This window comes from Neopsephotus bourkii, unplaced genomic scaffold, assembly GCF_033783945.1.
Source record: "Neopsephotus bourkii isolate Nb327-2 ecotype Australia unplaced genomic scaffold, CSIRO-AGI_Nbou_v1 NB_106, whole genome shotgun sequence".
Classification (NCBI taxonomy): Eukaryota; Metazoa; Chordata; class Aves; order Psittaciformes; family Psittacidae; genus Neopsephotus; species Neopsephotus bourkii.
The window spans coordinates 1-144,179 of NW_026900623.1; the positions used below are offsets into that span (position 1 = coordinate 1).

Here is a 144,179-nt window from a genome sequence, read left to right on the forward strand (position 1 = left end):
GCCGGGATAAAGTTCCTGTGGTGCAGATAAAGAATTTGCTGGGGAAAACAGTCTGGGTTATTCCTGCTTCAGGTAAAGGCAAACCTACTTGTGGGATTGCTTTTGCTCAGGGACCCATATATACTTGGTGGGTAATGCGGGAAAAGGGGGAAGTCAGATGTGTACCTCAAGAGAATTTGATTTTATAGGGGAAAACAGCCAACGAACGCTGTTGCCTGCTATGTAGCACTTTTATAGGCCTGCCAGCTCTAGATGTCTTAGGGTCACCAGTGACAGGCCCTGACTCCCCTCTGACCATTATCCCATCAAAGAATGTATATAAACTGTCGTGGTTTAACCCAACCAAACAGCTTGTTCACTTACTCCCAGTGAGTGGTGCCAGGCTGGAAGCAATCGAGGCCCACGTTAGTCCGCCCCCCCCCCCTTCCCCAGGGGTTGCCGCCCCCTTTTCCCGCTCCCAGAGGGGTGGGGAGGAGAATCGAAGGAATGCAACTCCCACGGGCTGAGATAAGAACAGTCTAGCAACTAATGTACAATACGAATCACCACCGCTACCACCAACGACAACAATGATAAGAGAAAATAGCAAAGGAAAGGAGTACAATACCACGCGCCGAACCACCAGTCCGACCCGGCCGACCCCCTCTCCTTCCGGGTACCTCCCAGTTCCCCCCTGGGCATGACGTGCTGTGGTATGGAATACCTCTTTGGTCAGCTTGGGTCAGGTGTCCTGTCTCTGCTTCCTCCCGGCCTCCCCTCCTCCCTGGCAGAGCATGAGACTCACAAAGTCCTTGGCCAAACCAAAACATCATTTTTATCAGCTTTGTTCCCAGCCCGAAAGTCAAAACACAGCACTGCACCAGCTACCAAGAAGGAGAAAAAATGACTGCTGCTGCTAAACCCAGGACAATAAACACATATATATATATAAAAGACAAGATTGATGGTATACTGAAAAATGTAGGATCTGAGCATGACATGAATGGTATGGAATAAGGGGTGGATACTATCCTTGGTTCAGCAGTAGCAGTCATTTTTCTCCTTAGTAGCAGGTGCATTGCTGTGTTTTTGACTTTAAGCCTGGGAACAGTACTGATAACACCAATGTTTTTAGTTGTTGCTCAGTAATGTTTACTCTAACCAAGGACTTTCTGAGTCTCATGCTCTGCCAGGGAGGAGGGGTAGTCAGAAGGAAACAGATACAGGACACCTGGCCGAAACTAACCGAAAGGGGTATTCCATACCACAGCACATCATGCCCAGTATATAAAGTGCAGGCAGTTACCTGGAAGAGCTAGATCACTGCTCGGGTTGGGCTGGGTATTGGTCTTCAGGTAGTGAGCGGTTTTATTCTCTTCCCTTGTTATTTCCCTTATCATTATTTTTACTGTTGGTAGCAGTAGTGACTTTGTTACTGGACTGTTCTTATCTCAACCCATGGGAGTTATATTCTTTCAGTTCTCCTCCCCATCCCTCTGAGAGCAGGGGGAGGAAGGGGGTGGGGTTGGGGGGTGGGAGTGAGTGAGCAGCTGTATGGTCCTGAGTTACCAGCTGGGCTTAAACCACTGTCGTGGTTTAACCCCGCCAGACAGCTTGTTAACTCACTCCCCCCCCTTCTTGCCCTCCCCCTACTCTTGGAGGGACGGAGAGGAGAATCAAAAAGAATGCAACTCCCACGGGTTGAGATAAGAACAGTTTAGTAACTAAGGTATAACACAAATCCCTACTGCTACCACCAATAATAGTAATGATAAAGGAAATATGAAGGGAAAAGAATACAACACCCCATCACCAGGCAACCGATAACTTGCTCCCCCCAGCCCGACCAAGCACTGACCGATACCTCCTCCAACCCTGCAGTCCACTCTAGCCCTGCCGGGTAACTCCCAGTTACCTCCTGGGCATGACGTGCTTTGGTATGGAATACCTCTTTGGTCAGTTTGGGTCAGGTGTCCTGTCTCTGCTTCCTCCCAGCTTCCCTCCTCCCTGGCAGAGCATGAGGCCCACAAAGTCCTTGGCCAAACCAAAACATCATTATTTTTTCAGCTCTGTTCCCAGCCCGACAGTCAAAATACAGCACTGCACCAGCTACCAAGAAGGAGAAAAATGACTGCTACTGCTGAACCCAGGACAACCACGACAGTGCATGCGTAAGTAGCATGCAAATATTATAATTAGTTCCTGGAAAAGCTATGAATATGCAGAAGTATTCTAATTATATAGCTGCTGTTGGCAAGTATCGAGGATGCTCACCTTTGCGAAGCAATTCGTGTGTGCACCGAGCGCTTCAATAAAGAACGCCTGCTTTCTAAAACTCCAAATTGAGTCTTATAGAGTTTCTCCAACCGACTTCTATGGTAACAGGCCCATGATACATCTGGCCATCAAGGCAGGGATGCAACATATAGATGGGCTCATGATCGAGGGGCGGACTTAACAATAGACACTATCGCCCAGCTTCATGAATGTGAAACTTGTTGCTATTAAGCAATCCGAGTGTTTAAAGCCTCTCTAGTATAGAGGATGACAGCTGAAGTACAAATATGGGGAGGCTTGGCAGATATCACACTCCCGCAGTCCCACCAAGGGAAGTGCCATGGTGGAAGCAACCACCAGATAGCTGGAAACATACACTGTGCCCCATGACACCACCTGGAACACTATCCTGGTCCTTTAAGAAATAAATCTTATGGCGCCATGACACCACAGAAAGAAGTGAGACAGACAATGGGAATAATTTCCAGAATAACCTCACAGACACTTGGGCCGAAGAGCATAGCATTGAGTGAGTGTATCACATCCTCTATCATGACACAGCCTCTGGGAAAATCAAACTGTACAATGGGTTGTTAAAAACTACACTGAGAGCAATGGGTGGTGGGACTTTCAAACATTGGGACACACATTTAGCAAAAGCTACCTGGCTGGTCAACACCAGAGGATCTGCCAACATGGCTGGCCCAACCCAGTCAGAACTTTTACATATTGTAGAGGGGGACAAAGTTCCTGTGGTGCATATGAAGAATTTGCTGGGGAAGACAGTCTGGGTTATTTCTGTTTCAGGTAAAGGCAAACCCACTCATGGGATTCCTTTTGCTCAAGGACATGGATATACTTGGTGGTCAATGCAGGAAGATAGGAAACTCCACCGTGTACCTCAAGTGGGTTTAATTTTGTGTGAATATAGCCAATTAAATCAATGATATGCTGTTGACTGCTATCTAACACTTCTAAGGCAGCTATATTCCCATCTCTGCCACTCCAGACTTTGAAAAAACATATGCTGTCATGATCATCAGCAGAGAATAAATTTATGGAAAGCCAGCAGCAGCGGAAGTTTCCCAGTACTGTCCTCAGATCAGAGGCAATGGAACACAACTCCCTTTTGATCATCACCCTAACAAAGAATGAACTTTGATGAAACCAATCAGCTCAGCACTGATGATGTCAGAACTGACATCAGCAGGCAACAGTACAACACCCTACACCATCTCTCCTTCTCTGACGGACAGATGAAGTCTGACGTCATGGACTGAATGAAGTCAACAAATTTTATAGGGCTGGTCCATGGACTAAGGAATGATATCTGTGTTTGTATGTGCATGTGTGTTTTTATATATATATATATATACACAAGGAGACAGGAAAAGTGATGGTATATTTAGGAAGTGTGGGACCTGAGCATGACGCAAATGGTATGGAATAAGGGCTGGATACTGTCCTGGTTTCAGCTGTAACAGTTATTTTTCTTCCTAGTAGCTGGTACAGTGCTGTGTTTAGTCTGAGAACAATGCTGATGACAGTGCTGCGCTTAATCTGAGAACAGTGCTGATGACACCCCAATGTTTTAGTTGTTGCTCAGTAGCACTTGCTGGGGGGAGTTATCCAGAAGGGATCGATTACTGCTCCAGGACAGGCTGAGTAATGGTCAGCGAGTGGTGACCAGCTGTATTGTATATCACTTGTGTTTCCTGTGCTTTCATTTATTTTCTTGTTGTTTCCTATTATTATTATTGGTATTGTTATTGTTGGTATTCTTTTTATCACTATATTTTACTTTATTTTAGTTATTAAACTGTTCTTATCTCAACCTGCAGGTTTCACATTCTTACAATTTTCCTCCCCATCCTGCCCACAAAGGGGGGAAGTGTGTGTGTGGGGGGGTGAGCAAGTGGCTGTGTGGTATTTAGTTACCAGCTCTGTTTAAACCACAACACCCTGTTCCATCCTGTTGGCTCTTCCCTCTTTTATGAATTTCTGAACATAGTTTAGTATCTCCCCTGTGGCCCTTAAGTGCCAGTAGACTTGCTCTTCTTTTTCTTTAAGTGAGGAATGCAAAAGTCATCATAACTAAATCAATGACTAAGGATGCCTTACTTATTCATGGTATGCTGTAACAGCTCATAGTAATATCAGCATACATTTTTAATTAGTGATTCATATCCCACTTGTTTACTATAAACATGCCTACAGCTCTACTTACTGTTAATTTTCAGAGAAGCCAGTGACAGCACACAAAGTCATCTTAGAATCATAGAATCATAGAAGAGTTAAGGTTGGAAAGGACCTTAAGATCATCAAGTTCCAACCCCCCTGCCATGGGCAGGGACACCTCACTCTAAACCATATCACCCAAGGCCTCGTCCAACCTGGCCTTGAACAATGACAGGGATGGAGCATTCATCTTGGTTTGGCACAAAAGAAAACCTATGGCAAACAATTTTTAAACAATTAAACTAGGCTAAATTTATATAAAACTCAGTTGGGGCTTAAGTTAAATGCCTCAAAATCATGTGACTTAGGACCATGACTTAACATGCCCCATAAAAGCCTTTACGGTAAAATATACAACCTATTTAGGTATTTAAATAAGTGTATATCAACACAAGAATTAAGATAAATCTAGCCACCCTCAAGTACAAAAGGCAACCCACCTCTGATAGTCTTGCCATCATATACTCCTTTCTCTGAGCGGTTGAAAAAGAACAAGAGAAATTACATTTTAACTCTACCTGTCTCTAGACAAATAAATGCTTATCTTTGCCTTGTAAAGAGATAGACAAGACTGAATAGTGAAGAGTTCGTGGAAGGAATTAGAGTAGTTTTACATCAGGTGTTGTATCAGGGAAACAGTTAATACTAATTCAAATGTTAATCACAGAACATATTTTTGCCAGACAAATTGCTTTGTATCTATGCATATTGTATATCACCACTATAGGACTTCATACTCAAAATATAACTAGTAGCATTTTAATAAATTTCACTTTCCCACAGCTTATTTTAGAGTTCACCTACCAGAGATGTAGCCAAATGCAACATCTAGCTAAGGTCAATCATGTCTAGGCTATTACCTCTATGTTCTCACATTTACTCATAGCAGCATTTAGCTGATACTATTTCAAAATGTAGTAGAGAGAATACATGCTATGAATGTATAGGATAAGCAAGTATCCTTCAAATAGCAGCTGCCTTATACAAGTACTTCAGTATGTTTATTATGAAAAAAAAAGTGAAAATCCTCTTCAAAACCTAAAGCTCTAATGAATCCTAGAGTACATGTGCCCCCAAATTTCCAGCTTGCAACCTCTTGTCTCTGAATTATAAATTACATAATTGTATCGACAGGATAATTTCTCTCAGAGTAACATTCAAAATTATGCTTAGAACTCTACCAATGGTGCATTCTTTCCCACTGTCCTCCTAAAAGAATTAATGTATGACTCTACACACATACACTGAATACTATTCCACATGATTTTCAAGAGCAAAATGAGTGGAACAATACATATATATTTCCAGAACAGTACCTCCAGTTATTGAGAACTATACTTCAGGAAAGATATTGTCAACTTACTTGTGGGAGGTTCTTTTCTTCATCATGTTCGCAGAGACTCCTGCATGACCTGCAATATAAAGGATGGAATTATTGAACAATGAAGTGTGTTTATACACAATGTCAAAAAAAGTTATCTTAAAGTAAAGTTCTATTTTTCAAGTAAAAAAAAAAATAAACACTTCATGTTTTGATTGATCAATTAGCTCCTACAATGGAAGGAGGCTCAGAAGAGACAAGCAAGGACTATATACTCACAAAGCTAAGTGAAGAATTAGGGAATGACTGATGACAAACTGTTTCAAAAAGCTAAAATTATCTCAACACAAAGGAGACAGAGGAGACAAAGGAGGTAGTCTTTGTTCTAGATAAATGGCTACAATAGTTGAGGGAAACAAATGGCTGTGCAAATGCCCTCAAGTTGGTAATACTAATAAGCAGCAGCAGCAAATACATATATTCCTGAGCTAGCAAGGCCAAAATGGGTGGGTGTATATGTGGTTCAGCCAAACTGAGAATAAAAACTCATTACAGAGCCAAAACTGAGTATAAAGACTCAGTATAGTGTATATAGTATAAAAACTGTACAAGAAATAGAAAGAACTTTGAAAACAGCAACAAACTTGAGCTGGTTTCAACCCACATATTCCTTTCCAATGACTTCAGGTGCCCAGCATTACAATGGAGACCAATAATGAAATCACATTTGTATTGTGATTCAAACGTATATTGGAACTGCTATACTCTGCTAAATATAACTTGTATTGTGATTTAAGTAAATTCCTGTATCATTCTGCTAAATCAAAGTCCCATGTAATGTCAACTTCCAAAAAATTCAAGTTGGTATTAAACATTAAACCTTCTACATATGGAAAATCTAAGTGAACTCAGACAGAGTGTTGGACACATGTATGTTATCACTAAAAAAGCCAGTCATGTATCTGTACAAACATGTTCAAATTTTATCTGTGAATGTTTAAATTCACACCTACAGAGAAATACTTGAGGTTTCTCTACAGATCCAAACAAATTATTTAACGTTACATGCATGTTTCAAGCATAGCTTTGGCATATGTATTTTGAAAATTAATTTTCATAATAACAGTGTCACACAAGAATTACAGACTGAAAGTGCAATTAGCCTTAAAAGTTTTCATAAATATTTTAATTTTAGGATTTTTAGATGAATAAACAGAATACATATCAAGTAACAGAAATGGCAGAATTAAAATAAGACTACATATATATTGCTTCCAACACTCATGCTTGTACTGAATCAATGAAAAGATGCATTTACAGATTTAACAACAGCTGTAATTTTAAGTTTTCAAAAATGAGTCCCTCTGATAATAGCTACAGTAAAGATTCTATTTGCAGTTTTTGACTATTAAAAGACCAAGTAAATAGAACTTCCCTTTGAACATGTTTATAAAAACTATCAGCTAGAAATTAAAATAAAAGATATCATAAAAGTTTGAATAGAAATCCAAAAGACCTTGGGACTTGACTCCAACCACTAAACAAGCATTCTCACTATATCAGTAACCACCCCTTAGTTATATAAGGAAAAAAAGTTTAGAAACATTAAAAAAAACAACAAAAAACAAACAACCAAAAAAAAACAAAACCAAAAAAAACACCAAATCTGTTATCACAAAGTAAAAAAACTTGAACACACAGATTTCATTATTTCCATTCCTGGTTGATAAGACAAAGTAAGATTTAACTAAATCAACTCAAGTACTTAAAAGACTATAGAAAAAATACCCACATGTTCGGCAGGGTGGTTCAGCACAAAACTTGTTCTCTGTCCTCTGCTCAGAGACTTTGTATCTTATACATTGCAACACATTTAGCCTTACAAAACCAAAGGAACTCTACAGGTACACAGAAGGAAGATTAGTGAAGCTGCAAATATCACAAAGGGGAAGCTACGAATGCTATTCAGAATGTTTGCCATGTTCAGTAACTGCTCACTTTAGACACCTCTTATTATTTATAAGACTCAAGCTCTACAGCCAGCTAAAAAGTTCCATTATATACCTCCTAAAGTATAGAGGCGATGACCACACTGGGAACTCAAGCCAGACCAGTTTCATGATCAATGAGTCTACTGCATTACAAGTCATTATCATGAAGTACAGTTAAACAATAACCTTAGTCCAGGCCCTCCAGCCAATAAACACTAAACCAGCAAATACTGGCTGCTAGAGAGGTATGAGATGCTGAGACTCTGAGATCAAGCATAACAACTCTGAGAGCAAATAAATCAATATTGTGACAAGTGACCATTAATCCAAAACAATGAGTGCTTATCACAAATAGCATTAGACATACTCTGCTCAGATCTGTCATTATCTCAACCCTTTGTGCCCCACTTTGGATGCCACAAAGAACTGTCGCAGTTTAAGCCCATCTGGTAACTCAGAACCACACATCCACTTGCTCACTCTCCCGCTCCCAGAGGGATGGGGAGGAGAATAAAAAAAATATAACTCCCACAAGTTGAGGTAAGAACAGTCCAGTAACTAAGGTACAAAACAAAACCACTACTGCTACCAGCAATAATAAGGGAAATGACAGGGGGAGAAAATACAATTGCTCACCACCTGCTGAATGATACCTATCCCAACCTGAGCAGCGAACTGGGCCGTCTATGTCACTCCCCCCAGTTTATATACTGGGCATGACGTGCTGTGGTATGGAATACCCCTTTGGCTAGTTTGGGTCAGGTGTCCTGTCTCTGCTTCCTCCTGGCTTCCCCTCCTCCCTGGCAGAGCATGAGACTGAGTTTATCAGAGTAAACTTTATTTAGCAAGAACTAAAATCATTGGTGTTATCAGTGCTGCTCTCAGACTAAAGTCAAAACCGCAGCACTGCACTAGCTACTAAGAAGGAGAAAAATGACTGCTACTGCTGAACCCAGGACACTCACTTATGTCCAAAACTTCTCAGCTATCCAAATACAATCTCCATGCATGAAATGACATGCACCAAACTAAGAAATTTTTACAATACTGAACTAAGAGTTTGAGAGGAGACTACCCTTTTTTGCTGTCAAGTGAAAAAGAGCTTTACAGTTCCTGAATGATTTCAAGTACTTGCTTGTTTATGTACCTAGTTCTAAACAAAAGCCAAATGAATACCGCTCAGTTTATTGTTTTGGTAGCTTAAGGTAGTGCCCAGTTTAATACAAAGTTATGGCATTTATATGAACAATACAGCCTACTTACAAGAGATAACAAGGTACACAAAGATATCAGGACAAGAAAGACATGGACCTGTTGGAGTGGGTCCAGAGGAGGAGAGCCACAAAAAAGATCAAAAGATTGGAACGCCTCTTCCTATAAAGAAAGGCTGAGGGAGTTGGGATTGTGCAGCCTGGAGAAGGCTCCAGGGAGACCTTACTGTGGTCTTTCAATATATAAAGTGGGCTTATATGAAAGATGGAAAAAGACCTTTTACCAGGGCCTGTAGTAACAGAACCAAAGAGGGGTAATGGTTTTAAAAAGAAAAAGGGTAGATTTAGACTGGATAGAAGAAGGGAATTCTTTATGATGAGAGTGGTGAGACACTGGAACAGGTTGCCTAGAGAAGTTGTGGATTCCCTGTCACTGGAACTGTTCAAGGTGAGGTTGGATGGGGCTCTGAGTAACCTAATGTAGGCAAACATGTCCCTGGCAACAGTACGGGGGGTGTGGGGGGGTGTGGAAACAGATGATCTTTAAACGTCCCGTCCAACCCCAACCATTCTAGGATTTTAATAAAATCATACTAATACTGACTACAAGCCTATTTGGCCATAATACACATGTATTCCGTACTGTCTGAATACATTAATGTCTTGAGGAAGTGCAAACTCCTTCAAAATACAACTCTGCTTAAATTGTGCTGCACTTCACATCCTCTGAAACTGTAAAATAAGTTCACTGAACTGTGAATATTTCTCTCCCATAGCAGCTATAAATAGGGAGATGGAACAACATGAAATCCTTATGTTTAACATCCTGTAGTTTTATCCTTACAGAGTAAGGCCCAAAACAAAATTACTCAATGAATCTGCCTGTCTGAATCTATCTGTTTTTCAGGCAAACTACCTCAGCAATGTAGTTTTTACAATGTAAATGCAAAAAAACCCACCAAACAACACACAAAAACCAAACACTCCCCCCCCCCCCCAAAAAAAAACACAATAAACCAACCCCAGAAAACAAACAACGCAAGAACAGTGCAAACTACTTGCATGGTCCAAGTTCTATAGCATCCAGATGACTGGAATTGTATTGAAACTTTAAAGGTGTGGAGAGGTTGGTGATTAATATGTCACCTGTACTACTTTATTTCTCGCTCTGGAAAGTATTTTCATTACTACTAAAACAATATACCAATGAGCCTTGAAATCATTAGTGAAGATTTTGACAACAAGACAAGTCCAGTGAGAAAGCATCATAAACAAAGTGCTCACACAGTTCAAGCACATGTAACAAAGCATGTTAAACATTCAAAACAAAAACTCCCTGGCTCATGCCCTATTAAGTCACAAGAAAATGAACTATACAATCAACTAGGTTGGAAAAGACCTTTAAGATCAAGTCCAACCATAGCCCCAGGACTGCCAAGTCCACCACTAAACCAGGTAACTAAAGGCCTCGCCAACGCTTCCAGGGACAGTGATTCAACCACTTCCCTGGGAAGCCTGTTCCAAAGTATAATCACCCTTTTGGTGAAGAAATTGTCCCTAATATCCAATCTTAACCTCCCCTGGTGCAGCTTGAGGCCATTACCTCTTTTCCTATCACTTGTTACTTGGGAGAGATCAGCCACCCCCTTGCTCCATCCTCCTATCAGATAGTTGTAGGGAGCAATAATGTCCCCAGAGCCTTCTCTTCTTCAGACTAAGCAAACTCAGTTCCCTCAGCTGTTCTGTCAGGGTCCAACTGCAGAAAATCCCAGTGTCAGACCCTGTTTCGTTCATGATCCCAAGAGGGAAATTAAGAATCAAACAAGGTCAAGTACCATAATCGATTAGTAAGTCAATTACAAAATGACAATTATTATAAAAAAAGGAAATTAATGTAATAAAGGGGTTAGTGATAGGACAGACTGGAAAAAAGGTGGAAATGAAGCAAGGATTTGGAGTGCAGAGAGAGAGAAGGAGACACCACCATGGACGCAGCGGTGTCCTGATGGTCCCCCATCATCATCATCAGTGGTGGGAGTTATTCAGGGTTCATAGTCGGCATTGGAGAAGAGTGCCCCCCAAGAGTCCATAGTAGTAACTGGAGGTAGGTATCCTCGTGGAGGTTTCCTTCTGGAGTTGTCCCCTTGAAGGCACCCCTTGGCTGCATCCGCACAAGCTGGCTCATGTTCAGCAGTCATCAATCAGCACCCCTAGGTCCTTTTCTGCCAAGCAGCTTTCTAGTCACTCTTCCCCAAACCTAGAGTATTTCATGGGGTTGTTGTGGCCCAAATGTAGGAGCCAGCCCTTTGCCTTACTGAACCTTATGCCACTGGCCACAGCCCAACGTAATGATAATAAACAACACTGGCCCTAATACCAAGACCTGAAGGACACTAGTGACCAGTTGCCAAGGAGAATGTGAAACCATTTACCACAACTCTTTGGGCTCAGTCATCCAGCCAGTTTTTAATTAGCAAAGAATACACCTACCCAGGCCACGAGAAGCCAGTTTCTCCAGAAGAATGCTGTGGGGGACAGTGTCAAACACCTTACTAAAGTCCAAATAGACAACATCCACAACCTCTCCCTCATCAACCAGATGGGTCACCTTGTAATACAAGGACATCAGGTTTGGCCAGTCAGGACCAGCCCTTCATGAACCTACGCTGTCTGGGCCTGATCGAACGGTTTTCCCACACATCCTTTATGATCTCATTTAGGCTCAATTGCTCCATGACCTTCCCTGGCACTGAGGTCAGGCTGACAGGCCTGTAGTTACCAGGATCCTCCTTCCTGCTGTTTCTGTAGAGAAGCATCACATTGCCAAACCGCCAATCCTCTGGGACCTGTCCACTAGACCAGAACTGCTAATAGATGACAGAGAGTGGCTTGGCAAGCTTCTCCACCAGCTCTTTCAACATGCATAAAATGGTTGTTTGGAATGCACCTCATGATCATTAGTTCCAACCCCCCATGCCATGGGTATGGATAGCTCACAATAGACCATGTTGCTCAAGGCTCAGTCCAAACTGGATGGAGCAAGGGATGGAGCATTTATCACTTATTTGGGCAACCTGTTCCAGTGCCTCACCAATCTTCACAGTAAATAGCTTCTTCCTTATATCTAACCTAAACTTCCCCTGTGAACTATTCACTACAGTTCCTGATGAAGAGTCCCTCTCCAGCATCCTTGTAGGCACCCGTCAGATATGTGAAGGCTTCTCTGAGGTCTCCACGTAGTCTTCTCTTCTAAAGGCTGAACAGCCCAAACTTTCTCAGCCTGTCTTCATACGGGAGATGCTCCAGACCCCTGATCATCCTTGTGGTCCTCCTCTGGACTTGCTCCAACAACTTGTTGTGGTTTAAACACAGCAGACAGATCATTCACTCACTTCCCCCCTTTTCCTCCCTCTTTCTTTCCTTCCCCCACCCTGTTTCCTTGCTCCCAAAGGGATGGGGAGGAGAATCTAAAGAATGCAACTCCCCATGGGTTGAGACAAGAACAGTCCAGCAACAAATGCACGACACAAATCACCACCACTACCACCAACGACAATGATAAGAGAAAATAACAACGGAAGAGAATACGATACCACCCGCCAAAAAACGAGTCTGACACAGAAGACCCCGTGTACATCTGGGTAACGCCCAGTTACCCCTCAGGCATGGCGTGCTGTAGTATGGAATACCTCTTTGGCTAGCTTGGGTCAGGTGTCCTGTCTCTGCTTCCTCCCGGCTTCCCCTCCTTCTCCTGGCAGAGCATGAGACTCACAAAGTCCTTGGTCAGGGTAAACATGGCTAAGCAACAACTGAAAACACTGGTGTTACCAGCACCGTTCCCAGGCTTAAAGTCAAAACACAACGCTGCACCAGCTACTAAGAAGGAGAAACACTGACTGCTACTGCTAAACCCAGGACAGTATCCACTCCTTATTCCATGCCATTCACGTCATGCTCAGATCCCACATATTCAACACACCATTGCTCTCACATATATATATATATATCCATATACACACACAGATCGAGAGAAAGATATCATTTCTTAGTGCATGGACCAATCCCTATAATGCTGCTGAGTCCATTCAGTCCATGAAGTCAGGGTCCATCTCTTCAAACAATCTTTCAAGGCAGGAAAGGATGTGTGCAGTGTTGGATCGTTGCCTGCTGATGCTGATCGTTCCTTTACTGCAGAACTCATCTGGTTCTATCAAAGTTCATTCTCTGTTGGGATGATGGTTGGAGGGAAGTCCGGGCTAGTCGCTGGTGACCTGAAGACATCTAGATGATAGGCTATAAAAGTATTAAACAGCAGGCAACAGCATACAATTAAGCTCATTGGCTGTTTTCCCCAAAAATTAAATCTCCTTGAGGTATAAATTGGACTTCACTGTGGAGACAGTGTTCTCATGGGAGAATGGGTAATTGGTACATAAACTGTGAATAATCCTGAAAGATACAGCAAGGCCTTGAGAGGCCTGAGGAAGCTTAAGCAAGCAAGATAAGAAGAAGCTGGAATTCACTGAGTTATGAGAACTGTGGTCTGTTAGCAACCTTTCGAGGTCAAGTTCTCACACCTGCGCTTAACCAATTATGTGCTAGTCACTAAGGGTCTTCAAGACATGTATGCAATCATAATATGCCAAATCACTGTAAGTGCCTGTAAGAAATGGTATATAAGGAGTTAAAGCTTTGCAATAAATTGACAGTCGCTGATCACACTGATCGTCTCTGCGTTGTCCGTGACTCCCGCGTCAACACTTCCCCATCTTCCTGCATTATCCAACAAGTATATCCAGGTTCCTGAGCAAAAGCAATCCCACGAGTGGGTTTGCCTTTACTTGAAGCAGGAATAACCCAGACTGTCTTCCCCAGAAAATTCTTCATATACACCACAGGAACTCTGTCCCCCTCTACAATATGTAAAAGTTCTGACTGGGTTGGGCCAGCCCTGTTGGCAGATCCTCTGGTGTTGACCAACCAGGTGGCCTTCGGTAAGTGTGTGTCCCTGTCGGAGACTCCATGTCGTCGCGATGCGGAGGGAACACAGCACAAACAGTATGATTGATAGAAGTGATCCATTTATTCTGCTTAAGCCTGGGGTATATATAGAGCTAGATTGCTACACACACACATTCTTGGGAAACTCCTGTGGTTACATCCCTTTTTCTAACATCCTTGTTCCTCCCTTCAGGATACTCGTTAACTACAAGGTCAGCCTATCCTTTTGCACGGCTGGTGTTTTTTACCGAGCTGGGTTTCTTACTGCCTTTTACAAAACTGGTCCCTGGCCAAGTTCAGCCACGGGAACGTAACCCTTGCCTGCTAACCACACTTCCACAATTCCCCCTTTTTCTTTTTCAAGCGTATTTGTTACAATTTTCATAAGGCTTTGCTGAATACATTGAATAATACAAGGCAAACAAATCAAGATAAGCAAAAGCAAGATACATACAGGCAAAAAATGGCTTAAAATACTGCTTAACCAGGATCCTAGTCCCAGTGACTTTAACCAAGAGGAGAGCTTGCAAGAGTCACCTTCTTTTAATTTGTGCAAGTTGTCCTTGAGTTGTTGCAGCTCCTTGTGTATAGAGCTACTATGGTCTGAGAGATTCATGCAACATGTATGGCTCTCTGGTAACAGGGGAGGCCATCCTTCACATCAAGGTCTGGCATGGCATGTGTCCCTACCACTCCACGCCTGCTGGGTTGCAGCCAACAGCGGAGCTAAAGGTTCTCCTTGGTGGCAAACACAGAGGCCAACCCAGTCTTGCCCTTGATTGTGGCAGCAGGTATTTGGTCAGCCTCAGTCCTTGAACCTTGTTGTCAATGCAGTTTCACCTGCTTCATCCAATAACAAGTTGTTATTATGGCAAGGCACACACACAGATTTACATTAGCAGAGTAACTATTACAGGGTGCAGCAGCATGTTGAAGATGCTGATGCCAGCAAGGGACTAGCCAAAGAAATTTCTTACCAGTGGAATTCTCTCACCCTCTTAATTTGTTCCATTACCTGCTTTATAACACTACCATTGTATTAGAATATTTCTATCTTTTGCTTTAGCATTTTCTAGCAGCTACTACAAATTTGCATACTCTGACATCTCTTTTACAAGTGACAAATCCATATAATACAAGGTGTAGTTTCTTATCAGCAACTGGCTAGTAAATACAGGTGGTTTCATACACAAAATCAAAGCCTCTAACAATAGCTACTTTACAAACACACATATTCAAGCTGTTACTTTTCAGTTGCTCCCAAATGATGTTTAGCAATCATTGGTTTTTCTCTTCCTCTATCTCATTCTACTTGGGGTATTCACATTCAGCTCCTGTAGCTGAGGCATCAGGTTCCTCCGTTCGTCTGTCCAGCTCATGGCAAGGCTTGACAGACTTTGCAGGCAGTCCCCATGGACCTGTAGGCAGGAGGACACAAATACACCCCCTCCTGCAGGTTATCAGTTCTTGAGAAGTAGATAGGTTCTGTATCTGCCACCCTGATGCTGCTTAGGTGACGGCTCGTAAGGCTTGTGGTTGCACTACCCCTCTCGCTTTTTCAGTTAGCAGTTCTTGTTTCAACCGATCTATCTGTTCCTCCAAGTCCTGGATTCATCCCCAGGTTACTCTAAACATATTAAGCTTGGTTTTGTTTTATTTTGTTTTTTTCTCTCCTCGGCTCTGGTGTCCATCCTGGTCCTTCCACCAGTGGAGCACCGGGAGCCGAATCGGAGAGCAGCTTCCTTTGAGCATGGGAACTGAACTTTTATCAAATAACTTTTTTTTTTTTTTTTTTTTTTTTGAAGTTGCTCACCCTGCTTTGCACAGGTACAAATGCCTGCCTGCTCGGCAGCAGCTACAGCTGCCTGCCTGCTTCAGCAGCAACGATAAATATCTGCCGGCAACTTCACTTTTGCATTAACCCTTTCTTGTCTGAAATGTTAAACTACTATTTATTAGAAACTTTTACATGAACCCAACAACAAAAAATACACAGAACACTGTCTGCCCTTAACACACACACACACACATGGGATCCCACAAGCACAGTCCACACAACTACAATATTTGAAGCACAAAATCCCAACAATCATTACTTTCACTACACAATCCCACATACAGAAAGTGGCACAAGGACCCTGTGGAGACTAACAGGAAAACGAACTCCAAAAAGCATCATCGCAGTGCGAGGTGGCAGGCTCAACCTTAGCAGGCGTCCCCGCAGAGGCTCTGCCTCCCCCACATCGCATGAGGCTTGGGCTTTTATACTGACCAAAATGCACACTCATTCCGACACAGGTGGCCAGCCTATGTTGGAAGAAGTAGCCAGCAGTATTTATAAAGGTCTCCAAAGGTCGATAGAAACCTGGACATACTTATTTTTACCAGCTTCTAGTACATGAGTATCACAGAGAGAATGTATTAAATGAGTTGTATATAAGTCCACAGTCCATCACAGACCTTTCCACTGCAGGTCTTGATGCAGAACTTTTACTTTAACGTAAAAAAGGTTGCTCCCTTCACTTTAAGAAGGACTGAAAACATCCATAAAACGGATGTCCTAAGATCAAATTTCAATTCATTCAATCATTGACAAGGGGGGTGTCCTGGGGCAGTAATTTGTCACATCTAATACATTTATCTGCAAAACCAGTAACACTATTGGGGGGGCAGGGGGGCGGCGGGCTGCTGAACTAATTTTCTTTACAGTACACTGTTTCTTTTTAAAATGTCCCGTCCGTCCACAATTATAACATCTCATACCTTTAGTCCCCCCGCAATCACTCTAACCTTATTGTAAAAGGGGTTTAACAGCAGCAGCAAAGGCAGTAGCCATGTATCCAGCCTTTTCCTCTGCTGTGCTCACTTTAAATCATATCTGAAGGTGGGGAGTAAGCAACAATTGAGCTATCATACAGATATCATATGGTGCTAAGATATATGCAGAAAAAATATGTGCGATAATTGCCCGAGTATACGATGATTTTAACCCGTAGGATGTTACCGGTTGACGCGCCTCCTTTACTGCCTTTAAATCCAATGCCTCCCACTCCTTTCCCCCCTGTGGAGTGCTAAACAAAGGGAATGCCAAGGGACCCATAGCCAAAAGTTCCCCCATAACAACTGCATCTTTGATCATCCCACCACAACATTCAGCAGGGTTATTACCGTAATCCCATGCCCCGTGCCCAACACCCGCCTCCCACTCCCCTTTCTTTACTACTGGATTTTAGGAGGGTGGGGCAGAGGGTTCGGAGGTTTCCTTTGTCTCCAATACTTTAATTTCTTCAGCAGCTGTCAGAATTGACCATCACTGAGGCTGGTTCGCATCTGCTGGTGAGCCGAACTGTCTGAACCGTCTGAGTCTGAGTCGGGATCAGGAAGGGGAGGGTACAAGTCCGGTTTTGCCGGAGACTCTGGGTCTGGTTCCAATTCCGATTAGGGGTCTTCTTCCTCTGGGTCGAAGGTGACCACGTTTGCACTTTCTACTTGTACTTTCAGACGCAAGCACTGTTTCACTTTATCTTTCCCCTTATGCCGAGGAGGCTTCTGCGGTGCATAATCGAGAAGGGCGGTAAACTCTTTCCCTAAGTCTATTTCTTTCCCTATACCTCGCTTCTCTAAGAAGCATTTAAATAAATCATAGGCTGCCTGTCTTTCCATATCCATTTTTATATTCCTCACAAATTACAGAGCTTCTTATATTCTTTCACAGCTTGCTATTCTTCGCAAGTTACACAGCTTTACACAGTTTTACAGGGCTCTTCATATTCTTGCAGCACTTTTTATATTCTTCATGAATTACACAGCTAGCTTCTTATAGTCTTCATGAGTTACACAGCTTTGGCGCCAATGCAGCTTACCCCACAGGCAGCCAAATTAGCGGGCGGCGAAGGAAGAGGCTCTTCGACCAGTGAACCGGCTCCTCTCCTCCAGGTCCTCGAGGTGACTCGGTACTCTTGTCCAGCAAGATCGGTGCCTTTGACCCTCTGGATGCTGCTTTTCCGGTGCTTCCCCGCTCTGCTCGCGTCGACCCCAGCCTCTACGGGTACCTGGGTGTCTTTGTCTCGCCTTGGTATAAGTCCCTTGTTCGGGCGCCAATTTGTCAGAGACTCTATGTCGTCGCGATGCGGAGGGAACACAGCACAACCAATATGATTGATAAAGTGACCCGTTTATTCTGCTTAAGCCTAGGGTATATAGAGAGCTAGATTGCTACACACACACATTCTTGGGAAACTCCTGTGGTTACATCCCTTCTTCTAACATCCTTGTTCCTCCCTTCAGGATACTCTTTAACTACAAGGTCAGCTTATCCTTTTGCACAGCTGATGTTTTACCAAGCTGGGTTTCTTACTGACTTTTACAAAACTGGTCCCTGGCCAAGTTCAGCCATGGGAACGTAACCCTTGCCTGCTAACCACGCTTCCACAGATGTGTCCAGGGGAGAGCAACAAAACTGGTGAAAGGGCTGGAAAGGATATCCTATGAGGAGCAGCTAAGGACTTTGAGCTTGTCATGTTTGGAGAGAAGGAGGCTGAGGGGTTGACTTTATTGCTCTCTACAGCTTTCTGAGGAGGGGAACTGGAGAGGGAAGTGCTGATCTCTTCTCCCAGGTACCCATTGATATAACATGTGAGAATAGTTTAAAGCTGCACCAGGGGAGGTTTAGGCTGGACATTAGGGCATGTTTATTTACCAAGAGGTTGGTCAAACACAGAAACAGGCTTCCTACTGAAGTGGCCGATGCCCCAAGCCTGATGGTGTTTAAGAGGCCTTTGGACAATACCCTTAATAACATGCTTTGACTTGATCAGCCCTGAAGTGGGTCAGGCAGTTGGACTAGATGATTGTTGTAGGTCCCTTCCTACTGAAAAAATACTGTATTCTAGTCTATACTGCATCTGTGCTATATCCGGACTCTAGTGTAAGCACCTATCTGAGAAGGAGACTTTCACATGCTTCTGTTACACAGATAGGAATATATGTGATTTATTGATGCAATTTCAAGGGTACAAACACTGTTTAGAGTATAGTCTCCAAGTGTAAAATTAATTTCCTGAGGTGTAAAAAAACAGCATTTGCTTGATAATTTACTATCTTTAATTATCTTGGCTAGTATTTAAAAACACTGCTTTAGTTTAGATGCTTTTTGGGAGGAATAGGAGGAAAAGCAATTTGGGACAGCTCTAGTATGCTACTACCATTTTACCCGGGCATCATCTTCATGTGGTGGAAAGTTATTAATATTTAAGATTTGAGAGGTCTGGCTAAGAAGTTTATCCTAACAGAAGGAAACTTGCTTTCATCTAAAAGTTACCAGTCTGATTGTTTCCAACCCCTGCTACTGAGCTAAGACAAGACTGGATGTGCTGCCCCTTAGAGGCTTCACTATGAGCAAATCTCTCCATAGTGTTAATTTGGCAGTTAAAAAGCTACTTTAAGGAGTCCATTCCTCCCAAGCATGCGTACTTGACCTTATTAGCATAGAAATGATTGTCTGGAGACTTTTACTTCACAAGAATGTACCCCTGGATTTGTTAATATTAGAATAATCACCTCTTTCTTTTCTTTGAAACAGTATATAAGTGAGGTTTTTGCAACCTCTTGTCAGAGAACATGGGAGCAGAAGGGGGAATGCTGTCTGAATGTTCTCTTACTATGATCATAGTTTCATGATCCCTAGCACTTGTTCTTGGGGACTTCAACCTACCAGATATCTGCTGGAAGTACACTACAGCAGAGAGGAAACAATCCACAGGTTCTTAGACCATGTGGAAGATATCTTCCTGACCCAGCTGGTGAGTGAGCCAACTAGGGGAGGGAGATGCCCGGCTAGATTAGATGTTCACTAGCAGAAGGACTGGTGGGTGATGTGATGGCTGGAAGCCAACTTCGGCAAAGCAATCACGAAATGATTGAATTTTCAATCTTTGGAGAAGTCAGGAAGAAGGTCAGCTGAGCTGCAACTTCATACTTCCATGTTGACATGGTCTCCTTGACACATCATGCAACTGATGCTACATGGAGTAAATGGGCTGCACTAATTACACAATGAGCTCGAATAGGAAATCGCAGTCGTCCAGGCGTTCTAGAAGTCATCATGGACTGGCCAGAGAGCAAAGATTTTGGAATGTCACTAGAGGAGGAGGTGATGCGTGCTGAAGAGGCCTCACCACAAAAAAAAACTCTCAGAAAGTGAAAAGCAGTCTGCATTTTTTACTGATGGGACCTGCCGTATTGCGGGAAAGCATCGGAGATGGAAGGTAGCTGTATGGAGTCTGCGACGACAAGTTGCAGAAACTGCTGAAGGAGAGGGTGAATCGAGTCAGTTTACAGAGATGAAAGCCATTCAGCTGGCCCTGGACATTGCTGATCGAGAAAAGTGGCCAGTACTTTATCTCTATACTGACTCATGGATGGTGGCAAATGCCCTATGGGGGTGGTTGCAGCAATGGAAGCAGAGCAACTGGCAACGCAGAGGTAAACCTATCTGGGCTGCTGCGCTGTGGCAATATATTACAGCCTGGGTGCAGAACCTGGTGGTGAAGGTACACCATGTAGATGCTCGTGTACCCAAGAGTCGGGACACTGAGGAAAACCAGAACAACCAAGAAGTGGATAAAGCTTCTAAGATTGAAGTGGCTCAGATGGACTTAGATTGGCAACAGGTGAATTATTTTTGGCCCAGTGGGCCCATGACACTTCAGGCCATCAGGGCAGAGATGCATTATATAGATGGGCCAGTGATCGAGGGGTAGACTTAACAATGGATGCTATTGCCCAGGTTATTCATAAGTGTGAAACGTGCTGCAATTAAACAAGCCAAACGGTTAAAGCTTCTTTGGTATGGAGGTGTCGTGGTTTAACTCAGCCAGACAGCTTGTCCACTCACTGGCCCCCCCTTCTTGCCCTCCCCTATTCCTGGAGGGACGGAGAGGAATATCAGAAAGAATGCAACTCCCATGGGTTGAGATAAGAACAGTTTAGTAACTAAGGTATAACACAAATCACTGCTGCTACCACCAATAATAATAATGATAAAGGAAATAACAAGGGAAGAGAATACAACACCCCATCACCAGGCAACCGATAACGCTCTCCCCAGCCCGACCAAGCACCAACCGATACCTCCTCCAACCCTGCCGTCCACCTGCCCTTCTTCCGGGCCACTCCCCGTTACCCCCTGGGCATGACGTGCTGTGGTATGGAATACCTCTTTGGTCAGTTTGGGTCAGGTGTCCTGTCTCTGCTTCCTCCCGGCTTCCCCTCCTCCCTGGCAGAGCATGAGGCTCACAAAGTCCTTGGCCAAACCAAAACATCATTTTTATCAACTTTGTTCCCAGCCTGAAACTCAAAACACAGCACTGCACCAGGTACCAAGAAGGAGAAAAAATGACTGCTGCTGCTAAACCCAGGACAGGAGGACAATGCTGAAGTATAAATATGGGGAGGCCTGGCAGATTGACTATATCACACTGCCACCAACCCACCAAGGCAAGCACCATGCGCTTATCATGGTGGAAGCAACCACTGGATGACTGGAAACATATGCTGTGCCGCATGGCAGTGCCCAGAACACTATCCTGGGCCTTGAGATTTTGTGGCGACACAGCACCCCAGAGAGAATTGAGTCAGACAGTGGGATTCATTTCCAGAATAAACTTATAGACACTTGGGCCAAGGAGCATGGTATTGAGTGGGTATATCACATCCCCTACCATGCACCAGCCTCTGGGAAAATCAAAAGGTACAATGGGCTGTTAAAAACTACACTGAGAGCAATGGGTGGGGGAGCTTTCAAGCATTGGGACATGTGGAAGCGTGGTTCGCAGGCAAGGGTTACGTTCCCGTGGCTGAACTTGGCCAGGGACCAGTTTTGTAAAAGGCAGTAAGAAATCCAGCTCGGTAAAACACCAGCTGTGCAAAAAGATAAGCTGACCTTGTAGTTAACGAGTATCCTGAAGGGAGGAACAAGGATGTTAGAAAAAGGGATGTAACCACAGGAGTTTCCCAAGAATGTGTGTGTGTAGCAATCTAGCTCTATATATACCCTAGGCTTAAGCAGAAAAACAGATCACTTTTATCAATCATATTGGTTGTGCTGTGTTCCCTCCGCATCGTGATGACATGGAGTCTCCGACACACATCCAAGGACTTGAACATCCTTCTTAAATTTTGGAACCCAGAACTGCACACAGTATTGAAGGTGAGACCCCACAACCAGCTGAATACAGAAGGATAATCACCTCTTCTCATGAGCTGGTTATAGTGTGTTTGATGCATCCCAGGATGTGGACTGCCCTCTTTGCTTGCCAGGGCACACTGCTGACTCCTACTGAGCCTTCTCTCATTCAGAATCCCCAGATGGCTTTCTGCGGGACTGCTCTCCAGCCACTCATCTCCAAATTTATACTTGTGCCTGGCATTACTCCATCCTAGGTGCAGAATCTGGCATTTGGACTCCAACTGAATGTTCCAATATATGATCAAGCATTACTAATTGGACAGTAAATTAGACGCACACCATGTAAGTATCATATCGGTGATAAAAACACAGCAAACCACCACTGAAAACACAAAGGAAGAGGTAATAACCAAGAAAGACCTTCATTGCTTTCACATCCTACTTGTGAAATATTGTCTGAACCATGCAAAGTTAAAATGTTTGCATGTGAAGCAGTCTTTTAATGGCTGCAAGAACTGTTTCATCAAGTGGTAAAGCTCATCAGAACAAATTCACAATAGAAATGCTATTCTGTTTTTCTTTTCCGTACAGAAATTTCAGGATGAATTAAAATACTAAAGTTCTGATGCCTTAAAATATCTTTAGTCCTGTGTATTTAATCCCCAGCCCCACACAGGATTAAAAGAAGAAAGAAAGTCCAGAACATAAGATAGAAATAAAACTTATCTTACTAAGTGTCCTGGGTTCAGCAGTAGCAGTCATTTTTCTCCTTCTTAGTAGCTGGTGCAGTGCTGTGGTTTTGACTTTAGCCTGAGAACAACTCTGATAACACCAAGATTTTTAGTTGTTGCTAACTAATGTTTACCCCGATCAAGGACTTTGTGAGTCTCATGCTCTGCCAGGGAGGAGGGAAAGCCAGGAGGAAGCAGAGACAGGACACCTGATACAAACCAGCCAAAGGGGTATTTCATACCACAGCACATCATGCCCACTATATAAACTGGAGGCAGTTACCCGGAAGGGTTAGATCACTGCTTGGGTCAGGCTGGGTATTGGTCAGCGGGTGGCAAACAATTGTATTCTCTCCCCATGTTATTTTCCTTATTATTATTGGTGGTAGTAGTAGTAATTTTCTATTATACCTTAGCTACTGGACTGTTCTTAACTCATGGGAGTTACATTCTTTTGATTCTCCTCCCCATCCCTCTTGGAGTAGGGGAAAGAAGAAGGGGGGGGGGGGGAAGGGAAGTAAGCGAGCATCTGTGTGGTTCCAGCTGGGCTTAAACCATAACAGTTCTTTGTAGTGCCCAAAGTGGGGCTCGAAGGGATGAGATAAGAACAGATCTGATCAGAGTGTGTCTAATGGTATTTGTGACAAGATTGATTGTTTTGGATTAATAGTCACTTGTCACAATGTTGACTGATTTGCTTTCAGAGTTGTTGCGCTTGGTCTCAAAGTTTCAGCATGTCGTACCTTACTTACAGCCAATATTTGATGTTTTAGCATTTATAGGCCTGGGCTAAGGTTATTGTTTCACTGTACTTCATGGTAATGACTTGTAATACAATAGGCACATTGATCATGAAACTACTCTAGCTTGAGTTCCCAGCATGGTCATCACCTCTATATTTCGGTAGGTATGTAATGGAAATTTTTAGGAATTACACGTTTTCTTCCTCCTTGGTGGGCCAACCTACGAAGAAGGCATTCCCTCTCACCTCCCACTCCCCCACTGGGATATTTACAGCAGGATTTGATAATTCTAAAGGTTCTGGATGGCCTTTTAATACCTTTGAGATCTGCCTGCTGCTTGTGCTGGGGATCGGCATACTGCTACACATAGGCCAGGTGCTTTACCATGGCCATCCCACCCTGAGAACACCCTATTTCATCTCATCTTGAAAGCTCAGCAGGGTTGGGTTTGGGTCTGATCTAGATTTAGACAATGATATAGGAGGACCACTAAGAGATTTTCCCCAAGGCTAGACCATCATGAGTGGCATGGTGTGTGGGATCATATGGGTAAGCACTTGGGCCACTGGGCCCCTCCAGTGATTTGGAACTTCACTCCCGAACAAGTGCAAAATCCAGAAAAATTAGCAGAACACTTAAACGAGGTGTGCTTTCATTATGGCAGTACCAAAGAGGGAAAACTTATTGCAAAATGCTGGGGCATGTACCCTATGACTACAGAGCCCTTATAAACACTACCCACTACCTTTAAAGGGATGTCTCTGGATTTGATGACAAAGCAACAGACAACACAGCTACTCAACCCACAAACACAACAGCTACATGAGCCCTGATAACAAACACTGAAGCCACTCCAACCACAGTGATAGACACTGCAGCTAAACCAAATGACCAATCACTTGACCCTATCAGCAAGGGAAAAAGCAAATGAGAGGCACAAAGAGCAACCTGTGCAGTGAAGGAAGATGAAAACCCAATGCACTTACTACAAGGGATGGCAGCTGAACAAGTTATTAGAAGAGGAATCAGAGGAAGAGAAAGAAGAAGAAAAGGCAACTACAGAATCCCAAGGGTTGGAAGGGACCTCAAGAGATCATCTAGTCCAACCCCCCTGCAAGAACAGGGTAACCTAGAGTACATCACACAGGAACTTGTCCAGGCGGGCCTTGAATATCTCCAATGTGCGAGACTCCACAACCCCCCTGGGCAACCTGTTCCAGTGCTCTGTCACTCTCACAGTAAAGAAGTTCTTCCTGATGTTAACGTGGAACCTTCTATGCTCCAGTTTACACCCATTGCCCCTTGTCCTATCACTGGATAACACTGAAAAAAGCCTAGCTCCATCATCCTGACACCCACCCGTTACATATTTGTAAACACTGATGAGGTCACCCCTCAGTCTCCTCTTCTCCAAGCTGAAGAGACCCAGCTCCTTCAGCCTCTCCTCATAAGGGAGGTGTTCCACTCCCTTAATCATCTTTGTGGCTCTGCGCTGGACTCTTTCAAGCAATTCCCTGTCCTTCTTGAACTGAGGGGCCCAGAACTGGACGCAATATTCCAGATGCGGCCTAACCAAGGCAGAATAGAGGGGGAGGAGAACCTCTCTTGACCTACTAACCACACCCTTTCTAATGCACCCCAGGATGCCATTTGCCTTCTTGGCCACAAGGGCGCATTGATGGCTCATGGTCATCCTCCTATCCACCAGGACCCCCAGGTCCCTTTCCCCTTCACTACTTTCCAGCAGGTCAGTCCCCAACCTGTACTGGTACATGGGGTTGTTCTGCCCCAGATGCAAGACTCTACACTTGCCCTTGTTGAATTTCATCAAATTTCTCCCCGCCCAACTCTCCAGCCTGTCCAGGTCTCGCTGAATGGCAGCACAGCCTTCTGGTGTGTCAGCCATTCCTCCCAGTTTAGTGTCATCAGCGAACTTGCTGAGAGTACACTCGGTTCCTCATCCAGGTCATTGATTAAAGTATTAAACAGCACTGGTCCCAGCACCGACCCCTGAGGGACTCCACTAGTCACAGACCTTAACTGATCCTGGACCTCAACCGAGCTATGGAATATGAGAAAAGATTTCACCTGCCTTCCAGGGGAGCATATCATCACCCGGTTGCTATGATGCTGGGACAATGGGGCCAACAGTCACGAACAAGAAGGTAAGGAAGCTAAGCAACTGGGATCACTTTCTAGGGAAGGGAGAATTGACAAAGCAATTGCAAAAGAGAAAGAGTCGCTCAGCTTTTGGAGGCGGCTCTTGGCAACTGTGAAAAAAAGGTTTCCTTACAAGGACGATGTTACGAGTCATTCGGCCAAGTGGACAATGCCAGAGAAAGCCATCCAGTCTCTGAGGGAATCACCCATTCTAGAGATGATCTACTGTAGGCCGGATGCCGAGAATGCATCTGTAGATACAAATGAAGTTGAAAGTATATGACCAATTTGGTGGAAAATTACACAGAGTGCGCCATCATCAAATGCCCACTCATTGGCATCAATGACATGAAGAGAGACAGCACCAGAACAGTCGATGAACTGACTCATCATCTCCAAGAGTTCGAAGACAATCTTACCCCTTCCATTATTTCAGCTGTGGAAAAACTGTCCCAGGAGTTCAAACAATTCAGAGACCATCTATCCAGCTCCTCCTGTGTACCATTAATAGAAGTCACCCTAGTGTCTGAAACAGAAGATACAGGAGGTACACATCACAGGACACCCTACAGTTTTACCTGCGGTATCACGGAGAACACATGAGAAAGTGGGATGAAATCCTTTGGCTCTGCAGGGACGGGTGCATGAATTGAAAAAGAGAACAACAGTCAAGGACGATACTCCCAAGAAAGTTGCTCCAGTCTTTGGTGAGCAGCTTCCCAGATAGAGTGAAAGAGCTGATTTTACTCAAACTCCTGTTATAAGAAATACTAATACCTTTCTACAAGATGTAAGAGAAAATCTTCTGATCGGTATTAGAGGTACCATGATCCAGCTAGGTGTATGTCCTGGGTTCAGCAGTAGCAGTAATTTTTCTCCTTCTTAGTAGCTGGTGCAGCGCTGTGTTTTGACTTTCAGCCTGGGAACAGAGCTGATAACACTGATGTTTTAGTCTGACCAAGGACTTTCTGAGCCTCATGCTCTGCCAGGAAGGAGGGAAAGCCAGGAGGAAGCAAAGACATGACATCTGACCCAAACTGACCAAAGAAATATTCCATACCACAACACATCTTGCCCAGCATGTAACTGAGAGTTACCCGGAACTGCGGGGTTGGACGAGGTATCGGTCTGTGCTTGGTCGGGCTGGGTAAACGAGTTATGGGTCGGCTGGTGCTGAGGTGTTGCATTCTCTTCCTTTCTTATTTCCTTTATCATTATTATTATTGGTGGTAGCAGTAGTGATTTGTATTACACCTTAGTTACTAAACTGCTCTTATCTCAACCTGTGGGAGTTGCATTTTCGATTCTCCTCTCCGTCCCTCCAGGAACAGGGGGAAGGCAAGAAGGGAGGGAGTGAGTGAAAGAGCTGGCTGACTGGTTTAAAATCACAACAGTGGAAGAGAGGGACAAATGGGTTTATTGGACTGTGTGGATCAGATGGCCTGGCATATCAGTCCCAAAGGAGTATACGGCTCTAGTGCACAGTGTACCCTGATGCCATCAAGCTGTCAAGGGGTGAAATCCATTTGCATTTCTGAAGTGACAAGAGGATTCCAGGCGTTGCCTGTATTGGAGTCTGAAATCAGCCTAACATTGAAGGAGTGGAAAAAGCACCCTATTGGGACTGGTCCAGATGCTCCATGCATCCTCGGCATAGACTACCTCAGGAGACGGCACTTCAAAGACCCAAAATGGTACCGATGGGCTTCTGGTATAGCCTTGGAAATGGAGAAAATAAAGCAGCTCTCCACCTTGCCTGGTCTCTCAGAGGATCTTCCTGTTGTGGGGTTGCTGAAGGTCAAAGAACAAGTGACAATCCTGACCACAAGAGGGTGTCGGTGGCAATATTGCACCAACCAAGACCTTGTTTACTGATGGGACCTGCCGTATTGCGGGAAAGCATCGGAGATGGAAGGTAGCTGTATGGAGTCTGCGACGACAAGTTGCAGAAACTGCTGAAGGAGAGGGTGAATCGAGTCAGTTTACAGAGATGAAAGCCATTCAGCTGGCCCTGGACATTGCTGATCGAGAAAAGTGGCCAGTACTTTATCTCTATACTGACTCATGGATGGTGGCAAATGCCCTGTAGGGGTGGTTGCAGCAATGGAAGCAGAGCAACTGGCAACGCAGAGGTAAACCCATCTGGGCTGCTGCACTGTGGCAAGATATTATTGCCCGGGTGCAGAACCTGGTGGTGAAGGTACACCACGTAGATGCTCATGTACCCAAGAGTCGGGACACTGAGGAACACCAGAAAAACCAACAAGTGGATACAGCTGCTAAGATTGAAGTGGCTCAGATGGACTTAAGTTGGCAACATAGGGGTGAATTATTTCTGGCCCTGTGGGCTCATGACACTTCAGGCCATCAGGGCAGAGATGCAACATGTAGATGGGCTCATGATCAAGGGGTGGACTTAACAATGGACACTATTGCCCAGGTTATTCACGACTCTGAAACGTGCTGCAATTAAGCAAGCCAAATGGTTAAAGCTTCTTTGGTATGGAGGACGATGGCTGAAGCATAAATATGGGGAAGCCTGGCAGACTGACTATATCACACTCCCACCAAGGCAAGCGCCATGTGCTTACCATGGTGGAAGCAACCACCGGAGGGCTGGAAACATACGCTGTGCCCCATGCCACTGCCCGGAACAGTATCCTGGGCCTTGAGAAACACATTTTGTGGTGACATGGCACCCCAGAGAGAACCGAGTCAGACAATGGGACTCATTTCCAGAATAACCTGACAGACACCTGGGCCAAAGAGCATGGGGTATTGAGTGTGTATATCACATCCCCTGCCATGCATCAGCCTCTGGGAACATCGAATGGGTCAATAGGCTGTTAAAAACTGCACTGACAGCAATGGGTGGTGGGACTTTCAAACATTGGGATACGCATTTACCAAAAGCCACCTGGTTGGTCAACACCAGAGGATCTGCCAACGGGGCTGGCCCAGTCCAGTCAGAACTTTTACATACTGTAGAGGGGGATAAAGTTCTTGTCGGCACATAAAGAATTTGCTCGGGAAGACAGTCTGGGTTATTCCTGCTTCAGGTAAAGGCAAACCCACTCATGGGATTGCTTTTGCTCAGGGACCTGGATATACCTGGTGGGTAAGGCAGGAAGATACTGAAATCCGGAGGGTACCTCAAGATGATTTAATTTTGGGGAGAAATGGGCAATGAACTCCAGTATATGATGTTGCCTGCTATGTAACTTCTATAGCCTATCAACTAGATGCCCATCTCCACCACTCTGTTCTTTGATAAGAAGATATGCGCTGTCATGATCATAAGCAGAGAATGAAGTCATGGGAAAAAGCCAGCAGCAGCATCATAACTGTCCTGAGGTCACCATCGAATGAGCTTGACTTCCCTCCTATCATCACAACAAAGAATGAACTTTGATGAAACCAGATGCACACAGCAGTGACCAGACGAGTTCTGCAGTGTCTTCAGCAGGCAACAATTCAACACTACACACCGTCTCTCCTGCCCTGAAAGACTGTTACAAGACATGGAACCTGATATCACGGACTGGATGGATTCAGCAGCTTTATAGGGTTTGTTCCATGGACTAAGGTATGATATCTCTCTCTCTCTGTATATATATGTGATAAAAAACAATGGTACATTTTAAAATATGGGATGTGTGCATGATGTGCATGCTACGGAATAAGGGGGGGATATTGTCCCGGGTTCAGCTGTAGCAGCCATTTTTCTCCTTAGTAGCTGATGCAGTGCTGTGATTTTGACTTTAGCCTGAGAACAATGCTGATAACACTGATGATTTTAGTTCTTGCTAAGTCATATTTACTCTGACCAAGGACTCTTCAGTCCTACGCTCTGCCAGGGAGGAGGGGCACAAGAAGCTGGAAGGGGGCAGAGACAGGACACTTGACCCAAACTAGTCAAAGAGATATTCCATACTACAGCACGCTATTCCCAGTATATAAACTTGGGGGAGTTACCTGGAAGGCCCGGATCGCTGCTCACATCAGGCTGGGGTGGTTAGCAATTGTATTCTCTCCCCTTATTATTTCCCTTATCATTATTATTATCGGTGGTGGTAGCAGTAGTGATTTGTGTTATACGTTAGTTACTGGACTGTTCTTATCTCAACCTGTGGGAGTTACGTTCTTTCGATTCTCCTCCCCATCCCTCCAGGACTGGTGGAAGAAAGCGGGGGAGTGAGCCAACAGCTGCATGGTTCTGAATTACTGGCTAGTCTTAAACCACAACACTAAGGAAACGAAGGAGCTGAGCAGAGGACTTCTCTCTCTCAATTTAGAATTTCAAACAGCTTGTACAGCTTCTTTTGAGACAAGGGGGCACAAAATCACAAAATGGAATATATAAAAACCTTTAGAATTAGTTTTAAGTAATGTTAGGTTTGATGGCCTTGTAACAGTAGCAATGGAAAATTACTGAGGTGCAGGATACATAGAGAAAAAAAACAGAGTACAGCTAGAGAACATACTGAGAATTCTCACAAGATAAATCCTTATAGTTGACATAGCTTTAAGAAAAAAACAGCCTAGAAAAACAGGACACAGGGATAAGGATTATCTGGGAACCGCAGGTGTCCAGGATAGGCTACAGTTAAACTAACTGATAAGTAGGAGGATAGGAGGATTATTATGCCTCTGGTGCTAACGAACCAATTAAACTGGTAAGAGCATCTACTGTGCGTGCTTCAAAGGCTGCCAGAAGTGATGAAGATTGTTGGAAGAAGTAAATGACCCTCAGAGACCACCACTACAATTCTGTGCGCATGCGGGGAACTCTCTGGAAAATGATGTAATCCATATGTAGCCTCATGAATATGTACGTATGCCCAGGGACAATATAAGGATGGCTTGTATAGCAATACGGGGACACACGTTAGGAGGAGTTATCCCCCGTGTCTCCCAGTGCCGCAATAAAGAATACCTGCTTCTCAGCTTGAAAACTTTGCTGGCAAGTTTGTTCCTGGAGTTTTCTCTGAATCAATTTACAAATATGTTTGTAAATGTATGATGTTCTAAGTCTTACTGTATCTTAATGACTTAAGACATCTGAGAGCAAATAAAAATATATTAATTTTTAACATATATGTTTTTGATTATCTTTTTTAGTAGAGAATGCCAAACATAACAAACAACTTTGCTTACACAAATGATCATGAAACCTCTAGTACCACTTAAATGGCTTGTGATAAAAGCATGATTAGCTTTAGTCATTCTGTGTCAGAGTGCCCAGTTCAAAGACAGACATTTAAAAATTTCTCAACAATTTCAAGGGCAATATGTTCACAGAAATCTTTCAAGTGAAATATTAGTGTATCAAGTGTTCCGTGGTCAAATAGGGTTTGGTCTCAATCAATAATGTGACTTCAAATATGTTAATAGTAATTAAAAGAACAATAATGGATAGTTATATTTTATGTAGCATATATATCATTGCATGAATTTAAGTTCACACCCTTTACCTCCTTCTGACTATGGAATGACAAGTGCTACTGTTCTAACCAGCACATTCCATGAAATTCCATGTTTTAGACACCATTCAAAATAAACTGTACAACTGAGTTGCCATGAATATAAAACCAGAAGTTAATAATGAACAACAACAAAACAAAACAAAAAAAAAACAACCAACCAAAAAGCAAAAGAAAACAAACAAAAAAAAACAACAACAAAAAAAAAAAAAACACCCAAACTGATTTGGCTTGGTTTATGCTTCTTTATAATAAGGAGCAGAGTCAAACTTTGATAGAACGAGGAAGGAGAAAGTATTTATGGCTCAATCTCTTACGACTACAAAATGAAATATTTTCCATAAGAAAAAGTCAACACAAAATCTCCACTCCAGTCAAGAACGAAAGAATTAAGCATTTAATTGTCAGTTGGCCTGTGTTTTTTGAGCCTGAATTAATTCTGGCTAACATTTTCTTAAAATACTGTTTAGTTCAATAGGAAAACTAGGACAAATGTTTCTGAATGCTTCTACCTAACTCTCGCAGAGAAAGAAAAAGGGTAAGACAACACATAAATAAAATAAAACATTCTTTTAGGGTACAGAGCAGCTGCCTGACCTATTGAAACTATATCCTAGAAAACTATTCTCTAACAAAACAGACACAACTGCTGTTCCTTCATTTCTCCATCTTCAGTGTTATCCTTTATTTCTCAAGATGGAACTATTAAGTCTGTTTCCCAGTAGAGGTAGACTTCAAAACCCCAGATATTTTAGTAGAACGTATTCTTCTCCTCTTTTACACCTACTTTACAGCAAATAAAAGCCTTTCCTTTGTAGGCTGGCAGGCAGGTCAGAGGAAAACCAGCTTTTTCAAAGAAGCCACCACATCTAAGTCTTTATTACTGCTCTGAATTTCTAATTCCAGCTCCTTATCACTTGACCTAGTCGTGCTTTTGTTAGCTTTTTCTCTCCCAGTCTTTTATTTTTTCAAGAAAAATAAAATACAATGAACTCACAATACTTTTAATTTATAGCACATTGCAAGGTCTTTCTTTTAGCCTTCAAAACCTTAATTTTAAAATCTGTAATGAAATCAATTACTGCTTTTGCTGTTCTTTTCAAATAATTTGACCACTATTTGTGAAACTATAATGATAAATAAGTGTTCTGTCTTTCCTGCTCAGTAGTGGCATGTTAAAAAAATACAACAAATCACTAAACAAAAAACAGAACAACAATACACACACAAACATGTGTTCGCGGGTTGGTTATGCAGTCTCCTAATAATGGCTACCTGGTACACTCTTTCCTGATATACATCTATAATTAGGAAACATATAACAGATAATTCCATTACCAGATGTTTGTTTCCCAAAACGCAATAAAGGAATAAGAACATGTATACAGGCCTTGGAAGCTGGACACACCCAAGCCTAGACAACAACTATGTCAAGAGCTGAGACTGATCAAATGTATATACAACTTGGAGATGTATATCAAAAAGTGATACTACATTAATCAGACATAAGGATAAATAAAGGACTCCTCAGTTAAGATTAAACAAACTTCATACAGAATAAATTAAAGATCTCAAAATTAACTTTTGTGTAGGGATATTAAAAGCAAAAATGGCATCTAAAGAAATCTGAGTGCCAATTATGATTTTACATGGTGCAAAATGAAGTTGCCTATTATAGCATAAGATAAAATAACAATGAAAAGTCTGACCATCTAAAATGTTTTTTCTTTTTTAAGAGTATGAATAGTGAAATTTTCTACTCAACACGTAAAGTAAAATTACTTAATGTAATTCAAAAAATATCACCCTCTACATAAAGTTCACATTGATACCTCAAATCTGCTGCAGTGTTATTGTTCACTGTATGTCACAATTAGACTGTTTGACAAAATTCTTCTAAAGGTTACCTTTAGAAATCTAATGTCTAATTTATTTATTTTTAACTCTCACAGTACCCAGCTAATGCTTAGAAGTGAACCATAGTGATATTAAGCACCAGGTCAAAGCCTATTTTCTTTTCTGTTACGAATAGAATTCTCCTTCCACAAATACTCCGGTTTTGTCAAGGAGAATGACTGATATCAGCTGGCTAAATGAAAAGTCATTGAAGCAAATGTCTAAAACTTTGCATTGGGTTTCTTCCTCAAAACTATGTATTAAAAAGACTTTCAGGAACTATCATTGAAATAGCTATATATTTCAAATGAGTGACAGCAAACTAACATTAATGCAAGATAGTCACAAGTAAAAATGTTTCTGAAAGCCTGGTTCTGAAATTAAAAGGTTTCAAAGAAATCTTCTGATATCAGTTACTTCACTTCTGAATTAATTGGGTATTTAAAAGCACCATAATAGACTATCACTTGGGTATTTTAAAAATTAATTGTGGTTTCCCAATTTTATATGAAACTGCTTTGGTTTCATGAGATATCTTGGAAAGCTCCAATAAACGATGGTCAGGGTTAGATGATGTGCTACACCATTTGTCTACAAAGTTTTTCACTGTGCAGGTCACTAGTAAGTTTTGAAGTACAGAACAGAAAGGGCATAATTTCCTCCAACCAAAGAACATGAGGTAATTCCAGATGAGAGAAAATAATTACAAAGTTACATTACTCAGTTAAGTTCAACTAAAAAGCAAATCATTGAACAGATGAATGAATGAACAGCATTCACTTTCAACAATTTCATCCACAAAATGCCAGAATGTAGAATTCTTAATTTCCAATTGATAATTCCTACTCCCTGTCCTGCACACTAGCTCAAACAGAATGCACAGCTAAAAAAGTCTGGCTCAGTTTATACAAGACCAAATACCAGCATACAGAACAATTCTTGACTGGTAACTTGATTTTTTGTTGTGTTGATATATGTTGCTTGCTATATTGTGAACCTGTAATTGATAGCCATAGTTACATAGTTACTACAACTTGGGCCTGGGACAAAGTGACCCTCTTAAAACAATAAGGAACTCATGGGCACAACCAGATATTGGTTGTGTTTGAAGGATCAAAGGAGAACATCCAGGATTAGTGACACCAAAAGGATTAGTTACTTGACAATTTGGTGAAGTGACCCTTTGATTACCTAACTTGGCAAAAAAACTAACTTTTAAGGTGCCCTAAAGTGATCAACATTATAATACTAAGCGATCATATTATAATACTAAAAATCATGCCCACAGGTCAAAAAGACCCTAGCCCAGGTGAAGACCTTTCCCCTGAGCATGCATAGTAGCTAGAATGACACAGCAAATATTACAATTGTATGTATATTACAACCAATCATTGTAATGTGGAGTATACTACCTTCTAACTTTTGCATATAAATGTAACAAAGAAAGCTAGCATTGGTGTGCTTGATTTGCAGAACAGTCCACCAAACACCTAGGCCTGAATAAATAATATCTCTCCTGAACATGTGGAAATTACTTTTAGCATGTTTACTGCACACCAGGCATGAATCCACTTTTCGGATAAACAGTTGCATTGCTGATAATTCTGACTACAATGTCCATGAGATTTACTGAGATTCATTAGAGCTCTTTAAAATACTTTGACTAATTATTTCAATTTACAAAACACACAATGTAGCAACAATCTCTGTGTACATTTAGAAAAATTCTTCAGAAGCGAGATGCTCTTTCACAATTACTACCTGATCAATTTCTATAAAATAATTCAAAAAATTACAGCAAGTTATAAATATATGGTGAACTGTTTATTTTCCAGCACTTCTGAGATGAGCAAAAGAGAATTTTTTCCCCTTAAAGTGTTAGTCTATGGTATGGAATATCTCTTTCACCAGCTGGAGTAGGGTGTCCTGGCTATGTCTCAACTTCTTGTGCACCACTAGCCTACTTGCTATGGGGGGGAGGGGGGGGGCCCATGTTCATCAATAACTAAAACATCCCTGGGTTATCAACAGTGTTTTCAGCACAAATCCAAAATTTAGCACCATGAAAGTTACTATGAATAAATTTAACTCTATCCCAGCCAAAACCAGTACAATTCCTTATATATAAGTCTGTACAGCTTAGTTAAATTTATGTATATCCTTTCAATTCCATAGTTTCCATAGTGAAAACAATAAATCTTATCTAAAAACCCCAAAACAAATACCCCCCCAACCACAAGCAAACAGTAACAGCTTCATAAAGCCATGAGTACATAAGAAAATCTATAAAATAAGAAAACTTTTTTTACCCACTAAAAAACAACAAACCACCCTCCCAAATTCAGTAACACCTCACCTGCATCAGCTCTGGACCGCTGACCTGGTGATTTTCCAAATGGGGTCTTCATTCATCTGTGTTTAAGCGAGCAGCAAAGCTGCCAGGCTAGGGTGAAAATCAGGTTCTTCCCAACTCCCAAAATATCTTCTTATTCTGGTAATACAACAGCTACTTATTAATCCACCATTCAACCACCAATTTGTTCTTCCTCAAATATAGAAGCACTTTCAATTATATCACTCTGAAAAACAAACCAGAAAGCATAATCTGATTTGAGACCTGGTTAAAATAAAGATTGGAGTGAAACAAAATATTTTTTTCTTTCATGCACAATGAGGAGTCTCTTCATATTCTGTTATTCTGGATGCATTCAGTAAACAAAACTAATACATACAAAAAAACCCTATAATGGCCTTTACAGACTACCAGTATATTTTAGAAAAGCATCACAGCTGACCAATTAGGAACTGATAGCCTCCAAACCAGATTCTCCACCTGAGCAGGGATATCTTCCATAATCACAGAATCATAAAAATCATAGAATCAACTAAGTTGGAAAAGACCTTTAAGATCATTAAGACCACCACTAAACCATGTAACTAAGGGCCTCATCTACACAGTTTTCGAACACTTCCAGGGATGGCGATTCCACCACTTCCTTGGGAAGCCTGTTCCAATACGTGAACAACCTTTTGATGAAAAAACTGTTCCTAATATCCAGTTTAAACCTTCCCTGGTACAGCTTAAGACCATTAACTCTTGCAATATCGCTTGTTACTTGGGAAAAGAAAACAACTACCTCCTCTCTCCATCCTCCTTTCAAGTAGTTGTAGAGTGATAATGTCCCCTCTGAGCCTTCTCCAGACTAAAGAACCCCAGTTCCCTCAGCCATTCTTCATAAGACTTGTGCTCCAGGCCCTTCAACAGCTCCATTGCCCTTCACTGGACCAGCTCCAGCACCTCAATGTCTCTCTTGCAGCGAGGGGCCCAGAACTGAACACAACATTCAAGATGCAGCCTCAGAAATGCCAAGTACAGGGGGATGATCACTTCCCTAGCCCTGATGGCCACACTATTTCTGATACAGGCCAGGATGCCATTGGCCTTCTTGGCTGCCTGGGCACAAGCTGGCTCATGTTCGGTTGTCAGTCAGCACCCCCAGGTCCTTTTCCACCAAGCAGCTTTCCAGCCACTCTTACCCAAGCCTGTAGCATTACATGGGGTTGACACCCCATTGTTGTGATCCAGGGGCAGGACCCAGCTCTTTGCCATGTTGAACCTCATACCACTGGCCACAGCCCATTGATCCAGCCTGCCCAGATCCCTCTGCAGAGCCTTCCTATCCTTCAGCAGATCAACAGTCCCACCCAACTTGGTGTCATCTGCAAATTTACTGAGGGCATACTTAATCCCCTCATTCAGATCATCAATGAAGATATTAAACAACACTGGCCCTAACACCGAGCCCTGAGGGACACCACTAGTGACCAGTCACCAACTAGATGTGATACCATTTACCACCACATTTTGGGCTCAACCATCCAGCCAGGAAAGAACACACCCATCCAATCCACGAGCAGCCAGTTTCTCCAGGAGAATGCTGTGGGAGACAGTGTCAAATGCTTTACTAAAGTCCAAATAGACAATATCTACAGCCTTTCCCTAAACTATCAGATGGGCCACCACTTCATAAGAGGAGATCAGGTTGGTCAAGAAGGACCTGCCCTTCATGAATCCATGCTGACTGGGCCTGACCCCCCCATTTTCCCACACATCCTGAGTGCTCTCATTTAGATCTGCTCCATGACCTTCCCTGGCACTGAGGTCAGGCTGACAGGCCTGTAGTTACCAGGATCGTCCTTCCTACCCTTTTTGTAGAGAGGTGTCATGTTGGTCAAACTCCAACCCTCTGGGACCTGCCCCCTAGACCAAGACTGCTGATAAATGATGGAGAGTGGCTTCAATGAGATCCTCCACCAGCTCCTTCAGCACTCTTGGGTGTGTCGTAGTTTAAACCCATCCAGACAGCTTGTTACCCACTCCCCCCCTTCTTGCCCTCCCCCTACTCCTGGGGGAATGGAGAGAAGAATCAAAAAGAATGCAACTCCCATGGGTTGAGATAAGAACAGTTTAGTAACTAAGGTATAACACAAATCACTACTGCTACCACCAATAATAGTAATGATAAAGTAAATAACAAGGGAAGAGAATACAACACCCCATCACCAGGCGACCAATAACTTGCACCCCCAGCCCGATCAAGCACCGACCGATACCTCCTCCAACCCTGCAGTCCACCCTCCTAGCCCTTCCAGCTCCCTCCCAGTTACCTCCTGGGCATGACGTGATGTGGTATGGAATACCTCTTTGGCTAGCTTGGGTCAGGTGTCCTGTCTCTGCTTCCTCCCGGCTTCCCTCCTCCCTGACAGAGCATGAGGCTCACAAAGTCCTTGGCCAAACCAAAACATCATTTTTATGAACTTTGTTCCCAGCCTGAAAGTTAAAACACAGCACTGCAGCAGCTACCAAGAAAGAGAAAAATGACTGCTACTGCTAAAACCAGGACAGGGTGGAACCCATCTGAATTGTTGTCCTGCGTTTAGCAGTAGCACCAGCTACCAAGGAGAAAACCTGACTGCTACTGCTAAACCCAGGACACCTGTATACATTTAAGTGGAGCAGTAGGTCACTAACCATTTCTTCCTGAATTACGGGGAATTCAATCGGCTCCCCATCTCTGTCATCCAACTCAAGGAACTGAGTATCCTAAGGATGGCTGGTGTGACTATTAAAGACTGAAGCAAAGGCACCATTAAGTACCCCAGTCTTTTCCTCATCTTTAGTCACTCTCCAGTCTATGAATCAGCTTATGGATGGGAATCAGGGAGTCTTGGTTGATGCGATATTGCTGCTGGTGCACTGTTGTGGCACTTGTTTGTCCTTCGACTTTCAGCAGCCCCAATAGAAGGATCCTCTGAGAGACCAGGCAAGGTGGACACCTGTTTCATTTCCTCCATCTCCAAGGCAGCTAAACCAAAAGCTCACTGGTACCCTTTTGGGTCCTGAAAGTACCCTCTCTTCTCAGTCAGGCTGATTTCAGCCTCCAATACAGTCAGCTTTTATGGTCCCCCTGTCACTCCAGAAATATAAATAGATTCTGCCCCTTGACAGATTGATGGCAGCAAAGTACACTGTGCACTGGTGTCTACTAGAGACTTATACTCCTGTGGGTCTGATGTGCCAGGCTTTCTGATCCACACAATCTGGTAACCCTGGCTGTCCCTCTTCTCCAGCTGGCTAGAGGCAGGGCCCCTCTAGTCCTGCTCATGGGACTCTCCACTTACTTTGTGTAAAAATGGGTTAGAATTGTTTTCTATAGAACACAAATACAACCTGCCCTTCCACTCTGCCTGGGAAACTGTCCACTGAAGCAGCAGCTCTCTTGGTAAAATTCCCAGTTGTGGTCATTTTTCCTTGTAGTTCACATATCCACTCCTCTAGGGTTGAGCTAGGTTTTCCATCCCACTTTCTCAAGTCCTCTGCATTATCCCACAGGGAAGACCACAGGGTACCCCATGGTCTGTACAAGCAAGGAGCAGGACATACACTCTCTGAATTGCTGGAACTCCCAGGACAGTTCCTCCACAGTTGAAATAACAGAGGAAGTGACATTGTCTTGGCATTCCCAGAGTTGGGCAACCACTTCAAACACTGTCGGTGGCACTTTGTCTCTTCAACCCACTACTGCCAATGATTTGGCATACAATGACAAATTTCTGCCTTGTGCATTGTGTGCATCGGACTTGTGTGCATTGGACTTCATCTGGATGTGTGGGTGACTGCACGTTGAGTGGGTTATCATAAATCATCTCTAGTACAGCCAATTCCTTCAGGTACTGGATACCTCTACTGCAGTCCATTTGCCTACGCGACATATAAAAAACTTCCTTGAAGGGATAACTTTCCTTCACAGTTTCAGTAGTCACCTCCAGAACCCAAGGACTTCTGTCCTCACTGTTGTCTTACCAATGCCTTCTTCCTTAGCAAGTGATCCCAACTGCTTGGCTTCCCTGCTCTCTAATTCCAGGCTACTAGCCCCATTATCCCAGCATCAGAGTAGCAAGATGATAATGTGCTCACCTGAATGACAACTGAAATCTTTTTGCATATCCCACAGCTCAGTCAGGGATAGGGATGGAGAAGTTGCCTCTTATTCTACCTCTTCTTCCTTTTTTTTGTGATGGCTCTGCTTCATCCTCCTTAACTAAATGTGTTGACTTGTGTGTTCATTTCTTCTTGTGTATGGGGCAATTGATAACAGCACAGGTTGGTTCTCCAGTTTAGCTTCAGTGCATATTGCCAGCACTGGAGTAGCTAGTCTGTTGCTGGTGTTGGGAGTGGCTGCAGTGCTTGCCGTTTTGTTGTCAGGTTCAGAGACCTTCTTTTCCCCTTGAGGGTACTGGATATTGTTGAGCAAATCTCTGTAGACATGGGCCAGGTCCCAGCACATTGCAGTGATTTGTGTGTATCTGGAATTGCCAAGGCGACAACATACTCATTCAAAGTATTTTACTAGTTTTTCTGGATTCTGCACTTCTTCAGGGGTGAAATCCCAAAACACTGGAGAAGTCAACTGCCCTAGGCACTTACCCATACTATCCAACACACCCTGCTACTCACAACTATCCAGCCCTGGAGCAGATCTCTGAGTGATATTTTTAAGTATTGTTTAACCTTAAACAGGACCTGAACCATATGCAGCAACATGATGGTTCCTAGCAAAAGGATTACTTTGATTTCAAGGGTATTCAAAATCTTTAAAATTCTCAAACACTACTTTTATCAGCCTGGGAAAAAAAAAAAAAATTCAGAGGGGAAGGGACTCATTTTCATTTTCCTGAGGTATGAAAATTCAGCCACTAGAATTCCAAATCTGCATGAAAGTATGCTACAGACTTATTTAGCATATCAATTACTAGGAACTTTTTCCCCCTAACACTAGGGTTTATTAGTAGTAACATATGAAATCTGGGAAAAGAGATTATAGTAAACTAGATCTGCAAACAAAAATTATTTCCAAATGACAACTTCAAAGAACACATATCAGTGACAGACTTATCAGTTGAAAGATCCCAAATCAAGCACTACTTTCCTTCACCTCTGATATTCTCTACAAAGATTCATTTCTATTTGTAAAAAAGTGTACAGGAACAAGCAGTACTGGTATACAAACAATGTGTGGGTACAGATATATACTTCTATATAAAAATAAAACGTCAAATTACATTAAAATACATTGATGTAGCTCTGGATTATAAAACAGAAGTTTGAAACAATCTGAAATTTGTACAAACAGTCCCTTGTTGACAGGATGTCTATACAAGTGACTTGTTCATAAATGCTGCACGATTACTGTTAAAAGGAAAAAAAGTGCTAAAGTTCATCTGTTTTTTTTCCCTTTTTAACATGAAAAAATCCAGAAAAACAACACACTGTTTACAGTTCCTTTTCAGTAAAAGCCAGCATAATAAAATAAATTCTATCACCAATACAGTTAAAACACGTTAAATAATAAAGCCAAAAGAATAACAGACCAGATTATATTCAGATAAATACAGGCTTTTATCTTTAGCACATGCGTATACACAATCCATTCTAGGGATCTGATTACAATATTTTATAAGGATGCTGGAATGGAAAAGATTTATAATCTTTTTGTAAGCTTTTATCTTTCAACTTCGTTTCAGCAATACAAAATGTGTGCCAACTGTGTTCTGTTTTGGTCCCCACTACACAAAAAAGATGTGGGACAGGCTGGAGAGAGTCAGGAGAAGGGCCACAAAGACATTATATAAGGAAAGGCTGGGACAATAGGGCTTGTTCAGCCTTGAAAAAAGAAGTATTGTTCCAGTATTTAAAAGGTGGTTACAAAGAGGTTGGGAACACACTTTTTACAAGGAGTCAAGGGGTAATGGGAACAAATTACTCCTGGGGATTCCAACTGCATACAAGAGGAAAATATTTCACAATGAGAACAACCAGCCACTGGAATAATCTCCCCAGGGAAGTGGTGGATTCCCCAATATTGGACACTTTTAAGATTTGGCTGCTCAGGGTGCTGGGACATCTAGTCTGTCATGCTTTGCCTAGAAAAGTTGGACAAAATAATCCTTGAGGTCCCTTCCAACTTGGTGTTCTAAGGTTCTACGAATGCAAGAGAAAATACACTGTGGTTTAATTTAATTTTAATAACAATTTTAGCATAATCAAATGGATAAATTGGATTAGAGTTTTACCATGCTTCTTCAAGCACTGGTACGGTTTTATGAGAATACACGTAAACGGTAACCCTCAAAGACTGCATGTAAAGTTAACTGTTTAAAAAAGAAGACAGAAATCCTAAAAGTACCATTTCTTATGTTTCCTACTGTACTCGTTCTTCCCTTGAATTAGCAAGATATAGTTACTAAGACAAGCAATACAGTTTGCTCTCTATTTGCACTAGATTTTTTTCATGATGTGCACTGATACAGCACTCGGTCTCACTTCATTCCATTTACCATTTAAGGGGTCTTATTTTTGCAATAGATCATAGAATCATAGAAGAGTTAGGGTTAGAAAGGACCTTAACATCATCAACCTCTTTACACCCCCTACCATGGGCAGGGATGCCTCACACTAGACCATGTCACACAAGACTCCATACAACCTGGCCTTGAACACTACCAGGGATGGAGCATTTACCACTTACTTGGGCAACCTGTTCCAGTGCCTCAACACCCTCACAGTAAAGAATTTCTTCCTTATATCTAACCTGAACTTACCCTGTTTAACTTTGAACCCCTTACCCAAAGAACACAGAAAATCTTTAGAATTATCATATGCTGTTGTATACAGCCTGGTAGGGAAGGGGAGGGAGTATCTCCTTCAAAGGTTGACCCTCTGAAGAGAAAAAAAAAAAGATGCGCAATTGCTAAAATTCCTATTATATGCCTCCCAAGGCACAGAGGTGATGACCACGCTGAGAACGCAAGCCAAACCAGTTTCATGATCAATTATTCTGCTGTATTACACATCATTACCATAAACTACAGCAAAACAGGAATGTTACCCCAGGCCCCAAAGCCAAGAAATACTAAAACAAAAATACTGGCTGCAAATAAGGTATAACATGCTGGTACTCCGAAAGCAACCACAACAACTCTGAGAGAAATAAACATTATGATGATAGAATCATAGAATAATTAGGGTTGGAAAAGACCAACCCCACTTCCATGGGCAGGAACACCTCACACTAAACCATGTCACACATGGCTCCGTCCAACCTAGACTTGAACACTGCCAGGGATGGAGTATTCACAACTTTCTTGGGCAACCCATTTCAGGGCCTCACCGCCCTCACAGTAAAGAACTTCTTCCTTATAACTAACCTAAAACTTCCCTGTTTAAGTTTGAAACCATTACCCCTTGTCCCGTCCCTATACTCCCTGCCGAAGAGTCCCTCGCCACATCCTTGCAGGCCCCCTTCAGATACTGGAAGGCTCCTATGAGGTCCCCAAGCAGCCTTCTCTTCTCCAGGCTGAGCAGCCCCAACTTTCTCAACCTGACTTCATATGGGTGGTGCTCCAGACCCCTGATCATTCTCATGGCCCTCCTCTGGACTTGTTCCAACACTTCCACGTCCTTTTTATGTTGAGGACACCAGAACTGCACACAATGCTCCAAGTGAGGTCTCAAAAGAGCAGAGTAGAGGGGCAGGATCATATCCTTTAACCTGCGGGTCATGCTTCTTTTGATGCAGCCCAGGATATAGTTGGCTTTCTGGGCTGCGAGCGCAAACTGCTGCTCGTCTTCAGTTTCTTAACAATCACCATCCCCAAGTCCTTCTCTGCGGGGCAGCTCTGAATCTCCTCTCCACCCAACCTGTAGCTGTGCCTGGGATTGTCCCAACCCAGGTGTAGGACACTGCATTTGGCTTGGTTGAACTTCATGATGGTGGCATTGGCCCACCTCACAAGCATGTCAAGGTACCGCTGGATAGCAACCCTTCCCTCCAGCGTATCCACTGAACCACACAGCTTGGTGTCAGTGGAAAACTTGCTGAGGGCACACTCAATCCCACTGTCTGACAAAGATGTTGAACAAGACCGGTCCCAACACAAATCCCTAAGGGAAACCACTCATCACTGTTTTCCAAGTGGACATTGAGTCTTTTATCACAATTCTTTGCGTGTGGCCATCCAGCCAGTTCTTTATCCACCGAGTGGTCCATCTATCAATTAATGTCTCTCAAATTTAGAGACAAGGATGTCATGTGGGACAGTGTCAAACGCTCTGCACAAGTCCAGGTAGATGACATCAACTGCTCTACCCCTGTCCATCAGTTCTGTAGCCCCATCATAGAAGGCCACCAAATTGGTCATAGAATCATAGAATAGTTAGGGTTGGAAAGGACCTTAAGATCATCTAGTTCCAACCCCCCTGCCATGGGCAGGGACACCTCACACTAAACCATACCACCCAAGGCTTCGTCCAACCTGGACTTGAACACTGCCAGGGATAGAGCATTCACAACCTCCCTGGGCAACCTATTCCAGTGCCTCACCACCCTAACAGGAAAGAATTTCTTCCTTATATCCAATCTAAACTTCCCCTAAGTTTTAACCCATTACACCTTGTCCTATCACTACAGTCCCTAATGAAGAGACCCTCAATAGCATCCCTATAGGCTCCCTTCAGAAACTGGAAGGCTGCTATGAGGTCTTCACGCAGCCTTCTCTTCCCCACGCTGAACAGTCCCAACTTTCTCAGCCTATCTTCATATGGGAGGGGCTCTGGTCCCCTGATCATCCTCATGGCCCTCCTCTGGAATTGTTCCAATAGTTCCATTTCCTTTTTAGGTTGAGGACACCAGAACTGTACACAATACTCCAGGTGAGGACCCACAGGAGCAGAGTAGAGGGGCAGGATCACCTCCTTCGGTCAGGCAGGATTTCCCTTTAGTGAAGCCATGCTGGCTGTCACCAACCCCCTCATTGCTTTTCATGTCCCTTATTAGCATGCCTTCCAGGAGAATCTGCTCCAAGATTTTGCCAGGCACAGAGGTGAGACTGACAGGTCTGTAGTTCCCTGGGTCATCCATTTTCCCCTTCTTGAAAATGGGGGTTATATTTCCACTTTTCCAGTCATGGGGAACTTCACCTGACTGCCATGATTTTTCAAATATGATGGACAGTGGCTTAGCAACTTCATTCACCAGCTCCTTCAGGATGCAGATCGATTTCATCAGGTCCCATCGACTTGTACACGTTCAGGTTCTTAAGATGGTCTCAAACCAGATCCTCTCCTACAGTGGACCTAAGGTCTTCATTCTCACAGTCTCTGCATCTGACTTCCAGGACTTGGGTGGTGTGCTCAGAGCATTTGCCAGTGAATACCGAGACAAAGAAACCATTATGAACCCCAGCCTTCTCCAAATCCAGGGTAGCCAGTTCTCCCAACAGCTTTCAGAGAGGGCCCATATTATCCCTAGTCTGTCTTTCACTCCCCAAGCCTATAGCATTGTATGGGGTTGTTGTGACCCAAGTGCAGGAACCATCACTTAGCCTTGTCATCAACTCTTTTATTCCTGAGTTCCAGCCAAAGCTCTCTGTTCAGCCAGGCTAGTCATCTTCCCCATCAGCTCATCTTTCGGCACATAGGGATGGCCAGCTCCCATTCCCTTTAAGATTTCCTTCTGCTAACTACCCTCCTCCTTAGTTCTCTTGTATCATGGTGCCCTGCCTACCCAACAGGTCTGTCCCAGGGAAGGTAGGGTGCAGTTCCAGTAGTCCATTTCTCTCTCCAACTCCCTGATACTCCTCAACTTGCTCACCTCCTCCTGGAGCTCTGTCAGAAAGTGGAAGAGTTGTTCTACTTTTGTGCACTTCCCACAGGCATGCTCACTACTGCTGTCTAATACTGGCATAAGAGTAGGGCATGCCCTGCAGCCTGACAGCAGTGTGTTCCCATCAGAGATCTGTCTGGGAAGCTGCATCAGTCATGGTGGGCACAGAGTTTAGAGTGGACATAGTCTTCTGCTGGGTGAATACCATTGCTCCCTGGTTGAGCTGGCAGAGCTACAGCACCCTTCATGCATGCCCTTCCATGCCAACTGCCATGCCATGCCCTTTCTGACACACTGTTTACCCACCTTGTTTGCAGTGCTCCTGTTCGCTAGCGCTCTGTAGGGGTTTCTTTTATATGTGTAGGGGCTTGGTTGCCATTGCCCCCTGTCCCTGAGGTCACTCTGATCCCCTGAGGTTCTGACATGGGAGCATTCAGGTTTAGGAAACCCCCTTGTACACCATGCTGGAGCGCCCCACTGCAAATCATGCTGGCAACAGAGCTGCTTACCTCAGCAACTGAGATAAACACAGGCACTTTTAAAATTGGAGTTTTTAAATATTTGGATTTTATACAAAACAGCAACATAAACATATATAGGCACACTTTGCAGGGAAGATGACTAGCCATATGCTTTCGTTACCATTGTGACCAATCCATAGGCAACAAAAATACTGTAAAACTTAGTTACAATGATAAACTTCCAGAAAGATATTTTGGTACACACCACCTGAAAAATCACTACACATTAAGATGCCTGTAAGTATACCTCAGCACAGCCAAAAAAATATATTTAAATACAATGACTTTTAATAGCAAGAACCCGTCTCTTTTGCCTTCACAAGCTTTCAATAGCAGTAGTTGATTGGAGGGACACCCTTCACCCTCAAACAGGCAGCAGTGAAATATGGTTCATTAATTCTAAGGAGCAAAACAATTCAAGATGTGGGACAGCTCACTATTAATTTTCAAAATCTGCTTCCTAAAGAACAGTAAAAGATTAGTTAATAGTTACTTGAAGATAATGTAAACTCAATGGAGAGCAATAACTCTACAAATAATTTTAGATGAATTTGCATCATTCCAACCCACCAGTGATTGATCTCACTATTTAAACTGTTCAGAGAAGATACCCAAAATATCAAGAGAAAGAATCCTTCCTTCTGCACAGCAGAGAACTATAGAAACCTTCAGAAATATTACTTCAGTAAAATTTGGGAACATTTAAACTCCCATAAAATATTCTAGAAGAGCTCCACAATAACCTTTCAAGTTGGAGCCTTATTTATGTATTGGATAGATAACTAAAGTTAAGACAACACAAAACTTTTATACTTGTGTATTAGATACAACCAACAAATTAAAACACATCTCTGAACTTTAGGAACTTGCACAGCCACACCTAGATGAATAAATCCGTACACACTAAAGCTGAGGGACATTCCCAATAGCACTGGAATTGCAGATATACAAAAAACAAAACCAAAAAAACAACCCAAAACAAACAGACAAACTAATTCCTTCCCCTCCCCAAGCAAACAAGCTAACCAGAAACCAGACAATTTTTCCGTTTGTGGAATTGCAAAAAAAATATAAGACAAAAGACAGAAATGGTATGACTAACTCCACTTTCATCAGAAGAAAGCTGTGCTTATATAATATATTATCTATTTTTCCATCCTTTGCTTTGCATATAAAATGCAGGAAAAATTTATTAGGAACATAACCATTGATGGAAACAGCATTCAGACCAGTATTGCTGTGTAGGAATTCCTTCATCTCTGTCCAGAGCTTTTCAAAGTTCTTTATCTTCTCTTGATGAACAGAAAGAGGTGCCTGAAAAAAGGATGATCATCTTGGCTGGTCCAGTTCAACAGTTCACAAATTATGGCTTCTCCCATTGTGTTGGGCTTTTGATAAACTGGAAACTCTTTTGGAACATTTAATCAGTCTCCTTCATTCTATTTAATTGCATGCTGCTCTGTAAGTCCCTGCAATTCTTCAGAGAAAGAAAAAAAGATGAGGAAAGTCCTATAACCCACTACAGAAGGAACCACACCAGTTGCTGGATAACCAACACACAGAGCACTAATACAAGACTGAAGTGATGGAAACAGTACAGAAAAATAAAAATTTTGAGGTAATAGGAATAGAAGTGGGAAATCACACATGTATATCATATTCAGAGAGTGATGGGTGGGAGCTCATTTTAATTCTAGGTTTCAAATTTAGTGTCATGCTAAATAAAATTAAGTTTTCTGAAATTCCCTCCAGGTTTCAGGGGGAGAAAAAGCTACATGCTTGCAATTAAAAAACAATCACCACCACATCCCTGACAAAAACAAAACAAAATAAAACAAAAAGTCCAATTTCTAGTGTTTTCCCTTCCAACAGTTGGGAAGGACTAGGGAAACATTTATCTATACACAAACCCTTAACACTCATGTAAATTATGTAGGACACAAATGATATGGAATAAATGGGTGGAGACTGTTTAGTCTGGCTGGGACTGAGCTAATTTTCCCCGTAGCAGCCTTCACAGGGCTATGCTTTGTAGCTCGCCAGTGTTATGGCTACTGCTGACCTTGTCACTAGCCTTTACTTGGACATAAAGCAGTCCATCTGTCAAATCCATGACTCTCCAGTTTAGATACAAGGATGTTGTGTGGGACAACGTCAAATGCCTTGCACAAATCCAGGTAGATGACATCAGTCACTCTTCCCTTACCCACCAATGCCATGGTCTCATCATACAAGGCCACCAAATTTGTCAGGCACAATTTTCCCTTAGTGAAGCCACATGGGCTGTCACAAATCACCCCCTTATTGTCCATGTGCCTTAGCGTAGTTTCCAGGAGGATCTACTCCATGATCTTCCTGGGCACTGAGGCGAGACTGATTGGCCTGTAGCTCCCTGGGTCTTCCTTGTTTCCCTTTTTAAAAATGGGGGTCATGTTTCCCCTTTTCCAGTCAGCAGGAACTTCACCAGACTGCCACAACTTCTCAAATATGATGAACAGTGGCTTGGCCACTTCACTGTCCAGTTCCCTCAAGACCTGTGGATGCATCTCATCAGTTCCCATGGAATTGTGCAACTTCAGGTTCCTTAGACTGTCTCAAACCTGATCTACAGCAGGCAGTTCATTCTCCCAGTCCTTGCCTTTGCCTTCTACAACTAGGAAGGTATGACTGGAGCTCTTGCCAGTGAAGACCGAGGCAAAAAAAATCATTGCATACCTCGGCCTTCTCCATGTTCCAGGTAACCAGGTCTCCCGGTTCCTTTCAGAGAGAATTCACATTTTCCCTCATCTTTCTTTTAGGACCAATGTACATATTCAAGCTTTTCTTGTTGCCCTTAACATCTCCAACTAGAATTAACTTTGTCAGGGCTTTAGCTTTCCTCACCTGATCCCTGGCTGCTCAGACAACTTCTCTGTATTCCTCCCATGGCACTTGTCTTTGGTTCACCCTATGTAGGCTTCTTTTTTGTGGTGGAGTTTGTTCAGGAGTTCCTTGTTTTTCCACACAGGCCTCCTGGCGTTTCCGACTTGCTCTTTGTTGGGATGCATCATTCCTTAACTACACACAGTACAGTCAAGGTAAGACTGCACCAACACCAAATACAGTAAGATAATCAACTCCATTACCCAGCTGATATTACTGTGTTTGATGGCCCCCAGGATGCGGACTGACCTTCTGGCTGCCAGGGAACACTGCTGACTTGTGTCAGCCTACTGTCAGCCAGCAGCACCAGATCCCTTTCTGCAGAGGTGCTCTCCAGGCACATTGCTCTCAGTTTATACTTGTGCCCATATCCTGGTTTCAGCTGTAACAGCTATTTTTCTTCCTAGTAGCTGGTACAGTGCTGTGTTTTGGCTTTAGTCTGAGAGCAATGCTGATAACATACGGATGTTTTTAGTTATTGCTAATGAGACCAAGTCATTAGGTCTTAGCTGAAATAACTTCACTTTTTAGCATGAGTATGACTCAGCACTTAAACACAACTGTACTTGCTTAGCAGGGGGCCCCTCTGCAGGTAGGGACCTGCCCTTCTGGTGAGGCATGATAAACAATGCGTTAGAACCTGGGCCTGTAGACAGCTTGCATCTGCTTCTGTAAATTGCTTCTAAGCAGAGACATCCCTAATGTCTTACTGTGAGAGTGACAGAGCACTGGAACAGGTTGCCCAGGGGGGTTGTGGAGTCTCCTACGTTGGAGATATTCAAGGCCCGCCTGGACAAGTTCCTGTGTGATGCACTCTAGGTTACCCTGCTCTTGCAGGGGAGTTGGACTAGATGATCTTTTGAGGTCCCTTCCAACCCTTGGGATTCTGTGATTCTGTGTAATGGCAAGATATGATAACAATTTGAATTAAGAACTAAGCGCATAGCTCGCAGGTATTAGCAGCTGATCAATAATACTAAGCTAAAAGGTAAACAGCTGTAAGAATCCTGATTAATACTAACCAATAGACTGTCTTTGTAGCCCTAAACCAAGTGTGCACTAGGATAAGAGAACTACAGCTATGTAACTTACTGAATCGTATGTATGGATGCTTTAGATAAAATTATATCAAGATGGAAAAGTTAACTATAAAAAAAACCCTGAAATTTACTGTGCTTTGGACACGTGTATGGAGGTTTGAACCCCCACATGCTCCCAGTGCCAATAAAGGTCTGTGCTTTACTTTACAGTACTTACTGTGGAGTGATTTCTTTGAGTCAAGTTGGCAAGCCAGGCAGAAGGCTCTATGTTTGGCTGTGAGACTCTATAGGACTGGGGACCCTCAGAGAGCCCCTGAAGAATTCTACGGTCTCCGTTGGATCATAGCAGGAATGGACAAGACCCCGAGACAGGTATGAAACTTCAAAGCACTACCTTACTTTGTGGTTTTTGGCTACCCATAAGTCGTATGCTGGGTATTGCAGCACCGCCCTGCTAGCAGTATACGGGTGCTTGGGATTAAGAGTCCCAATTGTTATTTGTGTGGATTGTGGGTTAAAGCCCCGCCTGCACGTATGAAGATAGAGGTTGGAATTTGTGCTATCTTAGCTACTGTTATCAGTCTCCTAATTTATTACTGTCATGGTTTAAGTCCAGCCAGTAACTCAGAACCATGCAGCTGTTCACTCCCTCCCTCCCTTCTTCCCCCCAACTCCCGGAGGGATGGGTAGGAGAATGGAAAGAACGTAAATCCCATGGGTTGAGATAAGAACAGTCTAATAACTACGGTATAATACAAACCCACGACTACTACCACCAATAATAATAATAATGATAAGGGATATATTAAGGGGAGAAAATATAATTGCTCACCACCCGCCGATCAATGCCCGGCTCGACCTGAGCTGCAGTCTGGGCCTTCTGGGTAACTTCCCGCACTTTATATACTGGGCATGACGTGTTGTGGTGTGGAATACCCCTTTGGCTACTTTGGGTCAGGTGTCCTGTCTCTGCTTCCTCCTGGCTTCCCATGCCCCTCCTCCCTGGCAGAGCATGAGACTGAAAAGTCCTTGATCGGGTTAAACTTTACTTAGCAACAACTAAAAACATCGGTGTGTTATCAGCATTGTTCCCAGGCTGAAGTTGAAAACAGCACTGCACCAGCTATTAAGGAGTAAAATGACTGCTACAGCTGAACCAAGGACAATTACATATGGATATGTTTTAAGCTTTTGAATTTGGTACCCTGTATCTGTTGAATAACATCTGGAACAAGAAATAATTATTGAACTATAACTGCATGATATGGAATGAGTGAACTTACAATTAAGTACAAAGTGAGTGTGGAGTCCTGATCCACGGTTCTGTTATCCCACAAGGGAAACAGCTGGAGACAGATGAAGCGAAAAGTATATGCATTACATTGAGACTGGGGTTTGTTTGTTTCATCATGGGAATGGATGTAAGCCAATTTCCATTCTAAGTTGTCTCCAGTGTAACAAAAAGTTGTGGGTAAGATTTGAATGGGATTTTTATTCCACAGGGTGCAGAGTTTGGACTGAGTGGGATGAAACAGATAGGTTGTTGGAAGTAATTAAGGCATATTACAGTTGAAAAAATGAAGCAAAGAATCAGTAAGGTGGGGAGTCAGCAAAGCAAGTGAAAATGGGAAACAGGAAAGTTGAAATTTAATGCTTAAAAGTCCCCTGGGATGCATCTTAACACACTGGAAGGAAATTAGGGATCCCCCAGGAGGAATCACGAGCAAGAAGACCTTGATAAAATATTGTAACCAGCAGTAGCCATTGTATAAATTGGAATGGGGAGAAAAATGGCCAGAAAATGGATCCTTAAACTATGATACGATGTTACAGTTCGTGCTTTTTTTATGAAGGAAAGTGGGATGAAGTTGTTTATGCAGATATGTTTTTCATACTCGGAGACCATCCGGAGTAGCAGAAAGAGTGTGGGATAAACATTGCACCCAAAGATCCATTTGTATTAATTCTAGAAAGAATAAAAAACAAAGAGTACAGAAGTTGAAGCAGTGTTGCTTATCACACTCTATAGGCCAGAGGTGTTTGAAATACGAGGGGGGCTGAGGAAACAATAGGAGATTTTGTTAGTCCCAGGGAAACTGCAGAAAAAGCATTAACTCCTCCCCCTTCTCCAGAGCGTGGGTGACGAAAGGAGAAGGGAAGGCAACAAAACTTCCCCTCGCCTTTCTCTCCACTAAGCAGGAGGACGTGGGCCAAGTTGCAAGCTCGATCAGCCTCGCCCATAATACAAGACAAAGGCGTGATATAAGCCCCCCTTAGGGAAGCTGCAGGACCTGAGGGACCCATGAGGCTAAAGGTTAATTTCTCTATGGGACACTTAGAAAGTGGGAAAGCAATAGCAAGGACCTATAGAGATGATCCTGCAGGTTTTTGATGGACTTTGAATACCCTTGAAACCAGCCTGCTGCTTCTGCTGGGGATCAGCATGCTGGCACACATACAGCACATATTTTACTCCTGGCTATGACACCCTGAGAACGCCCCATTTCATCTGATCTCAAAAGTTGAGTAGGGTCAGGCTCGGGTCTGGTCTACAGTTAGATGACGATACAGGAGGACCACCAAGAAATTTTCCCTGAGGCTGAAGAGTCATGAGTGGCAGGGTGTATGGGATAGTACGGGCAAGTATCTAGACCAGTGGGCCTCTCCAGTGCTTTGGAACTTCACCACTGAACAAGTGCAAAATCCAGAAAAACTAGTAAAAGACTTAAACAAGATGTGCTGTCATCCTGGTAACACCAGAGAGGTACAAATCATGGCAATGTGCTGGGGCTTGGCCTACACCTACAGAGCCCTGCTCAACACTATCCAGCCTCAGGGAAAAATCTCTTGGTGGTCTTCCTATATTGTCATCTAACCCTAGACCAGACCCAAACCCAACCCTGCTTAACTTTCAAGATCAGACGAAATAGGGTATTCTCAGGGTGGTATGGATGGCCTCTGTATGTGTGCCAACATGCTGGTCCCCAGCACAAGAAGCAGGCAGGTTTCCAAGGTATTCAAAGGCCATACAAAACCTTTAGAACTCTCAAATGATGCTGTAAATAGTCTGGTGGGGGAGCGGGAGGTGAGAGGGAATGTCTCCTTCATAGGCTGACCCACCGAGGAAGAAAAAAAAAAAGATGTGTAATTCCTAAAAAATTCCATTATATACCTCCCAAAGTATAGAGGTGATGACCACACTGGGAACGTAAGCCAGATCAGTTTCATGATCAATGAGTCTACTGTATTACAAGTCATTATCATGAAGTACAGTGAAACAATAACCTTAGTCCAGGCCCTCCGGACGATAAGCACTAAACCAGCAAATACTGGATGTAAGTAAGGTATGACATGCTGAAACTCTGAGATCAAGAGCAACAACTCTGAGAGCAAATAAATCAACACTGTGATGAGGGACTATTAATCCAAAACAATGAATGCTTGTCACAAATACCATTAGAAACACTCTGGTCAGATCTGTCATTATCTCAACCCTTCTTTGTGGCGCTCAAAGTGGGGCACAAACTGTCCTGGTTTAAGCCCAGCCAGTAACTCAGAACCATGCAGCCGCTCCCTCACTCACTCCTCCCCCTTCCTCCTCCCCTCACTCCCAGAGGGATAGGAAGGAGAATCAAAAGAATGTAACTCCCACGGGCTGAGATAAGAACAGTCCAGTAACTAAGGTAAAACTTACTACAAAAATACTACCACCACCACCAATAATACCGATAAGGGAAATAACAACGGGAGAGAATACAATTGCTCATCACCCTCTGACCAATACCCAGCTCAACCCGAACAGTGATCTGGGCCTTGGATCACTGGACATCTTGGATCAAGTCTATCCAGGAGTGTGGGCTGCTGGAATATTTGGTAAGGCAAAGCATGCCAAACCAATGCAAGTAAGACTGAAGCCTGGGACACATCTGGTGAGAATCAAACAGTACCCCCTCAAACTAGAAGGCAGGAAAGGAATTAAACCTGCGATGGATGATAACTTCTTAATGCAAATGGTGGACAAACCAACTAGGAGAGGAGCACTGCTAGATTTAGTACTCACCAACAAGGAGGGTTTGGTTGAAGGGGTGGTGATCAATGGCAGCCTTGGCTGCAGTGACCATGAGATGGTGGAGTTTAGGATCCTGTGTGGGAGGAATAGAATACCTAGCAAGGCCACAGTTCTAGATTTCCGAAGGGCCAACTTTGGCCTGTTCAATCAACTGCTAAAAGAAGTCTCATGGGTAAGGGTACTAGGTGGTAAAGGGGCTCAAGATAGTTGGTCAGCATTCAAGGACCACTTCTTCCAAGCTCAGGATCTGAGCGTCCCAATGGTCAGGAAATCAAGTAAGGGAGCTAGGAGACCAGCGTGGTTAAACAAGGAGCTGGTGGGCAAACTCAAGTGGAAAAGGAGAATCTATGGATTATGGAAAGAGGGGCTGGCCACTTGGGAGGAATATAGGACAGTTGTTAGAGGATGTACGGAGGCAATTAGGACAGCTAAGGCCTCCTTGGAACTTAATCTTGCTAGTCGGGTTAAGGACAATAGAAAGGGCTTCTTCAAATACATAGCAAATAAAACTAACACAAGAGGCAATATAGGCCCACTGCTGAACGAGGTGGGTGCCCTGGAGACAGAGGATATAAAGAAGGCAGAGGTGCTGAATGCCTTCTTTGCCTCTGTCTTTACTCCTGCAGACTCTCCCCGGGGGCCCCAGATTCCTATTGCCCCAGAAGGAGTCAGGACAAAGGAAGAGTTTGCTTTGGTAGATGAGGACTGGGTTAGGGATCAGATATGCAATCTGGACATCTATAAATCAATGGGTCCGGATGGAATGAACCCACGGGTGCTGAGGGAGCTGGTGGAGGTCATTGCTAGGCCACTCTCCATCATCTTTGGTAAGTCGTGGGAAATGGGAGAGGTGCCTGAGGATTGGAGGATGGCAAATGTCACACCAGTCTATAAGAAGGGCAAGAAGGAGGACCCGGGTAATTATAGACCGGTCAGCCTTACCTCCGTCCCTGGAAAGGTGATGGAACAACTTATTCTTGACTCCATTTCTAGGCATATCAAGGATGAGGGGGTTATTAAGAACAGCCAACATGGTTTTATGAGGGGGAAGTCATGTTTGACCAACCTTATAGCCTTCTATGAGGAAGTGACTAGGTGGAGGGATGATGGTAGAGCAGTAGATGTGGTTTTTCTTGATTTCAGTAAGGCATTTGATACTGTCTCCCACAGCATTCTCATAGATAAGCTAAGGAAGTGTGGGTTTGACGATCAGGTAGTGAGGTGGATCAAGAACTGGTTGGAAGGAAGAAGGCAGAGAGTTGTGGTCAGTGGTGCAGAGTCTAGCTGGAGGTCTGTGACTAGTGGAGTCCCTCAGGGGTCGGTGCTGGGACCAGTGCTGTTTAATATTTTCATCAACGACCTGGACGAGGGACCCGAGTGTATTCTCAGCAAGTTCGCTGATGACACTAAACTGGGAGAAGTGGCTGACACACCAGAAGGCTGTGCTGCCATTCAGCGAGACCTGGACAGGCTGGAGAGATAGGCAGGGAGAAATTTGATGAAATTCAACAAGGGCAAGTGTAGAGTTTTGCATCTGGGGAAGAACAACCCCATGTACCAGTACAGGCTGGGGACTGACCTGCTGGAAAGTAGTGAAGGGGAAAGGGACCTTGGGGTCCTGGTGGATAGGAGGATGAACATGAGCCAGCAATGTGCCCTTGTGGTCAAGAGGGCAAATGGCATCCTGGGGTCCATTAGAAAGGGTGTGGTTAGTAGGTCAAGAGAGGTCTCCCTCTATTCTGCCTTGGTTAGGCCACATCTGGAATATTGCATCCAGTTCTGGGCCCCTAAGTTCAAGAAGGACAGGGAACTGCTTGAAAGAGTCCAGCGCAGAGCCACAAAGATGATTAAGGGAGTGGAACACCTCCCTTATGAGAGAGGCTGAAGGAGCTGGGTCTCTTCAGCTTGGAGAAGAGGAGACTGAGGGGTGACCTCATCAGTGTTTACAAATATGTAACGGGTGGGAGTCAGGAGGGTGGAGCTAGGCTTTTTTCAGTGATATCCAGTGATAGGACAAGGGGCAATGGGTGTAAACTGGAGCATAGAAGGTTCCACGTTAACATCAGGAAGAACTTCTTTACTGTGAGAGTGACAGAGCACTGGAACAGGTTGCCCAGGGGGGTTGTGGAGTCTCGCACATTGGAGATATTCAAGGCCCGCCTGGACAAGTTCCTGTGTGATGTACTCTAGGTTACCCTGTTCTTGCAGGGGGGTTGGACTAGATGATCTCTTGAGGTCCCTTCCAACCCTTGGGATTCTGTGATTCTGTGTCTCCTTTCTCAAATTTGGCCTTTTAGTAGAACGTGAATCTGAATGTAACACCCCCATTTTGCCAATCCAGAAACTTGATGGGAAAAGTTACCGGCTAGTATAAGACCCAAGAGCTATCAATAAAATAGTAGAAAACCTTCATCCCATAGTGGCCAAGCCTTGTTTGGTTTACTGTTTTAGACTTAAAAAATGCCTTCTTCTCCCTGCCCTTGGAGCCAGAGCCAAAAATTGATTGCTTTGGAATGGGAAAATCCAGAGTCAGTTCGGAAATCCCAAATCATCCGGACTGTGTTAGCCCAAGGCTTCAAAAATAGCCCAACATTATTTGGAAACCAACTGGCAAAAGACCTTGAAGACTGGACGGCACCTGCTGGGGAAGGAGTTTTGCTCCAATATGTGGATGACCTGTTGATAGCCACCGAAACCTTAAACAGCTGTAGGGAATGGACGGCAAGCCTGTTAAATTTTCTTGGACTTAAAGGGTATAAGGTATCTCAGCAAAAGGCACAAATAATGAAGCAAGAAGTCACCTACCTGGGATATGAGGTCTCAGGGAGGCAAGTGGAAATTAGGACAAGAATGCAAAAAAAAAAAAAAAATCTGCAAAATCCCTCAACCCAGGACACCTAAGGAACTTTGGACATTTCTTGGGATGACAGGTTGGTGTCGACTCTGGATCCATAATTATGGTAATTAGTAAAACCCGTATGCCAATTGCTGCAAACAGAAACAAGGGAATTACAGTGGACTGGGAAAGCAAAACGGGCATTTAATGACTTAAAGAAGGAATTAATGAGGGCCCCAGTCCTCGGACTGCCAGACGTCACCAAACCCTTTTGGTTATTTTCGCATGAGAGACAAGGCATAGCCCTCAGGGTCCTAGCTCAAAATATAGGACCCTATAAAAGACCTGTGTCTTACTTCTCAAAGCAACTAGATGAAGTAAGCAAAGGATGGACTGAGTGCTTACAGGCAGTGGCAGCCGTGGTCCTAAATATCCAGGAAGCTTGAAAATTCACTATGAAACAAAAGATGACTGTCCTGGTATCACATACCATATCTGCAGTACTGGAACAAAAAAGGGGGTACTGGCTCTCTCCCTCTAGATTCCTTAAGTACCAAGTAATATTGGTAGAACAAGATGATGTAGACATAGACACTACTAATATTGTCAAACCAGCCTCTTTTCTCAGCAGTACCTCAGCAATCAGGGAAACTCATGACTGCCTAGAAACCATTGAAGCCACTTACTCAAGCCAACTGAATTTAAAAGAAGAACCCATGCTGAAAACAGAAACCTGGTTCACTGACGGAAGCAGCTTCGTTAAAAATGGAGTTCGGAAAGCAGGATATGCTGTAACCACTACTCAGAGAACTGAGTAGTGAAGAACTGCTATTGAAGCCTGAGCCCTCCCAGCGGGAACATTGGCACAAGAAGCCGAAATTATTGCTCTAACAAGAGCACTAGAACTAGCCAATGGAAGAGGCATCAATATTTGGACAGACTCAAAATACGCATTTGGAGTAGTTCATATCCATGGGGCTCTGTGGAAAGAGCACGGGCTTTTGATGTCTCACAGAAAACAAATCAAGCACTCTGCGGAGATACTGAGGTTTCTTGAAACTATAAGATTACCGAATCGAGTGGCAGTGATGCACTGCAGAGGACACCAACGGGGTGACACGGACCAGGAAAAAAGGGAACCGACTGGTGAATTTAGAGGCAAAAAGAGCAGCAGAAGAAGTAAACCTTTCGGCCATAATACCAGACGGAAAGATAGTAAGTACTATAAATTCTTAAATTTCTTGTTCAAAGGAGGATTTAAAACTAGCTCAGGATTTAAAGGTACAACTTAAAAATAAAATGTATGTTCTTTCTGAAGGACAAATAGGAGTGCCAGAACGAGTACTATGGAAAATAGTTCAAGAAGAACATAATAAGACATACTGGGGAGCAGACACCCTATAGAATATTTTAAGGCGACAAATAGTGGGATGTAACCTCTACACCACAGTAACACAAATAACAAAACAATGCAAACTCTGTCTCCATAATAACCCCCAGACTACTAGGAAACCCAATTTAGGGGCGATAGGGAAGGGCAATGTCCCTTGACAACAGTGGCAAACTGATTTCTCTGAATTACCCAGAAAGGAGGGGTACAGGTACCTTCTCTGGATGGCCAGAAGCTTTTCTAACCCAGAGCAACAAGACTCAAGAAGTAACCAAGGTGCTCCTTAATGAAATAATCCCCAGATTTGGAGTGCCAGCAACCATATCCTCAGATAGAGGTACTCATTTCTGTGCACAAATTGTACAGCCAATCAGTCAGATATTACAAATTGACTGGCAGTTACATACCCCTTAACGACCACAGGCTAGTGGACAGGTAGAGAAGATGAATCATTTGATTAAACAACAATTAGCAGAGATTTGTCAGGAAACTAATTTAAACTGGAGCCAAGCATTACCTCTAGCCTTGTTGCAGATAAGAGTTAAACTATGATTAAAAGAGAAACTAAGCTCTTTTGAAATGCTTTATGGATGACCATATACTGTATGATATCAAGGGGTAGATTTAAATCAGGTGGGAGAAGGGTATGTGAGAAATTACATTATAGAATTAGGTAAACAACTATTGAATATTAACAAACAGGTAATCGACACTCAATCAAGAGGTCTTGATCACCCAGTACGTGACATTAAGCTGGAAGACTGGATTTACATTAAATCCTTCACAGGGCATCCATTAGGTGAAAAGTGAAAAGGACCTTACCAGACACTCCTGATGACATACACCACAGTGAAAGCTTGCAGGATAACCACTTGGCTGTACTACTCCAAGGTAAAGATAGACCCCGCACCAGAAAAAGTCTACCGCAACACGGAAAGCAGAGCTTATTGGACCCACTTCTGTGCATTTGCGGCGATAAATGTATTCCCCTTTTTAATTGGGGGAACTGCTAAGACTTACAAGGTATGTAAAAGGCATATTGATATAGAACACTACTCATTAGATTGGACCAAGGCATACAAAGGAAACACTGGACTGATTAATACAGATAACCAGGGTGAGGTCACAAAACCAATAATTACATTCCTGACCATACATGGTCACTCAACCACTCAAAGAATGGGAAAACCAACAGCTCGCCCCAATATCTACCAAAAGAGGTTCCCGACCTGTCACTCTGGCATGCCAATTTGAGCCAAAATCAATCGCATGGCCAGTTATTATGGTAAATCTTTTACGCAATACATAGCCAAAATCCAGACAGCACCCTACCTGTATCTTGCATAAGTGCAGAGTGTTCATACCCTTTTTAACATCCAGGAAGACAGTGCTTTATCCTGTGTTGGACATTTAGTAGAGAACCACAAATGGAAATGAGCCTCCAAGTAAATTAACATTAAAATACCACAAGATCAAAGCACTACAACATGTAATTCGAATCTTTACCTCAGGGAAATGATGATAGAAGGGGGAATTTGTTTACAATATACAGACTGAAATGATACTCAAGAGGTACCTTGTCCTGGGTTCAGCAGTAGCAATCATTTTTCTCAGTCTTAGCTGGTACAGTGCTGCGGTTTTGACTTTCAGCCTGGGAACAGTGCTGATAACACCAATGCTTTTAGTTGTTGCCAAGTAATGTTTACTCTAAGGACTTTTCTGAGTCTCATGCTCTGCCAGGGAGGAGGAGAAGCCAGGAGGAAGCAGAGACAGGACACCTGACCCAAACTAGCCAAAGGGGTATTCCATACCAGAGCACATCATGCCCACTATATAAAATGGGGGCAGTTACCTGGAAGGGTTAGATCACTGCCAACTTAGTCTTGCAGTGAGCAAACCAAATACTCTAGCATTTAACTGGAAACAAGGACTGGATCGAATAACAATTATGCTGAGAGCAGAAGTTACTACACCTACTCCCTTCTCCCCTACAGACTTCTCCCCTTCAGAATGTGCAGTCAAATATCACAATCTCTCATTTGCAGGACCTTATGTGATAAGGCAATCAAATGAACAAAAATTGATGCTAAACCCCAAATACTCTTTAAAGAAAGTGGTAGTAAGGCTACAAGCCGATATCGCAACCATAAAATCATAACGTAAAACTTTTATTAACCAAAGCCTTATAGGATGAAAAGCCTGGATTCAGTCTAGAACAGCATGTACTAGACATAGAAGGGGTTTGACTGGATGGTTCAGATCAGGAATGTGTGAAATCTTAAAAATCCATTGATCAAGAAGACTTAGTGAATAAATTAAGAACAATCACCTCAGAGTTAGGAAATGTAGAAATTCCACTGAGATCATGTCTCCTTACCAGAGCCCTGTACCGCTGAGACCTCGGATGAAGATAGGTCAACAGAGCGGTTTGCCTTAGTCGATGAGGAATGGGTTAAAGACCAGTTGAGCAATCTGGACATCCATAAATCCATGGGTCCAGATGGGATGCACCCGCGGGTGCTGAGGGAACTGGCTGAGGTCATTGCTAGACGGCTCTCCATCATCTTTACCAAGTCTTAGGAAACGGGAGAGGTGCCTGAGGATTGGAGGAAAGCAAATGTCACTCCTGTCTTCAAAAAGGGCAAGAAGGAGGACCCGGGTAACTATAGACCGGTCAGCCTCACCTCCATTCCTGGGAAAGTGATGGAACACCTTATCCTTGGTGCCATCTTAAGGCATATCAAGGATAAGAGGGTTATGAGGGGCAGTCAACATGGCTTCACCAAGGGGAAGTCATGCTTGACCAATCTCGTAGCCTTTTATGAGGAAATAACACGGTGGATGGATGATGGCAGAGAGGTGGATGTGGTCTACCTTGACTTCAGCAAAGCGTTTGACACGGTCTCCCACAGCATCCTTGCAGCTAAATTGAGGAAGTGTGGTCTGGATGATCAGGTAGTGAGGTGGACTGTGGACTGGCTGAAGGAGAGAAGCCAGAGAGTTGTAGTCTATGGGGCGGAGTCTAGTTGGAGGCCTGTAACTACTGGAGTGCCTCAAGGGTCGGTTCTGGGACCAGTATTATTTAATATATTCATCAACGATTTAGATGAGGGTATTGAGTGTACTATCAGCAAGTTTGCTGATGACACTAAGCTGGGAGGAGTGGCCGACACGCCAGAAGGCTGTGCTGCCATCCAGAGAGACCTGGACAGACTGGAGGGTTGGGCGGGGAGTAACTTGATGAAATATAACAAGGGAAAGTGTAGAGTCCTGCATCTGGGCAGGAACAACCCCAGGTTCCAGTATAGGTTGGGGAACGACCTGTTAGAGAGCAGTGTAGGGGAGAGGGACCTGGGGGTCCTGGTGGACGAGAGGGTGACCATGAGCCGACACTGTGCCCTTGTGGCCAAGAAGGCCAATGGCATCCTGGGGTGTATTAGAAGGGGGGTGGTTAGTAGGTCGAGAGGTCCTCCTTCCCCTCTACTCTGCCCTGGTGAGACCTCATCTGGAATATTGTGTCCAGTTCTGGGCCCCTCAGTTTAAGAAGGACAGGGACCTGCTGGAGAGAGTCCAGCGCAGGGCAACTAAGATGATTAAGGGAGTGGAGCATCTCCCTTATGAGGAAAGACTGAGGGAGCTGGGTCTCTATAGTTTGGAGAAGAGGAGATTGAGGGGCGACCTTATTAGTGTATATAAAGGGGGAGTGTCACGAGGATGGAGCCAGGCTCTTCTCAGTGGCAAACAATGAAAGGACAAGGGGAAATGGGTACAAATTGGAACACAAGAGGTTCCACTTAAACCTGAGAAGAAACTTCTTCTCAGTGAGGGTGACGGAACACTGGAACAGGCTGCCCAGGGAGGTTGTGGAATCTCCTTGTTTGGAGACATTCAAGACCCGCCTGGACACGTTCCTGTGTAACCTTATCTAGGTGTTCCTGCTCCGGCAGGGGGATTGGACTAGATGATCTTTTGAGGTCCCTTCCAATCTCTAACATACTGTGATACTGTGATACCATTGCCGTAACACAACAGTTGGTAAGTGATCTTACAACACTGTTAGCAGAACACACCTCCCAGGATCTATATCACATTACTAACTTCATAGGAAATTTGCAAGGAAATGTCCCCCTAGCTTTAAACTGCATTCAGTCACAATTTTAGTTACAATCTATTGCAGCGGCTATTACTAGGGAAGAAGAAACAGGACTTCTGCCACAAGAGGTATGAACAACTATTGCTAGAAATCATAACACCACTGATTTCGAGAAAACATATCAAGCATGATGGTAACTAGTAAACTTCACCTATCACCCATTTCAGAGAGAAATTACTGGTTTTGTACTGACAAGTCCAGGCATATGATGTCAACTGCTCTATCCCTGTCCATCAGTTCTGTAGCCCCATCATAGAAGGCCACCAAATTGGTCAGGCAGGATTTCCCCTTAGTGAAGGCATGCTGGCTGTCACCAACCCCCTCACTGTTTTTCATGTCCCTTATTAGCATGCCTTCCAGGAGAATCTGCTCCAAGATTTTGCCAGGCACAGAGGTGAGACTGACTGCTCTGTAGTTCCCCGGGTCATCCATTTTCTCCTTCTTGAAAATGGGGGTTATATTTCCCTTTTTCCAGTCTTCAGGAACTTCACCTGACTGCCATGATTTTTCAAATATGATGGACAGTGGCTTAGCAACTTCATTCATCAGCTCCTTCAGGACCCGCAGATGGATTTCATCAGGTCCCATCGACTTGTGCATGTTCGGGTTCTTAAGATGGTCTCGAACCCGACCCTCTCCGACAGTGGGCCTAAGGTCTTTGTTCTCACAGTCCCTGCTTCTGCCTTCCAAGATTTGGGTGGTGTGGTCAGAGCATTTGCCAGTGAAGACTGAGGCAAATTAAGTCATTAAGAACCTCAGCCTTCTCTAAATCCAGGATTTATTTTTTTCTTTGATAGCAAACTTTTTGAGAAAAAAAATAAAAAATCCTGCTTCTAGATTATTTTATTTATTGTACATGCAGCACAAATGGAAAAGAAATGGGAAAGTACATTCATCAAGATAGGACTTCAGAGTAAGAACTTTTAGCAGGGAGAAGAGGTAGATCCTCCTCCTCGTAGCTTGAAAAAAAATCTTTTCAGAAAGCTTTATGTCTGACCCAAACTAGACTATGTCTTCTATTTCCTGAGACTTTGCATAAATATAAATAGTGGTAATAAAATAAATAAAGAAATAATTAAAAAGGTTGAGTTTTTTTTTCTTTTGGAAATACACATACTTATTTGCAGAGAGACAGATCAAATTATCTTCTAGTACTTCAAATAAGGTTGAGTCTACTGAAGTGCAGAAAAAAGGAGAAAACAGAAACCCAGAAAGGGAAAAAGTCAGAATCTCTGAAAGCAGTGTATCCCTTATAAACAGGTGAGGCTTTCTAGAAGTCTATCCTATAGATAAACAGAACACACAAGAACAGACACCTCTATGTTTCATGGTGCATTGTGTTTATGTGACAAGAGGTCAAGGACTGCCCTGTGCCTGCCACAACCAGTTCCAGCCTGCTCAGCAACAGATCCACTGCAGGCCAAAGCTGAGCCAGTCAGCAAAGCTGGTGGCACCTCTATGAAAACATATTTTAAAAATGGGAGAAGACACAAAAGGGAGAGGGTAGAAATGAACAAAAAGAAATAAGAAACAGAGGGAACACCAAGGTCAGAATAGAGAGAACTCCACGGCAGAGCAAATATTCCTGAAGGAACTGCAGTCTGCAGAGGACACATGCCAGAACAGGTATTCCTGAAAGGACTACAGCCTGTAGAGAACCCATGCCAGAACAGAGAAAAAGCAAGAAGGAATTAGCAGCAGAGAGAAATTGCTGTACACTGACCATAACACACCACCACACACACTATATCACTGAAGGGACTGAGTGTAACTTGCAGGCATAACAAAGGGCAAGGAAAAGAGTCTGGAATGAAGTTCAGTCTGGGAAAATGGGGAGGAAAAGTGTTTTCCCTAAGCATGGTCTCCATAAGTCTAATGTTTGTTTTGTTTCCATTTCCCAATACCTGAATTATATATATATATATATAAATATATATATAATTGGCAATAAATTAAATTACCCAAGTCTGTTTAGTCTGTGACAATTAACTGGTAAGTTATCTCCCTGCCTTTATCTTGACCCACAAGTTTCCTTGCTCATGTCCTTCCTATTTTCTCCCTCCATCCTGCTGGGGGAGGGAGTGAAAGAGTAGCTGAGTGAGAGCTTGGCTGGCAGCCAGGGCCAACCCACCACATCCCCGTTTCATATTTAAATTTACTCCACCCAAACATACAGTCTCACAGAATTGTGGTTAGAAGCCTCAGTATGGCTGACAACTAGGATGATTATTCACAGCAAAGAATCTTGTCCCAAGTCATTACCATTTAAAAATGTACTTTTCACCTAATATTGATAAAGCTATATCTCTAGTCATATGAAATAAGTTTGCCTCATCATCCTCTCTATACAAGCCAACACTGCTATAATAGAGTAGGAGTGAATACCCCCACATACATGCACTTTAAACAAGTGAACTGTTAGGACAGCACAGGCTGGTATCTACCCAGCTATAGAGTAGCTCTGTGGAAAGGAACCCAGGGGTCCTGGTGGACAACAGGCTCAATGTAAGTGAACAGTGTGCTGCTGCAGCAAAGTAAGCCAAGAGAATGCTGGGTTACATCAACAAGGGCATTGCCAGCAGATAAAGATGTCATTATTCTATTTGGCACTTGTCAGGCCACACCTGAAATACTGTGTTCAGTTTTGGTCCCCATTAAACAACAACAACAAAAAAAAAAGATGTGGACAGGCTGAAGAAGGTCAAGGGAGGGCCACAAAGATGACCAAAGGATTGGGAAGCCTGCCATTTGAGCAAAGGCGGAGAGAACTGTGTTTGTTCAGTCTTAAGAAAAGAAGGCTCAGGGGAGACCTTATTACCATGTTCCAGTATTTAAAAGGTGGCTACAAAGAAGATGGGGACTCCCTTTTCACAAGGAATCACATGAAAAAAATGAGGGGTAATAGGCACAAGTTATTCCTGGGGAGATTCCGACCGGACACAAGAGGAAAATTTTTCACAACGAGAACAATCAGCCATTGGAATCATCTCCCCAGGGAAGTGGTGGATTCCCCAACACTGAATACTTTAAAGATTCAGCTGGACAGAGTGCTGGGCCATCTCTTCTAGACTGTACTTTTGCAAAAAAAAGGTTGGACCAAATGATCATTGAGGTCCCTTCCAACCTGGTATTCTATAATAAGTACTCAGTGGTCTTCAGTTTCCAAATAAGTCAAACACCTGCGTACTCCCTAACTCTAAAAGCATTTAAGAGTCAGATTTTTTAAAAGTATTTGCACCACACAAGACAGAATTTTCTGTTAAGTTGTTTTCTGAAGATACTCCTGTCAGTAGGAACAGGACGGGCAAACAACCATCCAGAAACATTCAGATGTAGCTGACTGTCTTTTGAGTACAAGATGTATTAGACAAACTACATCCTCCAAGCCCTGTTTTCATTATTTGCACAATTCCTAGAAAATTAAAAGAGACTTTACTTTCTAAACATTTTACAATTCAAGCTGAAGACCATAGATAAGTTACAGACAAACAGAAGAACAGACAAAATGCTCTTAAGCATGATAGGTAGCTATCTAAACATACCAGAGACCTAAGCACTGTACTGAATTTTAGTAAACATGTTTGACACAGCATTTTTTAAAAATCAGCAAAAAAAAATTAACATAAATGTGCTGTGGACAAAAACAGTTTACTGATTTTCACGGAATTTCAATCATTTTAATTAATTACAATAATAGAACGGTTTGGGTTGGAAAGGATCTTAAGATCATCTAGTTCCACCCCCCTGTCCTGGGTCAGCGACACCCCCATGACATGGGCAGGGACACCTCACACTAGACCATGTTGCCCAAATTAATTGTCAATTACAAACTTCTATATCATGGTTTAACCCCAGCCAGACAACTTGTGCACTTATTCCCAGTGAGTGGTGCCAGGCTAGAAGCAATCGAGGCCCACGTTAGTCCCCACCCCCTTCCCCAGGGGCTGCCCCCCTTCCCCACTCCCAGAGGGATGGGGAGGAGAATCGAAAGAATGCAACTCCCACGGGCTGAGATAAGAACAGTCTAGCAACTAATGTACAATACAAATCACCACCCCTACCACCAATGACAACAATGATAAGAGAAAATAGCAAGGGAAAGGAGCACAATACCACGCGCCGAACCACGAATCCGACCCGACCGCCTCCCGTCCTTCCGGCCACTCCCACTTCCCCCCTGGGCATGACGTGCTGTGGTATGGAATACCTCCTTGGTCAGTTTGGGTCAGGTGTCCTGTCTCCGCCTCCTCCCGGCTTCCCCTCCTCCCTGGCAGAGCACGAGGCTCACAATGTCCCTGGCCAAACCAAAACATCATTTTCATCAGCTTTGTTCCCAGCCCGAAACTCAAAACACAGCACTGCACCAGCTACCAAGAAGGAGAAAAAATGACTGCCGCTGCTAAACCCAGGACATTATCCACCCCTTCTTCCATACCATTCACGTCATGCTCAGATCCTACATTTTTAATATACAATCACTCTGATCTCAGTGCACTTCTATCTTAGTGCATGGACTAGTCCCTATAAAGCTGCTGAGTCCATCTGGCCCATGATGTCAGGCTCCATCTCTTGTAACAGTCTTTCAGAACAGGAGAGGCTGCGTGCAGTATTGGGTCGTTGCCTGCTGATGCTGATCATTCCCTTACTGTAGAACTTGTCTGGTTCTGTCAAAGTTCATTCTCTGTTGGGATGATGGTTGAAGGGAAGTCAGGGCTAGTCGCTGGTGGCCTGAAGACATCTGGTTGATGGGCTATTAAAGTATTACACAGCAGGCAACAACATACAATTAAGTTCATTGGCTGTTTTCCCCTAAAATTAAATCCCCTTGAGGTACACATCGGACTTCCCCATCATCCTGCATTACCCACCAAGTGTATCCAGGTCCCTGAGCAAAAGCAATCCCACGAGTGGGTTTGCCTTTACCTGAAGCAGGAATAACCCAGACTGTCTTCCCCAGCAAATTCTTCATATGCACCACAGGAACTTTGTCCCCCTCTACAATATGTAAAAGTTCCGATTGGGCTGGGCCAGCTCTGTTGGCAGATCCTCTAGTGTTGACCAACCAGGTGGCCTTTGGTAAGTGTGCATCCCAATGCTTGAAAGTTCCCCCACCCATTGCTCTCAGTGTAGTTTTTAACAGCCCATTGTACCTTTCGATTTTCCCAGAGGCTGGTGCATGGTAGGGGATGTGATATACCCACTCAATGCCATGCTCTTTGGCCCAAGTGTCTATAAGGTTATTCCAGAAATGAGTCCCGTTGTCTGACTCAATTCTCTCTGGGGTGCCGTGTCGCCACAAAATGTGTTTCTCAAGGCCCAGGATAGTGTTCCGGGCAGTGGCGTGGGGCACAGCGTACGTTTCCAGCCATCCGGTGGTTGCTTCCACCATGGTAAGCACATGGCGCTTACCTTGGCGGGTTGGTGGCAGTGTGATATAGTCAATCTGCCAGGCCTCCCCATATTTATACTTCAGCCATCGTCCTCCATACCAAAGAGGTTTTAACCATTTGGCTTGTTTAATTGCAGCACATGTTTCACACTCATGAATAACCTGGGCAATAGTGTCCATTGTTAAGTCCACCCCTCGATCACGGGCCCATCTATATGTTGCATCTCTGCCCTGATGGCCTGAAGTGTCATGGGCCCACTGGGCCAAAAATAATTCACTTTTATGTTGCCAATCTAAGTCCATCTGAGCCACTTCAATCTTAGCAGCTTTATCCACTTGTTGGTTGTTCTGGTGTTCCTCAGTGGCCCAACTCTTGGGTACATGGGCATCTACATGACGTACCTTCACCACCAGGTTCTGCACCCGGGCAGCAATATCTTTCCACAGTGCAGCAGCCCAGATAGGTTTACCTCTACGTTGCCAGTTGCTCTGCTTCCATTGCTGCAACCACCCCCACAGGGCATTTGCCACCATCCATGAGTCAGTATAGAGATAAAGTACTGGCCACTTTTCTTGTTCAGCAATGTCCAGGGCCAGCTGGATGGCTTTCACCTCAGCAAACTGACTCGATTCACCCTCTCCTTCAGCAGTTTCTGCAACTTGTCGTCGAGGATTCCATACAGCTGCCTTCCATCTCCGATGTTTTCCCACAATACGGCAGGACCCATCAGTAAACAAGGCATACTGCTTTTCACTTTCTGACAGCTGATTATATGGTGGGGCCTCTTCAGCACGCATCACCTCCTCCTCTGGTGACATTCCAAAATCTTTGCTCTCTGGCCAGTCCATGATGACTTCTAGAATGCCTGGACGACTGGGATTTCCTATTCGAGCTCGTTGTGTAATTAGTGCAGCCCATTTACTCCATGTAGCATCAGTTGCATGATGCGTAGAGGAGACCCTGCCTTTGAACATCCAGCCTAGCACGGGCAACCAGGGTGCCAGGAGGAGCTGTGCTTTGGTGCCAATCACTTCCGAAGCAGCTCAAACCCCTTCATAGGCTGCCAGTATCTCTTTCTCAGTTGGGGTATAGCTTGCCTCAGATCCTTTGTATCCCCGACTCCAAAAACCAAGGGGTCGACCTCGAGTCTCTCCTGGAGCTTTCTGACAGAGGCTCCAGGTAGGGCCATTCTCCCCAGCTGCGGTGTACAATATATTTTTTTACATCTGGCCCAGTCCGAACTGGTCCAAGGGCCACTGCATGAACTATCTCACGTTTAATTTGCTCAAAGGCTTGTTGTTGCTCAGGTCCCCATTTAAAATCATTCTTCTTACGGGTCACATGACAGAGAGGGCTTACAATCAAACTGTAATTTGGGATGTGCAGTCTCCAGAACCCCACTGCACCCAAGAAAGCTTGTGTTTCTTTCTTATTAGTTGGTGGAGACATTGCTGTTATCTTGTTGATTACATCTGTGGGGATCTATCTACGTCCATCTTGCCACTTTATTCCCAGAAATTGAATCTCCTGTGCAGGCCCCTTGACTTTACTTCGTTTTATGGCAAAACCGGCTTTCAGCAGGATTTGGATTATTTTCCTCCCTTTCTCAAAGACTTCTGCTGTACCACCCCACACAATAATGTCATCAATGTATTGCAGGTGTTCTGGGGCTTGCCCCTGTTCCAGTGCAGTCTGGATCAGTCCATGGCAAATGGTAGGGCTATGTTTCCAGCCCTGGGGCAGTCGGTTCCAAGTGAACTGGACACCCCTCCAAGTAAAAGCAAACTGTGGCCTGCACTCTGTTGCCAGGGGAATTGAGAAAAATGCATTGGCAATATCAATCGTGGCATACCACTTGGCTGCCTTTGACTCCAGTTCATACTGAAGTTCTAGCATGTCCGGTACGGCAGCACTCAATGGTGGTGTGAATTCATTCAGGCCACGATAGTCTATTGTTAGTCTCCACTCTCCGATAGACTTTCGCACTGACCTCCTGGGGCTATTAAAGGGCGAGCGGGTCCTGCTGATCACTCCCTGACTCTCCAGTCTACGGATCAGCTGATGGATAGGAATCAGGGAGTCTCGGTTGGTGCGATATTGCCGCCGGTGCACTGTTGTGGTCGCAATTGGCACTTGTTGTTCTTCGACTTTCAGCAGCCCCACAACAGAAGGATCCTCTGAGAGACCAGGCAAGGTGGACAGCTGCTCAATTTCCTCAGTCTCCAAAGCAGCAATACCAAAAGCCCATCAGTACCCTTTTGGGTCTTTGAAGTACCCTCTCTTGAGGTAGTCTATGCCAAGGATGCACGGAGCCTCTGGACCAGTCACAATAGGGTGCTTTTGCCATTCTCTCCCAGTCAGGCTGATTTCAGCCTCCAGTACAGTCAACTCTTGGGATCCTCCTGTCACTCCAGAAATATAGATGGGTTCCACCCCTTGACAGCTCGATGGCATCAGGGTACACTGTGCACCGGTATCTACTAGAGCCTTATACTTCTGTGGGACTGATGTGCCAGGCCATCTGATCCACACAGTCCAGTAAATCCGATTGTCCCCTACCTCCACCTGGCTGGAGGCAGGGCCCCTCTAATAGTCATCACAGGATTGGACGCTTAAGTCATGTTGAAAGGGATTATTCTTCTTTATCACAGGAGCTGGAGTAAAATCAGCTCTTCCACTCCACCTGGGAAACTGCTCACCAGAGACTGAAGCCGTAGCTCTCATGGGACGATCAGTCTTGGCCTTTGCTCCTCTTTTCAATTCACTCACCCGTTCCTCCAAAACTGAAGTAGGTTTTCCATCCCACTTTGTCATGTCTTCTCCGTGATCCCGCAGGTAAAACCATAGGGTAGACCGTGGCGTATATCTCTTGTATCTCCTCTCTCGAACAGTGGGACGCCTTTTGTTAATAGCTGAAACGTGTGTTGGTACATGCGAGGAGTTGGATAAGTCAGATATATCGTCCCTCAATTGCTTGAGATCCTGGGACAGTTTTTCCACAGCTGAGATGATGGAAGGGGTGAGATTGTCTTCGAACTCGCGGAGTTTATGAACCATTTCATCCACTGTTAGTGGTACTATGTCATTCCAGGTTACTGTTGCCAATGAATGGGCATATGATGATGGTGCATTCCGTGTAAGTTTTCGCCACATGGGTCGTGTACATTCGACTTCATCTGGATCTATGGGTATATCCCCGTTATTCGGCTTGATGTGATAGATCATCTCTACGATGGCTGATTCTCTCAGAGACTGGATACCTTTGTCTATAGTAGTCCACTTGGCCGAACGACTCATAACATCGTCCTTGTATGGAAACCTTTCTTTGACAGCTGCCAAGAGCCGCCTCCAAAGACTGAGGGACTTTTTCTCTCTTGCAATTGCTTTGTCAATTCCCCCTTCTCTAGCAAGTGATCCCAGCTGCTTGGCTTCTGTACCTTCTAGTTCGTGACCATCGGCCCCATTGTCCCAGCATCGGAGCAACCAGGTGATGATGTGCTCCCCTGGTTGACGGGTAAAATCTTTTCGCATATTCCGTAGCTCGGTTGAGGTCCGAAGTCGAGAAGTCACCTCTCCTTCTTCTTCTTCATCATGTGATGATGACTCCTGATCAGGTTCTGGATCGAGTAGTGGATACGTTGTTTCTTCATCTTGCTTTAACCTTCCTGCCTCCTTTTTGCTTTTTCTCTTGCGTACAGGGGCAACCGATATTGGTACGAATTGGTCCTCTGGTTTAGTTGCAGTGATTATCACTGTGGTTTGAGTAGCGACTGTACTTGTTGCTGGGGGTGGTGTGGCTGCTGTGCTTGGAGCTGGGATAGCTGCGCTGTCTGTTGCAGTCGAAGTTTGAGTAGCTGCTGTACTTGCCGCTGGGGTAGCTGTGCTATCTGCTGCAGCCAAAGTTTGAGTAGCGTCTGTACTTGTTACTGGGGGTGGTGTAACTGCTGTACTTGGAGCTGGAGTAACTGTACTGACTGTTGCTTTTCCCTCAGATCCAGCGACATTTTTTTCCTTTTGAAGGTGCTGGAAAGCATTGAACATGGCCCTGTAAGCATAGGCCAAGCCCCAGCACGTTGCCATGATTTGTCCGTCTCTGGTATGGCCAGAATGACCACACACCTCATTTAAGTGTTTTACTAATTCTTCTGGATTTTGCAGTTGTTCAGTGGTGAAATTCCAAAGTACTGGAGGGGCCCACTGACCTAGATACTTGCCCATACTGTCCCACACACCCTGCCACTCATGGCTGTCCAGCCTCAGAGAAAATCTCTTGGTCCTCCTACTTCGTGGTTTAACCCCAGACAAGACCCAAACCTGACTCTGCTTAACTTCTGAAAACAGATGAAATAGTTGTGGGCAAAATACACTCTGTATACGTGCCAACATGGTGATCCCCATCACAACCAGCAAACCAGTCTCAGCAGCATTAAGAGGCCATTCAAAACTCTCAAATGATGCTGTAAATGCTCTGGGGGGAGGACTGGGAGGGTAAAAGAATGCCTCCTTCACAGGTTGACCACCTGAGAAGGAGAAAGAATATGTGTAATTGCTAAGCACTTCTATTATATACCTCCCAAAGTATAAAGGTGGTGACCATACTGGGAACATAAGCCAGATAAGTTTCATGATCAATAATTCTATTGTGTTACAAGTCATTACCATAAAGTACAATGAGACAAGAACTTTAGCCCAAGCCCCACACTTGAAAAACACTAATACAGCAAATACCAGATCTAAGTAAGTTACAACATTCTGAAGCTGTGAGATCAAGAGGAACAACCTTGAGAGCCAATAAATCAGCATTGTGACGAGTGACTATTAATCCGGTCAGATCTCTTGTTATCTCAACCCCTTCTTGCCCCACGTTGGGCGCCAAAAATAAGTGTCGTGGTTTAACCCCAGCCAAACAACTTGTGCACTTACTCCCAGTGAGTGGTGCCAGGCTGGAAGCAATCGAGACCCACGTTAGTCGTCCCCCCCCTTCCCCAGGGGCTGTTCCCCCTTCCCTGTTCCCAGAGGGATGGGGAGGAGAATCGAAAGAATGCAACTCCCACGGGCTGAGATAAGAACTGTCTAGCAGCTAATGTACAATACAAATCACCACCGCTACCACCAACGACAACAATGATAAGAGAAAATAGCAAGGGAAAGGAGCACAATACCACACACCAAACCACGAGTCCAACCCGGCAGAACCCCCGTCCTTCTGGCCACTCCCAGTTCCCCCCTGGGCATGACGTGCTGTGGTATGGAATACCTCCTTGGTCAGTTTGGGTCACGTGTCCTGTCTCCGCCTCCTCCCGGCTTCCCCTCCTCCCTGGCAGAGCATGAGGCTCACAAAGTCCCTGGCCAAACCAAAACATCATTTTCATCAGCTTTGTTCCCAGCCCGAAAGCCAAAACACAGCACTGCACCAGCTACCAAGAAGGAGAAAAAATGACTGCCGCTGCTAAACCCAGGACATTCTAATTACCAATTTTGTTACTGAAACTTAAAAAAATAAAAAAAAATAAACCCACTCAGAATAGAATGGTTCAGGATGGAAGGGACCCCTGGAGGTCATCTGGTTCAATACCCCAGCTCAAACCTAGAGACAGTTGCTCAGCACTATGTGCAGATGTATTTTGAATATCTCCAAGGAGACCCCACCATCTCCCTGAGCAACCTGTTCCAGTGCTTTGCCACCCTCACAGTAAAAACAGTTTTTCCTTATGTTCAAATGGAACCTCCTGTGTTTCACTATGTGCTCATTGCCTAGTCTTGTCACACTGGGCACCACTGGAAAGAGCCTGGATCACTCTTCTCTACAGCCTCTCTTCAGGTATTTTATACATTAATAAGATTCCCCCTGAGCCTTCTCTATGCTAAACATTCCCAGCTCTCTTAGCCTTTCCTCATAGGCGAGATGCTCTAGTCCCTTAATCATCTTCACAGCCCTTCACTGGATTTTCTCCAGTATGTCCATGCCTCTCTTGTACTGGGAAGCCCAAAACTGGACAAGGGAATCCAGGTGTGGCCTCACCAGTGCTGAATATAAGGGAAGGATCACCTTCCTTGATATGTTAGCAATGCTTTGCCTAATGCAGCCCAGGATACCATTAATATTCTTTGCCACAAGGGCACATTGCTGGCTCATGTTCAACCTGGTGTCCACCAGAAATCCCAGGTCCTTTTCTTCAAAGCTGCTTTCCAGATGGGTGGCCCACAACACATACTGGTGCATGGGGCTGTTCCTCCCCAGGAGCAGGACTTGGTATTTCCCCTTGTTGAACTGTATGAGGTTCCCGACAGACCATTTCTCCTGCCTGTCCAGGTCCCCCTGGGTGGTAACACAACCCTCTAGTGTATCAGTCATAGAATCATAGAATAGTTAGGGTTGGAAAGGACCTTAAGATCATCAAATTCCAACCCCCCTGCCATAGACAAGGACACCTCGCTCTAAACCATATCACCCAAGGCCTCGTCCAACCTGGCCTTGAACACTGCCAGGGATGGAGCATTCACAACCTCCTTGGGCAACCCATTCCAGTGCCTCACCACCCTAACAGGAAAGAATTTCTTCCTTATATCCAATCTAAACTTCCCCTGTTTAAGTTTTAACCCATTACACCTTGTCCTATCACTACAGTCCCTAATGAAGAGTCCCTCAATAGCATCCCTATAGGCTCCCTTCAGAAACTGGAAGGCTGATATGAGGTCTCCACACAGCCTTCTCTTCTCCACACTGAAACTGACGTCTCTCCAATTTAGAGACAAGAATGTCGTGTGGGACAGTGTTGAACGCTTTACACAAATCCAGGTAGATGACATGAACTGCTCTACCGCTGTCCATTGGTTCCATAGCCCCATCATAAAAGGCCACCAAATTGGTCAGGCAGGATTTCCCCTTAGTGAAGCCATTCTGGCTGTCACCAAGCACCTTGTTGCTTTTCATGTGCCTTAGCATGCCTTCCAGGATAATCTGCTCCAAGATTTTGCCAGTCACTCCTCCCCTGCTGAGGGTATACTCTGCCCTATCATCCAGGTCATTAAGGAAAATTTTGAACAGGACTGAACCCAGTACTGACCCCTGGGATACACCACGAGTTACTCTTCTCCAACTATACTTTGTGCCACTAGACTTCGATCAACACCCTCTGGGTCCAGCCATTCAGCCAGTTTTCCATGTACCTCATCACCCCTAGCCTTGCAAAATCTCTCCTTCCCCCATTCATTCTCCAAACCCATCACCACACATAAAACAGTCTCTTAGATGAGGCAACAGGTTGTGTAGGAAATTCAGGTCAGTGAGTGGTGGTTCCTCTACTAGTAGCAGTCCCTTTAGAGTCAGACCTCTCAGCCCCTGCTCAGGCTACCACTCGAGCTCCTGCTCTCTTATTCCAACAGTCTTCTGTCTCCTCTTTCCCCTGCTCTGGTGTCTGAAGTACACATTCAGAGGGAACTGTCATCTTAACAAGCTACACCCAAAGTTACATAGGGAACATGGGATTCAGGACTGCCTCTGAATCACTAGGAAGACTCTGGAAACAAATGAAAGATCAACCAGTAACCTTAAACATAACAACACATTTCAGTAGAGCTCTTTCATCCTAAAGTGTTTCCAAACTTGCAGATACAAGCAGTCTTAAACTTAAGCAGACAGACTGGCACATGCTAAAAACAGTAATAAGCACTGTATATTATTCAATTAAATAATTAAAACATTACTTGAAAATTACATTAGTGATCCCATGCCCATTTTTCACTGCTCACAGATAAAATACAAATTAGTTAACAATAGTTAAAGAGTGACTGAGTGCTGCACAATCCACTGACTTTTTCATCTAGAATTATTACAGTTTGCTTAGGAGCCATGATGTGAATACAGATTCCAAAATGCAATTTGGATGATTCCACTCAAGTTTTACATTCTGGTAAACTCAGTACTATAATTTATTTTCTTCTCCAGTTAATCAAGACTTGTTAATGGAGGGTGGAAAAAGTGGGAGGAAAAAAAAACCAACAAAAAAACCTACAGATTAAAGAAATTATTAATATATGACATTTAATCCTTACATTAACATGCAGTAACTACTTGTCCTGGATTCAGCAGCAGCAGTCATTTTTTCTCCTTCTTAGTAGCTGGTGCAGTGGTTTTGACTTCCGGCCTGGGAACAGCACTGATAACGCCAATGTTTTCAATTGTTGCTAAGTCATGTTTAATCTGACCAAGGACTTTGTGAGCCTCGTGCTCTGCCAGGGAGGAGGGGAAGCCAGGAGGAAGCAGAGACAGGACACCTGACTGAAACAAGCCAAAGGGGCATTCCATACCACAGCAGGTCACACCCAGGATGTAGAACCGGGAGCAGTTACCCAGAAAGGCTAGATCACTACCAGGGTCAGGCTGGGTACTGGTGAGCAGGTGGTGAGCAGTTGTATTCTCTTCCCTTGTTATTTCCCTTATCATTATTATTAATGGTTGCAGCAGTAGTAATTTGTGTTATACCTTAGTTACTGGACTTCTCATCTCAAACCGTGGGAGTTACATCTTTTTTTTTATTCTCCTACCCATCCCTCTGGGAGTGTGTGTGGGGGGAGGTATGGTGACTGAGCTGCATGGCTGACTGGGCTTAAACCACAACACTAGTTGACCTCAATAAAACACTATGATTATGCTATGCCAGTGCTTACAAAGCAAAGTACCCAAAGAGACTTAGGACATTACTTTAGCGCACTGCTCTGATAGAAGCAGTGAATCATAGAATCAACTAGGTTGGAAAACACCGGTAAGATCGTCAAGTCCAACCATTACCCCAGGACTGCCAAGACCACCAGTAAACCATGTCACCAAGGGCCTCATCTACACAGTTTCTGAACACTTCCAGGAATGATGATTCCACCACTTTCCTGGGAAACCTGTTCCAATGCCTGAGCACCCTGTCTGTGAAACAATTTTTCCTAATATCCAATCTAAACCTCGTCTGGTGCAGCTTGAAGTCATTACCTCTTGTCCTATGGCTTGTTACTTGGGAGAAGAGACCAACCCCCACCTCACTCCTTTTCAGTAGTTGTAGAGTGCAATAAGGTCCCCCCTGAGCCTTCTCTTCTCCAGGTTAAACAACCCAATTGTCTCAGCCATTCCTCATAAGACTTGTGCTGCAGACCCTTCACTGGACCTGCTCCAGCACCTCAATGTCTTTCCTGTAGTGAGGGGCCCAGAACTAAACACAATACTCGAGGTGCGACATCACCAGTGTCAAGTACAGGGGGATTATAACTACCCTAGTCCTGCTGGCTATGCCATTTCTGATACAGGCCAGGATGACATTGGCCTTCTTGGCTGCCTGGGCACACTGCTGGCTCATGTTCAGCTGGCTGTCAATCAACACCCCCAGGTCCCTTTCAGCCAAGCAGCTTTCCAGCCACTCTTGGAGCACTGCATAGGGTTACTGACACAAATGCAGGACCTAGCACTTTGCCTTATTGAACCTCATACCACTGGCCACAGCCCATTGATCTAACCTGTCCAGATCCTTCTGCAGAGCCTTCCTATCCTCTAGCAGATCAACACTCCCACCCAACCTGATGTCATCTGCAAACATACTAAGGGTGTACTCAATCCCCTCATCCAGATCATCACAAAAGATATTAAACAACACTTGCCCTAACACCAAGCCCTGAGGGACACCACTAGTAACCAGTCGACAACTAGATGTGACACCATTTACCACCACTCTTTGGGCTCAGTCATCCAGTTTCCAACCCAATGAAGTATCCTCCTGTCCAGGCCATGAGAAGCCAGTTTCTCCAGGGGAACGCTGTGGGACACAATGTCAAATACTTTAACTAAAGTCCAAATAGACAATATCTACAGGCTCTCCCTCATCAACCAGATGGGTCACCTTGTAATAAAAGGACATCAGGTTTGGTCAAGCAGGACCTGACCTTCATGAATCCGTGCTGACTGTGCCTGATCCCATGGTTTTCCCACATGTGTTTTATGATCTCATTTAGTCTCAACTGCTCCATGACCTTCCCTAGCACTGAGGGCAGGTTGACAGGTTCCTCCTTCCTGCTGTTTTTGCAGAGAGCAAAATGCGAATTCTGCATTGCCCAACCTCCAGTCTTCTGGGACCCACTCACTAGATCACAACTGCTGACAGATGACAGAGAACGGCTTAGCAAGCTCCTCCACCAGCTCCTTCAGCACTCTTGGGTATAACCCATTCAGCCCCATAGACTTGCATATGTCTAAGTGGAGCAGGAGGTCACTAACCATTTCTTCCTGAATTACGGGGACTTCAATCAGCTCCCCATCTCTGTCATCCAACTCAAGGAACTGAGTACCCTGAGGATTGCTGGTGTGACTGTTAAAGACTGAGGCAAATACGGCATTAAGTACCTCAGCCTTTTCCTCATTCTCAGTCACTAGGTTTCCCCTAGTATCCAGTAGAGGATGAAGGTTCTCCTTGGCCCTCTTTTTATTGCTAATATATTTAAAAAAGTACTTTTTATGATCTTTTATGGCACTGGCCAAATTTAGTTCCATCTGTGCCTTCGCCTTTCTAACTTTCTCTCTACATGACCTAACAACATCCTTATACTTCTCATGGGGTAACTGTCCTTTCTTCCAGAGGTGATAATTTTCTCATTCCCCCCCCCCCCCCCCAAGTTCCAGCACTATCTCCTTGTTCAGCCAGGCTGGTCTTCTTCCCCCACCAGTTGGCACATAGGGAGTGCCTGCTCCTGCACCTTAAGGATTTCATTCTTCAAGAGCATCCAGTTTTCCTGGACCCCTTTGTCCTTCAATGCTTCCTAAGGTATTCTGCCAACCAATGTCCTGAACAGGCCAAAGTCAGCCCTCTAAAAGTCAAAGGTAGAGGTTTTGCTGACCTTCCTCCTGACTTTTCCAAGGATTGAAAATTCAATCATTTTATGATTGCTTTGCGTAAGATGGCCTCCAACCGTCATACCACCCACCAGTCCTTCTCTGTCTGTGAACAGCAAATCTAGACAGGAGTCTCCCCTAGCTGGCTCACTAACCAGCTGGGTCAGGAAGTTATCTTCAACACCCTCTAAGAACCTCCTGGATTATTTCTTTGCTGTATTGTACTTACAGCAGACACCTGGTAGGTTGAAGTCCCCCATGAGAACAAGGGCAAGCGATCATGAAACTTTCCCAGTTGTTTGAAGCTTCATCTGTAGCTTCATCCTGGCTGGGTGGTCTATAAGAGACTACTACCAGGATATCTGCTTGGTTGACTTTTGCCCTGATCATCACCCACAAACATTCATCCTTCTCACTCACAATACTGAGTTCAAGGAAGTCAACACATTCACTGACTCCTGGCTATCAATGTGTACAAGCTTTAATCAAAGACTGGTTTTAAATATAATCTTTAAAACATTTACTCTGAATTATACTAACACATGCTTAGAAAGCATCAGAAAGCATCGCATCCTTTGCGCCTTGAGCATTAACCCTTAAATTAAAGCTTAGATATGCGGTTCCCCAGATCATTTGTATTTCTTGGGCACATCTAAAATGTTACTTTCACTTTATATCATTTAAAAACCCCAAACCAAAAAACAAAGCACACCACCACCAAACCCCCCCACAATAAAATATAAGCTATTTTCATTGCTGGGGGTACTCTGGATAACTGAGGCTGGGAGATGCTGAACTGAACATTTGTGTTAGGAGAGAACAGAAACATGATGTCTTGTAGTTCAGTATCACACTTCAGTTCATGATTCTATTACTAAAAAAAAAAAAGGTAATAGCAAAAAACCTGCTCCTTTTAACAACAAAAAATCCCACACTTCCGTTTGTGCTATTGTCATCACAAGAGCAAATTAATCTGTGACAAAAGAACAGCAACACAAAGAGATTCGGCAAATGTTAACTCCAGTTTTATATCCCATGATCTGTAGAGCTATTTAAGATACTGACAAGGAGATACAAAGGACGCCAATAACCCATTAAAAATAAATAAATAAATAAAATTAATAAATCCCATACTATGTTTTTTCACTATACAATGCCTATTCTAACATAACTAGTTCAAGTCTTTTTAACAAGACTCCTGAATTGATACCTTATACCGAACTACATCCTAAAATGAAAGAAAAGGCACTAGATCACTTCGCAAGCATAATACAGTATTTCTTCTCTGCCAGTACTTCGGTGCACCCAGCCCCCTCCCCCAAAGAGATACACGCATTCCAGTCAAGCCTCTCCCAGCAGGTCTCAGTCAGTTCTCCCCCTCCATCCCTCCTTCCAAACCTTGCTAGATTCTCAAACTCCCTCTGATTTTCGGTTTCATTTTGTTGTAAACAGCAAAACGAAAGGTGAAAGCCTCCAAAGAGAGGATCCTTACCTTTGAAATCCCGCCATGCGCACAATAAGGGTGATGATTTTTTTAAATTTTTTTTTATAGGAGACAGGGGAAGAAACAAAAGCCTAAAATGGAGGAGAGGCTAAGCGGCAGAGACAGAAGGAGAAAGAGGAGAGCCTAGTGAAGGAGCATTGCAAGCGCCAGCCATGCTGTGTGGGTTGGTCCAGTATTTACAAACCTGCAGCCGCAGCGGCGTTTTGAGTCTGAGAAAAAGGGGAAAGAAAGGAGAGGAGGGAGGAGAGGGAATAGAGGAAGGAGGGGAAAGCAGCAGCAGCAGACAAAGGAACCCAGCAAAGCGCGCGCATATACACACGCACTCCGAGTACCCTAGACAGCAGTAATAGCGTGCGTAACCGCAGCGCTGCCAGCCCAGTGCGTTAGCAACTCTCAGCTCCAGTCTCTGGCTATTGCGGTGCAGTCGCGCCCCGCCACCGCTCTCGCATCCTCCCCACCCCATTTTCTCGGGAGGGGAGGGGACGGATGACAGGGCAGAGGCATATCTCCGCTTCTCCCAACATGCATTATCGAAAGGCTTATCTGCTGGGAGCCCCTCGGCGGGCCTCAACCCACAGTACAATAGTTCCACAGAGAGAAGCAGAAGTGCACCTGCGACCCCTCCCTTCAGCAAGGGACTATATGGAGGTGGGGTAGATATCGAGAGGGACCGTGCCAAAGGCAGGCAGCAGTACCCCGGAGCCCGGCAGAATAGAGGTTACTAAGGAGCCAGGGCGCTATGTGGGAAGGGAAAATAGAAACGGCAACACAAGCCCGAAGGTCCCCACTCTCCTCCGCCTCTCGCAGCTTGCGGACGGGCCCGAGGTAGGCAACGAAGAAAAGATAATTGAGACAGAACGCTGCAAGCACATAATTAACGTCAGCCTCGGGGGAGGGAAGGGAAAGCTAGGAGCAGCAGCTCCAAGCTCATTCCACAGCGCCTCCCTCCGACTGTACTCGGTACTAAGCTAAGCCAAACCAAGCCAAGGGCGGTGCGACAGACTACGCTTCCCTCCCCCCTCCCGCCCGCATTCGTTACTCACCTGCTGGGGGGATGGGCGCCTGGGAGTACCACGAGAACGGTCTAGAAGCGTTAGCGATGCAGCTTGCAACAGTCCTCTCGTATCACTAGGTCACTCAGATTCTCTGCGGCAGTACTAGATACAGCTGCTCCCGTCGTCTCGTTTGTCCTACTTAGCCATTACCACTGCTGTCTCCTGTTCGCCTCTGCCATATTTAGATCTCCGTACACGAGCTCCACCCCCGGGATAGAACCCTTCTCACCTTCCTGCCAAATAGTGAGCTTACCGCATCGAGACGTTCAACACACAGAGCCGGACACCGCCCTCCTCCCCTACACCAACGCGCAAGCGCACTGCAAATTCCGAACTGCGACAAGAGCGCAGGAAACGATCCTCCACCCAATCCACCGCTACTTAGTAGCGCGCAAGCGCGCTCGTAGTTGATGCCACTCCTCCACTGGCGTCTTCTGGTGTTCCGTCGGTGGTTGTAATGGGGGGTGGTGTGGGGTTGTCCGTAGATGACTGACAACTGGCCGTAGTCCAAAAGCAAGCCTAGGGTAGTGAACGTCTGCTTTTCCCTTCCTGTTCACTTTTTCCCTCACGATACGCTCACTGACATACAATGCTAATTTACTGAGGGTGCACTCGATCCCCTCATCCAGATTGTCAATACAGATATTAAATAAGACTGGCCTGTCATGAAACAGTCTTTAGGGTGGCTAAAAGAATCACTGTCAGAGATATTAGCAAAAGTAATTTTAATAGAAATTTATGAATGTGTGATTCAGCAGAGTTTGATGACAAGGTTGAAGCGCAGAATCAGACTCTACAACTCAGAGAGTTATAAAGCAGGTATGTTTATTATGGTGCCGGGTGCAAGGTGGATTGCTTCTCCTAACTTGCACACAGAGGGTGATATAAGAAAAGTTGTGCCTGGAAAACATAGAGTTAAAGCACTTTTTAGCTTAACTTAGGTTGTAGAAAGAACGATGTTTATGTTGTGTGTGGAATGTAGTGGCCCCACTAAACATGAGTTAACCGTTTCACACTAGTCTTCTAAAGTATCTTTAGTTTTAAAGAACAGTGTGTTGTAAGTCTGTGGTGAGGTAACAGGATTTAGTGGTGTGATAAACACATAAATGTATTGGCTTTCACAAATCATAAGTGTGGTTATGTGGATATAACTGTACCAGTTTACAGTAACAGAAACAAACCTCATTAAAGACACAAGATTAGACAGCAAGTTTAAAAGGGCCAGAACTCTTGAGCAAAACAGAGTCACATTGTTATAAATAGTGGATCAAATAAATTGACTAGAGCCAGGCCAATGAATCAAATCAGTTTATTGAGCAAGCGACAGCAAGCAAAACAGCGCTGGGTGGCCGGGGAGTCTCTGCTCCGCCAACGGCACACACCCCATTCCCCCAAAGTCACTGATTTTATACTCTTCTTTATCCAGTGTACGTGCTACTCTTGGCGTACTCTGCCTCTGTGTGGCCCGTTGATAAGGGGTCTCATTCGGCCTCCCAATGGGTGTGGGGAGAAAGCTCCTTATCTCCTTCAGAGTCTCATTCGGCCTCCCGGTGGGTGTGGTGAGGTAGGCTCTTTATCTTCTTTTCCATACATAGTTTACTTTTAACAGATGCTCGCAGTCTATAAGCCAAATTTCAACGTGTCGAAGTTTTCCAGTAACCTTTAAGCAAGTCAAGTAACTCTTAAACGAACAATTAATTTTTAAGCAAACAAGATTTGATTAACAAACAGGAATTCACTCATCACAACATAGCAAAAGAATTTGTAAAGGTAAAAGAAGGGGCGGGCTTGATATAAGAAAAGCTAGTGCCTGAAAAACAGAGTTAAAGCACTTTTTAGCTTAACTTAGGTTGTATAAAGACCAATGTTTATCTTGTAAGTCTGTGGAATGTATTGGCCCCACTAAACATGAGTTAATTGTTTCACACTAGTCTTCTAAAGTATCTTTAGTTTTAAAGATCAATGTTTATGTTGTAAGTCTGTGGTGAGATAACAGGATTTAGTGGCCCCACTAAACATGAATGAGTTATTTCACACCATCCTTCTACTTATCAGTTAGTTTAGAGACAGATCCTCCCAAACATCTGCTAGCTTGGGATACTCCTTTTCTGCCCATCCTGCAATAAATCTTTGCTAGTTATCAGAAGAATTACAGATATAGCTGGTTTCAGCTAGTTGTGTGATTGCTGGGCACCCAACTGTGCCAAAAGTGAAAAGTACACTGTGAGGAAGATTGCTTACTTCATCTTGAAGACCCCTCCTCACAAGACTGCTTACTTCATGCTCAACACCCCTGCCCACAATCACCAGGGAGCAGTGCACAGATGCCAAGAGGAGGGGACTTACGATAATAGGTTCCTGAAGCTAGTTATAATATTCCCTGCCTATACGCGGGAATTATGAATATGTATGTGACTAATGCAATAGTGAAGGTATATAAACCTGTAATGAATACTAATCACTTGCGCCTCTGGCTACGGTCATGTGCCCAGTGCTGTTGCTTTTGCTTTATTGACTTTGTCCCTCAATAAAAACTTTTTATCTTGTTTAGAGCAGTGAGTTCGTATTTCACAGAGGGGTTAAGCAAGCGGATATTTATTACACACAAACATGCATATTCGTTAGGTTGCCAAGAGTTTGGAGGGGATATTACAATTAGTTTAGTTACTCATTATCATAAGTCTCCTCCCTTTTGGCGCTTGCTCACTGCCCTCCGATGGTCGTGGGCAGGGGTCTTCAAGATGAAGTAAGCAATCTTCTTCAGGGTGCACTTTTCACCTTTGGCACAGTTGGATGCCCCAGTAATCACAAATTAGCTGAAACCAACCATATCTGAAAGTTTCTGATAGCTGGCAAAGATTTAGAACAGTGTGACCTTCGTAACAGGATAGGGCAGACAAGGAGTAGCCTAAGCTAGCAGATGTTCTGGAGTCACTGTCTCCAAACTAACTGATAATTAGAAGGATAGTCACTCATTAGAAGGATGCAAAGAAATAATTCACTCTTGTTAGTAAGACTACTAAATTCTGTTATCACACCACAGCCTTAGAACACAAACATTCTCTACCTTAGACCTAAGTTAAATATCTTAACCCTATGTTTTCCAGGCACTTGCTTTCCTTATATCAAGGTCCTCTCTATTACATACAAAAAAAGATTCTGTCACAACTGGAAAATTTTTATACAGGATTGTGTTAAAGTGATTTTTACAGAATTGAATTGAAATAATGTGTATAGAAACTGAAAATGCAAAGGAATAAGGGAAACCTTTCTGTTGAGTCATGAGGTTCAGAGGAGACCATCCTCGCTTTCTAAACTCTTGACAGAGCCTAGGATCTGGTCTGGATCAGAGCCTAGGACAGAGCTGGATCTAGTCCTAGTCTCAGACTTGGACAATGGTTTATGTCAAATGGAATTTAAAAGGAAATCGAGGTAGAGGGATTGAAGGTGAAAAGGATAAGGGAAATCCTCCTGTTGAGTTATGAGGTTCAGATTGGATCCCCTTGCTTTCTAAACTTCCTCTCTAGAGTCTAGGTGCAGCTGAATCTAGACTTATTCTCAGACCTGGTCAATGGTATTCGTCTAAAGGATTACAAATGTAATTTAGCAGCATTTTGTATTTTTTAAAGTGAATCACAGGAGTTCTAACAACACTTGATTATTGAAGCTAATATACATGCACTTTAAAATTAAGTATCTAAACTAACATGACACATTAAGATGGAGATATATGGATATATAGATGTATATACATATATACGCATACGTATGTTAAAAATTTCCCTCAGGTGCAGTGAAAAGTAATAGTACAATATGTCAGCTTTCTCAGCAGTCCTCACCAGGCAAAGGGCTGAGTTTCAGTCAGCAACAGTAACAGCACAGGCAAATGGTTCCCCTAAAAAAAACCCACAAAACTTGAGAGTTTACAGACTCTGAGAGTTGTTTCACTCAGAGAGAGATAACTGGTTGCAGCTCACTTCAGTCCAGGAGAGCTCAAAGGGTCTCTCTCTTGGGACCACTATTTATAGGGTTGTAAGATGATTGGCTGTAGTCAGTAGTAAATTTTCATCCTGGCCTCAATTCCACGTTGGTTGTTTCAGGTTGTCAGGGAATGATTTATCATCCTAAAAGAACTCCTGGTATGATCAGGGAGTATCTGAGTGCCCCTTCCCACCTTTGCTAGGTAATTAGAGCTCATGGTACAGCCAGGGAGCACCCAGTTGTCCAACTCCTTGCATCTGTGCAAAGGCTGGGGCCTAACAGGAATTCTTGGAGAAGCAGAGGGGTCCAAGAGAGAGGGGGCAGTGTACCACCACATGTCCCCAATACTGAGCCCTGGGGGACCCACTAGTGACTGGTTGCCAAGTAGATGTGACACCATTCACCATGTTTCTGTCATCAATTTCTTCAAAGTTATTAGGCATCAGTAATTCATGTTTCTCTTAGATATGGATTCTTCAGTTAAGGAAACCTCTGTTCTCGCAAAATACCATCTTAGTTGATCACTTGTCCTTAGCAGGTGTCTTGGGTCTCCAGATGATGCAGCAATTATATGCTAATAATGTTCTTAGATCCTAATTACTGTGTGGTCTCAATAATTTTTATCACACTAGAAATGAAAATACAGATTTAGACAAAATGATAATAAGATGTGCTGTCACCAAATCAGTCTTATCACTTTTTTCACATTATTCAAGGATATAACTTTGAGCTGTTCATAGCTTTAGATTGACAAAGAACAACATGGAAAACATCAGTAAGTAAGATTATATTCTTCTCTGTCAAATCAAGTAATTGTTTCAAAAATCAAACCAGGTGAACAGCTGAGGCACAGTCTGCCTTAACATATCTAATGGGTGTTTTTTTCAAATTAGACCTTGGCAGGTATAGCATAACATGATACAGCATGACCTTTTTCTGTTGCAATATCATAAGACAAAGAAACTTCAGTGCATGAAAAGAGCCATGAAGAACTGATTATTTGAGTCAAGAAGAATTTGATTGAAGGCCATCATATCGTGAAACCAAAATGCAACTTAACCTAAAAGCTGTTGTCACCTGACACTACAGGGGCAGATAGGTTCTTTTAGGGATCCCTGGCAGAATGATGACAACACTAAGTTGCAATTTCAATTAAAGCTTCATTTTTAAACAGAATTTTGTGATTAGCATAGCATAGAATCTTATGATCAGAGTAGCACAAGATTTGTAATAAGCGGAATCAGCGCAGCACAATTTTATAAGTGGCAGAGCACAGGATTTTATAGCACAGCTTAGTTTACGTTTTCTAATCACCTGGACCCTCTGCAATTTGGGTCAAATCTTTATACTTGGCTTGCTGTATCAATATAACAATCATAATCTAGACTCAAAATACGCAAAAGAATACTAGTCACAGGAATAGACTGGCTTTACTTTTCCAGAAGCTTTGAATGCTATTGAGTAGCTTTGGGTGAGAACCTGTTTCACTCTGGGGAAGGAAGGAAGGAAAGGGAGGAAAGGAAGGAAAGGAAGGAAAGGAAGGAAAGAAAGGAAAGAAAGGAAAGAAAGGAAAGGAAGGAAAGGAAGGAAAGGAAGGAAAGGAAGGAAAGGAAGGAAGAAAGAAATCATGGATCTCTTGATTTTATGGTAGAATCAAGAACCCTTGGAATTCAAGTGGCCAGATCTTTGCTTGATCTGAACCTGAAGGAGGAATATCTTGCTTCTGAGCTTGATCTTCAGTTAATGTCTTTAAATGCTGTTATCAATCTGACCCTTTGCTTTAATTTAACCTTAAAGAGGAGTAGTTATCTATTTGAGATAACTATCTTGCTACCTGACTAATTTGTCTTTTCTAAGCAAGCTGCTATAAAGCTATCACAGGAATTATTTAAAGTCAACAGAAACAAAGGCCTCCTTCCAAAGTGTTTGCTTTCTGACATGGTTACAACATTGATGGAATGTAATATGCCAGCAGGAACCAACCATCTATCTTTTAGCAACTTGAATAAAATAGCAATAGAGAACATTATGAGAATCCTTGTATAAGATAAATTGTTGTAGCTGGCATAGTTTTAGGTCCTTATGAACTTAGTACAAAAATAATTGTAAGAAAAACAGGATAGAAAAACAGGACAAGAGTATCTGAAACTAGCAGATGTCCAGGATGTGCTGCAGCTAAGTTAACTGATAAGTAGGATGGGATGATTATGTCTGCAGTGTTACTGGTCCAATTAAGATGGTGTAAGCATTTATCTACTGCACATGCTTCAAGGATTGACAGAAAGTGATGAAGATTGTAAATGACCCCCAAAAGACCACTACCACATTGTTGTGCGCATGAGGAAATGGGCATGGGATTATGTAAAACAGTTCTTGGATGGTTAATGAATATGTATGACATTTAATTACCAGGACATCTGGGATCTGTAGTTTCTGTAAAACACAAAACTAACACATAATAATATAATTCAAATAACGTTTATTCTCCCAATTTTCTCATCTGGATTCCCATCCATTAGAGCTTGTATCTTCATTTCTCCTTTACATGCAGTACTCCTTAGGCTTGAGTATAAATGCAAAATATAGCATTTATACTCAAGCCTGAGTATAGCATTTTTTCCCTTAGATAATTTCCATGTAGATAGAGAAAATCTCTATGACAGTCAAAGAAGTCCAAAATGTACCTCTTATTTCCTCTTTATTTTCATTATATGAATTTTGAAATGTAAAAGCTTGATGAGAAACTTAATTTGCATATACTGTTAAGGGATGTTAACAGTGTGGCCACCTCCTCCAGCCACTCCAGCCCAGGACTCCCTCCTGCCCAGCTGTTTGAGCCCATCCCAGTACCACTGCCCCAGAGATCCAGCTGCCACTTATATGTTTGCAGGTTCAACCAGTAGCAAAGCTGAGCACACACACAAAGGACACTGACACAGCTGGTTACACAGACTGTCACAGACAAGGTGCTGCCTTCAACAGCACCTAACATACAGGACCCACATAAAACATGAAAATAGACAACCAAGTCCCTTTCCTCCTCTTTGGTAGAGATAGAAAGTCACTAGTGAAAGCGCACACACATTCGAGGATCCCTCAAGTACTGGCATGGACCCTCTCTACACCTGGTACCCCTGCACAGGTCCCAGGTTTTCTTACCCTCTTCATGGGTGCCCTACTCACCAGCTAGTTGAGCTTGATGTTCTACAGCAAACATGCATGCACTCACAAGCTCATCCCGCAGGCACTCCACATTTACATTTACAAGGGCATGCCACCATTAACCTGACTTACCTGCCTGATACCCCAGACTGGACCCAAGTGTTCCCCTGCTACTTGCTGACAAGTACAGCTTGAAGTTTTCAACTGAATACACGTGTGCACCCACACACCAGGTTTAGGGAAGATACAGATACTTGACTACCCCTCAACAGCCAGTACCAGGCACACAAACTGTGACCTGAAGTCCTGCTCCAGCCACTGGCGTTGAGCCTCTCACTCACCTCACTCATGCTGGTAGCTGTTTTACTACTCACCCCAGTAGCTGGTTTTCAGGACACACACTGTTCCCACCCCAGTGGCTAGAGGTAAAAGGCCCCCACTCACTCCAGCAGCTGATGCTGAACCTTCCCCACTCACTCCAGTAGCTAACACTACAGGCTGTGGGGTGCCTATACCCCCATTCTGACTCTAACAGACAGCATCAAATTTCACTCTCACACGCATAGACCCCTGCCACTTGCTTCAGTCGCTGACACCACAGGCCAGGGGCTCCTACACCCCCAGTTTGACTCCAGTCACCAAATCCAGTCATGCTGGTCCACCCAGTAGCTAGCACCTAGTCCTTTCAGATCACACGCACATGTAAACACACACACACACATGCCTGCAGTCATTCCAGTTCCCCCAGTAGCTGGTTTTCAGGACACACACTGTTCCCACCCCACTGGCTGGAGGTATTTAAACTCAAGCAGCTGGCACTACATGCTAGGGGTGTTTGCACTCCCAGTCTGACTCAAGTAGCTGTCACCAAATTCACTCACCCCAGTGACCCCAGTAGCTGGCACTCTGAGCTTAAATTATGAAGGACCCTCCCTAGATCTGGAAAGCTATGGCTCCTCCAACTACTGATACTAGGATCGCCACTTGCTCCAGTATCTGATACCACAGGCTGCAGGGCCCCTACATCCCCAGTCCTACATCCATTCGCACACACCCAGAGGTCTAACTGGTAGCTGATACTTAGTCCTTGCAGCACACATAGACACAGGATAAAGAGTGAGATTATACAGAATGATAGTTAAGAAAAGATTTAATAAGATGTCATGGCTTAACCCCGGCTGGCAACTAAGTACCACACAGCTGTTTGCTCACTCCCGTGCCCCCAGTGGGATGTGGAGGAGAATAGAAAAAAGGTAAAACCTGTGGGTTGGGTTGAAATAAGAACAGTTTAATAACTGAAATAAAGTATTATTATTACTATTATTACTATTTCATCATTACTATTAATGTTATTATTACTGAAATTATAACTGATATTATTGTGGATATTATTGTTATTATTATTATTAAGGACTGTCCATGTTGCCTACAAAGACTTTGAACAGGATCGGTCCCAACACCAACCCCTGAAGTCTATACTGGGACCAATACTTTTTAATATCTTTATTAAATACAGGGGGATTGAGTGCACCCTCAGGAAGCTTGCAGATGACACCAAGCTGAGAGGTGCAGTTGAGGGAAGCCGTGAGCTTGAGGGAAGGATGTCATCCAGAAGGACCTTGACAGTCTCAAGGAGAGGGCCCATGTGAGCCTCATTAAGTTCAACAAGGCCAAATACGAAGTCCTGCACCTGGGTCAGGGCAATCCCCAATATCAATACAGAATGGGGAATGAATGGATTGAGAGCAGCCCTGTGGAGGAAGACTTGGGTGATACTAGTGGATGAAAAAATGGACATGAGCCAGCAGTATGTGCTTGCAGCCCAGAAAGCCAACTGTATGCTGGGCTGCATCAAAAGAAGCACTGCTAGCAGGTTGAGGGAGGTGATTCTCAACCTCTCTGCTTTGCCCTCATGAGACCCCACCTGGAGTACCGCATGCAGCTCTGGGGCCCCCAGCATAAGTATAACATGGACATCTTGCAGCAAGTCCAGAGGAGGGCCACAAAGATGCTCAGAGGGCTGGAGCACCTCTCCTATGAAAACAGGCTGAGAGAGCTGGGTTAACTTAGCCTGGACAAGAGAAGGCTCCAGGGAGACCTTATTACAGCCTTTCAATATATAAAGGGGGATTACGAGAAAGACAGAGACCTTTTACCTGGGCCTGTAGTGATAGGAAAAGGGGCAATGGTTTAAAACTGAAAGAGAGTAGGTTTACATTGGATATGAAGACAGGCTAAGAAAGTCGGAGCTGTCCAGCCTGGAGAAGAGGGCTGAGTGGAGACCTCATAGCAACCTTCCAATATCTGAGAGGGGCCTACAGAGATGTTGGAGAGGAACTCTTTATCAGGGAATCTTTAGAAGTAGCTTTAAGTAGTGTTAAGTTTCATGACTTTGTAACAGTAGCAATGGAAAATTACTGAGGTGCAGGGTACATAGAGAAAAATATATAAAGAAAGTGCAGCTAGAGAACATCCTGAGAATTCTCACACGATAAATCGTTATAGTTGACATAGCTTTAAGAAAAAAACAGCCTAGAAAAACAGGACACAGGGATAAGGGGTATCTGGGACCTGCAGGTGTCCAGGATGGGCTACAGTTAAACTAACAGATGAGTAGGAGGATGGGAGGATTATTATGTCTCTGGTGCTAACGAACCAATTAAACTGGTATGAGCATCTACTGCGCATGCTTCAAAGGCTGCCAGAAGTGATGAAGATCGTTGGAAGAAGTAAATGACCCTCAGAGACCACCACCACAATTCGGTACGCATGCGGGGAACTCTCTGGAAAATGATGTAATCCATACATAGCCTCATGAATATGTATGTATGCCCAGGGGCTATAAAAGGACGGCTTGTGGGGCAATTAGAGAGATACACACTAGGTGGAGTTATCCCCCGTGTCTCCCGGCGCCGTAATAAAGAATACCTGCTTGTCAGCTTGAAAACTTTGTTGGCAAGTTTGTTCCTGGAGTTTTCTCCGAATCAATTTGGTGACTCTGGTGGGACCCTCTCTGGTCCACTGCAGGACCCGCTGAGGAGAGGGCTCCCTAGGGCCCTCGGGAATTTTTCCCGGAGGGACCCCTCGGCTCATTCGGATCGCTGCGGGAGCAGACAAGGACCATCTCCTAAAAGGTATTCTTTTCTTTTATATAGTCTGTAAGGTGCAGGGGGCACCTCGGTTTGGTTTGGTTTGGTAAATTGGTTTGGTAAGCGTACGCATGGTTTGGAAGCCTTCCGTAAATCGAGATAAGAAATCTCGTAGGTAAAGGCGTATACCCGGCTGCTAGCGTCCGTTCGGTATACACCCACAAGAAGCAGGGGGCTTCTGTGGTTTGGGTCCTGCAAGACACAGGGGGTGTCTTGCAGAAAAGGTTAAAAGGTGTTTGGTATTTGGTTTGGTTTGTGGCCTGTTATAGTGCTGATATTGGTCTTGTGGTTTTTGGTATCGGTGAACTGTATTATTAATTGTGGCCTGTTTGATAGAATTTTAGTCTCTGTATCTGTTTCAATTGTTGTAACTGTGTGAGTGTGTCTGTGGGGTTGTGTGTGTGTGAGTGAGAGATTAATAATGGGAAATCAGCAGAGTGAGGAGATTATGAAAAAGAGTCCTTTAGGGTGCATTTTGGCACATTGGAAAGAACTGGGAGGGTCTCCTGGGGGCTCAGCAAATAAGAAAGCATTGATAAAATACTGTAACCAATGGTGGCCTTTGTATATTTTGGAAGATCAGGAAAAATGGCCTAAAAATGGAACTCTGAACTATAATACATTGTTACAATTAATGTTGTTTTTGAGGCGGCAGGGAAAATGGGATGAAGTAATATATGCAGATATGTTTTTCATGTTGCGAAATCACCCGGAATGGCAAAAAGAATGTGGAATTAATATAGCACCTTCAGATCCTTTAGTTTTAGCATTAGAAAGAGAAAGGAAGCAAGCAGGGAACAGATTGGAAAGATGTTGTTCTGGTTGTGATATTGGGGAAATCTGTTTGAAACTTAAGAGGCGAACTGAGGATAACAGGGTTGAGGATAGAATAGAGGATTATGTTTCCCCAAAAGTACCGGAGCAGAGACCACCTCGGATTGAGGAGGAGTCCTCTGATTCAGATGAGGAGCAGGAACAAAGTGTAAAACAAGAACAAAGTGTAAAACCAAAACAAAGTGTAAAACAAGAACAAAGCGTAAAACCAGAACAAAGTGTAGAGCAAATTTCCTCCTCTCCTGTTGCTTCCCGGGTTCGTAGTAAAGCTAGGACTGTTCTGCAAGCTCCTCTGAGGGAAGCAATGGGACCGGGGGGGCGTACCAAAATAAAAGTGAATTTTTCTCTAGGGGATTTGGATAATTGGAAGCAAATTGCAAAAGAGTATCGAAATGACCCTATAGGGGTAGCAAAGAAATTTGAGATACTGGTAAAAAGCCAGGATCCTGACTGGAAAGATATAGATGTAATCCTGGATGCATTAACAGAGACAGAAAAACAACTGGTTATAAAAACTGCTTGTACGCAGGTAAATGCTCAGATTACTGCAGGGGCGATAGAGGGGAGGGTTGAAGATCATATTCCCCTCTCAGCTCCAAATTGGGACTATGATGATGATGAAGATTATGCATCTTTGAAAAGATATCAGAATTGGATTAAATATGGGCTTGAAAATGCTGTACCTAAAGCGGTAAATTGGTCGGTGCTGTTTGAAATAAGACAGGGGCCGAAGGAGTCGCCGACAGAGTTTCTGGATAAGCTCAGAGGAGCTATGCGAAAATGCACCACATTGGATCCTTCCTCAGAGGAAGGAAAATTACAGCTTGCAAATTCCTTTGTGGGGCAGTCATCGGAGGATATCAGGCGAAAGCTTCAAAAGTTATCTGTGACTGAAATAAAGGATATGGAAAAGTTGCTGGAAGTGCCTTGGAAAGTATACAGGAATAGAGAACAAGTTAAAGATAAGAAATTAGGAAAGGTCGTAACAACAGCTACGATTGCAGCACTGGGGCAAGTGAATGAGGGATATAGTGGAATGAGAGGTCGTGGCCGAGGAATGGGAATGAGAGGCAGAGGTCGTGGCCGAGGCAGAGAGGGGGGTTATAAAAGAACTCCCCTCAGTCAGAATCAATGTGCAAACTGCAGAGGGTTTGGACACTGGAAATGGGAATGTCCGCAGGGAAAACAGACTCAATTGACCACCGAATTGGAATTAGATTGATGGGGACCTGGGGAATCTACCCTAGCGGATCCACTGGTTAAAATTAGGCTAGGGGCCACAGAGAAAGAAGTGGAATTTCTTATAGATACTGGGGCAACTTATTCTGTTTTGAACCAAGATTTGACATTAAAAGGAAAAGAGTCTGTAATGGTTGTGGGAGCTACCGGCCGTCAGGAAAAAGCATTCTTTCTAAAACCTTTAAAATACAAGATAGGAAAACAAATTGGGGTACATAAATTTCTATATATGCCAAATTCACCCAAATCATTATTGGGAAGAGATTTATTAGAACATTTGGAGGCAATTATAACCTTTAAAAGAGGTGAAATAGAACTAAAAGTAAAAGAGGACCAATTAATTGAAGCTATGAGTGTGTCATTAATTCAACAGGAAATCGAGAAATCCAGTTCACCCGAAGTAGAAGAAATCCTCAATCAGGTATATCCAGGAGTTTGGGCATCAGAAATTCCAGGTAAGGCAAAGAATGCTTTGCCTATTAAAATTGAAATAAAAAGGGGGGCCTGCCCAGTTTGAATAAAACAGTATCCTCTAAGAATACAAGATAGAAGGGGAATTAAAGAAATAATTGATAAATTTTTAAGATATGGGTTATTAGTGGAATGTGAGTCGGAGTATAATACTCCTATTTTACCAGTAAAGAAAGCAGATGGGAAAAGCTATAGGCTAGTTCAAGATTTGAGGGCAATAAATAAAATAGTGGAGGACATCCACCCTGTGGTGGCTAATCCATATACGTTATTGACCAAACTAAAATTAAATCAGAAATGGTTTGCCATCCTGGATTTAAAGGACGCTTTCTTTTGCTTACCATTAGCCAAAGAAAGCCAAAATTTATTTGCTTTCGAATGGTAGAATCCTGACACAGGAAGAAAAACTCAATTAACTTGGACAGTATTACCTCAGGGGTTTAAAAACAGTCCAACGATTTTTGGAAATCAGCTAGCACGAGAATTAGAATCATGGAAGCCACCTACTCAGAAGGGGACTCTGTTACAATATGTGGATGACCTGTTAATTGCTACAGAAACAAAGGAAGAATGCATCCAGTGGACAGTTGAATTATTAAATTTTCTGGGACTGAATGGTTATCGGGTATCCAGACAAAAAGCCCAACTAATCCAAACCCGAGTTTCCTACCTAGGATATGAAATAACAGGAGGACAGAAGAGAACTTGGAACTGCCAGGAAAGAAGCCATTTGCCAGACTCCACGACCGTCAACCATCAAGGAGCTCCGGACATTCCTGGGAATGACAGGATGGTGCAGACTTTGGATCCATGATTATGGTGTTCTGGTAAGACCACTCTATGAACTGTTGAAGGGAAACCCTCCTTCTTTGGACTGGACCAATAAAGCAGAGGAGGCTTTTAGAAATTCAAAGATAGAATTAATGAGAGCTCCAGCTCTGGGACTTCCGGATGTGACTAAACCATTTTGGCTATGTTCCTATGAAAAACAAGGAATAGCATTGGGGGTCCTTGCTCAGAAACTAGGACCATACAGAAGGGCAGTGGCGTATTTTTCAAAACAGCTGGATGAAGCGAGCAAAGGATGGCCCGGATGCCTAAGGGCTGTGGCAGCAGTCATCATGAATATTGAAGAGGCCCGCAAATTCACTTTGGGACAAAAGATTACTGTACTAGTGTCCCATGTAGTATCGGCAGTCCTGGAGCAGAAAGGAGCCCACTGGTTATCTCCTTCACGTTTCTTAAAATACCAGGCCACCCTTGTAGAACAGGATGATATAGAAATTGTGGTCACTAATGTTGTGAATCCAGCATCCTTTTTGCAGGAACAGTCAACAGAACCACTAACCCACGACTGCTTGACCACCATAGAGACTGTATATTCGAGCCGACCAGACTTGAAAGAAAACCCTCTGGAAGATGCTGATTCTTGGTTTACTGATGGTAGCAGCTTTATGAAAAATGGCAAAGGAAAGGCAGGATATGCTGTCACCACCACTTCACAGGTAATAGAAGCTAAACCTTTACCTGCAAACACCTCTGCACAGAAGGCAGAAATAATAGCATTAACAAGAGCCCTGGAATTGGCTAAAGGTAAAAGGATAAATATCTGGACTGATTCTAAATATGCATTTGGTGTGGTGCATGCACATGGTGCTATCTGGAAAGAACGAGGACTTTTGAATACACAAGGGAAACAGATTAAACATGCTACAGAAATTTTACAGTTACTGGAAGCTGTTCAGATACCTGAAGAAGTAGCTATTATGTACTGTAAAGGACATCAACAAGGTGACTCTGATCAGGAAACTGGAAATAATTTGGCTGATTTTGAAGCCAAACGAGCAGCTGAACAATCTCAAATCATGTCCTTAATCCCTGATGGCAAACTAACAATTGAAAAATCTAAACCTAGGTACTCAAAAGAGGATACAAAATTGATTGAGGATCTAGAGGGACAGGAAAATAAAGAGGGTTGGGCTCAAATACCTGATGGTCGAATTGTAATTCCCTATTACCAGCTCTGGAAGTTAGTTCAGGAAGAACATAATAAAACTCATTGGGGTAGCAATTCTTTGTATAAATATTTAGACAAACAAATTGTAGGAAGGAATCTATACACCACAGTTCAATTAGTGACAAAACAATGTCAGCTATGTCTTAAGAATAATCCTAAAACTGAAAACAGAAATCAAATTGGGACAATTGGGAGAGGAAGTTATCCAGGACAGCAGTGGCAAATAGACTTTTCTGAGTTACCAAGAAAAGGGGGCTATCGATATTTGTTGGTGTTAAGAGATACTTTTTCAGGCTGGCCAGAAGCATTCCCTTGTAGGATAAATAATGCAAGACAGGTGATTAAAATATTATTAAATGAAATAATAACTCGTTTTGGAGTACCAGCGGCAATTTCTTCCGACCGGGGTTCACACTTTAGTGCCAAATTGTTACAAGAAATTAGCAAAAAATTAGAAATTGATTGGCAACTCCATGTTCCATATAGACCTCAGGCCAGTGGGCAAGTAGAAAAGATGAACCATCTGATTAAACAACAAATTAGTAAAATATGTCAGGAAACGAATTTATATTGGTACCAGGCATTGCCACTGGCTCTATTAAGAATTCGAACTAAACCCCGGTCAAAAGAAGAGTTTAGCCCATTTGAGATTTTGTATGGAAGACCATATCAGTCCCAGTTTAAAGGAGAGAGTCTTCAGGAAGTAGGAGAAGGCTATCTCCGACAGTTTCTGATCAATCTGGGAAAACAGTTGGAGGAGATAAATAAGAGAATAGTAGGGACAAGAGCCAGAGGTTTGGATTATCCAATTCACCCTTTCAGATCTGGAGACTGGGTTTATGTTAAGAATTTTTCAGGAGATCCTCTACAGGAGAAGTGGAGCGGACCGTACCAGATATTATTGACCACCTTTACAGCAGTGAAGATAAAGGAACAACCTGCTTGGATACATTATTCAAGAATTAAGAAAGCACCAGAGCCAGAGAAAACATGGCGGATCGAACCTTCAGGACCCTTACGTATGAAATTGCGTCGGTCATAATTTGTACTCATATGATAACTGGCGCACAAGCTTGGGACCAGAACTTATACCTGAAATTAGTGCAGAATGTTACTAATGTTTTTAATCGTAGTGACTGTTGGGTGTGTGCACAGTTGCCTAAATCAGGAGAAAGCCTGAATCTCCCATTAATGGGAGTTCCAATTCCTAACACTGTCTCATGGACAAATTTGTGGGTGAACACTAGTAATCTGTATTTAAAGGAAAGTTTAAAATTTGGAATAGTTAATCCTAATGTAGATAACAAATATTATACCTGCGCACAAAGATGTATTACACCAGAAACCAGGGTAAGAAATTTTGCTTGTTTAAATGCCACAGATGTAGGTCACCATTCAAATTGCAATCATGCTATTACTATAGATGGTATCATAGTTCAATGGTGGCCCGTTCCAAAAGGGAAAGGATGGTATTGGCTATGTGGAAAAAATGCTTATAAGACTCTACCCCCCAACTGGAAGGGGGCATGCACCTTAGGTGCCGTAATACCCAATTTTACTATTATTGACAAGTACCCTTCTGGGACCTGGGTTAGAAGTTTTGCTAAACGGATTAAACGGGGGTTTAATCCTATTATTGAACAGCACACCGCATTTCATAGTTTTGTAAGAGGGCTAATTCCATCTTTGGGAGTAAGTGAATTAGAGAAGGCAATTGTAAATATCTCAGCAACTATAGAGGAAATGGAAAGCAAAAATATTGATATAATCCAGGCAGAACAACAAGAGATAACCAGCCTGTCAAAAGTAGTATTACAAAACCGAATGGCTTTAGACATGTTATTGGCATCACAAGGAGGGGTTTGTTCCATAATCAATGAAAGCTGTTGTTCCTATATAGACCAAAGTGGCAGAATTGAAACAGATCTGAAGGAAATTTGGAAACAAACTAAGATACTTCATGAAATGGCCATGGATGACACTTCCTGGGGTTTTGAAGAAATATGGAAAAAGTTCACTTCATGGTTACCCGATCTCTCCTGGTTGAGGCAACTAGTTGCAGGAATACTGGTGTTAATTGCTTTAATATTGATTACTTGTGGTATGATACAGTGTTCCCTCTGGTGTTGCAAACGGTCTATGACAAATTATGAAGAGTGGAAAAGGAATGAAACTAAGCACCAGGTAGAAACGGGATATTATTTCAAAAAGACTTTTGGTGGTAATGGTAATATATAAAATGTTGCAAAAGAATTTGCAAAAGGACAGAAAAAGGGGGGAATTTGAGACAAAGGGGCACAAAATCACAAAATGGGATATAGAAACTTTTATAAGAAGTTTTAAGTAATGTTAAGTTTGATGGCTTTGTAACAGCAGCAATGGAAAATTACTGAGGTGCATGATACATAGAGAAAAAATAGAGTACAGCTAGAGAACATAGTGAGAATTCTCACAGATAAATAGTTATAGTTGGCCTAGTTTTAAGAAAAACAGTCTAGAAGAACAGGACACAGGGATAAGGAGTATCTGGGAACAGCAGGTGTCCAGGATGGGCTACAGTTAAACTAACTGATAAGTAGGAGGACAGGAGGATTATTATGTCTCTGGTGCTAGCAAACCAATTAAACTGGTATGAGCATCTACTGCGCGTGCTTCAAAGGCTGCCAGAAGTGATGAAGATCGTTGGAAGAAGTAAACGACCCTCAGAGACCACCACCACAATTCTGTACGCATGCGGGGAACTCTCTGGAAAATGATGTAATCCATATGTAGCCTCATGAATATGTATGTATGCCCAGGGGCTATAAAAGGACAGCTTGTGGGGCAATTAGGGAGATACACGCTAGGTGGAGTTATCCCCCGTGTCTCCCGGCGCCGTAATAAAGAATACTAGTGATGGGACAAGGGGTAATGGGTTTAAACTTAAACAGGGGAAGATCAGCTTAGATATAAGAAGTTCTTTACTGTGAGGGTGGTGAGGCACTGGAACACGTTGCCCAAATAAGTGGTAAATGCTCCATCCCTGGCAGTATTCAAGTCAAGGTTGTATGGAGTCTTGGGTGACATGGTCTAGTGTGACGTATCCCTACCCACGGAAGGGGGGTTGGAATTAGATGATTTTAAGGTCCTTTCCAATCCTAACTGTTCTATGATTCTATAAACACATCTTGAACAATTACAGTCTTGGTGTCACTACCCTGGGGAGCTTGTTCAAGTGCTTGATTAGGCTCTCAGCGAAGAACTTTTTCCTTATATCCAGTCTGAACATCCCCTGACACAGCTTTAAGTCATTTCTCTGTCACTGTACACCAGAAAAAAAGATATCAGCATCTCCCTCTCTGCTTCCCCTCATGAGGAAGTTGTAAACCACAATGAGGTCACCCCTCAGTCTCCTCTAAGATGAACAAGCTCTTCATAAGTCACAGCATCTAGTCCTTTCACCATCTCTCTTGCCTTCGTATGTTGTCATGGTTTAAGCCCAGCCAGAAACTCAGAACAACACAGTCGCTCACTCACTCCCCCCACTTCTTTCCCCTGCTCCCGGAGGGATGGGGAGGAGAACCGAAAGAATGTAAATCCCACGGGTTGAGACAAGAGCAGTCCAGTAACTAAGGTATAATACAAAACTACTACTGATACCACCAATAATAATAATGATAAAATAAATAATAAGGGGAGAGAATAAAAACCTAAAGGGGAAAAAGAAAAAACCCATCAGTAAACAAGGCATATTGCTTTTCACTTTCTAATGGACAGTGGAGACTAACAGTAGACTATTGTGGGATGAATGAAGTCACACCACCATTGAGTGCTGCCATACCGATCATGCTAGAACTTCAATATGAACTGGAGTCAAAGGTAGCCAAGTAGCGTGCCACAATTGATATTGCAAATGTATTTTTTCAGTCCCTTTGGCAGCAGAGTACAGTCCACAGTTCACTTTTACTTGGAAGGGTGTCCAGTACACTTGGAACCGACCACCCTGGGCTGGAAACACAGTCCTACCATCTGCCATGGACTGATCCAGACTGCACTGGAACAGGGGCAAGCTCTAGAACACCTGCAATACACTGATGACATAATCGTGTGGGGTGATACAGCAGAAGAAGTTTTTGAGAAAGGGAGGAAAATAACCCAAATCCTGCTGAAAACTGGTTTTGCATTAAATGGAATAAGGTCAAGGGAACTGCAGAGGAGATTCAATTTTTGGGACTAAAATGGCAAGATGGACGGAGACAGATCCCCACAGATGTAATCAACAAGATAACAGCAATGTCTCCACCAACTTCTAAGAAAGAAACACAAGCTTTCTTAAGTGTTGTAGGGTTCTGGAGAATGCACATCCCAAATTGCAGTCTATTTGTAAGCCCTCTCTATTATATGACCTGGAAGAAGAATCATTTCAGATGGGGCCCTGAGCAACAACAAGCCTTTGAACAAATTAAACGATAGTTCATGCAGTAGCCCTTGGACCAGTCTGGACTGGTCCAGATATGAAAAATGTGCTTTACACCACAGCCGAGAGAACCTGGGGCCTCTGTCAGAAACCAACAGGGGAGACTCGAGATTGACCCCTTGGCTTTTGGAGTGAGGGATATAGAGGATCCAAGGCCAGCTATACTCCAACTGAAAAAGAGATAGTGGCAGCCTATGAAGGTGTTCAAGCTGCTTCAGAACTGGTTGTCACTGAAGCACAGCTCCTCCTGGCACCCCAGTTGCCCATGCTGGGCTGGATGTTCAAAGGCGGAGACTCCTCTAGACATGAATCTGATTCTTCATGGGCTGCACTAATTACACAACAAGCTTGAATAAGAAATCCCAGCCATCCAAGAAACCTAGAAGTTATCATGGACTGGCCAGAGGGCAAAGATTTTGGAATGTCACCAGAGGAGGAGGTGATGCATGCTGAAGAGGCCCCGCCACATAATAAACTGTCAGAAAGTGAGAAGCAATATGCCTAGCTTACTGTTGGGTCCTGCCATATTGTGGGAAAGCCTCAAGGATGGAAAACAGCTGTATGGATTCCCCTACAACACATTGCCCAACCTGTTGAAGGAGAGGGTGAATTGAGTCAGTTTGCCAATGTGAAAGACATCCAGCTGGCCTTGGACATTGCTGAACAAGAAAACTGGCCAGTACTTTATTTCTGTACTGACTCATGGATGATGGCAAATGCCCTGTGGGGGTGGTTGCAGCAATGGAAGCAGAGCAACTGGAAACGCAGAGGTAAACCCATCTGGGCTGCTGCACTGTGGCAAGATATCACTGCTTGGGTACAGAACCTGGTTGTGAAGGTATGCCATGTAGATGCTCATGTACACAAGAGACAGGCCTCTGAGGAGCACCAGAACAATCCAGAGATGGATCAAGCTGCTAAGACTGAAGTGGCTCAGATTGATTTAGATTGGCAACACAAGGGTAAATTATTTTTAGCTCAGTGGGCCCATGACACATCAGGCCATCAAGGTGGAGATGTAACATACAGATGGGCTCATGATCAAGGGGTGCAGCATCTATAAATGAAGAAGGCTAAACACACACACATACACACACTGCTTTCACAATTAGTTCTACTTTATTCACTCCAGCATGGTAATATATAGCATACATTTATGGATCTGAGCTATGAAGCCAGACAGAGACCACATCATTCACAGTGACTGTTTTAAGTCACTATAAATTCCATTCTATAAACAATCACTCCCCAGGCTGTTTCCCAGCCCGACCTTGCACCCAAACACTCCCTGGCTTGCTCAAGCACCAGGTGCACTATCAGCAATTATTATTCTTCTTCTGTAATTATCCACATATCAGGAACAGGACTGTTTGAAGTCCTCACATCTCCCCTTTTTTTGTTTTGCATGGTCAATTCGGCTAGCACTTTGGCTTCGGTTCTTCACAAGTTTATAACAAGTCTCCAGATGACATGTAAAAAAAGCAAAACAAAGCCACGATGTCCAGGCTCCAAAACCAAATCACACTATTGCATTGGCCAGATGTACTGGGAGACTTGGGAACCTGGAGATAGATACTTTTATTTCCAAAGACACAGTCCTTTCCTTATCCCCTTCACTGCTTGAGGTGTCTTAAATCACATAAGAGCATTTTCTTGACTTTAGAATATAAAGATGGAAAGTTCAAATACAATAGTTACTTATAATATTATTATAACTTATAATAGTTACTTATGCTAACTTTTGCTTTTTTACTGTGTGGGTGATGAAACCTGCTTTAGGTGACCCTGCTTGAGAAGGGGATTTGGACTAAACCATCTCTCGTCCCAACCGCAGGCTGCTTGGCCTGCCTTTCCCTCCTGGATGGCCCTCTTATAACAGAGGAGACAAACCCTCACATCAAGGTCTGGCATGGCATATGTCCCCAGCGCTCAGTGGCTTTTGGGTTGCAGCCAACAGCAGAGCTAAAGGTTCTCCTTGGTGGCACACACAGAGGCCAACCCAGTCTTGCCCTTGACTATAGTAGGAGGCATTCAGCCAACCTCAGTCCTTGAACTTTGTTGTCAATGCAGAGTTTCAGATGATTCATCCAGTAACAAGTAGCTATCATAGTAAAGCACACATGTACATTAGCAGTATAACTGCTACAGGGTGCAGCAGCGCATTGAAGATGCTGGTGGCAGTGGGGGACTAGCCAAAGAAAATTTCCCACCAGTGGTGTTCTCCCACCCTCTTAATTCATTCCATTACCTGCTTTATAACACTACCATCATGATGTACAGTTATTAGGATCTTTCTAGCTTCTGCCTTGGCATTTTCTAGCAGCTGCTGCAAATTTACATCCTCTTACGCCTCTTTTACATGTGACAAATCCATACCGATAGGGGTTGGGGTTATACTATGATACAAGGTGTAGTTTCTTATTAGCAACTGTCTAGTAAATACAGGTGGTTTATACACAAAATCACATACTCTAATAATAGCTATGTTGCAAGCACACATATTCGAGTTGTTAAACACGGTATGGTTATCGACTTCATTGATTTGCACGTACTTACAGCAGAATTAGCTGTGATGATTGATTGCTAAGCAAGCCAGAAAAGTAATAATTGGAGAGGACCCCATGCCTACAGTGCTCATCGTAGTACTTGCACTTTGATGTTGACTTTTCATTTGCCCCCAAGTGATGTTTTGTGAATCATTCCTTTTTCTCTTCCTCTGTCTCATTCTGCTCAGGGTCTTCAAGGTCAGCTTCTACATCTAAGGCATCAGGTTCTTCAACTTGTCTGTCCAGCTCATGGTATGGTTTGAGAATCTCTGCAGGCAGCCACTGCGGAACTGTAGGTAGGAGAACACAAGCATACCCCCTACCCCAGGTTGTGAGTTCCACAGGCCCTTCCCATTTCTGCAGGCCCAAAGGATCACAGTACCACACATTAGCACGTTCTGAAGGTTGCCTATCAGAGCCAAGATATCATTGTACTGCAGTGACAAGAGTATTCATGTAAGATTGAGTGCAATTAAAAAAATTCAATGTATAGATGGCATTGTCTAATTGTTCTTGAGGGACCATATTCCCCCTTTTTTGTTTTTGTAGCATGGATTTCAGAACAGCATAAGTTCGTTCCACAATCCCTTGGCCTGTAGGGGAGTGGGGAACACCAGTGATATGTGTGACACCCCATTGATCTAAAAATCATGATAATGCTAATGAAGCATATGCAGGGCCATTATCCATTTTCATTTGGGAAGGAACTCTAAAGTAGCAAATGCGCATGTTAAATGTCAGATAACATCACAGGCATTCTCTCCTTTATGGGCAGAAGCTGAAATCATATGTGAAAATGTGTCAACAGACACATGAACATATTTAAAGGCACCAAAGGAAGCAATGTGTGTAACATCTGTTTGCCAAATCTCATTCGCCTTTAAGCCATGAGGATTTACACCCATGGCAAATGAGGACTGAGTTGTTGACTGACAGTCAGGGCAAGACCTGACAAATTGTTTTGCATGAGAAGAAGACAGGTTAAACTGTTTCTTTAGAGAAGAGGCATCCTGATGAAAAAAGGAATGTGAAGCAGATGTAGAAGTAAACTGCACAGTGTTAACAGTTAAGGAGTCTGCTATGTCATTACCCACAGTTAAAAGGCCAGGCAGGTTGCAATGCAATCTAATATGTCATAGAATCATAGAATAGTTAGGGTTGGAAAGGACCTTAAGATGATCAGGTTCCAACCCCCCTGCCATGGGCAGGGACACCTCGCTCTAAACCATATTACCCAAGGCCTCGTCCAACCTGGCCTTGAACACTGCCAGGGATGAAGCATTCACAACCTCCCTGGACAACCTATTCCAGTGCCTCACCACCCTAACAGGAAAGAATTTCCTCCTTATATCCAATCTAAACTTCCCCTGTTTAAGTTTGAACCCATTACCCCTTGTCCTACCACTACAGTCCCTAATGAAGAGTCCATCCCCAGCATCCCTATATGCCCCCTTCAGATACTGGAAGGCTGCTATGAGGTCTCCACGCAGCCTTCTCTTCTCCAGGCTGAACAGCCCCAACTTTCTCAGCCGATCTTCATATGGGAGGTGCTCCAGTCCCCTGATCATTCTTTGTGGCCCTCCTCTGGACTTGTTCCAACAGATCCATGTCCTTTTTATATTGAGGACACCAGAACTGTACACAATACTCCAAGTAAGGTCTCACGAGAGTAAAATAAAGGGGCAGGATCACCTCCTTCAACCTGCTGGTCACGCTCTTTTTGATGCAGCCCAGGATACAAATAAAACAAAACAGAATAAAACCATAATAATAAATAAATAATGAATAATAAATAATAAATAAAAACAGAATAATTCCTAGTTTCCAAACAATGTTTTAGCTTCAGCAAAATGTCAAAAACTGCATGGTTATCTATTTCTTTTAACATACTAAAAGGAAGATGTGGTAACAATCAAACAGCATATTCTGAGTCAAACAATATTTAAGGATTCTGCAGGAAATAACCGTAGCCCATGTAAGACTGCAGCAATTTCAACAAGCTGTATAGAGCCATCCACATGTACAACAGAGAAATGCCAGGAATCATTTTCAAACCAAACAACAGCAGCTTTGCCAGTTTTTCCAGAGCCATCAACAAAAATGGTTTTAGCATTCTGAATGGCTTGCGTTTGAAGTACAAATCAGTCCTGTAGATCAAAATCTGAAACAGATTTTATTTTAGCAATTTATGTTTCAGAGTACCATGAAAATTTTTTCCTGTAAAGTCTGCTAGCACTGTTTGGAAAGAAACAGAGTGAGCAAAAAGGAACTGAAAGTCTATTACAGTTAATGGTAAATACAATTCTGCAGGGTTGTTGCCTGTTAAACATTGAATCCTTGTATGGCCTTTGGCGATTAAGTCAACAATCATATCTAACGGTTCTGTCATAGTCTTTCTTTGGGTATGTGGTTAAAAAACCCATTCCAAAACATAAACAAAGTTACTGTCAATTTGACATATAACTCCTAATGGCCTTCATTGAATGCTAACAATGCGCAGGGAAATCAGCACCCTATCTGCCTGTAGAGTCTCTGTTTTTTGAGTCACTATATTCAAAGTATCATTAGCTTTAGTGGTAAGCTGACAAGGAAAATTCAAGTCTGAGTCCCCTCATAATAAATCAAAGGTTCAAGGTTGGCATTAGTAATACACAACATAGGATGCCCCCATCCAATAGGATGCACCTAAGAGCTTCTGTAAATCATTCAAATTTGTGATTTTGTTTGCCAGTTTTAGCTTCTGAGGCTTTACTACTCTTTCAGGTAGCACCCACCCCAAATATTTCCAGGGTGGCATTCTTTGTATTTTTTTCCTGGGCAATTTATAGTCCAAAAAAACATAACTTTTATGTCACATGATTAATAGTAGTTTCTAAATACTGTTCCATTTCTGCACAGATCAAAAAGTCATCCATATAATGATAAATTACCAGTTCAGGAAATGAGCTCCTAGTTCATGATATAGCTGTGGAAACTACTAGCTGACAGATTGTTAGACTGTTCATCATTCCTTGTGGCAAAACAGTCCATTGATATCTTTGCATAGGAGCAGCACAGTTGACTAAAGGCACAGAAAAAGCAAAATCATAGAATACTTAGAATTGGAAAGGACCTTAAGATCATCAAGTTCCAACCCCCCTGCCATGGGCAGACACAAGTTCCACTCAACCACATCACCCAAGACTCTGTCCTACCTGGCCTTGAGCACCACCAGGGATGGAGCATTCACAACTTCCTTGGGCAACCCTTTCCAGTGCCTCACCACCCTCATGGTAAACAACTTCCTCCAATCCAATCTAAACTTCCCCTGTTTAAGCTGAAACCCATTACCCCTTGTCCTACCACTACAGTCCTTAATGGAGAGCCCCTCCCCAGCATCCCTATAGGCCCCCTTCAGATATTGGAAGGCTGCTCTGAGGTCTCCACGCAGCCTTCTCCAGGCTGAACAGCCCCAACTTTCTCAGTCTGTCTCCATATGGGAGGTGCTCCAGTCTCCTGATCAGCCTCATGGCCCTCCTCTGGACTTGTTCCAACAGTTCCATGTCCTTTTTATGTTGAGGACACCAGAACTGTACATAATGCTCCAGCTGAGGTCTTACGAGAGCAGAGACGGGATCACCTCCTTCGACCTGCTGGTCACGCTCCTTTTGATGCAGCCCAAGATACAGTTGGCTTTCTGGGCTGCGAGCGCACACTGCCGGCTCATGTTAAGTTTCTCGTTGTCCAACACACCCAAGTCCTTCTCCACAGGGCTGCTCTGAATCTCTTCTCTGCCCAGCCTGTAGCTGTGCCTGGGAAGTCGATGTCAACTGCTCTGCTAATGTCCATCAGTTCCATAGCCCCATCATAGAAGGCCACCAAACTGGTCAGGCAGGATTTCCTCTTAGTGAAGCCATGCTGGCTGTCACCAAGCACTTTGCTGTTTTTCATGTGCCTTAGCATGCTGTCCAGGTTAATCTGCTCAAAGATTTTGCCAGGCTCAGAGGTGAGACTGGCTGGTCTGTAGTTCCCTGGGTAAATCTGGGAATCTATGAAGCCAGGATCAAAAGGATCATCAGGCTTCTCAGAAAAGGTATTTTCATCCTTCTGTCCTTGCTCTTTCAAATTGTCAGTATTTTGATCATTTGTTTTATCATTTTTCTGAATTATATCCTCAGAAGTTTGTAAATTAGATAACGCAGAATAGACAAAACGCCATGTCACTATTAAATCAGCAGGAACCTCCATACCAAGGTGATTTCAAGTCTGTAAATATTCTCCAACTCTCTCCCATATCCAAGTATGAAATTACCCTTTTGCTGGGAACCAATTGCAGTTTGTTTTCACCCATAACAAAAGAATTGTTACTTGCTTATCAGACAAATGATATCCAGAGGAGTTTAAAATTTGCTGTAAAACTTTCAAATATAATTTCTGTTCAACTGATGCTACTTGTCCCATTTTTCTAATGCAATCCCATAATTCCCCATTTAACAGGTATTACTGACCTTTAACAGGCCAATTTCAGTACCAGCAATTCCCTGTTGGGTCGCTTGGTCACTACAATGTCAAACACTTTAGTTACCACTCATGGAGGGTTCCATTTGCCGTGTCTGTAAAGAAAGAGGCTAAACACACAAACACACAAACACACTGCTTTCACAAATAGATCCACTTTATTCACTCCATCATGGTAATATGTAGCATGCATATATGGGTCTGAGCTATGAAGCCAGACAGAGACCACATCATTCACAGTGACTGTTTTCAGTCACTATAAGCTCCATTCTATAAACAATCACTCCCCAGGCTGTTGCCCAGCCCAGCCTTGCACCTGAACACTCCCTGGGTTACTCAAGCCCCAGGTGCACTATCAGCAATTATTTTTATTCTTCTGTAATTATCCACATAGCAGGAACAGGACAGCTTGCAGTTCCCACAGGCGCTGGATCCCTCCTGGTAGGAAAGAGAGACTATGAAGAGAGTTCAAGTCCCTCTTGGTAAAATTAAATGAAATGTCGATAGTGAAGAAAATATAAAAGAATATACAGTACAGCAGACACACAATTATACAAAATAAGAAAGACTTGTGACCATTTATGGGAAACAGCATTTTTGGGTTCATTTTACTTTTTTTTTTTTTTTTGTGAAAAGGGGAAATAAACTCGGCATAGAAAGGGGGGCACCCTTAGCCAAGATATTATAAAAATGGGAAGAAATTTATGGTACAGCTAAATTATCTCGAAGGCACACAGTAGCCTAGTGCCAGGAAGAATGGCCATATACTACTGGAACAGCGGGTGGGGGCCCCCAGGAATTCTGGCTATAAGAAGGAACTTTCAGTTCATTAAGACTTACTTGTGACACCCCTTAGAGGGTGAAAATCCAGAACAAATGGATTACTGGTATGTGTGGGATAATTGGGCATATGACCACCATAAAAAGGTTGGTCAAAACCGAGTAGGAGAACCTTGAGGAAGAACTTTAGCTGCAGCAACTGTGAGTAATTTAACCAAGGCACCTGCAAAACATGTCACTGCACCACCCTATACTCTTCCCTCTGTACCACTTATTAATTCTCACACAATTGCCTCTGCCATCCCCACTGCTTCTGCATGGCTTTACCCTGTGGATTCTAATCTTCTTACAATGCAGGCAGTGTGTCCTGGGTTTAGCAGTGGCAGTCATTTTTCTCTTTCTTGGTAGCTGGTGCAGTGCTGTGTTTTGACTTTCAGCTGGGAACAGAGCTGAAAAACAATGATGTTTTGGTTTGGCCAAGGACTTTGTGGGCCTCATGCTCTGCCAGGGAGGAGGGAAGCTGGGAGGAAGCAGAGACAGGACACCTGACCCAAACTGACCAAAGAGGTATTCCATACCACAGCACGTCATGCCCAGGAGGTAACTGGGAGTTAGCCGGAAGGGCAGGTGGACTGCAGGGTTGGAGGAGGTATCGCTCGGTGCTTGGTTGGGCTGGAGGGGCAAGTTATCGGTCGCCTGGTGATGGGGTGTTGTATTCTCTTCCCTTGTTATTTCCTTTATCATTACTATTATTGGTGGTAGCAGTAGTGATTTGTGTTATACCTTAGTTACTAAACTGTTCTTATCTCAACCCGTGGGAGTTGCATTCTTTTTGATTCTCCTCTCCGTTCCCCCAGGAGTAGGGGGAGGGCAAGAAGTGGGGGGTAGTGGGTAACAAGCTGTCTGGCTAGGGTTAAACCACGACACAGTGTTTTCGTTATGCGAGGGTGTGTGCATGTGTGTGTGTGAAATGTTCCTCCCCCACCTCTTGTGTCACATGTATGCAACCCAGTACCCCTGAAACTCCAGGGATTTGGTTATATGGGAAAATCACATCCCCGGTATCCTAGATTCAGCTGTAACAGTTATTACTCTCCTTCTTAGGAGCTGGTGCAGTGCCCTTTTTTCGACTTCAGTCTGAGAACAGTGCTGATAACACACCAATGTTTTGAGTTGTTGCTAAATAATGTTTACCCCAATCAAGGACTTCTCAGTCTCATGGTCTGCCAGTGAGGAGAGGCACAAGAAGTCAGGAGGAAGCAGAGACAGGACACCTGACCCAAAGTAACCGAAGGGGTATTCCATACCACAGCATGTCATGCCTAGTATATAAACCAGGGGGAGTTACCTGGAAGGCCCAGGTCACTGCGCGGGTAAGGCTGGGTATTGGTTGGCAGGTGGTGAGCAATTTTATTGTGCATCACTTGTGTTTATTCTTTTTTTTTTTCCCTTTCCCCTTTTAGTTTTATATTCTCTCCCCTTGTTATTTTTCTTGTCATTAGTATTATTGGTGGTAGTAGTAGTGTTTTTTATTATGCCTTAGTTACTGAACTATTCTTATCTCAACTCATGGGATTTACATTCTTTCGATTCTCCTCCCCAAACGTACGGGAGCAGAGAGCTACAGAACTGATGGACAGCGGTAGAGCAGTTCATGTCATCTACCTGGATTTGTGTAAAGCGTTCGACACTGTCCCACACGACATTCGTGGCTCTAAATTGGAGAGACATCAATTTGATGGATGGACCACTCAGTGGGTGAAGTACTGGCTGGATGGCCTCACACAAAGAGTTGTGGTCAATGGCTCAATGTCCAGCTGGAGACCAGTAACGAGTGGTGTTCCTCAGGGATCTGTTGGGACCAGTCTTGTTTAACATCTTTGTCGCTGACATGGACAATGGGATTGAGTGTGCCCTCAGCAAGTTTACTGATGACACCAAGCTGTGTGGTTTGGTTGATACGCTGGAAGGAAGGAATGCCATCCAGAGGGACCTTGACACGCTTGTGAGGTGGGTTGATGCCAACCTCATGAAGTTTAACCATGCCAAGTGCAAGGTCCTACACCTGGGTCGGAGCAATCCGAGACACAGCTACAGGCTGGGCAGAGAAGAGATTCAGAGCAGCCCTGCGGTGAAGGACTTGGGGGTGCTGGTCGATGAGAAAATGAACATGAGCCAGCAGTGTGTGCTTGCAGCCCAGAAAGCCAACCATATCCTGGGCTGCATCAGAAGGAGTGTGACTAGCAGGTCGAAGGAGGTGATCCTCCCCTTTGCTCTTGTGAGACCTCACTTGGAGTATTGTGTGCAGTTCTGGTGTCTTCAACATAAAAAGGACATGGAACTGTTGGACCAAGTCCAGAGGAGTGCGATGAGAATGATCAGGGGACTGGAGCACCTCCCATATGAAGATAGGCCAAGAAAGTTGGGGCTGTTCAGCCTGGAGAAGAGAAGGCTGCGTGGAGACCTCATAGCAGCCTTCCAATATCTGAAGGGGACTATTGAGACGACGGGGGGCACAAAATTACAAGATGGGATATGGAAATCTTTAGAAGTAGCTTTAAGTAATGTTAAGTTTGATGGCTTTGTAACAGTAGCAATGGAAAATTACTGAGGTGCAGGATACATAGAGAAAAATATATAGAGAGAGTGCAGCTAGAGAACATACTGAGAATTCTCACAAGATAAATCGTTATAGCTGACATAGCTTTAAGAAAAAAACAGCCTAGAAAAACAGGACACAGGGATAAGGGGTATCTGGGAACTGCAGGTGTCCAGGCTAGACTACAGTTAAACTAACTGATAAGTAGGAGGATGGGAGGATTATTATGTCTTTGGACCTAACGAACCAATTAAACTGGTATGAGCATCTACTGCGCGTGCTTCAAAGGCTGCCAGAAGCATTGAAGATTGTTGGAAGAAGTAAACTACCCTCAGAGACCACCACCAGAATTCTGTACGCATGCAGGGAACTCTCTGGAAAATGATGTAATCCATATGTAGCCTCATGAATATGTATGTATGCCCAGGGACTATATAAGGATGGCTTGTATAGCAATATGGGGACACACGTTAGGAGGATTTATCCCCCGTGTCTCCCGGCGCGGCAATAAAGAATACCTGCTTGTCAGATTGAAAACTTTGTTGGCAAGTTTGTTCCTGGAGTTTTCTCTGAATCACTATGTGCATGCTGGGGAGGGAGTCTTCATTAGGGACTGTAGTGATAGGACAAGGGGTAATTGGTTCAAACTTAAACAGGGGAAGTTTAGATTGGATATAAGGAGGAAATTCTTGTTAGGGTGGTGAGGCACTGGAATGGGTTGCCCAGGGAGGTTGTGAATGCTCCATCCCTGGCAGTGTTCAAGGCCAGGTTGGACGAGGCCTTGGGTGATATGGTTTAGTGTGAGGTGTCCCTGCCCATGGCAGGGGGGTTGGAACTTGATTATCTTAAGGTCCTTTCCAACCCTAAGTATTCTATGGTTCTATTCTAAGTTGGGGGGGGGGGGGGGGGGGAGTGAGCAAGTGGCTGCGTGGTTTTGAGTTGCTGGCTGGTCTTAAACCATGACAATTCTTTTTGGCACACAACATGGGGCAGGAAGTGTTGGGATAATGACAGATTTGACTGGAGTGTGTCTAATCGTATTTGTGATAAGCATTCATTGCTTCGGATTAATAGTCACTCATCACAATGTTGGTTTATTTGCTGTCAGAGTTGTTGCACTTGGTCTCAGAGTTTCAGCATGTCATATCTTACTTGCAGCCAGCATTTGCTGTTTTAGTGTTTATCAGCTTTGGGGCCTGGGCTACGGTTCTTGTTTCGCCGTGCTTTATGGTAATGATATGTAGTACAATAGAATCATTGATCATGATGCTGTTCTGCCATGCGTTCTCAGCATGGTCATCACCTCTATACTTTGAGAGGTATATAATAGAAATGTTCAGCAATTACACATCTTTTTTTTCTTCCTTGGAGGGTCAACCTATGAAGGGGACATTCCCTCACATCTACCACTCCCCCACTGGGCTATTTATAGCAGCATTTGAAAATTCTGAAGGTTTTGGATGGCCTTTGAGTGCCTTTGAATGGCCTTGAAACCTGGCTGCTGCTTGTGCTGGGGATCAGCATGTTGCCACAAATACTGCATGTGTTTTACCCATGGCTGTCCCACCTTGAGAGTGTCCTATTTTATCTGATCTTGAAAGTTAAGCAAGAGTCCAGCTTGAGTCTTATCTAAGGTTAAATGATGATCTAAGAGGACCACCAAGAGATTTTCCTTGAGGTCGGACATTCATGAGTGGCAGGGTGTGTGGGATAATATGGGCAAGTATCTAGGCCATTGGGCCCCTCTGGTGCTTTGGAACTTCACCACTGAACAAGTGCAAAATCTGGAAAAAACGGGTAAAACACTTAGACAAGGTGTGCTGTCATCCTAGCAACACCAGAGAGGGACAAATCATGGCAATGTGCTGGGGCTTGGTCTATGCCTACATAGCAATGCTCAACGCTATCCAGCACCTTCACAGGGAAAAACATGCCTCTGGATCTGATGGCAAAGCAACAGAGAGCGCAGGTACTCCAACTCCAAGCACAGCAGCTACACCAACCCTGACAACATACACTGGAGCCACTCCAACCCCCGTGACAGACACTCCAACCACTCCAACCACAGTGATAGACACTGCAGCTGGGATCACTTGCTAGGGAAGAGGGAATCAACAAAGCAATTGCAAAAGACAAACGAGTCCTCAGCCTTTAGGGGCAGCTCTTGGCAACTGTGAAGGAAAGGTTTCCCTACATGGATGATATTATGTGTTGCTCAGCCATCCGGACCATGATAGAGAGGCATCCAGTCCATGAGGGAATCAACCACTCTAGAGATGATATATTATAGGCCAGATGCTGGGAATGCACCCGTAGGTCCAGATAAAGTTGAATGTACATGACCCATGTGGCAGAAATTTACACCAAGTTCATTATCATCATATGCCCACTCATTGGCATCAATGACCTGGAGTGAGGCAACACCACCAGCAGTGGATGAAGTGACTTGTCAACTCTGAGACTTCAAAGACAAATCTCATCCCTTCCATTACTGCATCTTATAAGATGAAAGTGGAGAATCTTATGTTCACTATTAGAGTGGCCCTGCCTCTAGCCAGGTGGAGGAGAGGGACAATTGGATTTACTGGACTGCATGGATCAGATGGCCTGGCACATCAGTCCCACAGGAGTATAAGGCTCTAGTAGATGCTGGTGCACAGTGTACCCTGATGCAATCAAGCTATCAAGGGGTTTGTCCTGCGGTTAGCTGTAACACTCATTTTTCTCTTTCTTAGTAGCTACTTGTCGTGGTTTAAGCCCAGCTGGTAACTCAGAACCACGCAGCTGCTCACTCCCTCCCTCCCCCCTTTCCTCCCCCTACTCCTGGAGGGATGAGGAGGAGAATTGAAAGGATGTAACTCCCATGGGTTGAGATAAGAACAGTCCAGTAACTAAGGAATAACACAAAACCACTACTGCTAACATCAATAATAGTATCACAGTATCACAGTATCACAGTATGTTAGAGATTGGAAGGGACCTCAAAAGATCATCTAGTCCAATCCCCCTGCTGGAGCAGGAACACCTAGGTAAGGTTACACAGGAACGTGCCCAGGCGGGTTTTGAATGCCTCCAGAGAAGGAGACTCCACAACCTCCCTGGGCAGCCTGTTCCAGTGTTCTGTCACCCTCACTGAGAAGTTTCTTCTCAAGTTTAAGTGGAACCTCTTGTGTTCCAGTTTGTACCCATAGTAGCAATGGAAAATTACTGAGGTGCATGATACACAGAAAAAAATGTAGAGCACAGCTAGAGAACATACTGAGAATTCTTGTACAAGATAAATCATTATAGTTGACATAGTTTTAAGAAAAACAGTCTAGAAGAAGAGGACACAGGGATAAGGAGTATCTGGGAACCGCAGGTGTTCAGGATGGGCTACAGTTAAAATAACTGATAAGTAGGAGGATAGCAGGATTATTATGTCTCTGGTGATAACGAACCAATTAAACTGGTATGAGCATCTACTGCACGTGCTTCAAAAGCTGCCAGAAGTAATGAAGATTGTTGGAAGAAGTAAACGACTCTCATAGACCACCACTACAATTTTGTACGCATGCGGAGAACTTTCTGGAAAATTATGTAATCCAGATGTAGCCTCATGAATATGTATGTGTGCCCAGTGGCTATATAAGGACAGCTTGCATAGCAATACGGGGACACACATTAGGAGGAGCTATCCCCCGTGTCTTCCAGTGCCGCAATAAAGAATACCTGCTTGTCAGCTTGAAAACTTTGTTGGCAAGCTTGTTTCTGGAGTTTTCTCTGAATCAATTTGGCACCCCAGATGGGACCCTCTCTGCTCGGCTGCAGGACTCACTGAGGACAGGGCTCCCTAGGGCCCTCAGGAGTTTTTCCTGGAGGGATCCCTCGACTCATTTGGATCGCTGCAGGATCAGACAAGGACCATCACATAAAAGGTATTCTTTTCTTTTATATAGTCTGTAAGGTGCAGGGGGCATCTTGCATAAAGACTAAATTGGTAATTGGGTTTCTCTTTCTGACTCACTTTGTCATTCCCCCCTTCCCTAGCAAGTGATCCCAGCTGCTTAGCTTCCCTGTCTTCTAGTTCATGACCGTTGGCCCCATTGTCCCAGCATCGGAGCAACCGGGTGATGATGTGCTCCCCTGAAAGACGCATTAAATCTTTTTGCATATTCCGTAGCTCACTCAAGGTCTGGGGACGAGAAGTCACCTCTTCTTCTTCCTCATCTTCCTCTGATTACCATAAGGTACAATGAAACAAGAACCTTAGCCCAAGGCCCCCAGTTGATAAGCACTAAACTAGCAAATACAGGCTGCAAGTAAGGTACAACATGCTGAAACTCTGAGATCAAGAGCAACAACTTTGGCAGCCAATAAATCAGCATTGTGATGAGTGACTATTAATCCGAAACAATAAATGCTTATCAATAACATAATTAGACACACTCTGCTCAGATCTGTCATTATCTCAACCCTTCATGCCGTACATTGGGCACCACAAAGAACTGTCATGCCTTAAGCCCAGTCTGTAGCTCTGAACCACGCAGCCACTCGCTCACTTCCCACCCTTCTTCCTCCCACCACTCCCAGAGGGATGGGGAGGAAAATCGAAAGAATGTAAATCCCACAGGTTGAGATAAGAACAGTCCAGTAACTAAGGTATAACATAAAACCACTACTGCTGTTACCAATAATAATAATGATAAAGAAAATAACAACGGAAGAGAATACAACTGCTCACCACCCACCGAATGATACCCCGCCTGACCTAATCACCTCTCCAGCCCTTCTGGTTAACTCCCCCTACTTTATATACTGGGCATGACATGCTGTGATATGGAATACCCCATTGGCTAGTTTGGGTCAAGTGTCCTGTCTCTGCTTTCTCCTGGCTCCCCCTCCTCCCTGGCAGAGCATGAGACTCAGAAAGCCCTTGGTCAGAGTGAACATTACTTAGTAACAGCTAAAAACATAGGTGTTAACAGAGTTGTTCCCAGGCTGAAAGTCAAAAACACAGCACTGCACCAGCTACTAAGGAGAAAAATGACTGCTACTGCTGAACCCAGGACAGGCAGCACAAACAACAGTTGAGGAAGTGAGTCATCAACTCCAAGAGTTTGAAGGCAGTCACACCTCTTCCATTATTTCAGCTTATAAGATGAGAGTGGAGAATCTTATGATCACTATTAGAGGGGCCCTACCTCCAGCCAGGTGGAAGAGAGGAACAATCAGGTTTACTGGACTGTGTGGATCAGATGGCCTGGCATATCAGTCCCACAGGAGTATACGGCTCTAGTAGATGCCTGTGCACAGTGTACCCAGATGCCATCAAGCTATCAAGGGGTGAAACCCATTTGTATTTCCGGAGTGACAGGAGCATCCCAAGAGTTGACTGTATTGGAGGCTGAAATTAGCCTGACTGGGAGGAAATGGCAAAAGCACCATATTGTGACTAGTCCAGAAAACCTATGCATCCTTGGCATAGATTAATTTAGGAGAGGATGCTCCAAAGACCCAAAAAGGTACCAGTGGGCTTTTGGTGTAGCTGCCTTGGAGACAGAAGGAAGTAAGCAGCTGTCCACCTTTCCTAGTCTCTCAAAGGATCCTTCTGTTGTGGGGTTGCTGATGTTCGAAGGACAACATGTGCCAATCGTGACCACAACAGTGCACTGGCAGCAATATCACACCAACCAAGACTCCCTGATTCCCATCCATAAGCTGATCCATAGACTGGAGAGCCAAGGAGTGATCAGCAGGACCCACTCACCCTTTAAAACCCCCATATGGCCAGTGCGAAAGTCTAACCGAGGGTGCAGACTAAGAGTAGACTATCATAGCCTGAAAGAAGTCACATCACCATTGAGTGCCGCTGTACCAGACATGCTAGAACATCAATATGAACTGGAGTCAAAGGCAGCCAAGTGGGATGCCACAACTGATATTGCCAATGCATTTTTCTCAATTCCTTTGGCAGCAGAGTGCAGGCCACAGTTTACTTTTACTTGGGGGGTGTCCAGTATGCTATGAATCGACTGCCCCAGGGCTTTAGACACAGCCCTACCATCTGCAGTGGACTGATCCTGAATACACTGGAACAGGGGCAAGATCCAGAACACCTGCAATACATTGATGATGTCGTGTGAGGTACTACAGCAGAGAAGTTTTGAGAAAGGGAAAAAATAATCCAAATCCTTCTGAGGGCCAATTTTGCCATAAAATAGAGAAAGGTCAAGGGACCTGCAGAGGAGATTCAATTTTGGGGAATAAAATGGCAAGATGGATGGCGCCAGCCAGATCCCCAAAGATGAGATCAACAAGTTAACAGCAATGTCTCCACCAACTACTAAGAAGGAAACACAAGTTTTCTTAGAAGTTGTGGATTTCTGAAGAACGCACATCCCAAATAACAGTCTGACTGTAAGACTTCTCTATCATGGTAGACATGCCTGTCATGGCATGGCCAGATTTTGGAATGTCACCAGAGGAAGAGGTGATGAGTGCTGAAGAGGCCCAACCATATAATACACTGTCAGAAGGTGAAAAGAAATATGCCTTGTTTACTGATGGTTCCTGCCATTTTGTGGGAAAGCATCAGAGATGGAAGCAGCTGCATGGAGTCCCCTATGACAAGTTGCAGAAACTGATGAAGGAGAGGGTGAATCAAGACAGTTTGCAGAGATGAAAGCCATCCAGCTGGCCTTGGACACTGCTAGAATGAGAATAGTGGCCAGTACTTTATGGATGGGGGCAAATGCCCTGTGGGGGTGGTTGCAACAATGGAAACAGAGCAACTGGCAATGCAGAGGTAAACCCATCTGCGCTACTGCACCGTGACATGATATTGCTGCCCAGTGTGGCGTATCAAAGACGGACTCCAGTTCTGGTGAAATCTGAAGACCTTTATTTCACATCCAGGGCAACAGCACCTGGTATTTTCTTTACCATTCACAACGCTCTCTGTTGACTGGTTCTCCCAAAAGAGACCAGTTAACTTTGTACAGTTCCCATGGGTTAACTTCAAACCAGAGATGAATTGGCATCTATCTTCATTGGCAACCATCGCTTGTATAAACGGATGGGTACATCACGCGGGGATCCATCGGGGTCCTTGTTCTGTAGAGACACAAGCATAGCCTCTTCCCCAAGTTATTAACCTAAAAGGACCTTCCCAGTTATGATTTTCCAAAGACTTTACCATTACCATAATGGGTTCTTTCCCTGGGATCGGATCTGAGCCTACATGGGTTAGTGCAGAAAAATGCCTAATCACTGGGGGGACATTCATGCCCATGTGTAAATCAGAACTGGATAATGTTAAAAAAATTAAGACAAACAATGCTTTATTGATTCGTGCATTTGGGGTTGATTCAGAGAAAACTCCAGGAACAAACTTGCCAACAAAGTTTTCAAGCTGACAAGCAGGTATTCTTTATTGCCGCGCCGGGAGACACGGGGGATAGCTCCTCCTAACGTGTGTCCCCGTATTGCTATACAAGCCATCCTTATATAGTCCCTGGGCATACATACATATTCATGAGGCTACGTATGGATTACATCATTCTCCAGAGAGTTCCCCGCATGCGTACAGAATTGTGGTGTTGGTCTTGAGGGTCGTTTACTTCTTCCAACAATCTTCATCACTTCTGGCAGCCTTTGAAGCACGCGCGGTAGATGTTCATACCAGTTTAATTGGTTCGTTAGCACCAGAGACATAATAATCCTCCTATCCTCCTACTTATCAGTTAGTTTAACTGTAGCCCATCCTGGACACCTGCCATTCCCAGATACTCCTTATCCCTGTGTCCTGTTCTTCTAGACTGTTTTTCTTAAAACTAGGCCAACTATAACTATTTATCTTGTGAGAATTCTCAGTATGTTCTCTAGCTGTACTGTATTTATTTTTTCTCTATGTATCATGCACCTCAGTAATTTTCCATTGCTACTGTTACAAAGCCATCAAACTTAACATTATTTAAAACTACTCATAAAGGTTTCTATATCCCATTTTGTGATTTTGTGCCCCTTTGTCTCAAATTCCCCCCTTTTTCTGTCCTTTTGCAAATTCTTTTGCAACATTTTTTATATTACCATTACAATCAAAAGTCTTTTTGAAATAATTTCCCGTTTCTACCTGGTGCTTAGTTTCATTCCGTTTCCAATCTTCGTAATTTATCATAGACCGTTTACAACACCAGACGGAACATTGTATCATACCACAAGTAATCAATATTAAAATAATTAACACCAGTATTCCTGCAACTAGTTGCCTCAACCAGGTGATATTCAGTAACCATGAGTGAACTTTTTCCATGTTTCTTCAAAACCCCAGGAGGTGTCATCCATGGCCATTTCATGAAATATCTTTGTTTCCAAATTTCCTCCAGATCTGTTTCAATTCTGCCATTTTAGTCTGTATAGGAACACCAACTTTCATTGATTATGGAAGAAACCCCTCTGTGATGCCAGTAACATGTCTAGAGCCATTCGGTTTTGACACCACCTTAGATAGGCTAGTTATCCTCTGTCTTGCTGGATTATATCGATGTTTTTATTTTCCATTTCCCTCTATGGTTGCCGAGATATTTATAATTGCCTTCTCTAATTCACTTACTGCCAAAGATGGAATTAGCCCTTTGACAAAACTATGAAATGAGTTGTGCCGTTCAGGCAAGAGGGTTACTCTCCACTTAGTTCATTTAGAAAACTTCTAAACCTAAGGTGCATGCCCCCTTCCAGTTGGGGGGTACAATCTTATGGACCCTTTGACATAACCAAGACCATCCTTTCCCTTTAGGAATGGCTATCACTGAACTACAATACCATCTATATTAATTGTACTATTGCAATTTGAATGGTGACCTACATCTATGGCATTTAAACAAGCATGATCTCCTACCCTGGTCTCCTGTTTAATACATCTTTGTGCAGGCTAGTATCCATTACCTGGTTAATTAACTATTCCCAATGTTAACCTTTCCTTCGAATACAGATTGCTAGTGTTGTGGAGAAATTGTCTATGAGACATCAAGGAATTGGACTCCCATTAATGGGATATTCTAGGCTTTCTCCTGATTTAGGCAACTGTGCACACACCCAACAGTCACTACGATTAAAACATTAGTAACATTCTGCACTTATTTCAGATATAAGTTCTGGTCCCAAGCTTGTGCGCCAGTTATCATATGAGTCCAAATTATGACCTCAGATTCATACACAGGGGTACTGAAGGTTCGATCCACCATGCTTCTCGGTCTGTGTCTTTCTTAATTCTTGAATAATGTATCCAAGCAGGTTGTTTCTTTTTCATCTTCACTGCTAAGGTGATCAGAATATCTGGTATAGTCTGCTCCACTTCTCCTGTAGAGGGGTCTTCTGAAAAATTCTTAACATAAACCAAGTCTCAGATCTGAAAGGGTGAATTGGATAATCCAAACCTCTTGCTCTTTTCCCTATTATCTCTCCAATTGTTTTCCTAGATTGATCAGAAACTGTTGGAGATAGCCTTCCACTTCCCGAAGACTTTCTCTTTTAAACTGGGACTGATAGTCTTCCATACAAAATCTCAAATGAATAAATCTTTCCTCTGACTTGGGTTGAGTCAAGAATTCTTAATAGAGCCTGTGGTAATGCCTGGTACCAATATAAATTCGTTTCCTGACATATTTTACTAATTTGTTGTTTAATCAGATGGTTCATCTTTTCTCCTTGCCCACTGGCCTGAGGCCTGTATGGAACATGTAGTTGCCAATCAGTTTGTAATTTTTTGCACTAAAGTGCGAGCTTCGGTCAGAAGAAATTGCCTCTGGTACCCCAAAATGAGCTTATTATCTCGTTAAATAATATTTTAATCACTTGTTTTGCATTATTTATTCTATAAGGGAAGCTTCTGGCCAGCCTGAAAAAGTATCCATTAACACCAATAAATATTGATAACCCCCTTCTGGTATTTTATAAAATCTATTTGCCACTGCTGTCCGGATAACTTCCTCTCCGTTGTCCCAGTTTGTTTCTATTTTCAGTCTTAGGATTATTCTTAAGACATAGCTGACATTGTTTTGTCAAACTAATTGAACTGTGGTGTACAGATTTGTTTCTCTAAATATTTATGCAAGAGTTGCTACCCCAATGAGTTTTATTATGCTTCTGAGCTAACATCCAGAGCTGGTTATAGGGGATCAACTCTCCGCCTATGAGGAATTGAGCTCAACCTCGACTTCCTGTCCCTTTAGATCCTCAATCAATTTTATATCTTTTGAATATCTAGGTTTAAAATTTTTCAATTGTTAGTTTGCCATCAGGGATTAAGGACATGATTTGAAATTGTTCAGCTGCTCGTTTGGCTTCAAGATTGGCCAAATTATTTCCAATTTATTGATCATAGTTACCTCGCCATGTCCTTTACAGTACATAATAGCTACTTCTTCAGGTAGCTGAACAGCTTCCAGTAATTGTAGAATTTCTGTATCATGGTTATCTAATTTTCTTTTTGTGTGTTCAGGTTCACATTCTTTCACATATACCATGGACATGGACCACACCAATGTACATCATCAGTCCAGAAATCATCCTTTTATCTTTAGCCAGTTCCAGGGCTCTTATTAATCCTATTATTTTTTATTCTGGAATAGGTGTTACCAGGTAAGGTTTAGGGTTTGTTGGTGTTTTGTACCTGTGAGTGGTGGAATGGGCATATCCTGCCTTTCATTTACCATTTTTCATGAAGCTCAGCTTGAATATGCAGTTCTATGGTGGTCAAGCAGTTGGTGTTAGTGGTTCTGTCATTGTTCCTGCAAAAGGATGCTGGATTATACCAGTGACCACAATTTCTGTATCATCCTGTTTTACAGTGGGTGGCTGGTATTTGAAAAATGTGAAGGATATAACCAGTGGGCTGATTTCTGCTCCAGGACTACTCATACCACATGGGACACTAGTACAGAATCTTTTTGTCCAAAATAAATTTGAGTCTTTTTTACATTTGTGATAACTGCTGCCATAGCTTTTAGGCATCTGGGCCATCCTTTGCTTGCTTCATCCAGCTGTTTTGAAATATTAGATTTCCCTTCTGTAGGGTCCAAGTTTCTGTACACCTCAGCTATTCCCTGTTCTTCACAGGAATATAGCCAAAAGGATTTAGTCAACTCCCAGAAGTCACAGAGCTGTAGTTCTCATTAGCTCTGTTTTTAAATTTCTAAAAACCCCCTCTGCTGTATCAGTCCATTCTAAAGAAGGACAAGTTCCTTTCAACAGTTCATACAGTGGTCTTACCAGAACACCATAATCATGGATCCAAGTCTGCACCATCCAGTCATTCCCAGGGATGTCCTAGTTTGCTTTATGGCTCATGGTCTTGGAGTCTGGCACATGGTTTCTTGAAGCAGTTCCAAATGTCTTGTCCTCCTGTTATTTCATATCCTAGGCAGGAAAAATGGGGTTCTAGTTGGGCCTTTTGTTCTGATATCCTTTATAACCATTCAGTCCCAGAAAATTTAACAATTCCACTGTCCACTTATTCTTCCTTTTGTTTCTGTAGCAATTAACAGGTCATCCACATGTTGTACAGAGTCCCGTTTGAGTAGGTGGCTTCCTTATCCAGTTCTCAGGTGCTAGCCCATCTCCAAAAATTGCCACTTGTACCTTTTAGGTAATACTGTCCAAGTTAATTGAGTTTCCCTTCCTGTATCAGGATTTTCCCATTCCAAGCAAACCAATCGCGGCTTTTTGGCCAATGGTGAGCAAAAGAAAGTGTCCTTTAAATCCAGGGATGGCAAATGATTTCTGATTATTATTCAATTTAGTCAATCAGTGGTACGAATTAACTCCTACTACGATTATCCTCTGAATTTTTTTTGGTTGCCCAGACGCGAACCAATCTGCAACTTTTCTCATCATATTTCTTTACTGTCCAGATAGGAGATCATATTCCGATTCACATTCAATTTATAATTCTAATATTTTAAAATTTATCAATATTCCCTTTGATCTTCTAATTTTAAGGGATACTGTTTTATTCTAATTGGTATAACTCTCCTTTTTATTTCCACTTGAAATACAAAGCATTTTTCGCCTTACCTGGGAATTCAGATGCCCATACTCCCACATATACCTGATTAAAGATTTCTTCTATTTCAGGGATACTCCTTTTTGCTTTTCTTGTTGAATTAAACTCAAAACTGCAATTAATTGTTTTTAACTCTCAATCCCATTTTTGCCTTCTTTAAATGTTGCTTCTCGCCCTAACAAAGATTTTAGAGAATTTGGCATGCATAAAAATTTATGCATTCCTATTTGTTTTCCCAATTTGCACTTTAAAGGTTCTAGAAAGAATGCCTTTTTTTTTCTTTCTCTTAGTGGACAGTAGCTCCCACATATGTAACGAATTCTTTTCTCTCCATTTATACTCAAACAAATCTGTCTCGTATCCACTAAAATTCCACTTTTTTTCCTTGCAGTTGTGAGTTTTAATGTAACCAGTGGATCTGCTCAGGGGAGATCTCCCCACGTCCCTGTCAGTTTAGTTCCAATTCAGCTCAATGAGCTACCCCACAGCCCCCGCAGGCAGTCTCCTCACCCCCACCACTTCCTCCAGCATCCAAAACCCCCCATAGCACGACAACTGCCGAATTCTCACAAGAGAAGAGCCCATCCCCCATCTCCTCCCGACATCCCTCCTCCCACACTCAAACATGGAGCTTCTCGAGCTCCCCTCCTTTCCTCCTTCTGGTTTCCTCCCTTTTTCTCACAGCGGCTCCCCCTGCTCTGCAGGGCCTGCAGATGCCTGCCTTCTCAACAGCACTTCTGGTTTAACCCCTTCTTAACTCGACGACGTGTCCTTGTTGCCAGTGACAGAAAATCTCTCTCCTTATCAATATCAAATAGGACAGATGAGAGGGGTGCTCCTCAGAGGTACCTGTGGTACAGGACTTTCTATCCTATCTTCCTCATTACTGCTTTAGAATTTCTCCCCAATATCACAGGCTCAGCATCTCCAGCTTAACTTTCAGTTTTTCCCTGTCCTTTTCCAAAGCCAAAATTAAGAAATCTGGTGAGCTATATTAATTTTGCATTCAGTCTGTCACTCCGTGTGATTTCTTAAAAGTGAAAAACATATCTGCATACATTACTTCATCCCATTTTCCTTGCCCAATGGAAAGCAACATTAATTGTAACACTATTATAGTTCAAAGTTCCAATTTTTAGGCGATTTTCTGGATCTTCCAAGTATAGACAAAGGCCACCATTGGTTACAATATTTTACCAGTATTTTCTTATTTATCAAGCCCCCAGGAGACCCTCCAAGTCCTTCCAGTGTGCCAAAGTGCACACTGGATTCTTTTTCAAGATCTCTTCACTCTGCTGATTTTCCATCACCCACTGACCTCCACACACAGACACTGACGGGATCCCCAACAGATACTTCGCAACAGTCACAACACTTGAGACAGAGACAGAGAATTCAAATTCAACCAACAAACAACAGTTAATAACACAGTTATACACCTGATTAATGATACCAGAATAACAAGACCAAAATCATTACTGTAACAAGCCACAAAATAAGGTGAATACCAGCCCATCCTGGACACCTGCAGTTCCCAGATACTCCTTATCCTTGTGTCCTGTTCTTTTAGACTGTTTTTATGGTTTGTTAGGCTATTATCTTGTGAGAATTCTCAGTATGTTCTTAGTTATCTGTATTTATTTTTTCTCATGTATCATGCACCTCAGTAATTTTCCATTGCTACTGTTACAAAGCCATCAAACTTAACATTACTTAAAACTACTCATAAAGGTTTCTATATCCCATTTTGTGATTTTGTGCCCCTTTGTCTCAGGGTCTCCCCTATCATTCCCCCTTTTTGCTTTACTAGAAGTGGGTTTTTTTACAATTTGGTGTGCCCCCTCCATCAATTTGGTTCCACCTTTGAATTTAACATAACCACCCACTACTCCAGGCAGCATGATTTCAGTAAGATTAGTTCGATTTGAAGGCACTTGACCTTTATACACCTGGGTGATACCAGTGAATCTACACACCGTGCGACAGGTCGGAATAGGGGATTTAACAAATGTGCCCAGACACTCTGTCCATTACCCATGGTCACACATAATAGAGCATTGTAAAATATTTCTGTCATTGTAATTTTCTTTTTGCTGTTTACTTCTGGGGCTTTATACGTTTTGCTGGCAGCCAGTACGGTCCTGTCGATAGCTGTACACAGCCATATCCTCAACCCCATGTCTGAAATGGCACTGCTCCTTTCCACTTGTTATCATGTAGGTCTTTATATAGACCCCGTGGTTTGGGCAAGGAATCATACGTCAGATGTCACAAATGCTGTATTGCAGAAAGAGAATCAAAACTAGACAAAGTTAAAGAATTTAGTACCAATTTTGCTTTTGCTAACTGTCCATGTGGAGAAAATCCTTGCATTCCCTTTTTTTGTTGTTTTATATATCTACTATCAATACCTGCTTTAGATGACCCTACTTGAGCAGGGGATTTGGACTAGATCATATCTCCAACATATGCCAACCATAGGCTGCTGGGCCTGCCCTTTTTCTACTGGATGGCTCTCTGATAACAGGGGAGGCCATCCCTCACTCAAGGTCTGGCATGGCATGTGTCCCCATCACTCCACGCATGCTGGGTTGCAGCCAACAGCGGAGCTAAAGGTTCTTCTTGTTGCAGAGCTCTTTAGGCTTTGTTTGTGGTGTCTCTACAAACTGCCCCAATACTTCAATAGATCAAAAGGGGCTTTATGTTTTGTTTTTTTTCCTCACTCCACAGCTCCAGTGTTCATCCTGGCCGTTCCACAGGTGGAGCACTGGTGCCGACGGCGAGGAGAAGCAAGACACGACAACTCAATAGGAGTGATAAGCAAGCTTCTGCTATATTTGTGTTGCACATCGCTTATATCCTCATAGTGTTAATTATGCCTACTAGTCATAACAGCATTGGTTAAGTTGAAACGGTTTCATTTACATTCTCCTCCCATATATGGTTCCTGTTTTCTAGGACTTCCTCATTGCATCAGCCACAACTCAGTCCCTCGGGCACTTTCCCCAGAGCTCAAGGACAGTGTGTCCTTCAAGCTCAAAGTCACGTACATGTGAGGCCTACACTTTGCTTTGCTCGCACAAGGCCTCCAAGGATCCATGACCTTGCTCTTGGAGCCATTCTACAATTCCCCCTTTTTCTTTTTGTGCGAGCAAAACATTGTTGGTCATTTTGCTCACTTGTTTCATAAAACAACCATAAACAAGTCTAACAGTCATAATGATTCAGACAGATTCATATAATACATTCTATCAAATTCTTCACATCCATGACAAATCTATATAATACAAGGTGTAGTTTCTCATTAGTAACTGGCTAGTAAATATAGGTGGTTTTATATACAAAATTACAGCATCTAATAATAGTTACTTTACAAGCACACATATTCAAGCTGTTACTTTTCAGTTGCTCCCAAATGATGTTTAGCAATCATTGGCTTTTCTCTTCCTTGATTTATTTTGCTTGGGGGATTCATGTTCAGCTCCGTAGCTGAGGCATCAGGTTTCTCCATTCTATCTGCTCAGATCATGGCAAGGCTTGAGCAAACTTTGCATGTATTGCCATGGATCTGTAGGCAGGAGGAGACACACACCCCCTCCTCCAGGTTATCAGTTCTTAGAAGTAGATAGGTTCTGAATCCGCTACCCTGATGCTCAGGCCACGGCTCATAAAGCTTGTGGTTGCACTACCCCTCTCGCTTTTTCAGTTAGCAGTTCCTGTTTCAATCAATCTATCTGTTCCTCCAAGTTTTGGATTCATCCCCAGGTTAGATTGTTATGCTTCTTGTTCAATTTATTGCACAAGCTCACCTAATTTATATCATTGGTGATAGTTTACGTGACAGCTGTACATCTTTCATTGGCTACATAAACCTGTCCACGCGCCTATCTATACATTGCTATTGGTTAAGCTAAACTTTGCACACATATCTCTGCAACAGCAGGGTGCATGCCTTGCGATAAGCGGTGCATTCCTTGCGGCCAGCAAGCTCCTGTTTCAACGTTCTGCTTACATTCCTTTGACTCCAGGCCTCCTCATCTCAGCTGAGACAGAGAGAGTTCAAGGCTGTCTCACTCGGCTCTAATCCTGGGTTGTGCAGGCCCTCATGAGAATCAGAATTTATGTTACCTAACCACTGCTCCACAATTCCCCCGTTTTTCTTTTGCACAACCCAGGATGCTTCCTGTCACACAAGGAAAATTTTGCTAAGTGACCTACTAAGTAAGCGTTGCCAACATTGTAATAAGCAAGGTATCAATAGTAAAACAAAAACAAAAGCAATCAATCCATATATGCATGCCTTAATCAAGCTACGTAGCCAACCACTTAACCCCCAGGTTGCTTTAAACATATTAAGTTTGGTTTTGTTTTATTTTGTTTTGGTTTTCCTCTCGGTCCTGGTTTATCCTGGCCGTCACACCGGTGGAGCACCGGGAGCCCAATCAGGGCAGCTGTTTTTGAACACGGGACCCAACCTTATTAAATAACCCTTTTTATTTTTTATATGAGTCTTGCTCACCCTGCTTTGCATGGTCACAATGCTGGCTGTTGGCAGCAGCTATAAACGCCTGCCTGCTGGGCAGCAGCTACAGCTGCCTGCCTGCTTCAGCAGTAGCCATAAATATCTGCTGGCAACCGCACTTTTGCATTAACCCTTTATTGCCCGAAATGTTAAACTCCTATCTATTAGAAACTTTTACATGAACCCAACAACAAAAAATACACAGAACACTGTCTGCCCTAAACACACACACACACACACATGGGATCCCACAAGCACACTCCACACAACTACAATATTTGAAGCACAAAATCCAGACAAACCTCAGATTCCACTGCACACAATCCCACGAACAGAACATGGCACAAGGACCCTGTGGAGACTAACAAGAAAACCAGCTCTGAGAAGCATCATCACAGTGCGAGGTGGCAGGCTCAACCTTAGAGGGTGTCCCTGCAGAGGCTCTGCCTCCCCCCACATTGCATGAGGCTTGGGCTTTTATACTGATAAAAATGCACACTCATTCCAACACAGGTGGTCAGCCTATGCTGGAAGAAGTGGCCAGCAATATCTATAAAGGTCTCCAAAGGTTGATAGAAACCTGGACATACTTATATTTACCAACTTCTAGTACATGAGTATCACAGAGAGAATGTATTAAATGAGTTGTATATGGGGTCATAAGTCCACAGTCCATCACAGTTTGCCCGATACCCCTGATAAGAGCATATGAGAGACCTTCACACCACCGAAAAATCATACAATACGTCTGTATTCCGCACTGGTCTCGCCTCCCTGGAGGTTTGGGGGAGGGGTGGTTGCTGAACTAATTTTCTTTACAGTACACTGTTTCTTTTTTAAAATGTATCGTAGAAGGGGTTTAACGGCAGCGGCAAAGGCAGTAGCCAAGTATCCAGCCTTTTCCTCTGCTGTGCTCACTTTTTAACCTGTAGGATGTTACCGGTTGACGTGCCTCCTTTACTACCTTTAAATCCAATGCCTCCCACTCCTTTCCCCCCTGTGGAGTGTTAAACAAACCACTCCTTTCCCCCCTGTGGAGTGTTAAACAAAGGGAATGACTCATAGCCGAAAATTCCCCCATAACAATTTCATCTTTGATCATCCCACACCAACCTTTAGCAGGGTTATTACCAGGACCCCCTACCCCATGCCCAACAACCCCCTCCACTCCCCTTTCTTTACTACTGGGTTGTAGGAGGGTGGGGCAAGAAGGGTCCAGGCTTTTTTTGTCTCCAAGACTTTAATTTCTTCAGCAGCTGTCACAGTTGACTGTCACAGAGGCTGGTTCGCTTCTGCCGATGAGACCAAATGTCTGAACTGTCTGAGTTTGGGGATTACAAGGGAGGAAGAAGTCCGGTTCTGCCGGAGACTCTGGGTCTGGGGTCCAATTCCCATTCAGGGTCTTCTTGGGTTCAGGCCACCGCATTTGTACTCTCTGCTTGTACTTTCAGGCTTGTTATTTCACTTTATCTTCCCCCTTATGCCAAGGAGGCTTCTGCAATTAAGAGGGGGGGAAATATCACGTGCTCCAAGCACAGGGAGCACACCGCGAGTTGGGGGAAACGACTTGTAATCTTCCCCCGGCTTCAACCAACCGGAGACATCTGTTCCTAGTTTCTTCGTTGCTACAGCGGCAATTTTCTGTCTTGTATCTTTTTATACAATTTATTACTTCTTTCCATGGCTTACCAAGTTCCTTTGCCGGTTTGTCATCATTAAGCATTGAGTCAAATAGTTCATCACCAAACTTTCGCCACTCTTCTCAAAAACTGTATTAGGATCTACAAAGAATCCTTTAGCCTTCCCTACAGCCACTAGACCTGGTAGCTGCTTTAGAGTCTCAGGCCTAATTCCCCGCTTTTCTAAAAAGCAGTGTAATAAATCAGGGGCTACCTCTCGATCCATTTTCTTCAGCCGGCCTGTACCCCGTTCCGGATCATCCTCTTCTGGATCGTCCTGTAACCATGGTCTCCGGATCGTCCGTCACCGGATCGTCCCCCCGTGCAGCTGTATCTGGCTCGCCCCAGCAGCGGACTCCTTTCGGTCAGTCCAAGCACCGGGGTCAGACACACCACCGCAGTGGTACTGCCCACGCTCCCCGGCCGCTGCCACCAATGCTGCTCACACTCGCTGTTCCCAGCTTTTGGTCCCAATTGGGGTCCCTGTTCAGGCGCCATTTGCCGACGGCGAGGAGAAGCAAGACACGACAACTCAATAGGAGTGATAAGCAAGCTTCTGCTATATTCGTGTTGCACATCGCTTATATCCTCATAGTGTTAATTATGCCTACTAGTCATAACAGCATTGGTTAGTTCTAAACGGTTTCATTTACATTCTCCTCCCACATACGGTTCCTGTTTTCAAGGATCTTCCTCATTGCATCAGCCACAACTCAGTCCCTCGGTACTTTCCCCAGAGCTCAAGGACAGTGTGTCCTTCAGCTTAAGTCACGTACATGTGAGGCCTACACTTTGCTTTGCTCGCACAAGGCCTCCAAGGATCCATGACCTTGCTCTTGGAGCCATTCTGCAACACACTGTGAGCTGAATCGGAGGGCAGCTTCATTTGAACATGGGGACCGAACTCTTATCAAATAACTTTTTTTTTTTTTTCTCCCAAAAGTTGCTCACCCTGCTTTGCACTGCTACAAACGCTGGCCGCTATAAATGCCTGCCTGCGAGGCAGCAGCTATAAATGCCTGCCTGCAAGGAAGCAGCTATAAACACCTGCCTGCTCAGCAACAGCCATAAATACGTGCCAGCAACCACACTTTTGCATTAACCCTTTTGTCGACGCAGAAGTCATGGACAACGCAGAGATGATCAATGTGATCAGCAACTGCCAATTTGTTACAAAGCTTTAACTCCTTATATACCATTTCTTACAGGCACAGTGATATGGCATATTATGATTGGATACATGTCTGGAAGACCCTTAACTAGCATATAATTGGTTAAGCACAGGTGCTAGAACTTGACCTCAAAAGCTTGCCAACAGCCCACAGTTCTAATAACTCAGTGAATTACAGCTTCTTCTTATCTTGCTTGCTTAAGCTTCCTTGGGCCACTCATGGCCTTGCTGTATCTTTCAGAAATATTCAGAGTTTATGTACCAATTATCCATTCTCCTGTGAGAACACTGTCTCCACAATTATTGATTCGGAGAAAACTCCAGGAACAAACTTGCCAACAAAGTTTTCAAGCTGACAAGCAGCTATTCTTTATTGTGGCGCCAGGAGGCACAGGGGATAGATCCTCCTACATGTGTCCCCAAAGTTGCCACACAAGCTGTCCTTTTATAGTCCCTGGGTATACACACACCGATGAGGCTAACATATGGATTACAGAAACTTCCAGGAAGTTCCCCGCATGCTACAAAATTATAGTGGTGGTCTCTAAAAGGGGAATTTGATTCTTCCAAGAATCTCATCACTTCTGGTAGCCTTTCTAAGCACTGTCAGTAGATGCTCATACCAGTTTTATTGGTTGATTAGCACCAGAGACATAATAATCCTCCTATCCTCCTACTTATCAGTTAGTTTAACTGTACATTCTGGACACCTGCGGTTCCCAGACAATCTTTATCCCTGTATCCTCTTCTTCTAGACTGTTTTTCTTAACTATGTCTACTATAGCGATTCTATTCTTAGGTTTATATGAGTTTCAGAAGCTGTACTCTATCTATGTATCATGCACCTCAGTAATTTTCCATTGCTACTATTACAAAGCCAACAAACTTAACATTACTTAAAACTAATTCTAAAGTTTTCTATATTCCATTTTGTGCCCCTTTGTCTCATTATGTAGACTGGTACCCGAAGAATGAGGTTGTGAAGTAGTGACCACAACTCTTTGTATAACATGGGTGAGACCATGAGTCATCCTGAAGGCAAAAATCAAAACAGCAAACTGCATTGCAAATTGTGTGGTAAGCATGCACAGGGAGTCTGATGAACTGACAGTTTCTTAAATTCTGATCAAAGTGAAATTACCTAAAATGCTGGAGAGAACTGGACATATTGCAATAATTTACTTCAGCTGAGAAGTAATTAACATTATAAACAATGGAAGTTACAATGTACTCTGTAAAAATAGACCCATAGAATCATAGAATAGTTACAGTTGGAAAGAAACTTAAGATCATCAAGTTCCAATCCCCCTGCCATGGGCAGGGACACCTCACACTAAACCATGTCACCCAAGGTTCTTTTCAACCTGGCCTTGAACACCTCCAGGGATGGAGCATTCACAACTTCCCTGGGCAACCCATTCTAGCACCTCACCACCCTTATAGTAAAGAACTTCCTCCTTATATCCAGTCTAAACTTCCCCTGTTTAAGTTTTAACCTCTTACCCCTTGTCCTGTCACTACAGTCCCTAATGAAGAGTCCCTCCCCAGCATCCTTGTAGGCTCCCCATCAGATATTGGAAGGTTGCTATGAGGTCTCCACAAAAATAAAGAATGGCAGACTGCCATGTGCAGCGCCTCACTTTTATGTGTCTGTAGTCTTGGAAGCTTGACTACCATATGTTCGCCTACAACTGGACCTTGAGCTTGTTTGGAGGTTCTAGCAGGGGAGCGCAGCTACCGTATACTCGTGACCGATGAATGGTACCGCCTGTATCGGGGAAGGTCATCCTCTTCGACGGAGCATGCATCTTCGGGAGGGACGTACATGGAGCAGTGAGGAAGGGGACACCTGCCTAGCCAGCCAGATCAGCTGAATCAATCCTGGCAATTTATGGGTTTCCAGTGGCCAAACCCTTTACAGTTTGCACATTGATCTAGTCTAAGAGAAGTCCTTCTATAGCCCCCCTTCTACCTTTCATCAACATTCCCCGACCTGTACCTCTCATTCCACTATATCCCCCATTCTCTCGTTCCAGTGCTGCAATTGCAGTTGTTCTCAAAACCTTTCCTAATCTCCTTTCTTTTACTTGTTCTGTATTCCTGTATACTTTCCAAGCCACTTCCAATAATTATTCTATATCTCTTATTTCAGTCAGATAATTTTTGTAGCTTTCAGCTGATGTCCTACGATGACTGCCCCACAAAGGAATTTGCAAGCTGTAATTTACCTTCCTCTGAGGAAGGATCCATTCTGGTGCATTTTTGCATAGTTTCTCTGAGTTTGTCCAGAACTCTTGTCGGTGATCCTCTGGCCCCTGTCTGATTTCAAATAGCACTGACCAATTTACTGCTTTAGGTATAGCATTCTCAAGACCATATTTAATCCAATTTTGATATCTCTTTAGAGATGAATAATCTCCAGCATCATTATAATCCCAGTCTGAGCTGTAAGGGGGAGATGCTTCTTCAACTCTCCCAGCTATCGCCCCTAGGTTTCTGAGCATTTACCTGAGTACATGCAGTTTTTTATAACCAACTGTTTTTCTGTGTTCTGTCAACTCATCCAATCAGGATGCTTCCAGTCAGGATCCTGACTTTTTACCAGCATCTCAGAATTTCTCAGCTACCCCTATGGGGTCATTTCGATAGTTTTTTGCAATTTGTTTCCAATTATCCAAATCTCCCAAAGAGAAGTTTACTTTTATCCTGGTATGCCCCTCCGGTCCCATTGCTTCCCTAAGTGGGACTTGCAGGACAGTCTTAGTTTTACAATGGACATGGACGGCAACAGGAGCGGAAGACATTTTTTCTACACTTTGTTCTTGCTCTTCATCTGAATCAGAGGGTTCCTTCCTACCCAGGCAGCTCCCATGCTCCTGTAATTTTTGGAGAAACATACCTCTCCATTCTGTCCCCAGCCATGGTATCCTCAGCTCTTAAGTTTCAAACACATTTCCCCAATATCACAACCAGAACAACATCTTTCAAACTATTCCCACCCTGCTTCCTTTCTTTTTCTAAGGCTAAAATTAAAGGATCTGAAGTTGCTATATTAATTCCACATCCTTTCTGCCATTCCGGGTGGTTTCACAACGTGAAAAACATATCTGCATACATTACTTCATCCCATTTTCCCTGCCACCTTAAAAACAACATTAATTGTAACAATGTATTACAATTCAGAGTTCCATTTTTAGGCCCTTTCTACTGATCCTCCAGAGTATACAACGGCCACCATTGGTTACAATATTTCACCAACATTTTCTTATTTACTGAGCCCCCAGGAAACCATCCCAGTTCTTTCCAATGTTCAAAAATGCATCCTAAAGGACTCTTTTTCAAGATCTCTCCACTCTGCTGTTTTCCCATTATCAATCTCACATTCACACCCACACACGGGATCCCACAGACACACACCACACAGTTACAACACTTGAGACAGAGATTAAAATAGTATCAAACTAACAACAATTAACAGTTATAACAGTTACTATATTAAATCACAAGACCAAAATCATCACCATAACAAGTGTTGTGGGTTAAACCCACACAGTGGGTCACTCATCTCCTTGTTGCCCTCCCCCTACTCCTGGGGGAACCAGAGGAGAGAATCAGCAAACCAACTCCCATGGGTTGAGATAAGAACAGTTTAGTAACTAGGTATAACACAAATCACTGCTGCTACCACCAGTAATAGTAATGATAAAGGAAATAACAAAGGGAAGAGAATACAATACCCCATCACCAGGCAACCAGGCTGCTCCCTCCAGCCCGACCAAGCACCGAGCGATACCTCCTCCAACCCTGCAGTCCACGTGCCCTTCCAGCTCACTCCCAGTTACCTCCTGGGCATGACGTGCTGTGGTATGGAATACTTCTTTGGTCAGTTTGGGTCAGGTGTCCTGTCTCTGTCTTCGGTTTTCCCTCCTCCCTGGGCAGCATGAGGCCCACAAAGTCCTTGGCCAAACCAAAACATCATTTTTATCAGCTCTGTTCCCAGCTGAAAGTCAAACACAGCACTACCAAGCTACCAAGAAAGAGAAAAAAATGACTGCCACTGCTAAACCCAGGACATTATCCACCCCTTATTCATATGCACTCACGTCATGCTCAGATCCCACATTTTCAATATACCATCACTCATCTAAGTGCACCTTATCTTAGTGCATGGACCAGTCCCTATAAAGCTGCTGAGTCCATCTGGGTCCATGATGTCAGGCTCCATCTCTTGAACAGTCTTCCAGAGCAGGAGAGGCTGTGTGCAGTGTTCACACTCTTGAATAACCTGGGCAGTAGTGTCCATTGCGTAGCTCACCCCTCGATCATGAGTCCATCTCTATGTTGCATCTCTGCTTGGATGGCCTTAAGGGTCATGGGCCCACCAGGTTGAAAATAATTCACTGTCCCCTCCAGCAGTTTCTGCAGCTTGTAGCTGGGGACACCGTACAGCTGCCTTCCATCTCCATGCTTCCAAAGCACTGGAGCTGCCCAGTGGACTAGATACTTGCCCATACTGTCCCACATGCCCTGCCACTGATGATTGTCAGCCTTGGAAACCTGAGTTTTATATTGTTGTCTAACCCCAGACAAGACTCAAACCTGACTCTGCTTAATTTTGGGTTCAGACAAAATGGCAGTGGTAAAGACACTCTGTATGTGTGCCAACATGGTGAACACCATCACAATCAGCAGGCAGGTCCCAAAGATACCCAAAGGCCATTCAAAACCTTCAGACTCTCAAACGATGCTGCTGTACTTGTCACTGTGGGGCTGTGTAGCTTCTGTGCTTGCTGGCTCTCCCACCACCAGCTTCTCTTTTTTTCTGAGTCCAGCTCTTCCTCCTCTGCCTTGCTGGGAAATGCTGCGGGATCTCCTGCGTCCTCCTGGGGCTCGGCGGGGGGCTTCCGGGGAATGCTCTCGGCCGTCGCGGGGCTGGGCTCGGCCGCGGGGCTCGGCTCCTCTGCGAGGCTCTGCTGCTCCGCCGCTTTCTCCCGCTGCTCAGCAGCCGCCTCCTCCCGCTCCTCGACCGCCCCGACCTCCTCCACCGGCAGCCGCTCCCTGCCGGCCTCCAGCCCCGCTCCCACTTGGTCCCCGGGGCCGCTCTCCCGGGCCGCTTCAGCAACCGCCGGCTCCCGGGGCCGCGCCCCCTCGGCTCCCCGCGGCCTCACGCAGACGGAGGCGAGGGCGAGGGCCAGGACGGTGAGGAGCAGCCGGACGGCCAGGTCCCAGTCCACGACCACGTCCGTCCCGCCCTGCTGCTGGAGCCCGCCTGTATTACAAGTCATTGCCATAAAGTACATTGAGACAGGAACCTTAGCCCAAGCCCCACACTTGATAAACACTAACACAGCAAATACCGGCTCTAAGTAAGTTAGAACATTCTGAAGCTGTGAGATCAAGAGGAACAACTCTGAGAGCCAATAAATCTGCATTGTGACGAGTGACTATTAATCCGGTCAGATCTGTCGTTATCTCAACCCCTTCGTGCCCCACGTTGGACGCCAAAAAGAACTGTCGTCTGTTATTTCCTTTATCATTACTATTATTGGTGGTAGCAGTAGTGATTTGTGTTATATCTTAGTTACTAAACTGTTCTTATCTCAACCCGTGGGAATTGCATTCTTTCTGATTCTCCTCTCCGTCCCTTCGAGAGCAGGGGGAGGGCAAGAAGTGGGGGGGGAGTGAGTGAAAGCCGTCTCTCTGGGTTTAAACCACGACATTATGGAACAAACCCCATCTTGTGAAGACAATAACGTGTCTAGAGCCATTCAGTTTTGTAATACCATTTTACATAGGCTAGTTATCTCTTCTTGTTCCGCTTGGATTATATCAGTGGTTTCTTTCTATTTCCTCTATGGTAGCTGAGATATTTACGATTGCCTTCTCTAATTCACTTACTCCCAAAGATGGAATTAGCCATCTCACAAAGCTATGGAATGCATTATTCCATTCAGCAATAGGCTTAAACCCTCGCTTAACCAATACCATGCTTTCCCTTCAGGCATGGGCCAACACTGAACCACAATGCCATCTATATTAATAGCGTGATTGCAATTTGAATAGTGACTTACACCTGTGGCTGATGCAGAGGGTTGACCAATGTACAAGGGGGTTGTACAAGGGAGTGGTATGAGGGGGTTGTGCAAGAGGGGATAAAGGAATTTTGCCTGTTTAACAGAAAGCATTGTTTGCAAATACCTGTCAAGCTTGCCATGCAGTACCAGGACAATAGGCTATTGATAAGGGGGAGAAACAGACTGATAAGGGGAAGAAACAGACTGATAAGGGGGAGAAACTGTTACTTAGTTCCAGTGAAGACCAGCTTTGTAGTTTGGACTTTGACCAGAATCCTAAAGAGCATGTGTGATGGCTAGAGGTGAAAAGTTCAGGCTCGAGGAAGACTCATTTACTTCTTCTTGAGATCCTCATCCACGACCAAGGGGACCACTGCCCAGGCACAAAGGACCTTCTAGCTCATTATAATATGAAGCAGGGATGGGATTATGCAACCTTATGAATATGTATAACTTCAGAGAATAAATGTAGAGAGAAATAACACTGAGGCACGCATGCCTTTGGAGGAGCTATCCCCCATGTGTGTCAGCGCTGTATAAAAGCATACCTACTTTACAACCTTAATGAGTTGTGGAGTCTATCCACGTATCAATTTGGCAAGCCAGACAGGAGATCTCTGTCGACTGCAGGATCGGCTAGGGGCGGATATCCTAGGAGCCCCAGGCCATTTGCCTGGAGGAGCTCCACTTCTAGTCCGCTCAATGCGGGGACAGACAACAACCTGTGCTAACTGCAGCAAAACTGTATGCTTGAAATTTATGTTGGTAATTCTGGAGGTCTATCAGTCATACACTTGACCTGGGGCTGCTAGTAAGGCGCGCAGAGACGTCTGGTGCACAGCATAGTTCCCCTTGGCAGGTAGGGATTGCAAGCAGGGGACTCGCCGACCGATAGAGCGGCCGCTAGTGATCCTGAGGGTGGATCAGGTGAGTCTGGGTTTTTGCCGCCTCCCAGATTTTGGGAGCCAGGATGGACCTGCTAATGACTGTGTAGGAAGCAGAAGGGTAAGCGGAACCACAGTGTGGAGTGTGTCTGTGGGATCCCGTGTGTGTTTTGTGTGGCTGAGATGTGGTATAGGTACGAAGCGAGTGTGGGGTCCTGATCCGTGGTTCCGTGTTCTCTGCAAGGAGAGCGGCCAGAGATGGTCAAAGCATTTTTATTTTGTGTTGTGTCTAAGTGTTTTGTGTGTGTATATGTCTGTCGTCAGTGTTAAAGATTACAGTGTTTAAGCGGTGGGGGAGGAGTAGACAAAAGTAAACTATGGCTAATGGGAGGGTTAAGAAGAGTTCCCTCTCTGCGCCCCAGTGGCTGTATAAGAGAAGTATAACCTCTAATATCTGTAGTCCTACTCTTGAGACCTGGACTTTACACTCAGTACCAGAGGCTTGTAGCCTCACATGTGGGTGCATAATAACTTTTGAACACTGGAACCTGCCGTGGATACTAGGACAGTGTAAATCATAGAATCATAGAATCATGGAATAGTTAGGGTTGGAAAGGACCTTAAGATCATCAAGTTCCAACCCCCCTGCCATGGGCAGGGACACCTTGCTCTAAACCATATTACCCAAGGCCTTGTCCAACCTAGCCTTGAACACTGCCAGGGATGAAGCATTCACAACCTCCTTGGGCAACCTATTCCAGTGCCTCACTACCCTAACAGGAAAGAATTTCCTCCTTATATCCAATCTAAACTTCCCCTGTTTAAGTTTTAACCCATTACCCCTTGTCCTACCACTACAGTCTCTAATGAAGAGTCCATCCCCAGCATCCCTACATGCCCCCTTCAGATACTGGAAGGCTGCTATGAGGTCTCCACGCAGCCTTATCTTCTCCAGGCTGAACAGCCCCAACTTTCTCAGCCGATCTTCATATGGGAGGTGCTCCAGTCCCCTGATCATTCTCGTGGCCCTCCTCTGGACTTGTTCCAACAGATCCATGTCCTTTTTATGTTGAGGACACCAGAACTGCACACAATACTCCAAGTGAGGTCTCACAAGAGCAGAATAAAGGGGCAGGATCACCTCCTTCGACCTACTGGTCACGCTCCTTTTGATGCAGCCCAGGATACGGTTGGCTTTCTGGGCTGCAAGCGCACACTGATGGCTCATGTTCATTTTCTCATCAACCAGCACCCCCAAGTCCTTCACCACAGGGCTGCTCTGAATCTCTTCTCTGCCCAGCCTGTAGCTGTGCCTGGGATTGCTCCGACCCAGGTGTAGGACCTTGCACTTGGCATGGTTAAACTTCATGAGGTTGGCATCAGCCCACCTCACAAGCGTGTCAAGGTCCCTCTGGATGGCATTCCTTCCCTCCAGCGTATCAACCGAACCACACAGCTTGGTGTCATCGGCAAACTTGCTGAGGGCGCACTCAATCCCACTGTCCATGTCACCAACAAAGATGTTAAACAAGACCGGTCCCAACTGCTGGAACCGAAACCATGATCTAACAACAGGGGAGTTTATCTGCAGAACCCAGAGATATTATTTTACTGAACCCCCTAAGGACTTGAAACTATGTCAACTACCTTCAAGCACCACAGTTATTTTCCATTGCAAAGCCATCAAACTTAACATTACTTAGAACTGATTACATTTTGTGCTTTTGTGCCTCCTTGTCTCAAAAGAGGTAATCTGAAACAGGCATTCAATAAATGGAAGATGTGATATTTCCCTACAATGCAATAACAGTGAAGGAAACCTGTGGGGTGACAGTGAGCCATTTCTCTGGTAGTAAAAAAAAGGAAAAGGGAGCAACAGAGAATGTAAATGTCCTTTTGGGGAGTCCTGAAAGAAAATGTGACATTAAGGCCCAGGGAGGAGGCCAACAATTCTGTCACTCAGCCATGCTGAAATTATAATGATCCAAAGATATTGTTGTAATAAAAATAATGAAGAGAAATGGGTTTCAACACGTTGTGGTTTAAGCCCAGTCGGTAACTCAGAGCCACACAGCCGCTCGCTCACTCCTCCCCTTCTTCCTCTCTCCGGGAGGAGAATCAAAAACATGTAACTGCCACAGGATCCTTATACTGTAGCTAAGCTATGATACAAAACTACAATTCCTCACCACCCGCCGACTGATACCCTGCGTGACCTGAGAAGCGATCTGGGCCTTCTGGGTAACTCCCAACAGTTTATATACTGGGCATGATGTGCTGTGGGATGGAATACCCCTTTGGTTAGTTTGAGTCAGGTGTCCTGTCTCTGCTTCCTCCCAGCTTCTCCTGCCCCCTAGCAGAACATGAGACTGAGAAAGTCCTTGGTCAGAGTAAACATTACTTTGCAAAAACTATAAATATCAGTGTGTTATCAGCACTGTTACCAGAGTAATGTTGAAAACACAGCACTGCACCAGCTACTAAGGAGAAAAATGACTGCTACTGCTGAACCCAGGACAGTATCTACTCCTTATTCCATACCACTCACGGCATGCCCAAATCCCACATTTTTCAATATACCATCGCTTTTGCCTCATATATATACACACATATATATGCATATATATATACACACACACACAAACAAAGAGAGATAATTCCTTAATCCATGGACCAATCCCTATAAAGTTGCTGAATCTATCCAGTCCATGATGTCAGGCTCGATCTCTTGTAACAATCTTTCGCATCATTATAGATGGTGTGTGGTGTTGGATTGTTGCCTGATAACACAGATGATCTCGTCTGGTCACTGCTGAGCTCGTCTGATTTCATCAAAGTTCATTCTTTGTTGGGGTGATGTTCGGAGGGAAGTCTGGGTCAGTCAGTGGTTACCAGAGGACAACTCTACCGCTGCTGCTGCTGGCTTTCCCATGACTTCATTCTCTGCTGATGATCATGAAAGCACATAACACAGACTGTCATCCCCAACAAATTCTTTATGTTGCATCCTTGCCTTGATTGCCTGAGGTGTCATCAGCCCAACAGGCTAAAAATAATTCACCCTTATGCTGCTAATATAAATCCACCTGAGCCACTGAAATCTTAGCAGTTTGATCCACCTGTTGGTTGTTCAGACATTCCACAGTGGCTTGACTCAAGGTTACATGAGCATCCAACTTCACAACCAGGCAGCAATATCTTGACAGAGTGCAGGAGTCCAGATAGGTTTACCTCTGCACTGCAGGTTTCTCTGCTTCTATTGCCGCAACCACCCCCACAGGGCATTTGCCACCATCCATGAGTCAGTATAAAGAATTGGCCATTTTTCATATTCATCAGTGTCTAAGGCCAGCTGGATGTCTTTCATCTCTGGAAAATGACTCCATTCACCCTCTCCTTCATCAGTTTCTGCAACTTGTCGTAGGGGATGCAGCAGCCTTCCATCTCCTATGTTTTCCTAAAGTACAGCAGGACTCATCAGTAAACAAGGCATACAGGTGCTCACTTTCTGCAAGTTTATTATCTGGTGGGCCCTGAAGGTGGTAATATAACCCTCACTCAACAAATGCAAGACTAGATCTGACAACGTGACAGGCAAAGGTATAGAATAGGAAAAAGGAGAAGAGGACTTCCTTTGGTGGTTCCTTGTAGTACATCTGCTTATAGCAGCATAACACTGAGGTCAGTGTAGCATTCACCTATTATCTGTACCCAGCTGTGCACATTATAGAAACAGGAGATGATTTCCAGAAGAGTATCATGGTTTAAATCCAGGCCATCAACTAAATACCACAAAGCTGCTCACTAACCACACTCCCTCCCACCCCAGGTGGCATAGGGAGAAGTGGAAGAATGTAAAACCTGTGGGTTGAGATAAGAACAGTTTAATAACTAAAATAAAGTACAACATAATAATAATAATGGAAATAGCAAGGGGAGAGAATATAAAAAAAAAGGGGAAAGAAAAAAGAATAAACACAAGTGATGCACAAAACAGTTGCTCACCACCACTGGTGACCAAAAGGGAGTCATGTTCAAATCCTCAAAGCCCCCATGGAAGTGGTAATATCCAATGTTATACAGCATTATACAGTCCAATTCACTGGATATTTTAACCCAAAATCAACTCTCGTTGAGGTACATAGCATATTTCCCCATCCTCCCGCATTACTCACCAAGTACACCTAGGTCCTTGAGCAGAGGCAATCCCACAAACGGGTTTGCATTTGCATGAGGCAGGAATAACCTAGACTGTTTTCCCCAGCTGGTTCCTTACATGAATACAGGAACTTAATCCCCCTCTACAGTACATAAAGGTTCTGACTGGGTTAGGCCAGCCCATTGGCATAGCCTTGGTGTTGACTAACCAGGGACTTGTCTAAACTTGCAATGGCGCACTCAATCCCACTGTTCATGTCGCCAACATGGCATATTGCTGCTCAATTTCTGGAAGTTGATTTTACGAAATGGCTTCACAGAACTATAGAATGGTTAGGGTTGGAAAGGACCTTAAAATCATCTAGTTCCAACCCCCTGCCATGGGCAGGGACACCTCAGTCTAGACCATATCGCCCAAGGTTCTGTCCAACCTGCCCTTGAACTCTGAAAGGGATGGAGGATTTACTGCTTCTTTGGACAACAAGTACCAGTGCCTCACCACCCTCCCAGTAAAGAACTTCCTCCTTATATCTAACCTGAACTTCTCCTGTTGAAGTTTGAACTCATTACCCCTTGTCCTATTGCTACAGTCCCTGATAAAGAGTTCCCCTCCAGCAACCTTGTAGTCCCTGTTCAGATAATGGAAGGGTGCTATGAGGTCTCTATGTAGCCTTCACTTCTCCAGGCTAAAAAGCCCCCATTTTCTCAGCCTGTTGTGGTCCTCTTCTGAACGTGCTCAAACAGCTCCATGTCCTTCTTATGCTGAGGACACCAGAAGTGCACACAGTATTCATGTGAGGTCTCATGAGAGCAGAGGAGCAGTATCACTTCCTTTGACCTGCTGGTCATGTTTCTTTTGATGCAGACCAGTAAATGGTTGGTTTTCTGGGCTGCGTATCAACCAAACTACACAGCCTGGTATCGGTGGAAAACTTGCTGAGGGCACACTCAATCCCACTGTCCATGTCACCAACAAAGATGTTGAACAAGACCTGTCCCAACACCAATACCTGAGGGACACCACTCATTACTGATCTCCAGTTGGACATTGAGCCATTGACCACAACTCTTTGCATGGGACTCATTGTCCCTAGTCTGTCTTTTATTCGCAATGTACCTATAGAATCCATTCCTATTATCTTTCACATCCATAGCCAAGTTTAATTCTAACTGGGCCTTAGCTTTCATAACATTGTCCCTAGCTTCCCAGACAACATCCCTGTACTCTTCCCAGGTTACCTGTCCTTGCTTCCACCTTTTATAAGCCTTTTTTTTCCCTCTAAGTTTCCTCAGCAGCTCCTTATCCATCCAAGGAGGTCTCCTGGCCCTCCTGCTGCACTTCCATCTAGTCAGGATGCAACACTCCTGTCCTTGAATATCAACCAACAGTCTTGGGCCCCCCTACCCTCTAGGGCTACATCCCCTGGAACCTTACTAAGCAGGTTCCTGAAGAGGGCAGTCTGCTCTCTTGAAGTCCAGGGCAGTGAGCTTGCTGCACAATCTTCTCACTGTCTTGAGGATAAAGTCCTTCTCCACAGGGCTGCTCTTGATTACTTCTCTGCCAAACCTGTAGCTGTTCCTGGGATTGCCCTTAACTAGGATAGGACCTTTCACTTGGCTTGGCTGAACTTCATGAGGTTGGCATTGGCCCATCTCTCAAGTGTGTCAAGGTCCCTCTGGATGGCATCCCTTCCCTCCAGCATATCAGCATATATCACATAGCTTGGTATCATCAGCAAACTTGCTGAGGGCGCACTCAATCCCACTGTCCACGTCGCTGACAAAGATATTGAACAGGATCAGTCCAAACAGCAACCCCTGAGGGACACCCCTTGTTACCTGTCTCCACTTGGACATTGAGCCGTTGACCACAACTCTTTGTGTGCAGCCATTCAGTCAATTCTTTATCCACCAAGTGGTCCATCCATCAAATTTATGTCTCTCCAGTTTAGAGACAAGGTTGTTGTGCAGGACAGTGTCTTTTGCAAGTCCTGGTAGATGTCATCAACTGCTTTGCCTCGGCCCATCAGTTCCATAGCCCCATCACAGAAGGCCACCAAATTGGTCAGGCATGATTTGCCCTTAGTGAAGCAATGTTGGCTGTCACCAACTGTTAGCGTAGGAACTGATACATAACCACTGGGATGGTTATATGAGGTGCTTTATTGCAGCGCTGGGAAACCAGGGGCACGCGCCCAAATCTGGCTTCGGTCTTGTCACATAACATTCCCAATTTATACAGTATCCAACACAGATTACATCATTAATTAATACATATGCATCAAGGATTACTACATCAGTCCATTACGACATCAGCCTCTTCTGCGCTTGCGCAGCCCCCTCTGGTGGTCGTCCTGATGAAGTAAGGAGTCTTCCTCGGATGAAGTAAGTAGTCTTCCTCGGATGAAGTAAGAAGTCTTCCTCGGATGAAGTAAGAAGTCTTCCTCAGCTTGTCCTTTTCACCTTCTGTTCTCTGGACATGTTCCAACCATTATGTGGATGTCAGCATTCTCCTATTCCCCCTTGACTGCCTCTGGTATGCCTAGGTTCTACTTGGATAGAGTTTTACAATATACTTTTCTAATTTATCACTATACCCTTCACCATATACGGATGTGTTAGCTCCTGCTACCAAGACTACCATTATAATATTCGTTATAGAATAACCCTGGTATGAAACTGCAAGGTTTCGACAAAACCACACTACTGATTTATAGATTTCTCAAA

The 144,179-nt window shown here is 43.9% G+C and overlaps 1 long non-coding RNA gene across 1 annotated transcript; it reads right to left on the minus strand.

The window, feature by feature from the left end:
• Nucleotides 1-5,510: 5,510 nt before the first annotated feature.
• Nucleotides 5,511-81,241, minus strand: LOC133213836 (uncharacterized). Its single transcript, XR_009725911.1, has 3 exons — nucleotides 81,179-81,241; nucleotides 35,576-35,798; nucleotides 5,511-5,906 (listed from the first exon to the last, which is right to left on the minus strand). It is a non-coding gene; the product is annotated as an uncharacterized LOC133213836 (long non-coding RNA).
• Nucleotides 81,242-144,179: the final 62,938 nt, after the last annotated feature.